Raw genomic sequence first — 144,179 nt, forward strand, 5'->3', positions numbered from 1 at the left:
CAATTGTTAGCTTGCTATTGGGCTTTGCTGGAAATGGAATACCTCCACTTCAACCATGATGTCTTTATGAGGCCTGAAATTCCTATTACGACTTGGGTCATGAGTTCCCCCAAAACCCACCAGGTAGGGCATGCCCAGAAAGTAGCGTCATAAAATGGAAATGGGACATACAAAACCAGGCTAAGCCAAAACCAAAGGGGGTACCACTTTTACATGAGGATGTGGAAAACTTGCTAGCTCAGGAAACCACCAAGCGAGTCCTGCAGATAGGGAAGGAAACCTCCCCCACACACCAAATGGGACAAATCCTTTAAATAACTAAGCCCAGAGGATCAGAAACATGCTTGGTTTACTGATGGATCCATGAAATACATTCGTGGGACCCAATGCTGGAAGGCCGTGGCTTATAATCCTGTTAAAAACATAAACGTTTCTGATGAAGGAAGGGGTGGGGGCAGCCAGTTAGCTGAACTAGTAGTCGTTCCTCTGCGATGTTCAGGAGGAGGCCAGAAGAATTTGTCACTTTTATACCAACTCTTTGTCAGTAGCAAATGGTCTTACCACCTGGGTGCCCCAATGGCAATGAAACAAATAGTTAAAGGGGAATAAAGAGGTTTGGGGAAAACTGTACTGGTAAGGTGTCTGAATCCTGGTGCACACTACCATCATCACTGTGTTCCATGTATTTTTTGTTGTTGTTTGTTTGTTTTTGAGATGGAATCTAGCCCTGTCACCAAACTGAAGTGTAGTAGTGCAATCTCTGCTCACTGCAACCTCCGCTTCCAGGGTTCAAGTGATTCTCCTGCCTCTGCCTCCCAAGTAGCTGGGATTACAGGCACGGTCAGCCACACCCAGCTCATTTTATATATATTTTTAATTTTTATTTATTTATTTTAGATGTAGTTTCACTCTTCCATTAGGCTGGAGTGCAGTGGCACCATCTAGGCTCACCACAGCCTCCATGCCCCAGATTCAAGCAATTCTCCTGCCTTAGCCTCCCGAGTAGCTGGAATTATGTAAGGCACACACCACGATGCCCAGCTAATTTTTGTACTTTTAGTAGAGATGAGGTTTCACCATGTTGGACAGGATGGTCTCCATCTCTTGACCTCGTGATCAGCACGCCTCAGCCTCCCAAAGTGCTGGGATTGGAGGCGTGAGCCACCGTGCTCAGTTAATTTTTTAATTTTAGAGACTGGGTTTCGCCATGTTGGCCAGGATGGTCCCATTCTCTTGACTTCGTGATCTGCCCACCTCAGCCTCCCAAAGTGCTGGGATTACAGGCATGAGCCACTGTGCCTGACCCTGTTTTCCATGCTGATGCTCACACATTTCTGCTTTCTCTTAACAGACTATTTAATCAGCAGGAAGATCAACAGGCAGAAATTTCCAACATAACTGCGATCTTGAATGCGGGTAAATGGATTACAGTATGTTTAAGCCTTGCAATGAGAGGCATTACAATGTATGGTGGTATAATTGATAGCTGGGTGGGGGTGGGGGCTCCCCAGGCCCATGTGGGTGTCAGGCGGGCTGTGGCACCACACTGCTCTTACTTCCTCTTCATGGGTCACGCCAGCCACCTAGTCAGTTCTGATGAGAGAACCTGGATACCTCAGGTTGTGGTGCAGGATACACACACTATTATTGTTCTTTTTTATGGGATGCTGCTTCTCGTCAGCAATCTTGTCCCTGCCCCCACCAATTTTTATTTGAAAGTCTAACAGAATTCAGCTGTGAATCCACATGGTTCTGAACATTTTTGTTTTGGTTGGCAATTTTTAAAAATTATTATTTCAATCTCACTTCTTGTTATTAGTCTGTTAAGAGTTGTTGTTTTTTAATCTAGGAGGGTTGTACATTTTCAGGAATTTATTCATCTTCTTTAGGTTTTCTAATTTGTGCACATGGAGGTATTCACAGTCACCCTGAATGATCTTTTGTATTTCTGTGGCATGGGTTGCAATATCTTCTGTTTCATTTCTAATTGAGCTTATTTGGCTCTTCTCTCTTCTTGGTTAATGCTGTTAATGGTCTATCAATTTTGTTTATCTTTTCTAAGAGCCAGGTTTTCATTTCATTTATCGTTTGGATTTTTTGGTGGTTGTTGTTTGTTTCATTTAGTTCTGCTCTGATCTTTGTTATTTCTTTTCCTCTGCTGGGTTTGGGTTTGGCTTGTTCTTGTTTCTCTAGTTCCTTGAGTTGTTATCTTACACTGTCGACTTATGCTCTTTCAGACATTTTGATAGAGGAACTTGATGCTATGAACTTTCCTTTTAGCATCACATCTGCTGTATCCCAGACGTTTTGATAGGTTGTGCCATTATTATTGTTCAGTTCAAAGAATTTTTAAATTTCAATCTTATTTCATCCAACTAGCATTCAGAACCAGGTTGATCTTAAATTTAGTTATTTATTTAATTTCCATGTATTTATTTAATTTCTAAAATTTATTTAATTTCCATGTATTTGCATGGTTTTCGTGGTTCATTTAGAGTTAATTTTCAATTTTATTCCACTGCAGTCTGAGAGACTAGTTGATATAATTTTGACTGTCTTAAATTTATTGCAACTTGTTTTGTGGCCTATCATATGTCTATCTTAGAGAATGTTCCATGTACTGATGAATAAAATGTATATTCTGCGGTTGTTGGGTAGAATGTTCTGTAAGTATTTGTCAAGTCCATTTGTTCTAGGATATAGTTTAAGTCCATTGTGTTTTTTGTTGTTATTGTTGATTTTCTGTCTTGATGACTTGTCTAGTGCTGTCAGTAGAGTATTGAAATTCCCCATTATTATTGTATTGCCATTTATCTCGTTTCTTAGGTCTAGTAGTGATTGTTTTATGAATTTGGGAGCGCCAATGTTAGGTGCATACATATTTAGGATTATGATATTTTCCTGTTGGACTAGTCCTTTTATCATTATATAATGTCCCTCTTTGTGTTTTTTATTTTTTACCTGTTTTTGCTTTAAAGCCTGTTTTTTCTGATGTAAGAATGGCTACTACTGCTTGCTTTTGGGGTACATTTGCATGGAATATATTTTTCCAACCCTTTACCTTAAGTTTATGTTAGTCCTTAAGTGTTGGGTAAGTCTCTTGAAGACAGCAGATATTTTATTGATAAACTCTTATCCATTCTGCTATTGTATATGCTTTAAGTGGCGCATTTAGGCCATTTACATTCAACGTTAGTATTGAAGTGTGAAGGACTATTTTATGCATTGTGCCAGTAGTTTCCTGAATACCTTTTATATTGTGTTATTGTTTTATAGGCCTTGTGAGGTGTGTGCCTTAAGAAGGTTCTATTTCAGTGTATTTTGAGGTTTTGTTTCAAGATTTGGAACACTTTGTAGCAGTTCTTGTAGTGGTGGCTTGGTAGTGGTGAATTCTCTAAGCATTTGTTGGTCTGGAAAAGACTGTATCTTTCCTTCATTTATGAAGCTTAGTTTCACTGGATACAAAATTTGGGCTGACACTTGTTTTGTTTAAGGAGGCTAAACATAGGACCCCAATCCCTTCTAGCTTGTAGGGTTTCTGTTGAGAAATCTGCTCGTAATCGGATACGTTTTTCTTTATAGGTTACTTGATGCTTTTGTCTCACAGTTCTTAAAAATCTTTCCTTTATATTGACTTCAGATAATCTGATGACTGCGTGCCTAGGTGATGATCTTCTTGTGATGAATTTCCTTGGTGTTCTTTGAGCTTCTTGTATTTGGATGTCTAGATCTCTAGCAAGGCCAGGAAAGGTGTTCTCAATTATTTCCTCAAATAAGTTTTCCAAACTTTTAGATTTCACTTCTTCCCTGAGGACACCAGTTATTCTTAGGTTTGGTTGTTTATGTAATTCCAAGCTTCTTGGAGGTTTGGTTCATTTTCAAAATTCTTTTTTATTTGTCTTTGTTAGATTGGGTTAATTCAAAAGCCTATCTTTCAGCTCTGGAGTTCTTTCTTTTACTTGTTTGGATCTATTGTTGTAATTTTCCACTATATTTTGCATTTCTCTAAGTGTGCCTTTCATTTGCAGAAGTTGTGATTTTTTTTTTTTCATTTATGCTATCTATTTCTCTGGTAATTTTTTTCATCCATATCCTGTATTTTTTTAAAAAATTCTTTTAGTGAGTATTTATCTTTGGTGCCTCTGTAAGTGGCTTAATGTTGGACCTTATGAATTCTTTTTCTGGCAATTCAGAGACTTCTTCTTGGTTTGCATCCATTGCTAGGGATTGCTAGGGAGCTAGTGTTGTCTTTCAAAGGTGTTAAACAATTTTTCCTTTGTTATGTTACCAGAATTGATTTTTTGGTTCCTTCTTATTTGGGTTTTCTATGTCAGAGGAAAGAGCTGAGGCTCTAGGCTGCTGTTCAGATTATTTTGTTTCATGGGGTGATCCCTTGACGTGATGGTCTCCCCTTTTCCCTTGGGATGGGGCTGTCTGAGAGCCAGATTGCAGGGATTGTTATTGCTTTTGTGGGTTTAATCACCCAATGGAGCTACTTGGCTCTGGGCTGGTACTGGGGAGTGTCTGCAAAGAGTCCTGTGATGTGATCTGTCTTCAGGTTTCTCAGCCATGGATACTACCACCTGCTCTGGTAGAGGTAGCAGGGGAGTAAAGTAGACTCTGTGAGGGTGGTTGATTGTAGTTCTGTTTAGTGTACTGTTTTTTTTGTTTGTTTGTTTGTTTGTTTGTTTGTTTGAATGCTGGTTGTTCTAGCAGTGAAGTTGTCACATGAAAGACTGAGGATTTCTGGTTAGCCAGGATGTTACAGGTGATGGAATTAGCTGTTGTTTTCTCCTTTATTGGAGTGGGTTTTCTTTTTTAAATTAATTTGTTTGTTTGTTTGTTGTTTGTTTTTGAGACAGAGTTTTGCTCTTGTTGTCCAGGCTGGAGTGCAATGGTGTGATCTCAGCTCACCACAACCTCTGCCTCCCAGGTTCAAGGGATTCTCCTGCCTCAGCCTCCCAAGTAGCTGGGATTACAGGTGTGCACCACCATGCCTGGCTAATTTTGCATTTTTAGTAGAAACTGGATGTGGTTTCTCCGTGTTGGTTAGGGGGTTCTGGAACTCCTGACCCCAGGTGATCCACCTGCCTCAGCCTCCCAAAGTGCTGGGATTACAGGTGTTAGCCACACCACCTGGCTGGGGTTGTTCTTTGATGAGTTGATGTAATGGCTTGAGTTGGTTGACCTCCAACCTGGAGGTGGGATTTTCAATAGAGCATCAGCTGTGGTAGTACAGGGGGTATGCAAGCTTGCCATCGGGTCACCTGGATAAGTATTCAGGTTTCTCAGGCAATGGGTGGGAACATAGAGCTCCCAAGAGAGTATGTCTTTTGTCTTCAGCTACCAGCATGGGTAGAGTAAGGCCATCAGGTGAGTGCAGGGTTAGACATGTCTGAGCTCAGACCCTCCTTGGGTGGGGCTTGCTGCAGCTGCTGTGGGGTTGGGAGTATGGTTCTCAGGTTGATGGAGTTCTGTTCCCAGGGGGATTATGGCTCATATCATACAGGTCAGGAAGGAAGTGAAGGAAAGCCAGCAGTGACAGGCCTCACTCAGCTCCCATGAAGCCAGCAAGGCCAGTTTCACTCACTCATACCCCACCAACAGCACCAAGTTTATATCCAATCAGTGAGCAGTACTGAGATCTTGCCCCAGGCTACAAACCTCCCCATTGAGAAAGCAACCTGGGCTTCCTGTGCTTCTCATTCACTGTCCCCTCACTGATTCTGCCAAGGAACATTCGTACTAGGTCAAAATTATTACAGAGTTTAGCCGGAAGTTTCCTTCTCCCTGTGGCCCTTCCCCAGTTCCACTGACAGACCTTCCCAAGGACCCCTGTGAGATAAAGTCAGAAATGGCTTCCCTGAGAACCAAGAGTGCCTGTGGGGCTCTTCCCACTGCTTCTTCTGCTTTTATATTTTGCTTGGCTCTCTAGTTCATTCCAGCCCTAGGTAAGGTTAAATCTTTCTCTGGTGATCTGGATTTTCAGGGTTTGAGTATGTGTGTTTAGAGGTGAATGTTCCTTCTCTTACACTTTTGACACTTGCTATTTTTCCATAGTCTCGCAGAGGTTGCAGTGGCAAGTCACTTATTTCAAAGAGTCTGTGCATTCTTTTGGTTTTCCTGGTATGTTCCTATGGTAGTTCGAGATGAGATGAGCAAAAGTTTGAGATGAGAGTCTCCACATGCTGTTCTATCCATCCAAGTGGGAGATACAAGTTAATCCTGTCTCCTAGCCACCTTTTTTTTTTTCCTTCTGAGAGAAATATTGATTGATTCTTCATCACAGATTTTAAAAAAGATCAGTAAGCATTCTCATTCTTTCTTTATTGTTTTAAACAGAACTCTACTTTTTCTTCAGGCAACTGATTTAATTTCTCATTATACATTTATTTATTTATCTGTTTCTTATTGCCTGTGCTCACCACCAGACCAACTGGAAAAAATCAACTGCAGAAATATAAGGTAAGTCTTTCATAAATGATTACTGATTAACTATAAATCCACAAAAATTTCATGTTAATATTCATCTGACCTGCCCTCATTTGGCCTTCTACAGAATGCTTGAAGTTAGATTAAAAATAATCTACCAATAAATATTCATTGATAGAACACTGAAAGGTGAAGCCTACTGGTGAAAACGTTGTTCATTCATTAACAGAAATGAAGTAGATACATTTATTTCTTGACTTGCTATTATGCTTCATTAGTGTGTGTTTATTTTTATCCAGTACCATGCTATTTGCTTACTGTAGCTTTTTTTTTTTTTGAGACATGTTTCAGTCTGTTGCCCAGGGTGGAGTGCAGTGGCTTCATCGTGACTCACACTGCAGCCTCAACTTCACAGGATCTAGGAATCCTACCTCCGCATCTCAAGTAGCTGAGACTATGGGTTTGTGCCATTACACCGTGCTAATTTTTGTATTTTTTGTAGAGATGGTGTTTTGCTATGTTGCCCAGGCTGATCTAGAACTCCTGGGCTCAAGTAACCCACCTTGGCCTCTCAAAGTGCTGGGATCACAGGTGTGAGCCGCTGCACCTGGCCTTGTTGTAGCTTTGTAATATATTCAGAAACCAGGTAGTATGATGCCTCCAGCTTTGTTGTTTTCCTTCAATATTGCTTAGCCTATTCTGGGTCTTTCATGAATTGATAAAGATTTGATAATTACTTTTTAAATTCTGAGAAAAATATATTTGGAATTTTTATAAGGATTGCATTAAATCTGTAGATCACTTTGGGTAGTATGAACATTTTCACAATATTAATTCTTTCAATTCATAAGCATGGTGTATCTTTCAATTTTTTAGTGCCTTCAATTTATTTAATTAATGTTTTAGAGTTTTTAGTGTATAGATATTTTACCTCTTTGAATAAATTTATTTCTATGTATTTTCTTCTCTTTGATGCTTTTGTAAATGAGATTATTAATCTCAATCCCTGTCTACACATCTATTCAACTTGAACAGTTTTAGAGATTAAAGTAAATACATGTGAAAATACAGGAGAGGGAAGAAACTCAAAGTTTTATAGTTTTCTAAAATACAGGTGCCCAATTTAGCATCCTGTGTCATGCCCTGTGGTGCCAAACATCACATTAAGCTTGAACTCAAGCTCAAATTGACTTATTCTTTGGGATAACGCAAAGATAGAGAAACTCATCATCCTGATTTCACACAGGTGGAGACTACTGCTTAGAGAGAATAAGTGAATATACAGAATCACATGGCTGGTACATGGTAAACTGGAACTTCTAGAACAAACCATCTGACCCTGAACTTCAAATGAGCTGGGCAGCTTCTTACCATCTGTCTATGAAAAGTCCAGAGATACCAGAGGGTGCCATGTGAGCCTTTGGCGAATAGGTGAAAACTTCAAATGTTGATACTCAGGAGGAAGGAGTTAGATTGACCCAACACTTGATGGAACACTTACTTTTAACTTAATGGAGCCATAAAAGTGCTTATAACATTTGGGGCTTTGAGTTCATCAATTAAGGCAGAATTTCTATAGAGTATACTTTTCCCTAAAAAACGTATTTAGCCATTGATAACTCTATGTAGCTCTGTGAAATATGTGCTTATTAGACAGATCAGGTGTTTTGGCTATAAATAAGATGAATATTGTGTTTGTAATAAAATATATTTATAAATGATTTTGATTCTGAATATTTAAAAACTATTAACTATTGTTTGAATACATCTTTGTCCAAAACATATATATACATTTTATATAATATATAGAATATATGTATATATAATACACACATGTGTAATCACATGTAATATAGATGGTAATAGTATATAGATGGTACCTTCTGTGGCTATTACGAGCTTCATTGCCCACCAGTTCCAGAATATGGGGTATCAGGTACTCAAGAGTGGCAGCAAGAAACATAACCATGGAAGAGTCCAGACACTGGGCACAGCAGATCTCCCACAAGAGGTGTCCAAACATATCATGCAGAACTGCAGCTCTGCTCTTGCTAAGAAGGTGAAATCTGCTTTTTTTTTTTTAGAAGCAGTCTTGCTCTGTTGCCCAGGCTGGAGTGCAGTGGTGCTGTCTTGGCTCCATCTCTCGGGTTCTAGTGATTCTCCTGCCTAAGCCTCCCAAGCAGCTGGGACTACAAGCGTGTGCCGCCACGCCCAGCTAATTTTTTTGTATTTTTAGTATAGACGGGGTTTCACCATGTTGGCCAGGCTGGTCTCAATATCTTGACCTGGTGACCCATCCGCCTCAGACTCCCAAGTGTTTGGATTAGAGACATGAGCCACCCCGCCTGGCCTCTTTTTTTTTTTTTTTTTTTAATTCACTCTTGTTGTCCCGGCTGGAGTGCAATGGCACGATCTCGCCTTACCACAACATCCGCCTCCCAGGTTCAACCGATTCTCCTGCCTTAGCCACCCAAGTAACTGAGTAGGCTGGTCTCGAACTCCGAACCTCAGGTGATCCACCAGCCTCAGCCTCCCTTGGCCTCCCAAAGTGTTGAGATTACAGGTGTGAGTCACGGCTACAGGCTTTTTTTTTTGTTTTGTTTTGTTTTGTTTTGTTTTGTTTGTGTGTTTTTAGACAGAGTCTCACTCTGTCACCCAGACTGGAGTGATGTGGCACAAGCTCAGCTCACTCCAACTTTTGCCTCCTGACTTCAAGTGATTCTCCTGGCTCAGTCTCCTGAGTAGCTGGGATTACAGGTGTGCACCACCAAGCTCAGCTAATTTTTGTATTTTTAGTAGAGACCGAGTTTCACCATATTGGTCAGGGTGGTCTCGAACTCCTGACCTCGTGATCTGCCCACCTTGGCCTCCCAAAGTTTTGGGATTACAGGCATGAGCCACCGCGCCTGGCCATTTGACTCTTTTTTGTACTGGTTATCATATTGGCAGATTCCTCAGATGTTAAATACATATTTTAATATGTGTTCCTGTCTTTATGAGTGTCACAAATTTATAATTTTTTAAAAAATTATGTTTTAAGCACCCTTTATGTCACACTGATATGCCCAATGGATTTATCTATCAAAAGCATCCAAACTTCTATGACAGAGGATTACATAGTTGAACTTGAGTGTATTTTTTTTAATATCTAGTTGACTAAAGCTTCAGCAGAACTTTGTTGACTCTGTTTTCATTTTATTTTCAATTTTCCTTTCAGCTAACTTAGTGTTTCTATGTTTTTCTACTGCATTTATAGCATATTATCTAGTGTTTATCATTGGCAACAGTGGCTTGAAGTTTGCTTATAAAATTATGTTTATTGAGGTAAAGTTCACATAACATCAAATGCAACGTATTAATTATTTTCAGGTTTACACTTCAGTATCTTTTTGTGTATTCACAATGCTTTACGATCATTACCACTAGGTAATTTTAGAAAAGTATAATTACCCAAAAAAGAAACTCCACACCCATCAAGCAGCCACTTTCTATTTTCCCCACCAGCCTCTGGCAACCATTAATCCACTTTCTGTTTCAAAGGATTTGCCCATTTGGGGAATTTTATACAAATGGATTCATAAAGTACATGACCCTTTTGGTATAGCTTTTTCCATCAAGCATAATATCTTTAATACGTATCTATGTTGTGTCCCATATTAGTACACCATTCCTCTTTCTGGCTGAAGTATACTATTGCCTTGTATACTATATCCCATTTGTCTTTCTAGTCCTCCATGGATAGGCATTTGCACTGGTTTCAGTTTTTGGCTATAACAAATAATGTTTCTATGGATATGCATATACATGTTTTTGTGTGGACCTATTTTGATTTCAGTTGAATATATACTCAGAAGTGGAATTGCTAAGACATGTGGCAACTCTATATTAACCTCAGGAGGAACTGCCAAAATGTTTTCCAAAACTGCTGCCTAATTCTACCATCCCACCAGCACTCTATGAGGGTTTCAATTTTTCCACATCTTTACCCACACTGATCTGTCTTCTGAAATATACCTGTACCAGTAGGTACGAAGTGATATATCATTGTGATTTTGACTTGCATCTTTCTGATGAATAAAGATGTTGTGCATCTTTTCATGTGCTCATTGGCCACTTGTACAGAATAAAAATCTTGGAGCCACTGGTCCAGACTATGAGTCTCAAACACGTTACAAACAGATTTTTGGTACTGCACAAGAAATAGCACTCAGCAAGGCAAATTTACTTCCATAAAAGGTTGCGTCTCATATATTAAGCAATGGCAAGGGCACACAGAACAAAGGAAGCAGGAGTTTTTATTATCTCTGATGCAGCTTCTACTTCTGTGTCTTTCCACTACTGGTTAGGGTTGGACCGCACAGTCTAAACTAGTCCCGATTGGCTAAATACTTCAAATTTTTTAGATAAGGGAGTCTCGTAAGGGATGTAAGAGAGAGAGATACCAGAGGTCCATTATGGGGGAACTAGGAAAGTAACCTATTCCCTAATAAGGAAAATAATGCAGACTGGGTCTTGGGTTGTAGCAAGATAATTTTTGTATTTTTGGTGGAGACAGGATAATTTATTTTCCAATTACTAATATTTTCATTCAGAGTGAGAATATTCTGCATAGACACGTAAAGTCTGTTTTATTTATTAATAAAAAACATTAGAGCAAGGTATAACTACAGACTCCACCGTTCAGTTTATACACTGAACTGTTCTTGCTTTTGCAGTATAAGTACTTCAGCCTGAAAATACTGCATAATTGCTTTGGATCATCAGGTTTCTGTCAAAGATACTTAGTGTCTTTTAGTCTTTATCATTCTATATTGCTAAATTTATTCCTATTTTTGTGCTAAGCTTCTGCATGCTCTTAAAATGAGCTTTTATCTAAACAAATCTGTGTCTACTTTAGAGGACTAAAGATGAAAAAAAATAAATTTTTGGAAAGTAAAAACAAAGCAATAAATCTGAAGTACTAGATAAACATAATCTGGAGTCAGAGAAAATGACAAAAGGCTTATTCAGCTGTTAATATGATTTACACGTATTTCAAAAAAGCCGAGAAAAACATCTATAAATAATCTAATTCCCTTAAGAAAAGAGGGAATAGCAAAAAAATTTTGGAACTTTTTAAAGAGTTTTTGAACCTTGAACATCTGAATTTTGCACACCATATGCACTTGAAAGAATGTTTATGGGGGAAAAAGCAGAAGAGACAAAGATGTTACAAAAAATCCACAAGTGCCCAAGACCAACGCAACAGAATAGAGAGCCCAGAAATAATGCCGGCCTCCTACACCCATCAGATTTTTGACAAAGCTGACAAGAGGAATGTGGGAAGAATTCTCTCTTCAATAAGTGGGGCTGGAAGAACTGCTTAGCATTATGTAGAAGACAGAAACTGGACCCCTTCATTAAACCATATACACAAATCAACTCAAGATAAATTAAAGACTTAAATGAAAAACTTAAAATTATAAGAAACCTCGCAAGATAACCTAGGAAATACCAGTCTAAACATAGAAACTGGCAAAGACTTCATGATGAAGATACCAAAAGTAACTGCCACAAAAGCAAAAATTGACAAATGGGACCTATTTAAACAAAGAGCTTCTTTACAGCAAAGGAAACTATCAACAGAGTAAACATCCTACAGAATAAAAGAAAATGTTTGCAAACTTTGGCTCTGACAAAGGTCTAATAATCAAAACTTATTAAGAACTTAAACAAGTTTACAAGAAAAAAAAATCTCATTAAAAAGAGGGAAAAAATATGAACAGATGCTGTTCAAAAGAAGACATACATGTGCCTAATAATCATATTAAAAAAATGCTCATCACTAATCATTAGGGAAATTAAAAGGGAAACCACAATGAAATGTCACATCACACTTGTGAGAACACTACATACCCATCAGGATGGCTATTTTTTAAAAGTCAAAAAATAACAGATCCTGGCAAATTTGCAGAGATAAGGGAATGCTTATAGTCTGCTGGTGGGAGTGTAAATTAGTTCAACAACTATAAAAAGCAGTGTGGTGATTCCTCAAAGAACCAAAAACAGAATTATCATTTGACCCAGGAACCTCATAATTGGGTATATAGCCAAAGAAATATAAATTATTATATTATAGAGACACATCCACATGCATGTTCATTGCAGAACTATTCACAATAGCAAAGACATGGACAGGCCCTAAATGCCTGTCAATGGTAGACTGAATAAAGAAAATATGGTATGGTCAGATGCGGTGGCTCATGCTTGTAATGTCAGCACTTTGGGAGGCCGAGGCAGGTGGATTGCCTGAGCTTAGAAGTTTGATACCAGCCTGGGCAACATGGTAAATTCTGTCTCCATGAAAAATACATAAAGAAAAATTGGCCAGGCATGGTAATGCACACATGTAGTCCCAGTTACTTGGAAGGATGAGGGCGACGGAATTGCTTGAGCCTGGGAGGTTGCGACTAAAGTAAGCAAGTGTCATGCCATAGCACTCTAGCCTGGGCAATAAGCTTGTCTCCAAAAATAAAGTAGAATAAAAGATTTAATAAAAACAAAATATGGTACATAAACATCATGGAATACTCTGTGGCCATTAAAAAAAAAAGATCATGTCCTTTGCAATAATATGGATGAAGCTGGAGACCATTATGCTTAGAAAACTAATGCAGAGGCCGGGCGCTGTGGCTCAATGCCTGTAATCCCAGAAATTTGGGAGGCTGAGGTTGGTGGATCACCTGAGGTTGGGAGTTTGAAACCAGCCTGATCAACATGGAGAAACCCCATCTCTACTAAAGATACAAAATTAGCCACACACGGTGTCGCCCACCTGTAATCCCAGCTACTTGGGAGGTTGAGGCAGTGGAATAGCCTGAACCCAGAACACTAAGGTAGCAGTGAACCGAGATCATACCATTGCATTCCAGCCTGGGCAACAAGAGCAAAACTCCTACTCGAAAACAAAACAAAGCAAAACAAAAAAAAAAAAAAAAAAAAAAGAAAGAAAACTACTGCAGAAACAAAACCAAATGCATGTTATTATTTTTAAGTAAGAGCTAAGTTATAAGAACACGTGAACACAAAGAGGAGAATGACAGGTGCCTAGTTGAGGGTGGAGGGTGGCGTAGGGAGACCTCCTGAAACTATGGCTATGGAATAAAAGATGAAATGCTCCTGATTATTGTAAATACAAAATTGCATGCAGGATTGTGTAAAGACAATGCCAGGTTGGACTGCCAGAATGAGCCAACAGCGTTTAATGTGCTTCCCCCTGCAGAGAGCCTATGAATGGACGTGCAGTCAGGGAAGTTTCACATCACCAAGATTCCTATCCCAGAAGAGCAGATGTTCATAGCTCTGGGAATGGAACGTGACCCTCGTGGAAAGCCTATAAACGGATGCATGGGGGGGCGCCTGTCCATATGGATAAGATAGGGCTATAAACACCCTCATCTTGCCACGGCTCTTCTAGGCCTCTTTAGGGTTGAGGCATACTCCCTTCTGAGAATTTCTGGTCTAACCAGTTGTCTAACTTCACGTCCTGTTTCTATGAATTGTTTGTAACTAGCTTTTGCTGCAACTGTTACTGCTGATTAATATCTTGCTAATCATAGGTTATGGAAAGACTGTGTTCCTGTTTTAAGGCTCTGTTAGAAATTACTGATGCACACACTACATTGTCAATTCTTATCTCTGTATAGTGTACTTCTGCATACAGAAGTTATGTTAAAGAATTACTTCATTCCCATGTGACCATCTCACCTCATAATCAAATGGCCCTAAATCCCTCACTAACCTACCCCCGCCCTCACTAAACTTAATAATAAATGCTGGCATATCCAGTGCATTGTTGGCACCGCGGGACCAGAAGGCGGTGACCCCCCTGGATGCCGTTTTCACTATCTTGTGTGTGTCTATTATTTCTCGACCTGCAGATCCACCTGGGAGCAAAGAGAGAGCCCCGTTGCATTGTGAACTGCTGGCCACATCCTGCAATAGGGTGGGAGGACTCAGAGGATCAGAAAATAGACCTGTTTGGTGCTATGCTTAGTAACTCAGTGACAAAATAATCTGCACACCAAACCCCCAGGACATAATTTTAGCTGTGTAACAAGCCCACATGTGTACCGTGAACAAAAAATAAAAGCTAAAAGAAAAAAAAAATCCCTGGATGGGAGAGAGTGCAATGTAGGTGAAAGGAATAATTTTTTGCTACAGATAGCAGCCCAGGTGGGGCTGTACTCTGATTCATTTCTGTGTGCATGCAGGCAGATGAGATTATGAACAGGAGGGCCAGAACCCTAGGCTGGTGGAGTAAACAGGTTGCTGCTGCAGATTCAGTGTCCAGGGATGGGGATATGCAAGGAGACTTGTAGACACTTGTGGCTTTTTGGCAAGAAACACTTGGATCAAAAATGCTGTGGTGAAGTTTCTGAGGATGGTGCCTAGTCCTGGGAGGAGAGTGGACACGTCAATGTCTAGTGTGTGTGTTTGGGAGCAGGTGGGAATCCTGTGGTGGCAGCTGCAAGAAAAGGGGATCTGTCATCAGAGCTCTTTCCTCTAAGTTCTCAGTCTTCTGTCACCCTGAGAGAAGACCTGGAATCACAAGACAATGGGCAGTGTGACAGCCTGTGTACAGGAGAGCAGAGCCTCCCGTTCCTAAATACCCAGAGTTTTATTCCATGCCAGGCCTTTATGATATTTTATTTTTCTGACACCAAATCTGTAGTTTTCTGAACATCAAACAATTCTCCAACACCAACTCAGTGTGAAACATTTGAATTCTGACAGCACCCAAAGTCAGCACAGACCGTGATTCACGACTCAGTCCCACAACATTGTTCTCACTGCAGATGCCAGTCACAAACCCCATGGGCCCATCTATGCTTCTGAGCTACTGTTTAAAAATTGGGGACTCCCATAACCTCCCTGAAGTTCAATAATTTCGTAGAGCTACTCACAGAACTGAGCAAACACTGTAGTTATGTTTACCAGTTTCATATATAAGAGGCAGCCCAGGAAAAGCCAAATGGAAGAAATGTGTAGAACAAAGAAAAGAGATGGGGCAAGATGAAACACATAGATAATCCTGGAAAATATTTGTGATTAATAAAATTCTCCATACTTTGTGTGCTCCAGGAAGTTTATGGAAAGAAGCACTCTTCCTGTTATGACTTTTTCTTACATATCACACAGCCAGACACACAGTCTGCACAGTTTCTCCGTTTTCTCATTAAGAAAAATCAGTTGAATTTGTCTTCACTGGTCAAAATATATATATTTTTTGAGATGGAGTCTCACTCTGTCGTCCAGGCTGGAGTGCAGTGGCACAGTCTCGGCTCACTGCAACATCCTTCTCCCAGGTTGAAGCAATTTTCCTGCCTTAGCCTCCCAAGTAGCTGGGATTACGGGTGCCCACCAGGATGCCTGGCTAATTTTTGTATTTTTAGTAGACACAGGGTTTCACCATGTTGGCCAGGCTGGTCTCAAACTCCTGACTTCAGGTGATCCGCCTGCCTCTGCCACCCAAAGTGCTGGGATTACAGGTGTGAACCACCACACCCAGCTTAAAATAAAATATTTTTAAATCAAACTTTACTTAGGGTATTCTCACTCCCTCAGGCTCCTGAACTTTGAGCTACCCTCAGCCTGAGTCAACATAGAACCTCATTCTACATCCCTCCTAAGAACATGCTGATTTCAGGGTAAGACATTCTCTGATCTAAAATCTGACTTTTTCACCCTCCATTTGCCATTCCCCTCCCACCTCCTTTCTAATCTTGTGTGCTCCTCCATAGGGAAAAAAAGTCCTTTTCTGCCTACATTTTTGCAAGCCATAAAGATCTTATAGTTGGTTGTTGCTTTCTCCTGTTGCAATAACTTTTTGGAATTTATTTTTCTTACATAAATATAACGTTTTTATTTTACAAAATCTAGAAAGTGCCTCAAAACAATAACAACTTCATGATCAGTAAGACTCTCCCAGTTTCCCTTCATTTTAGCCTCAACCGCATCTGCCTGTGGGACCCCAGCTTTCCAGGGCTCTGTAGCTTCTCTCAGAATAACGGCTCCTTCAATGGCTGGGGTGAGCGGGCTGAAACATCTTCAGGGGAGTCTTTCCAGAAAAAAGTAACTGGGCCTTTGGCCGGGCGCAGTGGCTCACGCTTGTAATCCCAACACTTTGGGAGGTCGAGGCGGGTGAATCACGTGGTCAGGCATTCGCAACCAGCCTGGCCTGTAACATAGTGAAACCCTGTCTCTACTAAAAATTAGCCAGGTATGGTGGTGGGGACCTGTAATCCCAGCTACTCGAAAGGCTGAGGCAGGATAATCTCTTGAACCCAGGAGGCAGAGGTTGCAGTGAACCAAGATCCTGGCAGTGCACTCCAGCCTAGGCAACTGTGTGAGACTCCGTCTCAAAAAAAAAAAAAAAAAAAAAATCTAACTCTGCCTTTAATTACCTTCTGTTGCAGGCTTAATATTAGCCTTAGGTTCAAGTCACTAGGTTAAAGCTTTAATTTCCATGTCAGAGTTACTCACTTGATTTTGAAACTAACTGCTTGAAAAATCCAGTGAAATTACTCAAAGTGTTTACATAAGGGAAGGAAATTTTAAGCTGCTTACATTTATTTTATTTTATTTTATTTTATTTTTTTTGAGATGGAGTCTGTCACCCAGGCTGTAGTGCAATGGCACAATCTCAGCTCACTGCAACCTCTGCCACCCAGGTTCTAGCCATTCTCCTGCCTCAGCCTCCCAAATAGCTGGGACTATAGGCATGTGCCACAGCACCCGGGTAATTTTTGTATTTCTAGTAGAGACGGGGTTTCTCCATGTTGGGCAGCCTGGTCTCGAACTCCTGACCTCAAGTGATCAACCTGCCTTGGCCTCCCAAAGTGCTGGGATTGTAGGCATGAGCCACTGAAAATGGCTAAGGTGCTTGCATTTTATATCTCCATAAGAAAAGCAAATATGTCTACTTCTTTCAGAAAATATATGTATTATTTTATTATTTCTATTAAAAATAATGTAGTAAAAAATTAGTCATATGGGAACACTTGTAGAAGGTACATAAGTTGCATCACATATAATTTAGCATTAAACTAAGAAATCAAGACAACATGATATAGAACCAAGATAATCACTGTCACAAATTTACCCTGCAAAAAGAGGAACTGATGTTTTGATGAATCTATGTAACCCATAAATGATCTACCACATTTTCCTGTGGAAATATGTTCATTGTCCACAGTCAAAATGAAAGAGAGATTTTCTCTAATTTTTTTTCTTTTCTTTTTTTTTTTTTTCTTGGTAGCTAGCATTCTTTTTTTTTTTTTTTTTGAGATGGAGGATGGAGTCTTGCTCTGTCACCCAGGCTGGAGTGCAGTGGCATGATCTCGGCTCACTGCAACCTCTGCCTCCCAGGTTCAAGCAATTCTCTGCCTCAAGCTCCAGAGTAGATGGGATTACAGGCGCCAGCCACCATGCCCGGCTAATTTTTGTATTTTTAGTAGAGACAGGGTTTCACCATCTCGGACAGGCTGGTCTTGAACTGCTGACCTCGTGATCTGCTCGCCTCATCCTCCCAAAGTGCTGGGATTACAGGCATGAGACACGGTGCTCAGCCAGTAGCTAACATTCTTAATGCTAAGGCTTTAAAGAATTTTGTTTGAAATAACTCAACCATAAAAAACACACCTGAAAAAATTCCTAAGCTTACTCTGGGAAAGAAAAAGGCAAATGGGAATTATTAACAAATGGAATATATTATTAAATACCAATTTTTTGAAACTCATCTCTTTTATGTCCTTTGTAAATATTTTCTTACCTTTTAAGCCCTACTAATAAAATGCAAATAACAGTAAAAAAAACAATTGATGCAGCCGGGTGCAGTGGCTCACGCCTGTAATCCCAGCACTTTGGGTGGCCAAGTCAGGTGGATCACTTAAGACCCTAAGTTTGGGATCAGCCTGGTCCATCTCTACTAAAAATACAAAAACTAGCCAGGCGCAATGGTGCTAGCTACTTGGGAGGCCGAGGCATGAGAATCACTTCAACCCAGGAAGCGGAAGTTGCAGTGATCTGAGATCGAGCCATTGAATTACAGCCTGTGCAACAGAGGGAGACTGTCTAATAAATAAAAAAAAAATACCGGAGGTCAAAATAAGTGAACAAATCTTTTCAAGGTACACATCCAATTACCTATCCCATCCTGTTCACTTACATGCTCAGTAACCACCCTCCCAGGAGATAGTGCGCTATGCCCCAGTGAGAGCCCCAGGTGCATTTTACTTCATAAGTTTTTATGCCATCACACTGGGGTCAGTGTTTTTGTCTGTTGGAGTGTTCTTTTTTTTTTCAAAATTTTCACTATTTTTTCTTCACTATTCTCCTGCCCCACTCAAGAGAATCCAGGGGGCAGAAATTATCTGTTTTCCCCTCAATACCAGCATCTGATTGGCTGCCCAGCAATGCGTATCCAACAAATGGAAGCTAGGTTGGGTGAAGACAATCTTCATGTCTCAAAGGGTTAGCTTTTCAAAAAGAAAAAAAAAATAGTGCACCGGGAGATGCCTTTCAGCCCCAAGGCTGCCACCTGCTCCCTCGAGAGGCTACACTCCATACTTCAAGTGGTCCTATTGGAGAAAATGACCAAAGAGCTAATAGTCACTAGACACTCTAGCAGAGATAGCCATGGTGGGTATCTTGGTTTATCGCCAGAAAGTACTAAAATCCAGGCCCAGAAAAAAAAAAAAACTGAAGGATAGCTGAGGACACATCACCCAAACAGTAATCTTAACCTAAAAACATTCTGATAAGTTCTCTGGAAAAATAGAAGAAAAAGAGGCACAGATATTTTTACAATACAGTGTCAGGGGATTATTCTTTGCTTTCTTTCCAGGGGAAATATTTACAAACAGAAAACAAATTTATTTAATAGTGTTATGCAAGGCTTTTTAAAAAATGATTAATTGAGGAACATGGGGTACACTTGAGGCCCTGCTTGGGACACATGTGAAAAATGCCAGAGAAAATCGGTCCCTGTTGGGGTGTGAAAATAATTAAGTGGCAGACAGTTAGACTTTAGGAGTCTGAGAGACTGAAGAGGCTCTCGTCCCCGGATTCCTACTTCTAAGAAAAAAATCTAAACTCAAGTGCATTTTTTGGTAAATCACTACATTAGGGGAAACACAATTCAAGCTTAAACAACTATAAAGTGCCAATTAAACTCTGATTACATAATCAGGAAATTTCCACCTGACCAATTATTGAATATGGTTTTCTTCATCATGCATCTTATAAATGTGTTTTCTTCAAGCCCCTCCCATGGACCTCAAACTACAAACTATAGCTGGGTGCTCTACAATTCTTCTATAATTCTTTCATTAAATTACTTGATGGCCGGGCGCGGTGGCTCAAGCCTGTAATCCCAGCACTTTGGGAGGCCGAGACGGGCGGATCACGAGGTCAGAAGATCGAGACCATCCTGGCTAACACGGTGAAACCCCGTCTCTACTAAAACTACAAAAAAACTAGCCGGGCGAGGTGGCGGGCACCTGTAGTCCCAGTTACTCGGGAGGCTGAGGCAGGAGAATGGCATGAACCCGGGAGGCGGAGCTTGCAGTGAGCCGAGATCCGGCCACTGCACTCCAGCCTGGGCGACAGAGCGAGACTCCGTCTCAAAAAAAAAAAAAAAAAAAAAAAAAAAATTACTTGATATTGTTGCAGTGACTCCCATATGGTTTTTTTTTTTTTTTTTTTTTTTTTTTTGAGACGGAGTCTTGCTCTGTCGCCCAGACTGGAGTGCAGAGGCCCGATCTCGGCTCACTGCAAGCTCCGCCTCCCGGGTTCACGCCATTCTCCTGTCTCAGCCTGCCCAGTCGCTGGGACTACAGGCGCCCACCACCACGCCCGGCTAATTTTTTGTATTTTAGTAGAGTCGGGGTTTCACCGTGTTAGCCAGGATGGTCTCGATCTCCTGACCTCATGATCCGCCCGCCTCGGCCTCTCAAAGTGCTGGGATTTTTTTTCTTTTCTTTTTTTTTTTTGAGAGTCTTGCTCTGTCGCCCCAGCCGAAGTGCCGTGGCGCGATCTCACCTCACTGCCACCTCCGCCTCCCAGGTTCAAGAGATTCTCTCTCCTCTGTCCCCGGAGTAGCTGGGACTACAGACAGTTGCCATCACATCCAGCTATTTTTTGTGTTTTTAGTAGAGATGGGGTTTCCCCATTTTGGCCAGGCTGGTCTTCAACTCCTGACCTCAAGTGATTCGCCCACCTCCGCCTCCCAAAGTGCTGGGATTATAGGCGTGAGCAACCGGGCCCGGCCCCGTACATTTTTAATAGGAGAAAAGAAAAACTGTGAACCCCAGGGACCAAAGCTCTTTCCATTCATGAACCCGCAGCCCGAGTCAAGAATCTCCCCCTGTCGACCCTCCCCTCGTCCCTGCGCAATCTGGGAGAGACGCGGCGCTGCGGGTGCAGAGCTGCCCAGAGAGGGCTCCAGGCCAGGGCACAGTCACCGCGCAGGGAAGAGACAGGACGGCCGGGGCCTGGCCGTCAGCTTAGCCAACATGTTATGGCTGAAGGGGACAGAGGCCGAGCTGGGCAAGAAAAACTCGGGAAGCAGATTTTGAAGCTGACTGTGGGAGGCCTGAGTCCCGCCACAGCCATTTCCCAGCCAAGAGAGGCGGTGACTGAGCAGGCTACCCAGCCTGGGAAACTGTGCTTTTTCCGTGAAACTGTGCAATCCACTGATCATAAGATTCCACTCCTGAAGCCACGCCACTGGAGCCTCAGATTCCAACCCGAGAGTTGAACAGATTCTTAACATCCTCTCAGCTAGAGTCTGCTTAAGCCTGCTCAGTTCCCCGGGGAGGGGCGACCAGCACCATGGCTGTGGCTGCCTGCTGTCTAAGCCTTTTGAGCTCCTTGGAGGAGGGACAGCAGCCAGCACTGAGACTCCCAATTGCCTACAAGGCTAAGCTCCCTGGGCACGGGAAGGGCAGCAGCAATTTCTAGAGCTCCTGGCTGCATTTTTTTCCCTGCTAGAGTCAGGGAGGCTAGACAACTTGGTCTCAAGAGGTGTCCCCCACAGCCCAACACACTGGCTGTGGCAGACTGCAGCCAAAGTGTCTCTTTAGGCCTGACCCTGACTCATCCCTCCTCACTGGGCAGGGCCTCCCTGCAGGAACTCCAACAACTCCAGCCAGGGGCTCAGGGACATAACTCTGATCTCCCTGGGCCTGAGCCCCTAAGGGGAGGGGTGGCTGCAGTCTCTGCGGACCAGCAGACTTAGCCTTTCCTCCTGCTAGTTCTGAAAAATGCAGGCAGCCCAGATGAGTGGGTTTCCCCCCAGTGAAACACTCCCCTCTACCAAGGAACAAAGTGCTTCATTAAATGGGTTCTCCTCCCCATGCCACTCAACTGGATGAAACCCTTCAAGAGGGGTTGTCAGACACCCTATACAGAAGCAATCCTACTGGCATCAGGTTGGTGCCTCTTGAGGTCAGAGATTCCAGAGGAAGGAGCAGACACTCTTCTTTGCTATTCTTCACTCTCCTTGATTGACATCTCCAGGAACAGGAGTGAACCTGTTGTCCTGAATAGGGCCTAAAGTGATCCCCCAGCAAACTGCAGCAGCCCTACAGAAGAGGGACCTAACCACTGAAAGAAAATCAAACAAACAGAAAGCAACAACAACAGCATCAACAACAAAAAAGTACCGACAAAAACCCATCCAAAGCCAGGCATGGTGGCTCACACCGGTAATCTCAATACTTTGGGAGGCTGAGGCAGGCAGATCACTTGAGGTCAGGAGTTCAAAACCAGCCTGGCCAACATGGCGAAAGCCCCATCTCTACTAAAAAATACAAAAATTAGCCAGGCATTGTGTTGCATGCCTGTAGTCCCAGCTACTCAGGAGTCTGAGACACGAGAATCACTTGAACCTGGGATGCGAAGGTTGCACTGAGCTGAGATTGTGCCACTGCCCTCCAGCCTGGGTGACACAGTGAGACTCTGTCTCAAAACAAAACAAAACAAAACAAAAACAAAAACAACAATTCAATTGTCAGCAAACTCAAAGATCAAAACTAGACAAGTTCATGAAGATGAGAAAGAATCAACAAAAGAACGCTGAAAGGCCAGAGTGCTGCTTTTCCTCCGAGTTATCAAAATGTCTCTTCAGCAAGGGCGCAGAACTGGACAGAGGATGAGATGGATGAATGGACAGATGTAGGCTTCAGAAGATGGGTAATAAACTCTGCTGAGCTAAAGGAACATGTTCTAACCCAATTCCAAGAAGCTAAGAACCTTGATAAAAGGTTAGAGGAACTGCTAACTTAGAATAACCAGTTTAGAGAGGAACATAAATGATCTGATGGAGGTGAAAAACACAGCATGAGAACTTCATGAAGCATACAAAAGTATTTGTAGCCGAATTGACCAAGCAGAAGAAAGGACATCAGAGTTTGAAGACCACCTTGCCAAAATAAGGCATGCAGACAAGATTAAACAAAACATAATAAAAAGGAACAAGCAAAGCCCTTGAGAAATATAATGTTCTGTGCAGGAAACACATGAGGGGAGAAGAAAAGACACACACTTGCAATACCTTTAAGGGTAAACAAGCTTTATCCCAGGTAAATGGCAATGCATCTATAATAAGAAAATTGATATAATAAGAACATTGCAATGGGAAGGGGAGAAGAGAAAAAAATCCTCCATACACTCGCCAGACTATGGAGGATTCATCAGCAGACCAGGAAGCAACAGTCTGGACTCCAGAGTCCGACACCCACTCACCAGACCAAGATTCACCACCACACCAGGAAACAACAGCCTGGGCCCAAGAGTCAGCCACCCGTCCCAGCATAGACAAGGAGAGGTCTTTGAAGCTTTGGTGCAGTCCAGGATCCTAGCTCCTTTTATAACAAGTTGTTTGGCATGAGGCCCAGTTGCAACTGGGCTCTTTGCAACTGGGCTCAAGGAACACAAAAAGGTCAACGTGTTTTTTTTTGCAATTGGCTATTGTTTTTCAATAACTAACATATAGGAATAGACTAAAGTAGAGATTTCTCCAAAACAATCTGCGCCCCGAGTTCTCTTTGCCCAGCTTGGCCTCAGTCCCATTCAGCCAGAAGATGGCAGCTGCACTGACAGCCAGGCCCCCAGGCGTCCTGTCTCTTCACTGCACTGTGACTGTGCGCTGGCCTGGAGCCCTCTCTGGGCAGCTCTGTACCTGCAGCCTAGCGTCTCTCCCAGATTGTGCAGGGACCAGGGGAGGGTCAGCAGAGGAATGCCTCAAGCGGCTTACATAACCTGTTCCAGGACTTGATGACCATTGTGTGTGTCCACATTCAGTTGAGTTCAAATTTAATATTTAACTTTTCCTCCACAAATTCCCCTGTCTTGATGAATCACCTCTGTCTAGACAAGATGAAGCCCTTAGGCTGTTACACAACCTCCGCCTCCTGGGTTCAAGCGATTCCCCTGCTTCAGCCTCCGTAGCACCTGGGACTACAGGTATGTACCACCACACGTGGCTAATTTTTTGTATTTTTATTAGAGATGAGGTTTCACCACGTTGGCCAGGCTGGTCTTGAACTCTTGACCTCAAGAGATCCACCCACTTTCGCTTCCCAAAGTGCTGGGATTACAAGCATGCACCAGCGGACTGGCCCTAAATGATTTCTGTCTCCTGTAACAGTTTGAAATTACTTAAAGGTTGTTTCAAATTGAAAAAATAAAAATAATATAGATAAAATAAAATATAAACAGTTAAAAAATTATATTAGATTACAAAATATATATGTAAATCTCGAGAGGTCAAAAATGACAAATTTGATCTTTTATAACGTTTTATCAAAATTACCTTTAGTATTGACAATACATTATTGCCAAAGTAAAAGTTGATTTTCTCTTGAAAAAAAGTTTTATGTATTATTAATATGAGAGCAAAATACTTCTGTTCACCTTTTGAATACATTCAACGAGAGAGAGAGTAAAGAAAAGAGAATTTTCCCAGGCTCTGGGGTGGGCTTGGCTCAGCTCAGGGAGGAAGCCCTGCCTGAAAAGGCTGCAGCTTAGGCTGTCACTCTTTCTTCACTCAGCCCAGCGTCTGATCACATCTACTGTCACTCCGGGCCTAAGGGGGCGGGGTCTTAAGCATTATCCAATCAGGGACGGCGGGCTGGAAACCGTCCAATCAGAAAGGCAGCTGGAGCGAAGAGGGCGGTTTCCGGGTTTGGTGAGGCCTCTGTCTCTCGCCGTAGTCAGAGCTCTAGGTCTAGTTCTCACTACTCCTGGACGCTCAGGCTGTGTGGTCCTGTGTCCTGCAGGTATTGGGAGATCCACAGCTAAGACACCGGGACCTCCTGGAAGCCAAAAATGGTGAGAGTGCCGATCCGACATCCCGAGAGAGGAGAGGGACTGGTTGGAACCGGTGAAAAGTGGCTGTGGCGGGACTCAGGCCTCCCCGCAGTCAGTTCCACAATCTGCGTCCCCAGTTCTTGCCCAGCTCGGCCTCAATCCCGTTCAGCCATAAGATGGCAGCTGTGCTGACAGCCGGGCCCCCGGGCGCATTGTCTCTTCACTGCGCGGTGACTGTGCCCTGGCGTGGAGCCTTCTTTTTTTTTTTTTTTTTGGAGACGGAGTCTCGCTCTGTCGCCCAGGCTGGAGTGCAGTGGCCGGATCTCAGCTCACTGCAAGCTCCGCCTCCCGGGTTCACGCCATTCTCCTGCCTCAGCCTCCCAAGTAGCTGGGACTACAGGCGCCCGCCACCACGCTCGGCTAGTTTTTTGTATTTTTTAGTAGAGACGAGGTTTCACCGTGTTAGCCAGGATGGTCTCGATCTCCTGACCTCGTGATCCGCCCGTCTCGGCCTCCCAAAGTGCTGGGATTACAGGCTTGAGCCACCGCGCCCGGCCTGAGTGGAGCCTTCTCTGGGCAGCTCTGCACCCGCAGCGTGGCGTCTCTCCCAGATTGTGCAGGGACCAGGGGAGGTTGGGCAGGGGAGAATCCCGACTCGGGGTGCGGGTTCATGAATGGGAAGAGCTTTGTTCCTTTGGGTTTACAGTTTCTCTTTTCTCCTATTAAAAATTTATGGGGTCGGACGCGGTGGCTCACGCCTGTAATCCCAACGTTTTGGGAAGCCGAGGCGGGTGGATCACTTGAGGTAAAGAGGTGTTAGGACAACAAAGTTCCTCTTAAATGACTTAACTTTCTGGTCATAAGTTGTAAAAGTTGTAAATCAACCCTACCCCTTCTTCTTCCCCCTTTTCCTTTTCTCGCAAGTCGCCCATTTACCTTATTTGGAAAAAGTTTCGGTCTAAGCTTACCGGGATCAGCTTAGAGTGTGCGGTCTGATCCCAGACAACAGGGGAGGGAAACAAAAACAGGAACTGCATTAGGGTTCAAAACCCCTTCCTGGCTGGGCACGGTGGCTCAGGCCTGCAATCCCAGCACTTCGGAGGCCGATGCGGGTGGATCACGTGGTCAGGAGTTGTAGACCAGCCTGGCAAACGTGGTGAAACGCGTCTCTACTAAAAATACGAAAACTATCTGGGTGTGGTGGCTCGTGCCTGTAGTACCAGCTACTTGGAAGGCTGAGGCACGAGAATTTCTTGAACCCTGGAGGCGGAAGTTGCAGTGAGCTGAGATCCAGTCATCTTAGCCTGCTAGACAAAACGAGACTCCGGCTCAAAAAAAAAAAAAAAAAGTAAGCATCTTAAAACTTCCTTTATGTAAACACTGTGAGTAATTTCACTGATTTTCTAACACTTAGTTTCAAAAAACCAAGTGAATAACTCTGAAGTGGAAATTAAAGCTTGAACCTAGTGTCTCCAAGCTAAGGCTAATATTAAGCCTGCAACAGGAGGGTTTTTGTTATTGTTGTTTTTGACACAGTGTCGCTCTTGGTGCTCAGGCTGGAATGTAATGGCGTGATCTTGGCTTACCGGGTTCAAGTGATTCTCCTACCTCAGCCCCTCCAGTAACTGGGATTACAGGCACGCACCATCACGCCCGGCTAATTTTGGTGTTTCGTAGAGACGGGTTTTCTCCGTGTTTGTCAGGCTGGTCTTGAAGTCTCTGCATCAGGCCCGCCTCAGCCTCCCAAAGTGCTGGCATTATTGGTATGAGCCACCGCACGCGGCTAATAGGAGGTTATTAAAGGCCCTGTTAGTTTTTTTCTGGGGAGACTCCCCTGCAGATATCTCAGACTGCTCACCCCAGCCATGGAAGGAGACTTTATTCTGAAAGAAGCTACAGAGCCCTGGAAAGCTGGGGCCTCACAGGCAGATGCGGTTAAGATTAAGATGAAAGGAAACTGGGAGGGTCTTACTGGTAATGAAGTTGTTATGATTTTGAGGCACTTTTTACACTTTCTAAAATAAAAATGTTAGATTTACGTAAAAAAAAAAAAATGAGTTCCTAAAAAGTATTGCAACAGGAAGAAGTACCAACTAACTAAAAGATCTTTATGGCTTGCAAAAAATGTAGGCAGAAAAGGGCTTTCTTTTGTAGGGAGGAGTAAAAAAGATTACAGAGGAAGGTGAGAGGGGAATGGCAAATGGAGGGTGAAAAAGTCAGATTTTAGATCAGAGAATGTCTTACCCTGAAATCAGTGTGTTCTTAGGAGGGACATAAAATGGGGTTGTATGTTGACTCAGACTGAGGGCAGCTCAAAGTTCACTAGCCTGAGGGATGGAGATAAACTTAAGTAAAGTTTGATTAAGAAATATTTTAGGCTGAGCGCCATGGCTCAGGCATGTAATCCCAGCAGTTTGGAAGGCTGAGGCAGGCGGATCACCTGAGGTCAGGAGTTCCAGACCAGCCTGGTCAACATGGTGATACCCTGTGTCTACTAAAAATACAAAAATTAGCCAGTAGTCATGGTGGCCACCTGTAATGCCAGCTACTTGGGAGGCTGAGGCAGGAGAATTGCTTGAACCCTGGAGGCAGAGGTTGCAGTGAGCTGAGATGGTGCCAAGGAACTCCAGCCTGGGTGGCAGACCGAGACTCCATCTCAAAAAAAAAAAAAAAAAAAAAATTATTTTGACCACTGAAGACAAATTCAACTGAATTTCTTAATGAGAAAAAGGAGAAAATGTGCAGAGTATATGTCTGGCTGTGTGATAGGTAAGAAAAGAGGGCACCATCTAAGTCATAATGAGAAGGGCATTTCTTTCCATATGCTGTTCCTGGAGCACACAAAGGATGGAGGATTTTATTAATCACAAATACTTTCCAGGATTATCTATGTATTTCATCTTTCCCCATCTCTTTTCTTTGTTCTATGCATTTCTTCCATTTGGCTTTTCCTGGGCTGCATCTTATATATGAAACTGGTAAACATAACTACAGTGTTTTGCTGAGTTCTGCAAGTAGCTGTACCAAATTATTGAATTTCAGGGAGGTTTGGGAGTCCTCAGTTTTCAAACAGTAGCTCAGAAGTATAGATGGGCCTATGGGGTTTTTGATTGGCATCGGCAGTGAGGACAATGTTGTGAGGATGAGCCCTGGATCAGGGTCTGTGCTGACTCTGGGTGGTGTCAGAATTCAAATATTAGGCAATGAGTTGGTGTTGGAGAATTGTTTGATGTTCAGCAAACTCTACAGATTTGGTGTCAGAAAAAAGATATCACGAAGGCCTGACCTGGAACAAAGCTCTGAGTATTTGAAAATGGGAGGCTCTATTCTCCTGTACACAGGCTGTCACACTGCCTGTTGTCCTATGATTTAAGGTCTTCTTCCAGGGTGACAGAAGACTAAAAACTTAGAGGAAAGAGCTCTGATGACAGACCGCCTTTTCTTGCAGCTGCCATCACAGGATTCCCACCCACTCACAAACACACACACTAGACACTGACGTGTCCACACTCTTCCCAGGACTAAGCACCACCCTCAGGAACTTCACCACGGCATTTTTTATCCTAGTGTTTCTTGCTAAGAACCCAGAAGTCTCTACAAGTCTCTGGGCATATACCCACCCCTAGACACAGAATCTGCAACAGCAACCTGTTTTCTCCACCAGCCTAAGGTTCTGGACCTCCTGTTTATAATCTCATCTGTCTGCATGCAAACAAAAATAAATCAGAATACAGCACCACCTGGGCCACTATCTGTAATGAAAATCAGTCCTTTCACCTACATTGCACTCTCTCCCACTCCCACACAGGGATTTTTTTTTTTTTTAAAAGCTTTGATTTTTGGTGGGGTGTACACATGTGGGTTTGTTACACAGCTAAAATTATGCCATGGGAGTTTGGAGTGCAGATTATTTTGTCACTGAGGTACTAAGCATAGCACCAAACAGGTATGTTTTCTGATCCTCTTACTCCTCCCACCCTCCCCCCTCAACTAGGCCTCACTGTCTGTTGTTCTCTTTGCGTTGATGTGTTCTTATTACTTAGCTCTTACTGGTACATAATAACCTGCATTTGGTTCGCTGTTTCTGCATTAGTTTTCTTTTTTTGTTTTTTGTTTTGTTTTGTTTTTTTGAGATGTATTTTTGTTCTTGTTGCCCAGGCTGGAATGCAATTGTGCGACCTCGGCTCACCACAGTCTTCGCCTCCTGGATTCAAGCGATTCTCCTGCCTCAGCCTCCTATGTAGCTGGGATTACAGGCGCATGCCACTACACCTGGCTGATTTTGTATTTTTAGTAGAGAGGGGTTTCTCCATGTTGGTCAGGCTGGTCTTAAACTCCTGACCTCAGGTGATTATCCCACCTCGGCCTCCCAAAGTGCTGGGATTACAGGCATGAGCCACAGCGCCCGGCCTCTGCATTAGTTTTCTAAGAATAATTGTCTCCAGTTTCATCAATGTTATTGCAAAGGACATGGTCATTTTTTTTTTTTTTTTCATGACCACAGAGTATTCCATGATGTTTATGTACCATGTTTTGTTTTTACTAAATCTTTTATTTTATTGTATTTTTGGAGACAGGCTTATTGCCCAGGCTAGAGTGCCATGGCATGATATTGGCTTACTTTAGCTTCAACCTTTCAGGCTCAAGCAGTTCTCTCCTACTTCATCCTCCCAAGTAGCTGGGATTACACATATGCATTACCATGCCTGACCAGTTTTTCTTTTTGTATTTTCTGTGGAGACAGGATTTTGCCATGTTGCCCAGGCTGGTCTGAAACTTCTAAGCTCAGGCAATCCACCTGCCTTGGCCTCCCAAAATGCTGAGATTACAGACATGAGCCCCCGCATCTGACCATACCATATTTTCTTCCTCTTGTCTACCAGTGATAGGCATTCAGGGCCTGTCCACGTCTTTGCTATTGTGAATAGTGCTGCAATGAACATGCATGTGAATATGTCTTTATAATATAATAATTTATATTTCTTTGGGTATATACCCAATTAGGAGGTTCCTGGGTCAAATGATAATTCCGTTTTTAGTTCTTTGAGGAATCACCACACTGATTTTTACTGTCATTGAGCTAATTTACACTCCCACCAGCAGAGTATAAGCATTCCATTTTCTCTGCAACCTTACCCATCTGTTATTTTTTGACTTATTAAATATAACAGCCACTCTGATGGGTGTGAGGTGGTATTTCATTGTGGTTTTTCTTTTAATTTATCTAATGACTAGCGATGACCTTTTTTTTTTTTAATATATAATGCTTCTTAGCCACATGTATTTCTTTTGACAAGCTCATGTTTTTTGTTCATGTTTTTTGCCCCCTTTTTAATGAAGTTGTTTGCTTTTTTTCTTGTAAACTTGTTTAAGTTCTTAATAAATTCTGTATGTTAGACCTTTGTCAGAGGCAACGTTTGCAAATATTTTCTTTTATTCTGTAGGTTGTTTGCTATATTTATAGTTTCCTTTGCTGTGAAGAAGCTCTTTAGTTTAAATAGGTCCCATTTGTCAATTTTTGCTTTTGTTACTGTTGCTTTTGGTATCTTCATCATGAAGTCTTTGCCAGTTTCTGTGTCTAGAATGTTATTCCCCATGTTTTCTTGCAGACTTTCTTATAATTTTAAGTTTTTCATTTAAGTCTGTGATTTATCTTGAGTTGATTTTTGTATATGGTGTAATGAAGGGGTCCAGTTTCAGTCTTCTACATAGTGCTAGGTAGTTATTCCTGTTATTCATTTGTTAAAGAGAGAATTCTTCCCACAATCCTCTTGTCAGCTTTGTCAAAACTCTGATGAGTATAGGAGGTGGCATTATTTCTGGGCTGTCTATTCTGTTGCATTGGTCTTGTGCACTTATGGATATCATATAATATCTTTCTGTCTTCTGGTTTTTCCCCCATAAACATTATTTCAAGTGTATACAGTGTGCTAATTTCAGATGTCTAAGAGTTCAAAAAGTCTTTCAAAAGTTCCAAAAAAAATTTTGCAATGCCTTCTTTTCTTTTGTACTTTTTTTTTTTTTTTTTTTTGAGACAGAGTCTGGCTCTGCCGCCCATGCTGGAGTGCAGTGGCGTGATCTTGGCTCACTGCAACCTCCGCCTCCTGGGTTCACGCCATTCTCCTGCCTCAGCCTTCCAAGTAGCTGGGACTACAGGCGCCTGCCACCACGCCTAATTTTTTCTTTTTTTTGTATTTTCAGTAGAGATGGGATTTCACCGTGTTAGCCAGGATGGTCTCGATCTCCTGACCTCATGATCTGCCTGCCTCAGCCTCCCAAAGTGCTGGGATTACAGGTGTGAGCCACAGCGCCTGGCTGCTATTCCCTCTTTTCTTAAGGAATTTAGAATATATGTAGATATTTTTCTCTGCTTGTTTGAAATATACGTAAATCATGTCAACAACTAAATAAAACTTTTGTCATTTTTTATGACTCCAAATCTGAAGTATCTTTAACTAGTACTTCAGATTTATTGCTTTGTTTTTGGTTCTGAAAAGTTTATTTTTTTGATTTTTATTCCTTTAAAGGAGACACAGATTTGTTTAGATACAAGCTCATTCTAAGAGCACACAGAGCTTAGCACAAAGATAAGATTAAAGGTAGCAATACAGAATAATAAAGACTAAATGATACTCAGTTTCTGTGACAGAAACCTGATAATCCAAGGTAACTATCCAATATTTACAGGCTGAAGTACTTACACTGTGAAAGCAAGAACAGTTCAGGGTATAAACTGAACAGTTGAGTCTGTAGTTGTACCTTGCTTTCTATTTATTACTTCAGAGCAATTAGCATAGTTATGTGTAATGTTTGTAGATAACCTGCATTCACATAAATTAAACAATATTTTCTTTTTTTTTTTTTTTTTTTTTTTTTTTTTTGAGACAGAGTCTCACTCTGTTGCCGAGGCTGGAGTGCAGTTGTTTGATCTCTGCTCACTACAACTGCTGCCTCCCAGGTTGAAGTGATTCTCCTGCCTCAGTCCTCTGAGTAGCTAGGTTTACAGGCATGCATCACCATGCCTGGCTGAGTTTTTGTATTTATATAGAGCTGGGGTATTACCATGTTCCCCAGCTTGAACTTGAACTGCTGACCTCAGGTGATCCACACGCCTCAGCCTCCCAGAGTGCTGGGATTACAGGCATGAGCCGTAAACAGTATTTTCTAAAATAGTATGAATACAAAGCCACAATATTTACTTTGAATTAATCACTTAATGGTTATTTTAATACTGTTATTTATGCTTTTGAAACATAAAATGTTTCAACTGAAGTATAGATTCCCCACCCACCCCCCACCGGAGTCTCGCTCTGTCCCCGGGGCTGGAGTGCAGTGGCGCCATCTCGGCTTACTGCAACCTCCGCCTCCCAGGTTCACGCCATTCTCCTGCCTCAGCCTCCTGAGTAGCTGGGATTACAGGCCCCTGCCACCATGCCCAGCTAATTTTTTTTGTATTTTCAGTAGAGACGGGGTTTCACCGTGTTAGCCAGGATGGTCTCGATCTCCTGACCTCGTGATTCACCTGCCTCGGCCTCCCAAAGTGCTAGGATTACAGGCATGAGCCACCGCACCCGGCCTCTGTTGCCCAGGCTGGAGTGCAGTGGTGTGATCTCGGCTCACTGCAAACTCCACCTCCGAGGTTCAAGCAATTCTCCTGCCTCAGCCTCCCAAGTAGCTGGTAATACAGTTGTGAGCCACCAGGTCCAGCTAATTTTTTTATATGGTTTTAGTAGAGACAGTTTCACTATATTGGCCAGGCTGTTCTCGAACTGACCTCGTGATTCACCATCCTCGGCCTCCCAAAGTGCTGGGATTACGGGCATGAGCCACCGCGCCCGGCCTAACTGATGTATAATTTTAATTTTTTAAAATACTACATACATTATGACTAGTTCATTAAAATTATTCGTACTTAGATATTTATATCTAATATCCAAAGAATATTTACAACCAAATTGTTAGTTAGTAGATAATAGTCAGACATGTTTATTACTTTATTCAATCAGGATAATTATGAGTAAACACAATTTTAGTATCTTTTATTTCACTAAATTTGTATGCGGCTGTTACAGGACAAATACAGACAGGTGATGTGGCCACCCAAAACTATAGTAGTTCTTCAATTAGCTATGTTGCAAGATCTAATATATTCCAGTGTATGAACACAGTCAGTTTCTATTTTTTCATCAAAATGTGTCATTGGAAGTTGTAAGATGTATTTCAATATAGACCCCCATTCAATGGCTAGGAGAGCACAGCAGAAATGGAAATGGAACTTTATAAAATTCTTCTGAAAATATGTCCCTGTTCTTTTCCTTTTTTTTTTTTTTTTTTTAGGGGAACAGAGTCTCACTCTGTCCCCTGGCTGGAGTGCACTGGCGCTATCTGGGCTCACTGCAACCTCTGCTTCCCGGATTCAAGTGATTCTCCTGCTCCACCTCCCAAGTAGCTGGGACTATAGCACCCACCACCATGCCCCGTGAATTTTTTTGTATTTTTAGTAGAGATGGGGTTTCACCATATTGGCCAGGCTAGTCTCGAACTCCTGATCTTGTGATCCACCCACCTCAGCTTCCCAAAGTGCCAGGATTACAGGCGTGAGCCATCACACCCAGCCTTGCCCCCTTCCTTCGTAATGCACATGTTTCTCATGCTTAGAGTAGCTGTGCATTTTGGGTGTTTAGAGAGAAATTGCTTTTAGGGGAATATTTTCTGGCTGACATCATCAATCTTATATGTAAACTGAGCTTTTTCTTAAGATCGTTTTAACTTTTTTCTCTCAAAAGAATCTTGCTCAGATGGAGATCTGTTTTTCTCTCCAATGCTTTGGGTGTCTGTTTCAGAAACCCTATTAGCATCCCATGGTTTCTGAATAAGGTGGGCTGTCACAGTGAGACAGATAACTTTTGGAGCTATCTCTATCTGGACGCATGCTGGAAATTCAGCAGTATTTTTTCCTTGTCACCATTATAAGTAGAAACTGAGGCGGAGACACTGCTCCCATTTCCATTATTGTGAAGGTGAAATTCTACCCAGGAGGCCTGCAGGCTCTCCTCCTGCAGCTCAGGCTTCCATTTCTGATGTGACCCTAGAGTGCTGCTGTGGCAAATGCAGTTCACATAAACTGTAAACTGTGCTCTGAGCTGTGCCTCAATGGTGGATGGTAGAGGTCAAGAGAGGACACTAGCACTCAGGAGAAAGCAAGCAGGAGTGCTGTAGCCCAATGCCAAGGAGTACAGAGCCACTGCTCTAAAATGTAAATAGCCAAAAAGATAGAACCCTATTCAACCATTTTTGTAGCAGAGTGAGAGCTTACGTTTAGCAGGCACCTGGCTTCAAGCTGCTAAACTACCTCCTGTTATGAAGAGGTGAAAAGTTTATTTGTCATTGAATATAAGTAATTAGCATACACAGATGACCTCTTCAATCTCCAGGTGAATTTAGGATGAACTATGTATGACATGGTGCTGGAAATTCTTCTACTTGTGGACTAACTATGGTGGCTGTCTTTCTATCTTTGTAGTCTCTTAAGCAGATTGACTATGATGCATGTCATATTCAAGTTTAATTATGTAATAAAAGTATTTTATTTCTGTTCTATTATTGTGGAGTTTCTCTGGGGCTGGAGAAAATTTTTCTTTTAATTATTGTTTCCAAACAGTCTGGAATTACCAGACATGATATAAACACATACGGTGCCAACCAGAATTTACTCTAGAGGGGACGTTCCCTCTCAGGCTTCCAGTCAACTCACATTTGTGCAGAGAAGTGTATGCTGTCCCCTAAATGTGCAGGCAGAATTGTGTTTCTGCCTGTTTGTTATTTATAGTCCTCTACAGTCACTTCTAGAGAGTCTAGATCAGATTTCTATAAATTTCACAGGGCAGCAATCAATCATTTTACATCTTTCAATGACTCTTTTATCTTCAATCCTGAAACTGATTCAGAGACCATGGGGCCCATAAACCCAAGTAGAGTAACATGTGTGCATTGAGTAGACATGTAGACAAGAAAATCTCCATTTTTTTCTTCCTTCCCTTGCTAAAAAGCTCACAAATGTGCAGGTAACATGTGCTGCTGCTCCAGCCACTCAAGCCCTAAATCTGCAGCTCCATATTTTGAGTCCAGGTCTTGGGATTTGGGAATTAAAAAACTTTTATCTGAAAAATGCAAGTCCTTTTAGTTATCAAACTCAGAGATGTTAAAATACAAGTGCAATTATGTCTTTCTCCTCCCTTTGAATTGTGTATTCATCTTTTGAAACTGTTCAATATTGCCACATGTAGCTATAAATTAAACTAATAATGCCACATTGGACACTATATCCCATACCCTAAACTATAACGATATATATCTAATAATCAATGTTATTTTTTTAAATAAATAGAAATTTCTGACAAACAACTTTGTGTCAGCCCACTCTGTGTTTCTCTTGTTGTCTTTACAAATCTTCTTGTAACTGCTACTAATCGAAGTGTAGATTCCAGGCAACTTTAATCTTTGCTCCCAGGTTATAATCTGTAAACTTCACCCAAATAAACTGTCTACTTAATATTCATGTTGTGTCAGCTTTTTTTTTTTTTTTTTTTTTTGGTTCCATGTAGATTTATCATTTAGAATGTGCTAGAGCAGCCTCTATGAGGGGTTCTCTTCTTCGTTTGTACTCCACTTGCTGTAACACCAAAGGATGCAGAGCCAGGTAGATCCTACCTAGAATCTGCAGGTAACATCTGGCCTCTGCCTGGAATTTACAAAAAAGGGCCGGACTTTGGATAGAGAATGTACAGAAAACTAACAAAAGGCATTTTCTGCATTGTGAGATGTCAGCCTAGACATCTTACAGCCCCCATTTGGGAGTGTGGCTCTGTGAGATTTTTCACATCTTGTTCATTGACCTGCTACAGTGATGTGAGAGCTTCCAGGAGGAAATAGAATCTGATGACAGAATATGTGTAAGTATAAAAAAGCATCTTAAAAGTGAGAGAACAAGGCCACAAAGTATCCAGAGCTATGACCACAACTATATTTACCTGTAAAACGTGATACTGGAGTACAGTATTTGTGTTCTTTCTCTTACCCAAGAGCTAGCAAATCAGGACAGGTGATCCAGCTTCTGGAGCTTCACCAAGGCAGTTCCATTTCTCATTGAGAATCAGCCTGAGTCTCTCCAGCCTGGCTTATCATTGGGCCATCAGTCCCAGGTCACTGGGAATTCTTTCACAATCATCCAGGTGTCTTTGAGGGATTTGAGGATGTCCAGAGCAGAATTGTGTCAGGCTGACAAGAGTAGTTAATTCTGCTTCTGTCTCAGTGTAAGAGAAATGAATCATCCTGTGTTTGTTCATCCCCTCATACAAGGGGTGTCTTTGGTAGGTACCCAGATGAGAGTTTCTCCAGTTTCCTGGTACTTGGATGATAAACAAGGAGGACATCTGGAGACCCAAATAGATAAACTAGTAACTTCCATTTCATATGACCATTAAAATAAAACATGAAGCAGTCATGGTTCCTACAATCCAGAAATGTTTAGACTAGCAACTGAGTAAATAATTGAACCATCATATGGTTGGTACAACAAATAGATATGCCCAAAATATTGGGCATTATTTGCCACTTTATATTGTGACTTCTGATGTCTACACTTGAAAGGATATTTATGAACAGAATTGTTGTTATAATTTTTTTTTTTCTTTTTTGATATGGAGTCTCCCTCTGTCACCCAGGCTGGAGTTCAGTGGCACAATCTCAACTCACCACAAACTCTGCCATTTGGGTTCAAGTGATTCTTCTGCCTTAGCCTCCTGAATAGCTGGGATTACAGGTGCCTGCCACCACACCCAGCTAATTTTTGTAATTTTAATAGAGATGGAGTTTCAAAATGTTGGTCAGTCTGGTCTTGAACTCCTGACCTCATGATCCACTTACCTCAGCTTCCCAAAGTGTTGAGATTACGGGCATGAGCCAACAGGCCCAGCAGTATTTCTATTTCTTTCATCCTGTTAAGTGTACATATTTGTTTCCTAATAAACTTACCCTAGAAAACCTTAAGGGATTTGTTTAAATTGCATATTAGCATATAATATAGAGTTGACAGGGCAGTGGCTAGAAAAGATTAAAATTACACAGACTCTGGGATTTAAGTTTCTTTTAGGTAAGCTTAGAAAAAACAAAACTGGAAATACCTCAGTGGCATAGAGAACAGAATTCTACAGAGGGTCCACTTCCTGACCCAGTTCTGTTGAGATTCACCCTTTTTGGAGGCCTTATTTAGGTGTGACCCTACCCTGGAGTCTTGCTTCACAGAACTGTGTAGAAGAGATCAGAGTTTTGGCTGGTGAATCCTGTTGTCTTTCTAGAGCTGGTGCTTACAATGTCCTGAAATCCAAAAAACAGATAAATGGGAAAATAAGTGTTGTAGGGTCTTGGTTTTTAAATTTTATATTAAAACCAGTGTTTGCAGAGACATTCTATTTAGGAACTTGTTTTCCATTCCTGCATATCTGGTAGTTGCTCCACAAGTCACAAAAATGTAAATATAAACATAATAAAATTTTCTCTAAACTACATTAAACTCTTGCTTTCCATGTTTTTTTCATCTGTCTATATTTAGCTTTAATTTTTTGCAGTTTTAAAAAAAATTTAACGGCAGAGAAACAGAAGAAGCAACAAAAATGCTGAGCCCTTTACCTAAATCCTGAAAATTATTATACACTTAGTACCAGCTCCCAGGGTGTTATGAGAATTAAATCACATAATGTGTTATGCCCAGCACAGTGCTCTGTATCATACTCTTGAGCACATAGTACCTGTTTAAAAAACATTGCATTAGTACATGTGTACATGTTTTTAAAATCCAGACTTATTCAGAAACTGCTGCCTTATGTTTTTTCTGTAAACTTTAAAGAACCAGCAAAGGCTACAAAACTTTTAGATGGAGATAGGTTGTCCTTATTTGTGCCAGAAGTATTTGGTTGTGACAAGAGTGCTGACTGTAAGGGACCTTGTGCTGTGCCTGCTTCTCTAACTAATACTAATAATGAGCCAAGGAGGAGCAACATCAGCATTGACAGGGAACTTGTTTAAAACACCCATTCATGGACCCTTTTCAGACCTCCGTAGTCACATTACATAAATTGGGGCCAAAATTACCAAGTGATTTATAAGCTTGTTAAAGCTTGAGAGAAAATGCTTAGCTCAGTGGTTATCAGCCCAGACTTCTCATTAGGATCACATGGCCAATTTGCAGAAATGTCTTGTGCCCTCCCCACAGCTTCTGATTATTATTCTGGGTGGAAACATCCATGTTGTTTTAATGAAGTCCCTTGTGTCACTCAGGTAAGACCAGAATCAAGTATGAGGCCTTCAAAATACATTCATGAGAGTTAAGTTCCAACTTTGCACTAAAGGGTGGTCACAGGGCCTGTTCTGTTTGGGTTTGGTAGGGACAGGTCAGTGTGGCGCTTATTTCCATTACTGTAGCAGAAATGGCTGGTGTCTGTGGCAGGGGAGAACATCTGAGGACAGGAAAGAGAAATTTATATTTTTATCTTCATGGAGCAGCTCATTGTTCCTGAATGTCTTCTGTTTTAAAGGACAGAAATGGGTGGACTTTTTCTGTCTTTGTTTTTCTGCCAGTTGATGTCATGCTAACAGGTAAACATGTGGTACTGAAACCTTTAAAGACATATTCTCAAGATTCAGGTGTAATTTGTCTAGAGAATCTCATCTCAGAAGGAATTTCAGAGAAGGAGGAGAAAGAAAAAAAAGTGGCTTTTCTTCAGGTAAACATGTCTTAGATGAAGAGCAGTGTCGACTCTGCCTCCTGGACTGCCATGCGTTTAGTACTCAGAAACCTTTACTTCTCTACTTGTGTTTTTCCTCCCTAATGAGTTTGGTTTAATTACTTCTTTAAATTTTTATGATAGTCAGGAGTCTCTGAAAAATATTTCTTTCCTATATTCCAGAGCCTTCTCTTTATTCTCCGCATCATAGCTTCTTATATGCCATGTAGAATTCTCAGCAAGAATTTAGAATCTGCAATTTTTTAAATGTTCCCTTTGTGGCTGTTGAACATGGAAAGATGTGGATACTCAAGATTTCTATTGGGGAAAACTGTGGTCCTTAGTAAAGACGGAGAACATGTAATGATGAGGCTCCATCTGTGTGTTCCATTAGCTGTATGCAGACCAGGATTAAGAAAATGCTTATTTAGGCTAGGTGCGGTGGCTCACAACTGTAATCGCAGCATTTTGGGAGGCTGAGATGGGCGGATCACAAGGTCAGGAGATCGAGACTATCCTGGCTAACACAGTGAAACCCCGTCTCTACTAAAAATACAAAAAATTAGCCAGGCGTGGTGGTGGGCATCTGTAGTCCCAGCTACTCGGGAGGCTGAGGCAGAATGGTGTGAACCTGGGAGGAGGAGCTTGCAGTGGGCCGAGATGGCCCCACTGCACTCCAGCCTGGGGGACAGAGCAAGACTCCGTCCAAAAAAAAAAAAAAAAAAAAAGAAAATGCTTATTTAAATGGGATGGCATTTATTACCCAGAAAGTTCTGAAAAAAGTTATTAGGAGATACCTGCTCTTAAGGGTGCTAAATGAAGCCTACTTAAAATTACTACTAAAAATTACAGAATGTAGCAGTCATCTGTATTTTAAAGTTTGTATAAAACTGATGTTTCTTTTTTTTTTTTTTTTTTTTTGACACGGAGTCTGGCTGTCACCAAGGCTAGAGTGCAGCGGCCTGATCTCGGCTCACTGCAACCTTCGCCTCCCAGGTTCAAGCAATTCTCCTGCCTTAGCATGCTAAGTAGCCGGGATTACAAGTGCTTGCCACAACACCTGGCTAATTTTTGTATTTTTAGTAGAGACAGGGTTACACCATGTTAGTCACGCTGGTCTCGAACTCCTGACCTTGTGATCCTTCCCCCGCAGCCTCCCAAATTGCTGGGATCACAGGCATGAGCCACCATGCCTGGTCTAAAACTGATATTTCTTTATGCTTACATTCAGACTACATTTTTTTGGGGGAGGAATATTTCAACAGTGATGCTGTGTTCTTCTGTGTGCATTAGCACATCATAAAAATTTGTCCTAGGCTGGGCGTGGTGGCTCACACCTGTATTCCCAGCACTTTGGGAGGCCAAGGCAGGTGGATCACGAGGTCAGGAAATCAAGACCATCCTGGCTAATGTGGTGAAACCCTGTCTCTACTAAATATACAAAAAAATTAGCTGGGCATGGTGGTGGGCGACTGTAATCCCAGCTACTTAGGAGGCTGCGGCAGGAGAATGGTGTGAACTCGGGAGGCAGAGCTTGCAGTGAGCCGAGACCGCACCACTGCACTCCAGCCTGGGCGACAGAGCAAGACTCCGTCTCAAAAAAAAAAAATTGTCCTAGTGAAGTTAATGATTCACTTGGTTAAATATCTCTGATATATTTTTTTCACTATAGAGTTAATTATTTTTCCTCTTTATTATTAAGTATCTTTATGCAGCTGATGTGCATAAACCATCACAGTTAATCTGGCAACTGTCCTTTTTTTTCTCTACATATGTTTCTATGGTGAATGAAGGCTATTATGTTTGTTTACAGGCTAGAAAAAGTGGGGAAGACACAGGCTCTTCCACTTACTAGATGTTTGTCAAAATATCCTTCTTGGCCAAAAACATTGGCATTACTGGTGAGCTTGTTAGAAATTCACAAAATTAGCTGGGCACAGTGTCTCCACCTGTAATCTCAACACTTTAGGAGGCCAGAGGGGGCAGATCACCTGAGGTAAGGAGTTCAAGACCAGCCTGACCAACATAAAGAAACACCATCTCTACTAAAAATACAAAAAAAAAAATTACCGAGTGTGGTGGAGCATGCCTGCAATCCCAGATACTTGGGAGGCTGAGGCAGGAGAATTGCTTGAACCTGGAAGGTGAAGGTGGCGGTGAGCCGAGATGGCACCATTTCACTCCAGCCTGGGCAGCAAGAGCGAAACTCCATCTCTAAATAAATAAATAAATCAGACTTTATTCCAGATCTTCTGGGGGGGGAGGGGGGACCTGCATAACGAGGTCTTCAGCTTATTGTACATATTAAAACGGAGATGCCTTCTAACTCAGCATGTCTTTTCCATCTGAAAAATATTCACAACTCATTCTGTATGATGTAAATATAGCACTCAAAAATATACATGTTCATGTTCTTCCCTTAATTTTATACTTTATTATCTAGAAAAATACATGAATTGATGTGGATCTTATGCTGCTCTTTCTTCTCAGAGTTAGAGAATACATTAGATAATATTTCTGTTTTGAAATCATTTTATTGGGTAATTTTAGTCAGTCCTATAAGTCAGAACCAGTTCTCTTTACTCTCTCATTTCACCTTAAGTCAAATTAAAAATTCCGCCCATGGCCACTTGGTAAAAGTGTGTGTGTGTGTGTGTGTGTCTGTGTGTGTTTTTCAGGGACCATTGCAATTTAGAGATGTGGCCATAGAATTCTCTCTGGAGGAGTGGCATTGCCTGGACACTGCACAGCGGAATTTATATAGGGATGTGATGTTAGAGAACTACAAAAACCTGGTCTTCCTTGGTGAGGATAACTTGAGTACATAATAATATACCCTAAATGTTTTATTTATTTATTTATTTTTGTAGAATTTTTTTAGTAATTTACTATTTGCATAAAAGAGTTTCAGATCCCCATTTTCCAGAAAATCTTCAGAATTTGTTCATTTAGAAAAGAATTTCTTCAACGTGTTCCATCTTACTCCAAACTTTCCACATTCCTGAGTTGAGCTGTATTCTTCATTCTAAATTAGTGGTAATTCCAGAAATTTAGTGGCATAAAATATTGTTGCCCCCACCTGAAAATCTAATTGCCACCACCAATTTTTGATTCAGTAGAACCAGATAGTGAAATTAAGAAACCTACAAGTTGAAAGTATTTTCTAATTATTTAGAAATTTCTGTTATAACTTAGTATTTTTGTATTAATTTACTAGAATATTTTATCACATTCTCTCTGCTGAGCACATTACTAGCTTGTAATTGGAGAATATAAGCAAGATTTATGTTCTTTATTTTTAATAAAACAGGTATTCCTGTTTCTAAGCCAGACCTGATCACCTGTCTGGAGCAAGGAAAAAAACCTTTGACTATGAAGAGACATGAGATGGTTGCCAAATCCCCAGGTAGGTGCAAGTGAAAATGAATACAACAGATGACACAGATAAGGGGTCCCAAGGTCAAAGAGAAAGCCAGTCCTCAAAGTGTGATTTGGGAAGCTGTGTTCCAAAGGAAATAGTTCTTGGGCAGCTGGGTTTTTTTGTTTGTTTGTTTTTTCTTTTTTAATTTTGCTCTTACAAAGGAGCATCATCTGTCTTATGCTTTTAAATTCTCTAAGGATTTTCCTTTTCTTTCAGTGAGCTTCCTTCAAGTTCACAGTGAGAGCCAAAGTCCTCTTCATGGCATAAAGAGACTGTACAATGTGGCTGCTTTTCCTTAATTTTTGGGACACACAAATATCTGCATGATTTTGAGAAACTAAAATTACTCTCAAAGTTCTCTTTTTGCATCAGGTCTGAAATGTCTGAGAGTAATAGTTTCTGTTGAATTTTGTTTGTTCATTTTTCTGCACAGTCCATTCCGTTTTTATTACTATCTAGTCTTGAAATATATAGTTTGAAATTATAAGTATGACATCCCTCTGCTTTGTTATTTTTCCTCGTGGTTGCTTTGGCTATTCAAAGTTCATTTTAGTTTCATGTAAATTTTTGAATTGGATTTTCCATTATTGTGAAAATAGTACCACTGCAATTTTAATTAATAGGAGGTTTATTTAATCTATAGATTGGATAATATGGCACTTCAATAATATTTATTTTTTCAATTCATAGATAAAATATTTTAAAATTTATTTGTATCTTTTCTAATTTTTCCTTTTTTTTTTTTTTTTTTTTTGAGATGGAGTCTTGCTCTGTCACCCAGGCTGGAGTGCAGTGGCCGGATCTTGGCTCACTGCAAGCTCCGCCTCCCGGGTTTACGCCATTCTCCTGCCTCAGCCTCCCGAGTAACTGGGACTACAGGCGCCCGCCACCTCGCCCAGCTAGTTTTTTTTTTTGTATTTTTTAGTAGAGACGGGGTTTCACCGGGTTAGCCAGGGTGGTCTCGATCTCCTGACCTCGTGATCCGCCCATCTTGGCCTCCCAAAGTGCTGGGATTACAGGTTTGAGCCACCGCACCCGGCCTTTCCTTTTTTATTGTAAAGATTTTTTACCTCCTTGGTTAATATTTTCCTCAGAAATTTATTATTTAATGGTATAGTCAATAAAATTTTTTTCTTCTATTTTATCAGATATGTATGAAACCATAGATGTATGTCAATTTTATATTTTGCTAATTTACTGAGTATATCTATTAGTTTAGACAGATTTTAATATACTGTTTATGGTTTTTTAGATATAAGATTGTATGATCTACAAATAGCAGCATTTTACTTATTTTTTAATTTCAGTGGATTTTTTTATTTCTTTGACTAATTCTTCTGCCACATACTTCCAGTGCTACATTAAAATAGAAGCACTGACAATGGGCACAATGTAGTTTTGTACTGGTGTCTGAATTTGATGGAACAAACACCTCTTCAAGTTTTCATAAACTGATTTTAGAAGGTAAAGATTTTCTTTTGTTGGGCCCTTAGGGTGATGAGATGCCCTCTGAATTTGTAGTGAAGAGGGGTTGTAGCTTGGTCACAAGGATGCTGGGTCTCCACTAGGGTTCACCTTCAGTTGACCTGTTACGGCAGCTTGGGTAGTTGTAATTCCCGTTTTATTTTTGGACAGACTGCATATCTTTCAGGACTTTGCTCTGTAGGGCAGACACTAGGGCATGCTTTGCAGTCAGGTCTGCATATGCTGGGCCTTAAATCAGGATGTGGATGAGTGTGACTTTCAGTAAGTACCAGAGAACATTTCCTCAGGTAACTGTGTGGGTTTCTATATAGGCAGAACTGGCCATAAACTGTGGCTCACGTAACTGAAACTGAGTCAGTGAACTGTTTCAGGGACCATGGTAAAGGCCAAAGTCTGCAGGCCTGCCTACATGGCTGTAAATGGGTGCCTTCCTCCAGGTCTCTGGCATAGCAGGACCTCTGCCAGACCGGGGCTGGGAGGAGTCTGTGGTGGTTACAGAGTAAGTTTAGAATTCTCTGTGGGACCAAGTTGGGTGAACCCTATCCTGGTCTGTAGCCAAGAACAGGGGTCCTGTAATTTCCCACCTGAATGAGGGCCTGCCTTCTGAATAGAACATGTCTCGAACTGAAGCTTTAACAGCATTTCACAACTCCATCCCTGGATCTCAAATCTGTCTTAGAGGCACTTATTTTGGAGATGGTGTCTTGCTACATAACCTAGGCTGGTCTCAAAATCCTGGCCTGAAGCATTTCTCCAACAGTAATGTACCATGTAGCTGTCATTACAGGTGTGAACCATAATGCCTGGTTCTCATGAAGTCATTTTTGGTCAGGGATGGCTGACTTTTTTTGCTGTAAGGGGATATGAAAATAGAGCACTTTTATTCTTTTCATCTTACCGATGTCACTCTCCTTATACATTTCTTTCTTTCTATATTCTATTTCAAATTTGTAATTTTAGATTCAGATATTTAGACAATATGCTAGAATGTGCATGGTATGCTGAAAGTAAATTAGATAATTAGTAAGCACTCCATATTTATGAAAATAGTTACTAAATAGTTATAGTTACTAAATATAAATAGTTACTAGTTATAAGTAGTTATAAAATTATGGGATTTTCATCTACTTTCTTCACCCTGTATATAAATAATAACAGAGTTTATTTCCTAATATTTGTTTTACATATCTGAGGGTCTAACCCTATTCTGCAAAATATATATATATATTTTTTTCTATATTTAACAATGTAAGGCTATTCTTTGCTTCTAAAGTTGGAATACAGCAGTTTTGTGTAAGAATAACGTATATTTAAAACATAAAAAGCAACTCTAGTTTCTTTTAAATGCTAATTTATTAAAAGTTTCTCATTAGAATCTTCTGTTTATAATTATACCGCAGATTCTCTGAAACTTTACTGCCACACAGTGCATGCCAATGATTCAAAATACCTGTATATGATGAATACATAATAACAGTTAAAGATTGCAGTTACCTCAACAATTTTTTTTTTTTTTTTTTTTGAGAACGAGTTACCCGCTCTCATCCAGGCTGGAGTGCGGTAGTGAGATCTTGGCTCACGGCAACCCTCACCTTCCGGGTTCAAGCAATTCTCATGCCTCAGCCTCCCAAGTAGCGGGGATTACAGGGATGTACCACCGTGTCTGACTAATTTTTGTATTTTTAGTAGAGATGGGGTTTCATCACGTTGACCAGACTAGTCTTAAACTCCTAACCTCAGGTCATCCGCCCGCCTCAGCCTCCCAAAGTGCTGAGATTACAGGCATGAGCCACAGCGCCTGGCCTGACAAATTTTTGTAATGATACTTCCATGTGTTATACCAGATTTTATGAGTAAACATTTATCTTACTGTTTGAAGTTCTGTATTAGCGTGTTTTTCCAGTGTAGTTTGTTTGTTTGTTGTTGTTGTTGTTTTCAGAGGAAGTCTCACTCTCTTGCCCAGGCTAAAGTGCAGCGGCACAATCTCAGCACATTGCAACCTCCGCCTTCCGCGTTCAAGCCATTCTTCTGCCTCAGCCTCCCGAGTAGCTGGCACTACAGGCGCGCCACCATTCCCTGCAAATTCTTGCATTATTATTCGAGACGGTGTTTCACCATATTTCTTTTTCTTTATATAATTTTATTTATTTATATATTTATTTATTTAGACATGCAGTTTTGCTCTTGTTGCCCAGGCTGGAGTGCAATGGTGCAATCTCAGTTCACTTCAACCTCCGCCTCCCGGATTTAAGCGTTTCTCCTGCCTCAGCTTCCAGAGTAGCTGAGATTACAGGTGCCCGCCACCATGCCCGGCTAATTTTTTGTATTTTTAGTAGAGACAGGGTTTCACCATGATGGCCAGGCTGTTCTTGAACTCCTGACTTCAGATGAGCTGCGCATTTCGGCCTCTCAAAGTGCTGGGATTACAGGCGTGAGCCACCATGCCTGACCTCATTTATTTTTGAAATAGGGCCTCACTCTGTCAACCAGGCTGATTTGCATGTCTCACTGCTATCCAAACCTCCCAAACTCAGATTGTCCTCTCATTTTAGCCTCCCAAGTAGCTGGGTTACTAGTATGTGTCATCACACCCAGCTAGTTTTTTGTATTTTTTGTAGAGACAGAGTTTTCCCATGTTGCCCAGGCTGGTCTTGAACTCCTGGGATCAAGTGATCAGCCTATGTTGGCCTTCCAAAGTCCTAAGATTACATTTTATTTTATTAAGTAGTTTAATTAATTTATATTTAAATGATTGCTTAAAGAAATGAAGTTGTTATTTCCCATTATATTGTGATTGTTTTATGTTTCTAGTAGTTTTATTTTTCTCATTTCCTGCTTTACTTTCTTAATTTTTATTTAATTTTGTACTGGCATGCATTATTTTTTACTTTCTTTTGCATACATTCTATAAATATTATCTTTGTAATCATCTTGAAAACTGGAGATTACATATATCTTAAAGTTAAAACAATATGTTTTAATTTTATAACAATTTCAATTTAATACAAAAGCTATGTCTCTATATTTTCCAGTTATTATATGGTATATTTATTAACAAATTTAGGCAGAATTTTTTTTTTTTTTTGAGACAGAGTCTCACTCTATTGTCCAGGCTGGAATGCAATGACACAATCTCAGCTCACTACAGGCTCCACCTCCCAGGTACAAGTGGTTGTCCTACCTCAGCCTCCCATGTAGCTGGGATTATAGGTGTGCACCACCATGCCCGGCTAATTTTTGTATTTTTAGTAAAGACAGGGTTTCACCGTGCTGGCCAGGCTGGTCTCAAAGTCCTGGCCTTATGATTCGCCCTCCTTGGCCTTCCAAAGCACTGGGATTACAGGCATGAGCCACTGTGCCCGGCTGATTTATGCACATTTACTTACGTTTTTTATATTCTATAAAAGAACTTTAAAGGTTTTATGAACAATCATTTTGATTTTGTTTTGTTTTGTTTTTGTTTTTGTTTTGTTTTTTGAGACTGAGTGTCACTCTGTTGCTCAGGATGGAGTGCAGTAGTGGAGTGCAGTGGGCACCATTGCACCTGGCCTTTTTTTGTGAGATGGAGTCTTTCTCTATCACACAGGCTGGAGTACCATGGCAGGATTTTGGCTCACTGCAACCTCCACCTCCTTGATTCAAGAAATTCTCCTGCTTTGTCCTCCTCAGTAGCTGGGACAACAGGAATGCGCCACCATGTCCGAATAACTTTTACACTTTTAGTACAGACGGTGTTTCACCATGTTATTCAGGCTCGTCTTGAACTCCTGGCCTCAGACAATCCACCCGCCTCAGCCTCCCAAAGTGTTGGGATTACAGGCGTGAGCCAGGGCGCACAACCCCGTATGGTATATCTTGTAGGATTGTGCTAATGGTGATGAACACCCAACTTTTATTTTGGAAAGTCTTTATACTCTTTTTGAAGTAAAATAATTTTGAATCAAGTATTACTGGTTAGAAGTTTTTGTTGTTGTTACATTAAAATTTGGGAAGTTCTCAGCTTTTTTAAAAATCTTCAAGTAATCTTTGTATTACTTTACCTTATATTCTAAGATTCCTTTCTTGAATACATGGATCTACTTGTTTTACATCCCATGTTTTAATTTTTTTGTAATTTAATATTTTGTGTTATATATTTTTGGGTATGTCACATCACACCAGTTAATTATGTGTTGATTTTTTAGTTTATATTATAATTGTATATAACAATATATTTTTTAGTTTATATTGTAATTGTATATAAGAATATTTAACTGTACAATTTAAGACAGTGTAGAGCAAAATTAAATATGAAAAAGCCATCTGTCTATTGCCAATATAATTATTTCTATGTTTCTTTGCCTGTATAAATATTACCCCTGTAGTTTTGTGTCACTTGTATATTTGTTGTGTAGGTTTGGTGTAACAGGGTTTTGTTTTTGGTTTTGGTTTTGGTTTTTTTGAGAGGGAATTTTGCTCTTGTTATGCAGGCTGCAGTACAATGGTGGGATCTCAGCTCACTGAAACTTCCAACTTCTGGGTTCATGCCATTCTCCTACCTCAGCCTCCTGAGTAGCTGGGATTACAGGCATGTGCCACCACACCTGGCTAATTTTGTACTTTTAGTAGAGACAGGGTTTCACCATTTTGGTCAGGTTGGTCTGGAACTCCTAACCTCAGGTGGTCTGCCTGCCTCGGCCTCCCACAGTGCTGTGATTACAGGTGTGAGCCACTTCACCTGGCCTGTAACAGTTTTTTAATCCTGTCTAGGTGAGTAGTCATAAAATCTCTCCCAACTTCAACGTCTATTTATTTGTGAATCTATATTAATTTTGTGTCAGAGAAACACTTTTGAATCTGAAGATAATTTAAAAACAATAATTACTCTGTATCTATTTTAGGTATTGTTTATTTTTACTTATGTGCTATGTGTCAAAAACACACAACAAAATTAACAACAAGATTTTCTAGGCTGGGCACGGTGGCTTATGCCTGTAATCCCATCACTTTCAAAGGCCAAGGCGGGTGGATCATGGTGTCAGAAGATCGAGACCATCCTGGCCAACATGGTGAAACCCCGTCTCTACTAAAATACAAAAAATTAGCCAGTCGTGGTGGCGTGCACCTATAATTCCAGCTACTGAGAAGGCTGAGGCAGGGGAATCGCTTAAACCCAGGAGGTGGAGGTTGCAGTGAGCTGAGATAATGCCACTGCAGTTTTGCCTGAGAGAGTGATAAGTACATATTTCTAAATATTCAGTTTGGTCATATTAATTATATTGACATTGTTATGCAACATATCACTAGAATGTTTTTATCTTGCAAAGCTAAATCTCACTACATATTAAACAACTACCAATTCTTCCCATTTCGTGGCACTTTTCAAACACTACTCTGTTTTCTGCTTTTAAGAGTATAACTGCTTTATATATCTCATACAATCTCTGTCTTTTTCTGGCTGGCTCATTTTATTTTGCATAATGTCATCAATATTTATCTTAATAGTTAGACTATTTTCTGCTATTTGAAAACTGAATGAGATTCCAGTATTTTTCTATCTACTGAATGACTTGGTGACAGAAATTTGCATTGCTTTAACCTATTGGCTTTCAGTAACAATGCTGCAATAATTATGTGAAAGCTAACGTGCGTGCTGCATTCATTTTTTTTCTTTTTTTTTCTTTTTTTTTTTTTTTTTGAGATGGAGTCTCGCTCTGTCGCCCAGGCTGGAGTGCAGTGGCGTGATCTCTGCTCGCTGCACGCCCCGCCACCTCCTGAGTTCATGCCATTCTCCTGCCTCAGCCTCCTGAGAAGCTGGGACTACAGGCGCCCACCACCATGCCCGGCTAATTTTTTTGTGTATTTTTAGTAGAGGCGGGTTTTCACCGTGTTAGCCAGGATGGTCTCCATCTCCTGACCTTGTGATCCACCCGCCTCAGCCTCCCAAAGTGCTGGGATTACAGGCATGAGCCACCATGCCCGGCCTGCATTCTGTTTTATTGGTCTACTTTTTCACTTTTATACTCATACCAAATTGTTTTAATTCTGTAGCTTTTTGATGTATTTAGAAATCAGAAATTGTAATGCCTCCAACATTATTCCTTGAAGATTATTGGGTACTTTATTATCTCTTTAGATTCCATATACTTTTGGATTTGCTGTCTTTATTCAAAAATGCAATGAGAAATTTGAAAAATATTGCATTAATTCTGTAGATTAAATTGAACGGTATAGACATCTTCACAATATTATTCCTTTTTTGATTGTTTGTTTTTGAGATGGAGTTAAATTCACCCACCTCGGCCTCCCAAAGTGCTGGGATTACAGGCATTAGCCACGGCACCCAGCCCAGTAATTTCAACAAGTGCATGCTTAATAGTGTGTTGTATCATTTCTATATATTTTTAAATTTATCAATTATTTATATTATTGTTCTATACTCTAATTCCATTTTTGTTATAGAAAGTGATCTATAAAATTTCAGTTTTAAAAAATGTGTTAAGGCTTTGTTTTTGGCCTAACAGGTGGTCTATAAAGAAGAAAGTTGTATGAGCTATTGAGAAGGCTGTGTATTCTGTTGTTGTTGAGGAGTGTTCTCTATACCTTCATTAGAAATCATTGTTTTTTACTGCCTTCTAGCCTTCTGTTTCCTTACTAATATTCTCTCTTGTTTTATTAAAGAAAGTGGAGTATTGAAATGTCATATTATAATCATATTGCTCTCTCTGTGTTTATTCAGTTTTGTTAGTATTTGCTTTATATATTTGAAACCCCAATATGAGACACACACACACATAAATACACACATGTATATACAAATTTGTAATAGGTTCCCAGTGGATGAATCTATATATTTTTTTAACGTCCTTCTTTGTCTTTTTGAAGTTTTGACTTCAAAAAGTTCTTTGTCGTTTTGAAGTTTTGACTTCAAAAAGTACATTTTATAAAGTATGACAGTTTTTAACTTAACATGTAGCTTGTGTAATATTATTTTGACCCCTTCTCCTCTCATTTTGTTAATAGTTACATGAAATTTCTACTTCCGTTTTGCCACTTTCAGTCTTTTTTTGTCATTAGATCTCAACTGACTCTTGTAGAAAGGCAAGTTGAATCTTGATTTTTATAATTTCTTAATAAACCTGTTTATTGAAAGTATATCTCTTGATTGGAAAGATAATTATATATATATTTAAATGGTTTTATGAAAGAGAAAAACTAATGTTATTTTATTAATTGTTATATTTGATTCTTGTATCTTTGTCTCTCCTTTTTCTGTGGTTTTTGAGTTTTTTTGATTTTTGTATTGGTATGCATTCAGGATTCTTTTAATTTTCTTTTGTGTATCCATACAAATATTTTCTTAGCAGTACCTTGGGGATTACATGAAACCTCTAAAAGATCCAACAATATATTTGAATGTGGTAAAAAATAAACTTCAGTTGAATACAAAAATTCTTCATCATTACATCTGCCTACATTGCAGCTCCTAAAATTTCTCTTCTTATCTGTGAGTTTTGAAGTTTTGCTTGTATGTGTGTTTGTTATAAATATCTTTGTGTGTATCCTAGTTTTTTCAGCTTTTTCATGTTTACATTAGTTTTTCTTTTAAGAAATTTTTCAGTTATTTTTTGAATTTTTATATCCACAATTTTTGTTTTTTGCTATTTTAATATTTCTTATTATTATCTTCATTTTTATCTTCAGTACTTATCTGTTTCACTTACCTTATATTTTTCAAATTTATTTATTTATTTGTTTGTTTATTTATTTATTCATTCATTTATTCATTCTGAGATGGAGTCTTTTTCTGTTGCCCAGTCTCTGGAGTGCAGTGGTGCGATCTCTGCTCATGGCAACCTCTGCCTCCTGAGTTCCAGCGATTCTCCTGCCTCCGTTTCCCAAGTAGCTGGGGTTACAGGTGGCTGCTGGCATGCCCGGCTAATTTTTTGTATTTTTAGCAGAGACGGGTTTTCACCATGTTGGTCAGGCTAATTTTGGACTCCTGACTTCAAATGATCCACCCATCTTGGCCTCCTAAGTTCCTGGGATTATAGGCGTGAGCCATTGTGCCCAGCCTATTTTATTTTAGTTTTGAAACAGTCTTGCTCTGTCACCCATTCTGGAGTGCAGTGGTACAATATCCACTCACTGCAATCGTCCCCTCCCATGTTCAAGCAATTCTTGTGTGTCAGCCTCCCAAGTAGCTGGGATTACAGGCACATGCTACCACGCCCAGCTAGTTTTTGTATTTTTAGTAGATACAGGGTTTCACCATGTTGGCCAGGCTGGTCTCAAACTCTGATCTAATGTGGTTTACCCACCTTGGCCTCCTAGTGTGTTGGGATTCCAGGAATGAGCCACCAAGCTTGACCTGTACAGTTTATTGGGAATTTTTAAAATTACTTTATATACATTTTATGGTTGCTTTTGAAAATTTTATAACTTTGATGGGGTCATATTGCTCTAATATTTTGTATTTATTGTAATCTTTGAGATTTTGACATTAACAAAATGCTACCTGTTACAATCTTTGTAATATAGCTTTGTCCTGGCATAGTCTGAAATCAATTGTCTTAACTAGAGATTCTGGGAATCTCAGCTCACTGCAACCTTCACCTCCCAGGTTCAAGCAATTCTCTGCCTCAGCCTCCTGAGTAGCTGGGATTACAGGTGTCCACCACCACACCCAGCTAATTTTTTGAATTTTAGTACAGATTGAATTTCACCATCTTTGTCAAGCTGGTCTTGAACTCCTGACCTTCTGATCCACCCACATCAGCCTCCCAACATGCTGGGATTACAGGCATGAGTCACCCTGGCCGGTCAACAATTTGCTTTTAAAGGCACAATGTTATACTGGAGAGCAAAAACAGCTGTGTTGGGTATAAGTAACAGACTTTTCTATTATCTTCCATTTGGCCCTTTGCATTGTGCTCACCTGGGGCCCTTCACAACTTATTTGTAAGTTTTTTACAAATGTATTTTGGTCAGTATGTTTTTGTTAAATTTATATGTCCAGGAAGAAATTACAGCTGTGGTATTTTGCTGTGTCATCTTGCTTATGTAGTTTTTATAGTTTTATACAAACTACATAAGCAAGATGACATATTTATATTTATCTGAGTCTACCAATTGAAGTAATGTGTTTTTGTTGTTTCTTTCAGTTATATATTCTCATTTTGCCCAAGACCTTTGGCCAGAGCAGAGCATAAAAGATACTTTCCAAAAAGTGATACTGAGAAGGTATGAAAAATGTGGACATGGCGATTTACAGTTAAAAAAAGGACCTGAAAGTGTGGATGAGTGCAAGGTGCACAAAGAAGGTTATAATGAACTTAACCAATGTTTGACAACTACCCCGAGAAAAATATTTCAGTGTGATAAATATGTGAAAGTGTTTCATCAATTTTCAAATTCAAACAGACAAAAGAGAGGACGTACTGGGAAAAAACCTTTCAAATATATAGAATGTGGCAAAGCTTATAAGCAGTTCTCAACTCTTACTACACATAAGAAAATTCATACTGGAGGGAAACCCTACAAATGTGAAGAATGTGGCAAAGCCTTTAAGCACTCCTCCACTCTTACTACCCATAAGAGAAATCATACTGGAGAGAAACCGTACAAGTGTGATAAATGTGGCAAAGCCTTTATGTCATCCTCAACCCTTAGTAAACATGAGATAATTCATACGGAAAAGAAACCCTATAAATGTGAAGAATGTGGCAAAGTCTTCAACCGGTCCTCAACCCTTACGATACATAAGATAATTCATACTGGAGAGAAACCCTACAAATGTGAAGAATGTGGCAAAGCCTTCAAGCGGTCCTCAGACCTTACTACACATAAGATAATTCATACTGGAGAGAAACCCTACAAATGTGAAGAATGTGGCAAAGCCTTTAACCAGTCCTCAATCCTTACTACACATAAGAGAATTCATACTGGAGAGAAATTCTACAAATGTGAAGAATGTGGTAAAACCTTCAAGCGGTCCTCACGTCTTACTACACATAAGATAATTCATACTCGAGAGAAATTCTACAAATGTGAAGAATGCAGCAAAGCTTTTAAGCAGTTCTCTAACCTTACTACACATAAGAAAATTCATACTGGAAAACCCTACAGATGTGAAGAATGTGGCAAAGCCTTTGAGCGCTCCTCTAAACTTACTACACATAAGAGATTTCATACTGGAGAGAAACCCTACAGATGTGAGTAATGTGGCAGAGCTTTTCACCTATCCTCACACCTTACTACACATAAGATAATTCATACTGGAGAGAAACCATATGAATGTGATGAATGTGGAAAAGCTTTTAACCAGCCCTCAATTCTAACTATGAGAATTGATATGGAATATAAACCCTACAAATATAAAGAACGTGACAAATTTTTTAAGGAACTTCTCAACTTTTATTACACATAATTCATACTGGAAAGAAACTCTACAAGTTTGAAGAATGTGGCAAGGCATATAACAAGTTCTTTTTTTTTTTTTTTTTTTTTTTTTTTGAGATGGAGTTTCAACTCTTATCACCCAGGCTGGTGTGCAACAGCACAATCTCGACTCACTGCAACCTCTGCCTCCTGGGTTCAATCCATTCTCCTGCCTCAGTCTCCCAAGTAGAGGAGATTACCGGTGCCCACCCCCACGCCCAGCTAACTTTTTTATTTGTAGTAGAGACAGGGTTACACCATGTTTGTCAGGCTGGTATCCAACTCCTGACCTCACATAATCCACCCACCTCAGCTTCCTAAAGTGCTGGAATTATAGGCATGAGCCACCATGCCTGGCCACAAGTTCTTAATTCTTAAGAGACATGGTGATAATTCATGCTGAAGAGGAACTCTACAAACGTGAAAGGTGTGACAGTGCTTTTATCAACACCTCCATCCTTTCTAGACATAAAAAATTTATACTAGTATGAAACCCTAGAAATATATAAAATGTGAAACAACCTTTATATGGTTGCCATTTTTGATAGTAAGATAATTCATACTGGCAAAATTCCTACAAGCATGAAGAATGTGGCAAAACTTTTAGTCAGTGTGTACACCTTATTTCGCAGGAAAGCTAGTATCCTTGAGAAAAATTGTACAAATATAAAGAATATGGAAAACCCATGAATGCCTACTCATATCTTACTCAACAAAGAAGGTTCATAGTTAATAAAAGCATTAAAAGTGCAATTACTGTCAAAAAGTTTTTCAGAAAATATAAGCCTTTAAAGTGAAGAAGAGTGTTTATTCTGAAGACAACCATTACAAATTTAGAGGGGGTTTATTGCACACATTTTGTACTAGAGGAAAACCCTGAAGCAGTTGCTCCAGCTTTGCTCAACATCAGGGAACTTATATTGGAGAAGAGTCTTGCAAATGTAATGAATTTGGAAACACTTAAAAAAAAAAAAAAGTACAGCTCAGAAAACACCAGAGTTTATACTAAAAAATATTTTTGCAGAGGCAGTCAACATGAAAAAATATTTAATTCAAAATTAATTGTATGTACATATCAGAGAATTAAAGAATAAGATACTGACACTTCAGACATTACACTAAATAACAGTGTTGAGTATAAAAATGAATTCACAACTAAAGGTGTTAAATTATTTGTATATAACTTTTGATATAACTATTTGTATATAACTATATAAAAAGAGATTTTTTTGAAGCTTTGTAATTACATTGAAAGTATACTGGTTTCCTTGAAAACAATTTTTTGAAAAGTGAATAATGATGTAATACAGCTTTCAAATTACTTTATGCTGTTACTTTATTGTATTCACATGTGAACATATGTGATCAATTGTCACTGCATCAGAGATATTAGAGATTATTGGACATTCTTTATGACCTTTTCTATAAAAGAGTAAAGACATTAAAATGTAAGATGCATGATGAAAATATAAGTGGAGAGGCTCATTGTAGTTAACCTGAATTAAGCAATGTTTAAGGTAGGTGTTCAGAGTAATACTTTTCTACATTATACTGAGAGAAAGAAATTATAAATTATAGTTAATCAATTATTGTATTATTTTACTAATTTTACTGTTATGTAATAAAATGTTATTTTAAAATTGTTAGATTATGTGTGAACTTAATTTATATTTTATTTATTTATTTATTTAACTTTTCTCTTAAGATGGAGTCTTGCTCTGTCACCCAGGCTGGAGTGCAGCAGCATGATCTCAGCACAATGACTGCAACCTCTGCCTCCCAAGTTCAAGAAATCCTCCTGCCTTAGCCTCCCGAGTAGTGGGGACTACAGGTGCGCGACACCACTCCTGGCTAATTTTTGTATTTTTAGTAGTCACAGGGTTTGCTCATATTGGTCAGGCTAGTCTCGAACTCCTAAGCCAAGCGATCCACCCACGTCGGCCTCCCAAAGTGTTGAGATTACAGGTGTGAGCCAGTATGCCCGGCCTAATTTTATTTTTTACCGTCTTAAAACTATTGTGCATTTAATGAAGCATTATTATGCCACTAACTTTAACCTATCCCACTATACTCAATGGTGTAAGTAAAAGATGAAAGAAGTATACTATTTGGCATATAGTGGACTACCATCACTAGTAATCACTTTGCCAGTAGCTTTAAACTGCAAATGAATTGAAGAATATTGTTCCCATTAGTTAAATTTTTAATCTTTTTTCGTAATTTATTATTACTATTTTTGAGTATATAGTATGTGTATATATGTCTTATAGAGCATATTTTGATTCAGGCATATAATATGTAGTAATTAGGGTAAATAAGGTATCCATCACCTCTAGTATTTATCCTTTCTATTCCAAACAGTGTAATTATACACTTTTAGTTATTTTAAAATATCCAATTAAATTGTAATTGACAACAGGGTTATTTTTATGGTCATAATAAAAATTATACAGATATATAAATAGAATATGGGCTGGGCACAGTGGCTCATGCCTGTAATCCTAGCACATTGGTAGGCCAAGTCGGGCAGATCATGAGGTCAGGAGTTCAAGACCAGCCTGACCAACACTGTGGAACTCTCTCTACTAAAACTACATAAATTAGTTGGGCATGGTGGTGCACCTGTATTCCTAGCTACTCAGGAGCCTGAGGCAGGAGAATGGCTTGAACCTGGGAGGTGGAGATTGCAGTGAGCTGAGAGAGCACCACTGCACTCCAGCCTGGGTGACAAAGGGACACTCCATCTCAAAAAAAAAAAAAAAAAAAAGAAGCCAGGCGCAGTGGCTCACACCTGTAATCCCAGCACTTTGGGAGGCTGAGGCGGGTGAATCACAAGGTCAGGAGATCAAGACCATCCTGACTAACATGGTGAAACCCTGTCTCTACTAAAAATACAAAAAATTACCTGGGCGTGGTGGTGGGCGCCTGTAGTCCCAGCTACTTGGGAGGCTGAGGCAGGAGAATGGCATGATCCCGGGAGGTGGAGGTTGCAGTGAGCCAAGATCATGCCACTGCACTCCAGCCAGGGCAACAGAGCAAGACTCCATCTCGGAAAAAAACGGCCATGTGCAGTGGCTCACGCCTGTTATCCCGGCAATTTCGGAGACTAAAGCAGGTGGATTGCCTGAGTTCAGGAGTTCAAGACCAGCCTGGCCAACATGATGAAACCCTGTCTCTACTAAAAATAGAAAAATTAGCCAGGCATAGTGGCGCACACCTGGAGGCTGAGGCAGGAGAATCACTTCAACCTGGGAGGTGGAGGTTGCAGTGAGCTGAGATTGCAGTGCTGCACTCCAGCCTGGGTGACAGAGTGAGATTCCTCAAAAGAAAAAAATATATATATATAATTTTTACATTTCTGAGTCCTGAAAAATTATTAATAAATATTTGTTATATAGTTTTCTTTGAACATGTGGTCTCTTTGCTTGCAAACGTAGAGACTTTTAGTTTTAATTTTCATAGAGTGAAATATACACATACTCCTCTGAAGATAAACCTTAAGTGTAAGAAATTATGAAGTGTGTTTGGTGAGTATGCATTCGTACATATTTTCCGAAGAAAAGCATAATTGTTGGAAAAAAAATTTTAATTAGGTGACTAATGGAAAACTAAACACCTTGAATATGCTGAAAGCAAATGTATACTTTCTGCTTTGTATTGAATTTATTAATGTAAAATGTTATGGCTTATGGCTTGGATTCTCCCCAGAATAAAGCACAGGCAACTTTGTCTCCAGAAATAACACTCTGAGTACAACAATAAAAGCCCTCTTCAAACACACACAAAAAATTATTTTTAACGCTTATTTTAATAAAAATTAAACCAAAATTGAATAATTGGATATATTTTCATTGTTCTATTTGTGTGTGAATGTATAAAATGGCACATAAAGGAAAAATAATTTAAGCCAGAAAAAAGAGGTTAGTTAATATTTGTAATGAATAAAACTGGAAAGTAGTTCATTATTATTTGCAGATGACATTTTTGTTTATGTAGATAACAAAACAGTAGAAAGACTTTTTAAAGTTTATTCAGGTGGGTAGGCAACATTCTAAGATAATACCCTGGATTCCCAGTCTGTTGCACACCTACTGTGTAATACTTTCCTCTTGAGGGTAGAAACATGTGTGACTGTGCTGGGAAATCACTCATGAAATTAGGTTACTCATGTGTTGACTTTGTGTTTACCAAAATGGTAAATGTGTTTACCAAAATGGAGATTATCCTGATTGTGCTAAACTTGTGGGCCATGTTGTAACTGCTCATGGTGGCCACATGAAGGAAACATGTTTGTATATTGTCATCATTTCTACCTTCCGCATGTTGCTTCCAGTAGGGAGAGTATGGCAGAGGGAAGAAAAGGGAATCTCATTCATGCAAGAAATAATCACCTGTCACCTGGGATAGCTTAAGAAAAACAGGAGACCACAACAGGCCCACATTAACAAAAAAGGTAACCCGGGTAAAAGTGCCCACTGTCATTATGGAACAACATTTAGTAAGCTGTAGTAAATGATCAGCTTCTGGGACACCAAGAGTCTACCAACAAGGCTGAACTCATTCTAATTCAATCAGCATGTCTGCACCATTCTGGTGACCCGGGTTTACACTACTCATTACAGAAATACCATGAAGACCAGTGGGTAATGTCCTAAAACTGAACTTACTTCAAATCATACCTAATTGTTTTCACATTCGAAAAACCTTAAACAATGAATTCATAATTCTAATTATAAATGATTTTACTACACTGTAATAAACTGTAAACAATATGAATATTCTTGAACGCATAATTAGTTATGTAGACAGTGTGAAAAAAAAAAACTCGCCAGGCACAGTGGCTCATGCATGTAATCTCAGCACTTTGGGAGGCCAAAGTGGGCAAATCATGAGGTCAGGTGTTCGAGACCAGCCTGACCAACATGGTGAAACCCCATCTCTACTAAAAATACAAAAATTGGCCAGGCGTGGTGGCTCACACCTCTAATCCCAGCACTTTAGGAGGCCGAGATGGGCGGATCATGAGGTCAGGAGATCGAGACCATCCTGGCTAACACGGTGAAACCCCGTCTCTACTAAAAAATACAAAAAACTAGCCGGGCGAGGTGGCGGGCGCCTGTAGTCCCAGCTACTCGGGAGGCTGAGGCAGGAGAATGGCGTGAAACCGGGAGGCGGAGCTTGCAGTGAGCCGAGATTGCGCCACTGCACTCCAGCCTGGGAGACAGAGCGAGACTCCGTCTCAAAAAAAAAAAAAAAAAAAAAAAAAAAATCACCTTTAACCTACTCTTCTTTGGCAGTCTTTTATATACATATAGATACAGATATAAGATAGGTGGCTAGAGAAACATATACAGGGAAAATGGGTAACATAGGTATGCCAATGTAATTTCCATTGTTGCTTATGTCCTGTAGGGAAGCCGCAGAATAAGTAGGTCAGAGGTCGTTTCCCTTCCCAACTTCTATAGCCCAGCTGAGTTTAATGAGCCACTTAGACCATCTTAGATGGATATAAGTCAATTAGCTAAACTAGAAAAGTGAAGACATCCAGGCAGGACCCAAATGGCAAATGTGAATCACATAGGCATACAGTGAGAAGGGAAGCAGGGCCCTGAAATGCTAAGCTGGAACTAGAGTCTTAAATGGCTTTACCAAAAACATACTTCCCAGGCCATGCACCCATATGTGAAGCTTTGTTGATGTTTAAACACAACATTGTATGGCTGTGTTCCATTCTGAGATGGTATGGATCCATACAGGTGAAAGTAAGTTTATATCTGCATCCTCAGTGTAGGCTGGGGAATTTAAAATGTTTGTTGATTAATATGTTTTGTATACATAAATATCTACACAGGCGAAGTCCTATAATTCTATATGTGTGTGTTTTTCTGTCTACCCATGACTATCTATATACAGATCTAACTATCATTTTTTCCATATGCAGACAGAATAAAGATATAAAAGGTCAAAGGATAAATGGGTGTTGGTACTAATAGCAAGTTAAAGAAAAACTTCAATAAATGCAAAATCTTATTTGCCCTTTAAATTCCATCCATAAGAGCACACAAATGGAGGTATGTTCTGACCTTCATCTTGCTGCATTTAATGTTTTCAGAGAAAGAATTGGTTTTTGTTCCTCACATCTGTTAGCAAAAATGCACTAAGGCCATGAGAGTCATTTATTGCCAAGTCAAAAATGTCCTTTTTAATTCCGGTGAACGTGAAAACATAGATAAACTAGCCTCAGCTTGAAGGCCTTAACACAAATTTGCAAATGAGAAATTATTCTTTTTTTTTTCTTTTTTTTTTTTTTTTTTGAGACGGAGTCTCGCTCTGTCGCCCAGGCTGGAGTGCAGTGGCCGGATCTCAGCTCACTGCAAGCTCCGCCTCCCGGGTTTAGGCCATTCTCCTGCCTCAGCCTCCAGAGTAGCTGGGACTACAGGCGCCCGCCACCTCGCCCGGCTAGTTTTTTTTGCATTTTTCAGTAGAGACGGGGTTTCACCGTGTTAGCCAAGATGGTCTCGATCTCCTGACCTCGTGATCCACCCGTCTCGGCCTCCCAAAGTGCTAGGATTACAGGCTTGAGCCACCGCGCCCGGCTGAGAAATAATTCTTTTTAAAGCTTCCCTCAAATTTAGGGCTTTTATTTTCAAATACGTGACACAGAAATAGAATCTTTTTTTTTTTTTTTTTTCAGATGGAGCTGGGTGTGGTGGCGGGCGCCTGTAGTCCCAGCTACTCGGGAGGCTGACGCAGGAGAATGACTTGAACCAGGGAGGCGGAGGTTGCGGTGAGCAGCGATGGAGGCATTGCACTCCAACCTGGGTGACAGAGTGAGACTCCATCAAAAAAACAAAACAAAACAATAAACTCACAAATGAAAAGTAAATCAGAGGTTATGTTCCTACTCATACTCCTCAAGATAGATGAATACAATTTCATCAGGCAAATTTAATAAGCCAATGAGCTCAAGTTAGGTGTTTTCAAATAGCAAATTAGCTGAGCCCAGGAGAATCGCATTAGCCAAATAGCTCAGCCCAAGTGATTCCATTTACTCAATCAGCTCAACCTAGGCAATTCCAATCAGTAAATTTCCTCAGCCCAGGTGATTACATTTTGCCAATTGACTCAACCCACGTGATTCCAATCAGTAACTTAGCTCAGCCCAGGTGATTTCAAACAGCCAATTAGTTCAGCCTTAACAATTTCAATCAGTCACTGAGATTAGCCCCAGTGAATCTACTTTGCCAATTAACTCAGCCTCGATTATTCTAAACAGAAAGCTCAGCTCATGTGATTTTAGTCAGGAAATCAGCTAGGTTCTAGCGAGTCCAGTCAGCCAGTTAGTTGAAACTCTGTGTTTCCAATCAGTCAATTAGCTCAGTTTAGAAGTATCTAATTAACCAATTAGCTAAAGTTAGTTGATTCCAATAAGGCAATTAGTTCTGCCCAGGTGGATCGAATCAGCCAATAATCTGAATAGTGACTGTAGATTCATTAAGTCAGAATGGTGGATGTACAAAGCACTTTTCTACACTGAGAAGAAAAGCAGGGCCCAGACATACTAATATCTGGAGTGCAGTGGCACAATGATCTCGGCTCATTGCAACCTCCACCTTCCAGGTTCAAGCGATTCTCCTCCCTCAGTCTCCCGAGTAGCTGGGACTACAGGCGCCTGCCACTATGCCTGGCTAATTTTTATACTTTTAGTAGAGACAGGGTATTACCGTGTTGGCCACGCTGGTCTGGAATCCCTGACCTTGGGTGATCAGCCCACCTCAGCCTTCCAAAGTGCTAGGATTACAAGCGTGAGCCACCATGCCCGGCCGGAAACTTTCTTCTGTAGATTTAGAAACAAATATAAGACATATATGTAGGAAAACACATATAAAAACTAAGGCTTCTATACATATGTCTAATTAATGTCTATTTATGAATATGTCTTGAAAAAAAAAAGCCCCAAAAGAAAAGTATGTAAGAGGTCATTACCTTACTCATTCTCCTCAAGACACGGTCAATGAACTCAGCCCATGTGATTCTAGTCAGCCAGTTAGCTCAGCCCAGGTGATTCCAATCAGCCAATTAAATGAGCCCAAGTGATATCAATTAGTCAATTATATCAGTCAAGGTGAATCCAATTAGCCAATTAGATTAGCCCAAGGTGATTCCAATTTGCCAATTAAATGAGCCCAAGTAATACCAATTAGCCAATTATATCAGTAAAGGTGAATCTAGCCAATTAGATTAACCCAAGGTGATTCCAATCAGCCAATTTTCTTAGCCTAGGTAGATCCAATCAAACCATTATCTAAATAGTGACTACAGGTTTATCAAAGCAGGCCCAAACTAGTGGGTGTGAAGAGCACATACATACACTGAGAAGGAATGCAGGGCCCTGAAGTGCAAACCTGAACAGCATAAATAACATGGCTTTGCTGTCAGCTTATTTCTGAAGCCTATGCTACTGAAGGTGAAGGGTTTTTTTTATGTTTATATAAATAATATTGTATGGCTATGTTCCATTCTGAAATGCTACTGAGCAAAAGAGATTGAAAGTAATTATATATCTGTATAATTTGTATATGCCAAGTGATTAAAAATGATCTATTGGGGAACATTTCTTGTATATATATTTACCTAGACCTACTCCTATAATCCTGTATGTAAGTTTTAAAAATCTATTTACCTGGTCAGCTGCAGTGGCTCAGGCCTGTAATCTCAGCACTTTGGGAGGTTGAGGTAGACAGATCATGAGGTCAGGAGTTCGAGACCAGACTCGCCAATACGGTGAAACCCCGTCTCTACTAAAAATACAAAAATTTGCTGGGTGTAGTGGTGCATCCCTGTAGTCCCAGCTACTTGGGAGGGCGAGGCAGGAGAATCACTTGAACCCAGGAGGCGGAGGTTGCGGTGAACTGAGATTGCACCACTGCACTCCAGTTTGGGCAACAGAGTGAGACTCCATCCCCCTCCCCCCAAGAAAAGTAACTTCCATGCATGTATAAATATATCTGCCCTGTAAACTAGATCTAGAAGAGTACACTAATAAAGGTATGCTCTGACATACATCCTGCTGCATTTAACATATATAAAGGAAGCATTGGTCTTTATTGCTCACTTCTGGAAAATGAGCATGCACTAACCAATGGAAGTCATCCACTGCCATGTCAAGGTTGATCCATCCCTTCGTGTTGAACATATGGCCAGAGGTAAACCAGCCCCAGTCCTAAGGTTCTCACAAATTGTAAAATGTTTTTTTTTTTTTTTCTCATCAGGGCTTTCTGTAAGACATGGGATCAACTTCATTTTTATGAGTATGTGATGTAAAAGTACAATTTTGTCTTTTCATCTTTGTGACTGAAGTAGTGTCTTTATGGTAATGGAAAGAAAGTCTAGCACTCTTTCTAGAAGATAGGCCATCATAGTGAAAGCAAATATGACTGTACATGATACCAGGCCGCATTTCAACCAGACCATAGTGATCATACACAGAAGTGCCAATGGTGGCTCTTATTAGCTAGCTCAAAACTTCTCTCTTCTTTCTGAGTAAGGATAGTCTTACTGACGTCAGACATTTCTGCTTTTTTCAACTGGATGGACAGAAGCCCACTAGGCTGATTTACTGAGATTCAGAAATGAAAAGACCTGGGTGCCAGGTAAGAAGGACATTTTCAAATTTATGAAAAAAACAAAAGTGTGGCAAAGTTTTGGCTTGGATTTTATAAATCTTCACTGAGATAACTGGCTGATTGGATTTATGTAGCCTGGAAGTAAAGAAAATAGAAATGACCTTTTAACCAACATTACTTCAGTGCCTTTTTTCTGTAACTATAAATATGGATATAAGATAGGTTGATAGATAAACATATACACAAAGAATGAGTCACATATGTATGTATAGGTCAAGTTTATTTGTGTATATATCCCATGTAGGACAGAGGTCATCTTCATCTCTACCCCTGCATCCCAGATAAGTTAAATAAGCAAATTAGCTCAGCATGCATGATTGCAAAAAGCCAATTAGGTCAGCTCAGGTAAATATAACCAACTGATTAGCTAAACTGGGAAAGTGTAGACATCAAGCCAGGCTCAAAATGATGGATATGCTCTGAGAAGAAAAGTATGGACCTAAAATGCTAAGCTGGACATAAAGCCTTACATCACACTACCAAAATATTACTTCACAGGCCATGCTCATGAACATGAAGTTTGTTCATGTTTATACATAGTGCTTTATGGCTGTGTTCCAATCTGAGATGGTATAAAGCCATATAGGTGAAAAGTAAGTCTTCATCTGTGTCCTCAGGTTAGGCTGGAAAATTAGAAATGTCTATTGATGAACATCTTTTGTATGCATAAATATTTACATATACAAACTAATATAATCTTGTGTGTGTTTATGTACTTATGTATATCTATATCTACATCTATCTATAATTCTGTTAACATTCATGCAGAATAAAGATGTAGCAAGTCAAAGTATAAGTGAGCCGTGGCTCATACCTGTAATCTCAGTACTTTGGGAGGCTGAGGCGGGCAGATCCTGAGGTCAAAAGATCGAGACCATTGTGGCCAACATGATGAAATTCCATCTCTACTAAAAACACAAAAATCAGTTGGGTGTGGTGGCATGTACCTGTCGTCTTAGCTACTTGGGAGGCTGAGGCAGGAGAATCGCTTGAACCCAGAAGGTGGAGGTTGCAGTAAGCCCAGACTGGGCCTCTACATTCCAGACTGGTGACAGAGTGAGACTCCATCAAAAAAAAAAAAAAAAAAGGAATAAAGGGCATCCAAATTGGTAAAGAGGAGTCAAACTGTCACTGCTTGTCGATGATATGATTGTATACCTAGAAAACTCTAAAGACTTATTCAAACAGCTCCTAGATTTGATAAATAAATTTAGTAAAGTTTCAGGATATGAAATCAATGTACACAAATCAATATCACTGTATACACCAAGTGACTGAGCTGAGAATCAACTCAAGCACTCAACCCCTTTACACCAGCTGCAGAAAAAATATACTTAGGAATATACCTAACCAAAGAGGTGAAAGACCTCTACAAGGAGTATTAGAAAACACTGCTGAAAGAGATCAAAGGTGACACAAACAAATGGAAACACATTCCATGCTCATGGATGTGTAGAGTCAATATTGTGAAAATCATCATAGTGCTGGAAGCAATCTACAAATTTATGCCATTCTTGTCAAAATACCACAATCATTCCTCACAAAACTAGAAAAAAAATCCTAAAATAAAAGAGCCCACATAGCCAAAACAAAACTAATCAAAAAGAACAAATCTAGAGATATCATATTATCTGACTTCAAACTATACTAGAAGACTATAGTTACCAAAGCAGCATGGTACTGGTATAAAAATAGGCAAATAGACAAATGGAACAGAATAGTGAATAAAGAAATAAAGCCAAATACTTTCAGCCAACTGATCTTCAACAAACTAAACAAAAACATGAAGTAGGGAAAAGACATCCTATTCAACAAATACTGCTGAGCTAATTGGCAAACCACAAGTAGAAGAATAAAACTGTATCTTCATTGCTCACTTTATACAAAAATCAACCCAAGGTGGATCAAAGACTTAAATGTAAAACTTGAAACTATAAAAATTCTACAAGATAACATCAGAAACACTCTTCTAGGCATTGGCTTAGGCAGAGATTTCATGAGCCAAAACCCAAAACCAAATACAACAAAAACAAAGATCAATAAATGTGACTTAATTAAACTAAAAAGCTTCTGCACTTTGGGAGGCCGAGGCGGGTGGATCATGACATCGGGAGATCGAGACCATCCTGGCTAACACGGTGAAACCCTGTCTCTACTAAAAATACAAAAAAAAAAAAAAAAAAAAAAAAATAGGCGTGGTGAAGGGCACCTGTAGTCCCAACTACTCGGGGGGCTGAGGCAAGAGAATGGCGTGAACCTGGGAGGTGGAGCTTGCAGTGAGCCGAGATGGCGCCACTGCACACCAGCTAGGTCGACAGAGCGAGACTCTGTCTCAAAAAAAGAAAAAAACAAAAGACTACACATTGGGTACTGTGTACACTGCTTGGGATATAGGTGCACTAAAATCTCAGAAATCACTACTAAAAAAGTTTTTCATGTAATCAGACATCACCTGTAGCCGCAAAGCTGTCGATATAATGATAAAAACAAATCTCCGCCCCCAAAGTCCCGTAAGATTAAGTTTATATGCTTTGGCATTTAATTTTTTTAAAAAGGGTCTCTGTCATCCAGGATGGAGTAAAGTGGCTTGATCACAGTTCATTGCACTCTCAATCTCCTGGGCTCAGGCAATTCTCCTACCTCAGCCTCCTGGGTAGCTGATACTACAGATGCAGGTACCATGCCGAGCTCATTTTTGTATTTTTTGTAGACATGGGGTTTTGCCATGTTGCCCAGGCCTGCCTCCAATCCCTGGGCTTAAGCAGTCTTTGTGCCTTGGCCTTTCACAATTCTGGGATTACAAGCGTGAGCCATCATACCCAACTAGACTCTTATTTTTATATGATATAGAAAAGCTAAACATATTTAGTTCTGCTAGTTAACAGAGAATTTGAAAAAATCTATTAAAAATATAAAATGGTTTTTGTCTACAAATACTGATACCAAACAGTTCAAAATTATGTACTAGAGATTTCACTAAAAATTAGGTTTTTAAGAGTTAATGTAATTAATATATATAATTAAAACTACTGGATCTAAGAAAAACAATTTTGCATAGTGTGCAAACAAAAGCAAAAATATGCTTTCAATGAAGAAAGTTAAAAATATTTTGTCTTGTTTGAAATTAAAGATTGTCTCAAACTGAGAAAATAAAAAGAACATAGATAAAAATAAAATACAGAAAGTTAAAAAAGTATTTAAAAGAAGCCTGGGCGCGGTGGCTCATCCCTATAATCCCAGCACTTTGGGAGGCCGAGGCGGCGGATCACCTGAGGTCGGGAGTTGGAGACTAGCTTGACCAACATAGAGAAACTCCATCTCTACTAAAAATACAAAATTAGCCAGACATGGTGGCACATGCCTGTAATCCCAGCTACTCGGGAGGCTGAGGCAGGAGAATCACTTGAACCTGGGAGGCAGAGGTTGCAGTGAGGAGAGATTGCACCATTGCTCTCCAGTCTGGGCAACAAAAGCGAAACTCCCTATCAAAAAAGAAAAAAAAGTAATTAAAAGAGATTATAAACTATGTATGGAAATCTACAGTGGTCAAAATGATAGATTTGGTGGATTTATTTATAAAGTTTTGTGAAAATTAGCTTTTAACTTTTTAAATTTTTTTAATTTTGATTTTTATTTTTTGAGACAGAGTCTTGCTGTGTCACCCAGGCTGGAGTGCAGTGGCGCAATCTTGGCACACTGCAACCTCCACTTCCTGGGCTCAAGTGATTCTCCTGCTTAACCTTTCTGGTAGCTGGGACTACAGGTGCCTGCCACCACGCCCGGCTAATTTTCGTAATTTAGTAGGGACAGGATTTTGCATATTGGCCAGGCTGGTCTCGAACTCCTAACCTCAGGTGATCTGCCTGCCTCGACCTTCCAAAGTATTGGGATTACAGGTGTGAGCCACTGTGCCTGGCCAAAACTAGCTTTAGTATTGATAACACACTAATAGAAAAGTAAAAGTTGATTTTCTCTTGGAACAAAAATTTTATGTATTATTACTATAACACAATAACATATTTTTATTCACCTTTTGAATTAATTTAAAAAGAGAAAGAGTAGAGATAGGGTTTTTCTCGTGCTGTCTTTCTTGGGTCATTTGATTATAAAACTAAATTTCCTGCATCAAACAGTAAACGGTTTTGTTTTTATAAATCTTCTAATAGGCCAGGCACTGTGGCTCATGCCTGAAATCTCAGCACTTTGGGAGGTTGAGGCAGGCGGATCACCTGAGGTCAGGAGTTCGAGATCAGCCTGGCCAACATGCCAAAAGCCCGTCTCTACTAAAATACAAAAATTAGCCAGGCACGATGGTGGGCACCTGTAGTCTCAGCTACTCCGGAGGCTGAGGCAGGAGAATTGCTTGAACCTGGGAGGCAGAGGTTGCAGTGAGCCAAGATCACGCCACTGCACTCCAGCCCGGGCAACAGAGGGAGACTCTGTCTCAATAAATAAATAAATAAATAAATAAATAAATAAATAAATAAAATATTTTACTACTTGCTTTGGCTAAATGAATGATTATTATTTAATAGTGGCCTGTGATCCCATTTTGTTCAAATATTTTAACCCTTTGACATATTTGGCAGGCTTCCCAAAATTAAAATTTAGCTTAAAAGTTGTGTGTATTTGACCCCTAACATTGGAATGCTACAGTGTTCCAATGCAGCATCCAAAAGAGTGATAAACAGAATTCTTTGATGTGTTAAATTACATGGAAAGTATTGTCAAATTAAAAAGTATGACCTTTATCAACTTATATTTTAATAAATGTTACGCTATTCATTTCAAAATTATATGAAATCTCTAAAAATCTAATATACCTGAGTATATGCTATTAGTAATACTTATGGTTACTATGATAAAGTATCATAGACCACAGGTATAATCATTTTTTTCATTTGTTTCTTCATAACCATTTGAAGTCATTTCCATAGTTAATGGTTTAATTCTGATGTAGTTTCTAAAAACTTCAAAAGCACATGACATCCTAGAGGAGTGTGTCTTTAAAGAGGTTCATGAAAAGATGAAAAGGGTCCACAGAGTTAAGCACAGGCTTCTGATAATTTTAGGATCATATTATTTGGACTGGCCAGGGATTGTGAGAATTCGAATGAAGAGAGAGATTCTTAAAAAACTGTCAGCCCAGGCCGGGGTGCGATGACTCATGCCTGTAACCCCAGCACTTTGGTAGGCCGAGGGGGGCAGATCACCTGAGGTTAGGAGTTGGAGACCAGCCTGGCCAACATGAAGGAACCCCCATCTCTACTAAAAATACAAAATTAGCCGGGCATGGTGGCACATGCCTGTATTCCCAGCCACTTGGGAGACTGAGGCAGGAGAATTGCTTGAACCCATGAGGCAGAGGTTGCAGTGAGCCAAGATCGTGCCATTTCCAGCCCGGGCAACAAGAGAGAAACTCCATCTCGAAAACAAAACAAAACAAAACAAAAAACCAAAACAAGCAAACAAAAAAAACCTGTGAGCCCAGACACGACAAAAATTAATTGACCATTACAAAAGTACTCTGCCACATTTTTAAAGTTATATCAGCCAGTACAGAAATGTTTTAGATATGCTTTTTAAATAAACTCTGTGGTCCTAGTCAAATTAACTACGATAACCTCTCAGGAATAGTGGTGTGCACCTAAATTGGGGGAAAGTAACCCAATGTTTAAGAAATGTTTAAGAAGTGTTTAAGAAGACATAAACTTAATGTTAAGTGTGGACTCATGGAGAACCTAGGCAGCCACTTGATTTTTCCTGAGTTCTTTTTTTAGAATTAAATTAATTTTTTTTTTTTTTTTTGAGATGGAGTTTCACTTTTGTCACCTAGGCTGGAGTGCAATGGCATGATCTCTGCTCACTGCAACCTCCACCTCCCAGGTTCAAGTAATTCCCCTGCCTCAGCCTCCCAAGTAGTTGGGACAACAGGTGGCTACCACCATGCATAATTTTTGTAATTTTAGTAGAAATGGGTTTCACCATGTTGGGCAGGCTGGTCTCGAACTCCTGACCTTGTGATCCGCCTTCTTCAGCCTCCCAAAGTGCTGGGATTACAGGTGTGAGCCTCCGTGTTCGGCCCCTATTCCTGAGTTCTTGAGGTTTCCATTATTAAAAACTCTGCATTTCACTACTCATCACAGAAAAGATAAAGTAATTCACATTAAATATAAATTTTGTGTGTGTGTGTGTGGGGGGGGGTGACGATTCTAAATTACTACACTAAGTTAAGACCAATTTTTTTTGGTCAAACTTATAATTCTTAGAAGACAATTAAGTTTATGTATGTTTCTGCTACCTTATAGGCCATTTAAACATTTATACAGAAATTGTCTTTTTTTTTTTTTTTTTTTGAGACAGAGTCTCACTCTGTGGCCCAGGGTGGAGTGCAGTGGCAAGATCGTGGCTTACTGCAACCTCGACCTCTTGGATTCAAGCGATTCTTCTGCCTCAGTCTCCCAAGTAGCTGGGACTACAGGCACGTACCATCATACCTAGCTAATTTTTGTATTTTTAGTAGAGACGGGGTTTCACCATATTAGCCAGGCTGGTCTCGAACTCCTAACCTCGTGATCCACCCGCCTCAGCCTCCCAAAGTGCTGGGATTACAGGCACGAGCCACCTCGCCAGGCTTTTTTTTTTTTTCTTTCCTTTTTTGAGACTGAGTTTCACTCATGTTGCCCAGGCTGGAGTGCAATGGTGCGATCTTGGCTCACTGCAACCTCTGCCTTCCAGGTTCAAGTAATTCTCCTGCCTCAGCCTCCCGTGTAGCTAGGATTACAGGGGGCCGCTACTACGCCCAGGTGATTTTTGTGTTTTTAGTAGAGACGGGATTTTACTATGTTAGTCTGGTCTCGAACTCCTGCCCTCTGGGGATCCTCACACCTCAGTCCCAAAATACTGGGATTACAGACATGAGGAATGGACAGAAAACTGCACACCTGGCAACTGTCATTTTTAAGGCATGTTTTCTGGTAGTATAAAAGCTTTCTGATGCAAGAAGGATGATGTTTTAACAGTAGCTAAAAGGACACTAACACTTTTTTTCCCCTCATGAAAACTTTCTGAAAAGGTGTCCAATTACAAAGATATTTATTTCACTAGAAAAGTTGTAAAACAGTTAAATAAGGTATTACAGATACAATAGTACTGAGCAAAGCTAACTAAATTCACTAGATTGCTTTTGTAATTACAATTGATGACAGTCAGATCCACTTAGAGTGGAAAAAATGTGTTGACCTTTACAAAAGGTCATTGGAAGCCTTTTATTTATTTATTTATTTATTTATTTATTTATTTATTTATTTATTTTTGAGACAGAGTCTGGCTCTGTCGCCCAGGCTGCAGTGCAGTGGCTGATCTCGGCTCACTGCAAGCTCCACCTCCCGGGTCCACACCATTCTCCTGCCTCAGCCTCCCAAGTAGCTGGGACCACAGGCCCCTGCCACCTCACCCGGCTAGATTTTTTGCATTTTTTAGTAGAGATGGGGTTTCACCGTGTTAGCCAGGATGGTGTTGATCTCCCGACCTCGTGATCCAGCCGTCTCGGCCTCCCAAAGTGCTGGGATTACAGACTTCAACCACCGTGCCCGGTTTTTTTTTTTTTTTTTTTTAACTAAAGTTGTGCTAAATAAAAGAATGTATCTAGTTTACTTACTGGATAAACAGAGAAGTATCTGTGCGGTTGCTAGTATTTGTAGTTACACATGGAGAAATACATGGAGTATTACAGAGATTCCATTGTAGGAAATTAATGAACAGACTGCTTGGTTGAAATGAGTAGACCATTTAACAAGCTAATTATTTGATCTATTTAATCTTAGTTGGTTGGTTCATGGGGTCCTTGGTTAGAAAGCATACTTCAGGCCTGCAGCGGTGGCTCACACCTGTAATCCCAGCACTTTGGGAAGCTGAGGCAGGATCACCAGTCAGAAATTCGAGACCAGCCTGGCCAACATGGTGAAACCCTGTCTCTACTAAAAATACAAAAATTAGCCGGGTGTAGTGACACGTGCCTGTAATCCCAGCTACTTGGGAGGCTGAGGCAGGAGAATCACTTGAACCCAGGAGGCAGAGGTTGCAGTGAGCTGAGATCCTGCCATTGCACTCCAGCCTGGGTGACAAGAGTGAGACTTCATCTCAAAAGAAAAAAAAAAAAGCATACTTCTAACTCTTGATATTATTTTTCAGATAGTCAAAATAATAGTCTCCCTACTGCACTCTATTCTCTCAAAACTTAAAAATCTTTGCATGCAGTCATCTCTAGAATGTCAAGTGGTCTCTCTTTAACAGGAATGATGAAAATTTGAAGATGTATTTGACCATGAGAACACCATAACCTATGAATGACTGGATAAGAACGGAAACCTAAAATAATGGAAACTGAGAGTGACACTAAGACCCTAAGTTTTGGTGACACTCTGACCTATGTGAAAACTTAATCAAAAGGGGGAAATATTTTAAACAAAATTATTCCAGGCCATCATTCTGGACTGAGCTTGTTCGCTAGCCCAAACAGACCAAACCAAAATGGAGTCATTCATGCTAAATGTGACATAGTCAAACTGCAAATTTAAAGAAATAGGTAGATTCTAAAACTGGCCATGTCTTGTTTTTCTTTGGTAAAAAGCAGATTTCGATACAAGGAGGTTTCTTCTACTGTAATCTTTTTAAAAAATAATAAACTGAGGTACTTGTTTTCACTTTGTAAAACCCACAGTTCTGCTATTTTATAGTGGAATTTGAGACTAAATAAGTATATTTGTAACGGTGACAAAGTAATATCAATGTCTAAAGTTTTGGTTTATTTCTTGAAATTGAGGAGATAACCAAAAGGGAGATATTGCTAAATTAATTATAGCCTAAAGCTGACCCCTTTTATGTTTAATTTTGGTTAATAGGGTTTTCTGTACATAGTAAATGAAAACCTAGCTGAATGTGTACATAGATTGTAACCTATTCTTGTACCAACCACTGTGTTTTTGCCAATAAAAGAACATCGAATGATCAAACGATATTCAAATAAGGCAAATCCCAAGCTGTAATAAATCTGGCTGTTTCTGTACCTCACTTGTATTTTCTGTATGTCACTTTGCTTTCTCTGTACATAAATCTTTTTTACCTTGTGGCTGTGCTGGAGTCTGTCTGAGCCTACTAGGGACCCACAGGCTGCTTAATTTGCAAATTATTCTTTGCTCAATTAAACTATGTTAAACTTAATTTCTCTGAAGTTTTTTTCTTTTAAAAGTCTTCAAATGTTTTGTATGATAAAAAAAAAATAAGTGATGTGTTGTTAGGCTTTGATTACCTAAAATAAGTTACGTTTTCCAAATTATTCCATATCAGCTATGTCAGCTGCTTTTTCCAAGTTTTTCTAGGTTTTTTCAAAATGCTTTTGCAATTTCTTTTTTGTTTTTGTTTTGTTTTGTTTGAGACAAACAAACAAAACACTCTGTCACAATCTGTCACCCAGGCTGGAGTGCAGTGGTGTAATCAATTACGGCTTAATACAGCCTCCACCTTCCAGGTTTAAACAATACTACCCTAGACGCCTGAGTACCATCATGCCTGGTTAATTTTTTTAATTTCTTTTATTGAGACAGGATCTTCCTGTGTTGCCCAGGCTGTACTTGGACTCCTGAGCTTAAGTGATCCTCCCATCTCAGCCTCTCAAAGTGTTAGAATTACAGATGTGAGCCACCATGTACCTCAGTAATTTCGTGAGATTTTTCCCAATGATAAACAGTACTATATGGGCACAAATCTGAAAGCAAACTGGTTTCTATTTTTGAAGTGTCACTCTCCAGGATTTTAAGAGTCTAGGGCAGCTACTTGAATAGTGCGCTCCATGGAGGTACACAGGCTTTGGAGTGATAGTTGGTCCTGAGTCCCAGCCCAGCCACTTAGTAGCTGTGGGTGTTTGGAAAATTTCTTGATGTGGAAGAGTTCCGTGGACCGCATATGAAGAAAAAGCAGAATGGGCTAGGTGCGGTGGCTCATGCTTGTAATCCCAGCACTTTGGGAAGCCGAGGCAGGCAGATCACGAGGTCAGGAGATTGAGACCATCCTGGCCAACATGGTGAAACCCCGTCTCTACTAATAATACAAAAATTAACTGGGTGTGGTGGTGTGGGCCTGTAATCCCAGCTACTCAAGAGGCTGAGGCACAAGAATAGCTTGAACCACTGCACTCCAGCCTGGCGACAGAGCAAGACTCCCTCTCAAAACAAACAAACAAACAAACAACAGCAGAAGGATACTGATTGCAAATATGGTAGCAATTTTTCATCCCTCCTGTATCCATGTCCATTGACAGGTGCTTTTACAGCCATTCCCATCAAGATCCAGAATCTATTTTCCAAACACTTGCTCTGGCTGGCCCTACTTGCTCAGGGCAGTAGAAACCTGGGAACATGACAATGTGTTAGTATGGGGCCTAGGCTCAAACAGTTTTGACTACTTCTGTTTTTCTTTTCTTTTCTCTCTCTGTTTTTTCTCTTTTTTTGAGAAGGAGTCTTTCTCTGTCACCACGGCTAGAGTGCAGTGGCATGATCTTGTCTCCCTGCAACCTCCATCTCCCAGGTTCAAGCAATTCTCCTGACTCAGCCTCCCGAGTAGCTGAGACTACAGGTGTGTGTCACCACAACCAGCTGATTTTTGTATTTTTAGTAGAGACAGGGTTTCACCATGTTGGCCCGGCTGGTCTCAAACGCCTGACCTAAGGTGATCCACCTGCCTTGGCCTACTAAAGTTCTGGGATTACAGGCGTGAGCCACCATGCCAGGCCTGCTTCTGTTTTTCTTTCAGAACGCTGCCATGTTCATGAGACAATCCCATATTAGCCAGCTGGAGGATAAGATACCATGGGGAGGAGAAGCAAGGTGCCCCTGTTGACAGCCCAAGACGCACAAGCTCACCCCTAGAAGAAGGCTGCCTTCCTAGTCAATGAGCAGCTCATGGATACATGTCTGAAGGAGCTCAGCTAAGAACAGAAGAATGGCCTTCTGTTCCTAGAGTTCTTAGAGAGAAGAATGGCTAAATGGCTGAGCAGTTCAATTATGAGCTAATCAGTTTTGGATGGTTTGTTATGCTGCCGAAGGTCACTAATACATGCACCCAGTGCAGATAGAATGCCAAGATTTAACGACAGGTTGATTACTAGTTACCTTCTAATGCTGAGCACCATAAAAGTACTGATATTTTTCCCTATTTAAAGTTAGATGTCTTGTAAGATAATGTTGAGAAATGCAGAACTATTATTGCTGGGTGTGGTGGCTCATGCCTGTAATTCCAGCACTTTGGGAGGCCGAGGTGGGGCAGATCACCTGAGGTCGGGAGTTCGAGAGCAGCCTGACCAACATGGAGCAACCTCATCTCTACTAAAAATACAAAAAATTAGCCGGGCGTGGTTTCACATATCTGTAATCCCAGCTACTCCTCAAGAGGCTGAGGTAGGAGAATCTCTTGAACCCGGGCGGCAGAGGTTGCTGTGAGCCGAGATCATGCTATTGCACTCCAGCCTGGGCAACAAGAGCAAAACTCAGTCTCAAAAAATAAATAAATAAATGCACATGAACATGTGGACATGTATGCATGTGATTGGTGCTTATATTCACTCAGTTTCCCACACCACAGGAGAAAACAGATAACCACAGCCTGACCATTAGGGTCCAGGCCAAATAGCAAAATAAGTTTGCCTTTAATCTATTTTCTTCCTATGTAAACATTAAAGTTCCAGACTGTGAACAGATCTGAAGACATAGAGTTTTCTTCTCCTGTGGCCCCAGCATCCTTTGTTCACTGTCTGTTCTCTGAAAGAAAGGTGGGCAACAGGTGGTAAGCAGCGGTTTACCTGTGGTTATTTCATTCTTGCTGCCCTCAGGTGCGGTATTGATTAAGGTCTTTGGCTCACTCTTTATTTTTACTTTTCAGTCAGGTCGTTTGTTTTATTGTTGTTTGAAAACCATTTCTATATGTTGGATAACAATCCTTATCAGACATGTCTTTTGCAAATATTTTCTTCCATACTGTGTCTTTCTTTTCATTCTCTACAGTGTCTTTCACAGAGCAAAAATACTTAATTTTGGTAAATTTGACATCAATTTTTTACTTTTAGAAAATGAACTGGTGGTATTTTATCTAACTTATAATTGCTAAATCCCGGGTCATCTAGATTTTCTCCAATTACATTCTAGGAATTTTATAGTTTTGCATTTTAAATTTAGGTCTGTGATCCATTTGTGTTAGTTTTTGTGAGGCTGTAATGTTTGTGATTCATGCTTTTGTCTGTGGATGTCCAATTGTTTTAGCATCATTTGTTGAAAGGATTCTCTTGGCTGCATTACAACGGCCTTTAGTCTTTTATCAAAGATTCATTCAGCATATTAATATGGGCTTACCTCTGGGCTCTGCATTCATTCCATCAACTGATTTGTCTATTCTTTTACCAATATCACACTCTCTTGATTACTATAGCTTTATATTTAATCTTGAAACTGAGTGGTGTCTCAGTCATCCAATTTTATGTTCTCCTGCAATATTGTGTTGGCTATTCTAGGTCTTCAGCCTCTACATGTAAACTTATTCTAGGTTTTTGCTTGTACATATAAACTTTAGAAACAGTTTGTCAATAGCCCTAAAAGAAGTTTGTGGAATTTTGTTTAAGGTTGTAGTGCATCACAGATCAAGCTAGGAAGGACTGACATCTTGACAATATGGAGTATTTGCATTCATGATCATGTTGTATCTCTCCACTATTTTCTTCTTCTGATTTCTTTTATTAGATAAAAGTATTTCTTTTTTCCTTTTTTCTTTTTCTTCTTCTTCTTCTTCTTTTTTTTTTTTTTTCTTTTGGAAAGAGCCTTGCTCCATCCCCCAGGCTGGAGTTCAGTGATGCAATCTTGGCTCACTACAACCTCCACCTCCCGGGTTCAAGTGATCCTTCTGCCTCAGCCTCCCAAGTAGCTGGGACTACAGGCGTGTGCCACCATGCCAGGCTAATTCTTGTATTTTTAGTAGAGATGGCATTTCACCATGTTTATTGGTACTTTCACTATGATATTTCTCCTGCCTCAGCCTCCTGAGTGGCTGGGATTACAGCTGAACCCGGGAGGTGGAGGTTGCGGTGAGGCGAGATCACACCACTGCACTCCAGCCTGGGCAACAAACAGAGTGAGACTCTGTTTCAAAACCAAACAAATAAACAAACAAAAGTTTCAATATAGGCATAAAACATCTGTTAATTTACATTATAGAACATCCTCTTAAGATTAGTTTTATTTCTTATAACAAAGAATCTTTATTTGTTTCTTTTTTTTATAAACAACATCTTACTTTGTCCCTCAGGCTGGAGTGCAGTGGTATGATTATAGCTCACTGTAGCCTGGAACTCCTGAACTCAGGTGATCTTCCTGCCTTGGCCTCCTGAGTAGGTGGGACTGTAGTTGCATGTCAACATGCCCTATTAATTTCTTTTTTTATATAGAGAGACAAAGTCTCCCTAGGTTGCCCAGCCTGATCTCAAACTCCTGGCCTCAAGTGATTCTCCTGTCATGGCTTCCCAAAGTCCTTGGATTATTGGCATGAGCCATCATGCCTTGCCTATTTTCTCCAAAAGTTTTTTTCTAAAAAACAAAAAAAGAAAGAAGAAAAAGTGCACTGTCTTCTGTTGGTTGCATATTAGAATATAGATTATATAGAGTATCCTACTTTGAAGCAGTCCATTCCAGAGTCTACAAAGTTGTTCTTCCTGAACTGCTTTAAGACAATTACCTCATGTGGGGCAAGGGCGTGGGGGAGTCCCCCAGAAAATTCACCAACTGAAAATAACTACAGAAACAATATGTGCCTATTCCCAAACAGAGCAAGAGTGTCTGCTGTAGGTGGTCAACCTTTCCAGACAGTAGTAACATCTACGTTCACCAAGAGACATACTGTGAACTCTGAGAACAGGTTACCATGTGTATTGAGTCAGGAGAAACTCATCCATCAGACCACAGTCAAAGACAGTCAAATATTAAACATCTTCTCTGCACATGTGGAAACATCAGATGTGCAAAAATAAAACATTGGGAGACAAGGCCCTCACTGCATATTTGTGGGTTTTAGTCTCCAGTGAGACACACTGAGCGCACATCTCCTATTTCACTACTGCTGCATCTATCATACACTACATTTCATATATATTTCATACTATTTTTGAATTTTATATTCCATTTGTCTCTAAATATGTTCATAAATCAAAACTATATTATTTAACTTTTCAGTTCCTTACAACACATCACAGAAGATGTCACTTCACTTTTCCAAGCTCAGGCTGGAGTGCAGTGGCATGATCTCAGCTCATTGCAACCTCCACCTTCCAGGTGCAAGCTAATCTCCTGCCTCTGCCTCCCAAGTAGCTGGGATTACAGGTGCACCCCACCACACCTGACTAATTTTTGTGTTTTCAGTAGAAATGGTGTTTCACCATGTTGGCCAGGCTGGTCTCAAACTCCTGACCTCAGGTGATCTGTCCACTTCGGCTTCCCAAAATGCTAAAATTACAGGAGGGAGCCACCACACCTGGCAAAGAGCTGTAATTGTAATTGGTAAATTGTAACTGGAGCAAATTTTTCAAAATATCTTATTTTTTGTTCAAGTTCAACAGCTCATTTTCCTTTATTCAGCTATGAATAATTGAGATCTATCCATACTGGCTTAAAACACCTAAGTAATTTTTTTTTTCCATAAAAACTTGGGAGTTAGACATACCTGGGCCAGTATGGCAGCTTCATGAAGCCCTTAGGGATGTCTCTGCTCCATCACCCCTGACGTTCGTTTTCCATTCTTCATGGTCCAAGATGAGGCTGAAGATCCAGAATATCTATTAACATCCATATTTTTGAAAACCAAAAAAGCTCTTTTTAAAATCATTGTTGTTCCATCTACTCAATTTCTGAATTTTATTTTATTTGTGCTGTTTTCTTCCAACTTCTATTTTAGGATCAATGGTGCATGTGCAGGTTTGTGAAATGGGTAAATTGCATGTCACTGGGGTTTAGTGTACACATTATTTCATCAGCCAGATAGTCAGCATGGTGCTTGATAGGTAGATTTATTTATTTTTTTTTTTATGGAGTTTTGCTCTTGTTGCCCAGGCTGGGGTGTAGTGGCCTCATCTTGGCTCACTGCAACCTCTCTGCATCCCAGGTTCAAGTGATTCTCCTGCCATAGCCTCCTGAGTAGCTGGGATTACAGGTTCATGCCAACACGCTCGGCTAATTTTTGTATTTTTAATAGAGACCAAGTTTCACCATACTAACCAGGATGGTCTCAAACTCCTGACCTTGTGATCTGCCTGCCTTGGGCTCCCAAAGTGCTGGGAATATAGGCATGAGCCACCATGCCCGGCCCAATTTTTGTATTTTGAGACAAGGTTTTACCACGGTGGCCAGGCTGGTGTCGAACTCCTGACCTCAGGTGATCCGCCTGCCTCAGCCTTCCAAAGTGCTGGGATTACAGGTGTGAGCCACCGTGCCTGGCAGATAGGTGGATTTTTGATCCTTACCCTGCTCACACCCTCTACTCTAACGTAGACCCTGGTGTTTATTGTTTTCCTGTTTGAGTCATGTGTACTCAACGTTTAGCTTCAATTTATAAGTGAGAATATTCAGTATTTTGTTTTCTGTTCCTGCATTAATTTGCTTATAATAATCTCCTCCAGCTGTATCCATGTTGCTGCAAAGGACGTAATTTTACTCTGTCTTATGGCTGACTTGTATTCCATGGTGTACATGTGCCACGTTTTTCTAATTCAGTCAACTGTTGATGGGCACGTAGATTGATTACATATCTTTGCTATTGTCAAAAGGGCTACAGTGAACATATGTGTGCATGTGTCTTTATAGTAGAATGATTTATATCCCTTTTGGTATATACTCGGTAACAGGATGGCTGTGTCAAATGGTTTAAAGTTATTTGAGAAATCTTCACACTGCTCTTTCCACAGTGGCTGAACTAACTTACATTCCCCTTGCTCTGCAACCTGACCAATATCACACTGTGGTTTTTGTTTGTATTTCTTTAATAATTGTAATGTTTACCATTTTTAAATGTGCTCTTTGGCTTTGTGTATGTCTTCTTTTGAGAAGTATCTGGTTTTTGTTTTGAGATGGAGTCTTGTTCTGTCACCCAAACTAGAGTATAGTGGTAGGATCTCTGCTCACTGCAACCTCCACCTCCCGGGTTTAAGTGATTCTTCTGCCTCAGTCTCCCGAGTAGCTGGGATTCCAGGCACCCACCACCACGCCTGGCTAATTTTTGTATTTTTAGTAGAGACGGGGTTTTGTCATGTTGGCAAGGCTGGTCTCAAACTTCTGACCTCGAGATCCGCCTGCCTCAGCCTCCCAAAGTGCTGGGATTACAGGCGTGAGCCACAGTGCCCAGCTGAGACGTGTCTGTTTATGTCTTTGTTCATTCTTTAATTGGTTGTTTATATTTTGCTTGTTGATTTGTTTATGTTTCTTTATAGATTCTGGATATTAGACCGTTTTCAGATGCATAGTTTTCAAACATTTTCTCTCATTCTGCAGGTTGTCTGTTTACTTTATTGATGGTTTTTTTCACTGTGTAGAAGCTCTTAAGTTTAATTAGGCCCTGTTTGTGAATTTCTGTATTTGTTGCAGTTGCTTTGAGAGTCAGCATCATGAAATCTTTGTCAAAACCTATGTGCAGAATGGTATTTCCTAGGTTTTCTTCTAGGGACTTTATAGTTTTAGATTTTATATTTGAGTCTCTAATTAACGTTAGGTTAATTTTGTACATGGCGAGAGATAGAGGTCCAGTTTCAAACTTCTGCATATGGCTAGTCCATTATCTCAGTACCATTTATTGAATAAGAAGTTACTTCCCAATTGATCGTTATCATCAACTTTGTCAAAGATAACATAGTTATAAATGGGTAGTCATTCTTACATCAGACAAAACAGGCTTTAAAGCAAAAACAGGTAAAAATAAAAAACACAAAAAGGGACATTATATAATGATAAAAGGACTAGTTCAACAGGAAAATACCACAATCCTAAATATATATGCACCTAACACTGGAGCTCCCAAATTCATAAAACAATCACTACTAGACCTAAGAACTGTGATAAATGGCAACACAGTAATAATGGGGAATTTCAATACTCTACTGACAGCACTAGACAAGTCATCAAGACAGAAAGTCAACAATAACAACAAAAAAACACAGTGGACTTAAACTATATCCTAGAACAAATGGACTTGACAAATACTTACAGAACATTCTACCCAACAACTGCAGAATATACATTTTATTCATCAGCACATGGAACATTCTCCAAGATAGACATATGATAGGCCACAAAACAAGTTGCAATAAATTTAAGGCAATCAAAATTATATCAACTAGTCTCTCAGACTGCAGTGGAATAAAATTGAAAATCAACTCCAAATGAACCATCAAAACCATGCAAATACATGGAAATTAAATTTTAGAAATTAAATAAAACCATGGAAATTAAATTAAATATTAAATTTAAGATCAACCTGTTTCTGAATGATCATTGGATGAAATCAAGATTGGAATTTAAAAATTTTTTGAACGGAACAATAATAATGGCACAACCTATCAAAACGTCTGGGATACAGCAGAAGTGGTGTTAAAAGGAGTGTTCATAGCATCAAGAGCCTCCATCAAAAAAGTCTGAAAGAGCATAAGTAGACAATGTAAGATAACAACTCAAGGAACTAGAGAAACAAGAACAAGCCAAACCCAAACCCAGCAGAGGAAAAGAAATAACAAAGATCAGAGCAGAACTAAATGAAACTGAAACAACCACCACCAAAAAATCCAAACCATAAATGAAATGAAAAGCTGGCTCTTAGGAAAGATAAACAAAATGGATAGACCATTAACAGCATTAACCAAGAAGAGAGAAGATCCAAATAAGCTCAATTAGAAATGAAACAGAAGATATTGCAACTGATGCCACAGAAATACAAAAGATCATTCAGGGTGACTGTGAACACCTTTATGTGCACAAATTAGAAAACCTAAAGGAGATGAATAAATTCCTGCAAATGTACAACCCTCCTAGATTAAAAAACAACAACTCTGAACAGACTAATAACAAGAAGTGAGATTGAAATAATAATTTTTAAAAATTGCCAACCCAAAAAAAAAAAAAAAAGGTTCAGAACTAGGTGGATTCACAGCTGAATTATATTAGACTTTCAAAGAAATATTGGTGGTGGCAGGGCCAAGACGGCTGACTAGAAGCAGCATCCCATAAAAAAGAACCATAATAGTGTGTGAATCCTGCACCACAACCTGAGGTATCCAGGTTCTCTCATCAGAACTGACTAGGTGCCTGGCGTGATCCATGGAGAGGAAGGAAGAGCAGTGTGCTGCCACAGCCCACCTGACACCCACATGGGCCTGGGGAGCCCCCACCCCCACCCAGCCAAAGAAGGCAGTGAGTGAGCATGCTATCCATCCTGGGAAACTGCTTTTTCCATGAAACTTGCAACCCATGGATTAGAAGATTCCACTCATGAACCCACACCACTGGAGCCTAAGGTCCCAACTGTTGGAAACAAGAGCTGAGAGTCGCAAAGAAAAAGAGCACTGAAACAAGGAATTTCCCAGCAAGGCAAATTTACTTCTGCAGAAGGGTGCCAGTCATGTCTCTGGCTGTTGTGAGAGCACAGCATACAAGGGAGGGAAGTGGTTTTTATCCCTAACACAGTCCCTGCTTCTGTGTCCTGCCCCCCTTGGCCGGAGTCAGACGGCACAATCTAAGTTAACTCAATGGCTATTTTAAATCGAGACAGGCAGGAAGGTTGTTTACAGAGCACGTAACTAGGAGCGAGGAGGACTTCTTCCAAATAAGGAATAGATGGGGGTTACAGATTGCGACGGGGAGAAGAGATGTTTACAGAGCAGGTAGCTAGGAGTGGGAAGGTACAAGGAAGTTGATTTTGAGAACAAAGAACAAGGAAGTTACCCTTTGAAGAGGGACTTATTATGCCTGACACAACCCTGGAGCTGAGCAGATTCTCAGCAGCCTGTGAGCTAGAATGTGCTTAAGCCTGCCAAGTTCCCACTGGAGGGGTGACCAGCACCACGGTTGCAGCTGGCTGCTGTCTAAGCTGTTTGAGCTTCTTGGGGAAGGGACAGCAGCCAGCACTGGGACTCGAAACGGCCTAACAGGCTCAGCTCCCTGGGTGGGGAAAGGGCAGCAAACATCTCCATACCCCCAGCCGCACTTTTCCTCTGCTAGATCCAGGGAAACTGGATAGCTTGGTCTCAAGAGGTGTCCCCCACAGCCCAACACACTAGCTGTAGCAGACTGTGGCCAGAATGTCTCTTCAGGCCTGACCCGTCCCTCATCACTGGACAGGGCCTCCCTGCAGGAACTGCAACAACTCCAGCCAGGGGCTCAGGGACAGAACTCTGATATCTCTGAGCCTGAGCCCCTAGGGGGAGGGGTGGCTGCAGTCCCTGTGGACCGGCAGACTTAGCCTTTCCTCTTGCTAGTTCTGAGGAATTTGGGCAGCCCAGATGAGTGGGTTTTCCCCCAGCAAAACACCTCCCTCCACCAAGGAACAGTCAAAGTGCTTCATTAAATGGGTTCTGCTCCCTGTGCTATCCCCTGGTGACCCTTCAACAGGGCTTGTCAGACACCCTATACAGGAGCAATCCTACTGGCATCAGGTTGGTGCCTCTTGAGGGCAGAGATCACAGAGGAGGGAGCAGACACTCTGCTGTTCTCCAGCTTTCTTGAGTGACATCTCCAGGCATGGGAGTGAACCAGATGAACAGGGCCTGAAGTGAACCCCCAGCAAACTGCAGCAGCCCTACAGAAGATGGACTTGACCATTGAAAGAAAAACAAGCAAACAGAAAGAAACAACAGCATCCAAAACCAAAAAGCACCCACAAAAACCCCATCCAAGGCCGGGCATGGTGGCTCACACCTGTAAAAAGGTTAACTTGTTTTTGTGCTTGGCTATTGTTTTTAAATAACTAACGCATAGAAACAGTTTGAAATAGAAATTTCTCTGAGACAACGCTGGATGAACGCCTAAAGGGACTCACACAACCTGTTCTGAGACTTGGTGACCATTGTTTGTGTCCGTGTTCAATTGAGTTCAAATTTAATATTTAACTTTTCCACTACATTTGGCCTCAGTTGGATACTCAATTGTATTAAAATACCCTCACAGATATACGGGGAACACATAGTTGATATAGATTACAGACACAGGGTAAGCACAGTAGAATTAAAAGCACAATTAATAAAAATTAAACCCAACATGGCTTTGCAAGCACAGTAATATTGTGAGACTTGCGAGGTATATACACACCACATTCACTACGCAGTAAGGCCCAAACCCCTCCTTGGGCTCTGGTAAGCATCTCTAATGCCATTTGATTTTGCAACACAACAGTACGCAGCTGAGCAAATTCATCTGATAACAACATAAGGCCAGTACTACTATCATTAAGAGCTTTTCCTACATGTAAAGTAAATGTTTTAATCTGTTGCTGAAGCAGGATTGTACAGACAGCAGGGGAGAATACTGTGATAGGGTACCACCACCAGGGAGGCCAGCGCATTTGTAACCAGCCATGTTTGTAAGCATCTAGATTACTGGGGAGGGGAATATTATCGCGGATAGTGAATGAAATTAATGGCCACGCCCAAGTATATCTCCCCATCAAAAGCGGCAGCAGGTATCACCACCCATAGGATCTGCATACCCAGAGGGCCCCCCTGGGGACAGCAGTGGAGCTACCGTAATCATAGTGTACTAATTTCTTATTAAAATAGGAAAAGGGATTGTGGTTCACTGGGCGCCATATTGTTGATTTGGAGTGTGTGTTGACAATTGACTGGAGAAACCCCAGAGAAACATTAGAGGAGTCATTTACTGCCTCCAGACAAAGCAGGGGCTGTATGGAATCCGGCCACCAGCACAGCAGGTTTCCAAAATATACGGTTCCAGGACTATTGGGCAGGATACCAAGGCTTTCAATACAAGGTGAGGGTGCCATTTACCTTTTGTCTGACTTGGCAAAGATAGATTCCTTAGTGTGGTCAAAGGAAGTCCAGGTTGGATTGCAAGTGTTGTTGTTATGGCCCCATTGGTAACAACATAGCAATTCAGAAATACTGTCAGGGATGATTCTCCAAGTTTGCCCATTTTTGGCAGCCTCCGGCAACTCAACATACAGCCAACAGTGATTGCGGTTGGCTTCTGTTGCAGCAGTGGCTACCCAGGTGATGAATTTATTCTTGGCCTCAGACACAAAGACACAGGTGCTGACCACTAGTAGATAGGTTATTCCCTGTAATAACAAAAATGAAGGGGAACATGATACTGTTTTTCATCTTTAGGAAATGGTACTATGCCTTCATTTTCTGTTTTCATAGCTACAAGGTCACCAGCCTTAGGATCGGGAACTGATGGATACTGTACCCATATTTTGACTCCGGGCTTTAAGCTACCTGTACCAGGGGAGCTGAAACCCCCAGTTCTGCATGTAGACTCTGTTGGGCAGAGATTTCCTCAGGGGTTGATTGTGGACAAGGTACCACTAACAATTGAGCAACCAGCATCTGTGGTTTTATAGCAAAAGAATCTGGAGTGGTATTGTGTAAAATGACCTTTAACTCTCCCTGGTAATCGCTATCAATTATACCACCATACACTAGAATGCCTCTCATTGCAAGGCTTGAACATGTTGCAATCCATTTATCTGCATTCAAGTTTGCAGTTATGGTGGAAATTTTGACCTGTTGATCTTCCTGCTGATTAGTCTGTCAAGAGAAAGCGGAGATGCCTGAGCATCAACATGGAAAACAGGGTCGGGTGCAGTGGCGCATGCCTGTAATCCCACACTTTGGGAGGCTGAGGTGGGTGGATCACGAGGTCAAGAGATCGAGATCATCCTGGCCAACATGATGAAACCCTGTCTCTACAAAAAATACAAAAATGATCTGGGCATGGCAGTGCGAACCTGTAGTCCCAGCTACTCGGGAGGCTGAGTCAGGAGAATCACTTGAACCTGGGACGTGGACGTTGTGGTGAGCCCGGATCGCGCCACTGCACTCCAGCCTAGCAACAGAGTGAGACTGAGTCTTAAAAAAAAAAAAATTAGCTGGGCATGGCGGCCCATGACTGTAATCCCAGCTACTTGGTAGAGTGAGGCAGGAGAATCTCATGAACGTGGGAGGCAGAGGTTGCAGTGAGGTGAGATTGCACCACTGCACTTCATTTTGGTGAAAGGGCTAGGAAAAAAAAACAACAACAACAAAACCAAACATGGAACACAGTGATAATGGTAGTGTGCACCAGGATTCAGATACCTTACCAGTATTGTTCTCGCCAAACCTCTTTATTCCCAGTTAGCCATTTATTTCGTTGCCAGTGGGGCACCCAGGTGGTAAGATCATTTGCTACTGACCAAGAGTTGGTATACAAGTGACAAATCCCTCTGGTCTCCTCCTGAATAGCTCCGAGGATGGCTACTAGTTCAGCTAACTGGCTGCTCCCACCCCTTCCTTCATCAGAAATGCTGATGTTTTTAAGAGGATTATAAGCCAGGGCCTTCCAGCATCAGGTCCCACCAATGTATTTGGTGGATCCATCAGGAAACCAAGCATATTTCTGATCCTCTGGGCTTAGTTCTTCAAAGGATTTGTCCCATTTGACGGGTAACACGGGGTGGTGTTTCCCTCTGTATCTGCAGGACTCATTCAGTGTTTCCTGCGCTGTAAGTTTTGTCCATCCTCATGTAAAAGTGATACCCCCTTTGGTTTTGGCTTAGCCTGGTTTTGTATGTACCATTTCTGTTTTATGATGCTACTTTCTTGACTGTGCCCTATCTGGTGGGTTTTGGGGGAACTCCTGTCTCAGGTCATAATAGCAATTTCAGGCCTCATAAAAACATCATGGTTGAAGCAAAGGTGTTCCATTTCTAGCAAAAGCCCAATAGCAAGCTAACAATTGCTTCTTGAAAGGGTTATAAGCTTTTCCGGCCTCTGGCAGTTTCTGGGTCCAAAACCCGAAAAGTACCCTCTTCCCATCTTGTTTCTGCCCAAGGCTCCAATTAGCATGTTGATCTAGGACAGTTACTTGGAGTTCTACTGGCCCATCCCGTATGGGCCATAGATCCAGGGCCAGTTGCACTGTTTGTTTAGCTTGTTCCAATGCCATGTGAGAGTCATAGCGTTTTCTAGTGACTGCATGCAGAGGTTGTAAAATGTTACCTACGTGGGGAATATGATGTCTCCAGAATCCAAACAAGACAGTACATTTCTGGGCCTCCTTCTTAGTGGTGGGGTTTGCAAATTCTAGTATTTTAGCTCTAGCTTTTGGTAAAATGGACTATTTCTTTGCATTCCATAAAACACCAAGGGATTTTACACTTTGTGCAGGTCCTTGAATTTTACGAGGGTTAATTTCCCATTTTTGAGATAGGAGCTGGGTTTTTACCCGCTTCAAGCCCCGGTTGGCTAGTTCTTCAGTTTTACCCTGACCAGGCCACCTGGACAGCTGCTTTTTTCAGCAACAGGCTGATAGCTTTGAGCTTGATCAGTCAAGACATTGACTGGCATTGGGCCAGGGCCAGTCTGGAAGTCAGATGAGCATTTTCCTTTTTCAGCTTACATTTCTCTTGTAGCAACCAGACCCTATCTCGATAAATTAATTTATAAGCAGTAAGCAAACACCATCCACTTTGGGAGATCCCTCAGCATCTCCCTTGCTGACCAGAATCCCCTGCAGCACTTCACGCACAGTCAAAGGTTTAAATTACACTAATTTAGATTCCCAATTCTCACAAAGGCCAGTTCCCTGGACCATTTACTCAACAAGAGGGAGAACTGGGGGAGTTCCCATCCCGGGATATGGGAAATCCCTGAGCCTCCAGCCCTGTCCTTCTGGTCAAAAAGGGGCACACTTTTGTTTCCAAATCCTATTTGTGACGCCAAAAATGTTCCGTGCTGGAAATGTTGAGGGGAGAAGAAAAGACACACACACAATACCTTTAAGGGTAAACAACCTTTATCCCACGTAAATGGCAATGCAGACATTATAGACTAATAACATAATAAGCAAATGACATAATAAGAAAATAAATATAAGCAGATTGATATAATAAGCAAATTGCAATAAGAAGAGGAGACGGGAAAAGATATATATTTATCCTCACCAGGCTATGGAGGATTCACCACCAGAGAGGGAAGCAACAGCCACAACTCCAGAGTCAGATACCTGTCTGTGCACAGATTCACCCGTCCTCCACAAATCCCCCTGTCTTGATGAATCGGCTGTGTCTAGGCAAAGGTCAAGGTGAACCCCTTGGGCTGTTACACAACCTCCGCCTCCTGGCTTCAAGCGATTCTCCTGACTTGGCCTCCGGCGTAGCTGGGACTACAGATGTGCACCACAACAAATGGGTAACTTTTTATATTATTAGTATAGATGAGGTTTCACCATGTTGGCTAGGCTAGTCTTGAACTCCTGACCTCAAGTGATCCACTCACCTTGGCCTCCCAAAGTGTTGGGATTACCAGCGTGAGCCATCCGTGCCTGCCCCTAAATGATTTCTATCTCCTATAGCAGTTTGAAATTACTTAAAGGTTGTTTCAAATTGAAAAAATAAAAAGAATGTGGATAAAATTAAAATATAAATAAAAAATTACAAGATATTACAAAATACATACGTAAATCTGGAGTGGTCAAAAATGACAAATTTGATTTATTTATAAGGTTTTATTAAAATTAGCTTTAATAGATAATATACTATTACCAAAGTAAAAGTTGATTTTCTGTTGAACAAAAATTTTATGTATTATTAATATGACAGCAAAATACTTCCGGTCACCTTTTGAATGCATTCAACAAGAGAGAGATTAAAAAACAGATAAAATTTTCCCACGCTCTAGGGTGGTCCTGGCTCAGCTCAGGGAGGAAGCCCCGTTTGAAAAGGTTGCTGCTTATGCTGTCACTTTGTCACTCAGCCCAGCGTCTTATCACATCCTCTGTCACTCAGGGCCTGAGGGGGCGGGGCCTTAAATATTATCCAATCAGGGACGCTGGGCTGGAAACCGTCCAATCAGGCACGCAGCCAGAGTGAACCGTAAGGCTTCCGGGTTTGGCGGGGCCTTTGTCTCTCGCTGCAGCTGGAGCTCCGGGTCTCTTAACTGCTGTGTGTAGTCTGCTCCTAGAGGCCCAGCGTCCTGCAGGTATTGGGAGATTCACAGCTAAGACGCCGGGACCCCCTGGAAGCTTAGAAATGGTGAGAGTGCCAGTCCGACATCCCCAGAGAGGGGGACGCGCTGGTTGGATCCAGTGGGAAGTAGCTGTGGCGGGACTCAGGCCTCCGGGCAGTCAGCTCCACAATCTGCGCCCCAAGTTCTCCTTGCCCACCTCGGCCTCAGTCCCGTTCAGCCATAAGATGGCGGCTACGCTGACAGCTGGGCCCCCGGGCGTCCTGTCTCTTCCCTGCGCAGTGACCGTGCTCTGGCCTGGAGCGCTCTGTGGGCAGCTCTGCACCCGCAGTGCCCCATCTCTCCCAGAATGTGCAGGGACCACCGGAGGGTCGTCAAGGGAGAATCCTGACTCGGGGTGCGGGTCAGGGAAGAGCTGGAAAAGGAAGAGCTTTGCTCCGTGGGGTTCACAGTTTCTGTTTTCTGCTATTAAAAATTTATGGGGCCGGGTGCGATCGTTCACGCCTGTAATCCCAGCCCTTTGGGAGGCCGAGGCAGGCGGATCACTTGAGGTCAGGACTTGAAGATCAGCCTGGCCCAAATGGGGAAACCCCATGTCTACTAAAAATGCAAAAATTAGCTGGGTGTGATGACAAATGTCTATAATCCCAGTTTCTCGGGAGGCAGGAGTGAGAGAATCGCTTGAACCCGGGAGGTGGAGGTTGCAGTGAGCTGAGATCCGGCCACTGCACTCCAGCGTGGCGACAGAGGAAGACTCTGTCTTTAAAAAAGGAAAAAAAAAGTAAGCACCTTAAAATTTCCTTGTCTTATGTAAACTGTGTTTGAGTAATTTCCCTGGATTTTTCAAACAGTTTCAAAAACCAAGTGAATAACTGATATGGAAATTAAAGCTTGAAACTAAGAACTCCAAGCTAAGGCTGATATTAAGCCTGCAACAGGATATTATTAAAGACTCAGTTTTTTTCTGGGAAGCCTCCCCTGCAGATTTCCCAGCCTGCTCACCCCAGCCATGGAAGGAGCCTCTATCCTGAGAGAAGCTACAGAGCCCTAGAAAGCTGGGGATCCACAGGCAGTTACAGTTGAGATTAAGATGAAAGGAAACTGAGAGGGTCTTACTGATGATGAACTTTTTATGTTTTGCGGCACTTTCTACACTTCATAAAATAAAAAACATTAGATTTATGTAAAAAAAAATGAATTCCAAAAAATTATTGCAACAGCAGAAAGTACCGACTAAGTATAAGATCTTTATGGCTTGCAAAGATGTCAGCAGAAAAGGGCTTTCTTTTTTAGGGAGGAGCAAACAAGATTAGAAAGGAGGTGTGAAGGGAATGGCAAATGGAGAGTGAAAAAGTCAGATTTTAGATCAGAGAATGTCTTACCCTGAAATCAGCGTATTCTTAGGAGGGATGTAAAATGGAGTTGTATGTTGACTCAGACTGAAGGTAGCACAAAGTTCAGGAGCCTGAAGGAGGGAGATAAGCTTAAGAAAAGTTTGACTAAGGATTATTTTATTTTAGGCTAAGTGTAGTGGCTCACGCCTGTAATCCCAGCACTTTGGGAGGCTGAGGCAGGCGGACCTGAGGTCAGGTGTTTGAGACCAGCCTGGCTTACATGGTGAAATCTTGTCTCTACTAAAATACAAAAATTATTAGGAGGCTGAGGTGGGCAGATCACCTGAGGTCGGGAATTCGAGACCAATAAATAAATAAATAAAAATAAAAATAAAAGATTCAGGTATGGTGGTGCATGCGTGTAATCCCAGCTTCCCATAAGACTGAGGCAGGAGATACGCTTGAACCCGGGAGGTAAAGGTTGTAGTTAGCCGAGATCGCAAAACTGCACTTCAGTCTGGGTGACAAAGTGAAGAAATATTTTATTTTGAGCATGGAAGACAAATTCAGCTGATTTTTTTTAATGAGAAAAAGGAGAAAATGTGCAGTGTGTGTGTCTGGCTGTGTGATAAGTAAGAAAAGAGAGCACCATCTAAGTCATAATGGAAAGAGTGTTTCTTTCCATAAACTGTTCCTGGAGCACACAAAGGATAGAGAATTTTATTAATCACAAATACTTTCCAGGATTATCTATGTGTTTCATCTTTCCCCATCTCTTTTGTTTGTTCTATGCTTTTCTTCCATTTGGCTTTTCCTGGGCTGCATCTCATATATGAAACTGGTAAACCTAACTACAGTGTTTTGCTGAGCTCTGTGAGTAGCTGTACCAAGTTATCGAACTTCAGGGAGGTTATGGGACTCACCAGTTTTTAAACAGTAGCTCAGAAGCATAGATAAGCCCATGGGGTTTGTGATTGGCATCTGCAGTGAGGACAGTGTTGCGGGACCGAGCCCTTAATCAGGGTCTGTGTCGACGCTGGGTGGTGTCAGAATTCAAGTGTTAGACAATGAGTTGGTGTTGGAGAATTGTTTGATGTTCAGCAAACTCTACAAATTTGGTGCCAGAAAAAAGATATCACAGAGGCCTGGCCTGGAATAAAACTCTAGGTGTTTGGGAATGGGAGCTCTGTTGTCCATTACACAGGCTGTCACACTGCCCATTGTTCTGTGATTCCAGGTATTCTCCCAGGGTGACAGAGGACTGAAAACTTAGAAGAAAGGAGCTCTGATGACAGACCCCCTTTTCCCACAGCTGCCACCACAGGATTCCCACCCACTCACACACACACACACTAGACATTGACATGTCCACACTCCTCTGAGGCGTAGGCACCACCCTCAGGAACTTCACCATGGCGTTTTTGATCCTAGTGTTTCTTGCCAAGAACCCACAAGTCTCTACAAGTCTCCTGACATATCCCCACCCCCAGACACTGAATCTGCAGCAGCAACCTGTTTTCTCCACCAGCCTAGCATTTTGGACCAGCTGTTCATAATCTCATACGTCTGCATGCACACAGTAATAAATCAGAGTACAGCTGCATTGGGACTACTATCTGTAGCAAAAATCAGTCCTCTCACCCACATTGCACTCTCTCCCACCCAGGGATTTAATTTTTTCTTTTCGTTTTTATTTTTGTTTCGGGGTACCCTTGGGTTTGTTTTGGTACATGGGGGTTTTGTGTACAGCTTATTTTGTCACTGAGGTATTAAGCATAGCACAAAACAGGTATGTTTTCTGATCCTCCTAGTCTTCCACCCTCTACCCTCAACTAGGCCACAGCATCTGTTGTTCTCTTTGTGTTCATGTGTTCTTCTTATGTAGCTGTTACTTATAAATAATAACATGCATTTGGTTTTCTGTTTCTGCATTATTTTCTTTTTCTTTCTTTCTTTCTTTCTTTCTTTTTTTTTTTTTTTTTTTTTTTTTTGTTGGAGACGGAGTTTCACTCTTGTTGCCCAGGCTGGAGTGCAGTGGTGTGATCCAGGCTCACTGCAACCTGTATCTCCCACTTTCACGTGATTGTCCTGCCTCAGCCTCCTGAGTAACTGGGATTACAGGTGCGTGCCACCACGCCCAGCTAATTCTGTATTTTTAGTAGAGACAGGGTTTCTCCATGTTGGGAAGGCTGGTCTCAAACTGCTGACCTCAAGTGATCAACCGACATTTGACTCCCAAAGTGCTGGGATTACAGGCTTGAGCCACTGCACCAGGCCTCTGCATTTGTTTTCTAAGAATAATGGTCTCCAGCTTCATTGATGTTATAGAAAACAATATTATTTTGTTTTTTAATAGCCACAAAGTATTCCATGATATTTACGTACTATATTTCGTATTTATTTTATTTTTGAAGACATGGTCTCCCTTATTGGCCAGGCTAGAGTGCCATTGCATGATATTGGCTTACTTTAGCCTCAACCTCCCAGGCTCAAGCAATTCTCTCCTGCCTCATCCTCTTCTCGGGACTACACGTGGGCATTACCACACCTTGCCAATTTTTCTTTTTGTATTTTCCCTGGAGACAGGATTTTGCATTGTTTTCTCAGACTGGTCTGAAACTTCTAAGCTCAGGCAGTCCACCTGCCTCGGCCTCCCAAAGTGCCAGGATTACAGGCATGAGCCACCGCATCTGACCATACCATATTTTCTTTATCCAGTCTACCACTGATAGGCATTTAGGGCCTGTCCATGTCTTTGCTATTGTGAATAGTGCTGCACTGAACATGCATGTGGATGTGTCTTTATAATATAATAATTTATATTTCTTTGGCTATATACCCAATTATGAGATTCCTGGGTCAAATGATAATTCTGTTTTTAGTTCTATGAGGAATCACCACACTGCTTTTTACAGTTGTTGAACTAATTTACACTCCCACCAGCAGAGTATAAACATTCCGTTTTCTCTGTAACTTTGCCAGCATCTGTTATTTTTTGACTTTTTAAAAATAGCCATTCTGACTGGTGTGAGGTGGTATCTCATTATGGTTTTTCTTTTAATTTCTCTAATCATTACAGATGAGCATTTTTTTTCATATGCTTGTTAGCCACATGTATGTCTTCTTTTGAAAAGCATCTGTTCATCTTTTTTGCCTACTTTTTAATGAGGTTGTTTGTTTTTTTCTTTTAAATTTGTTTTAAGTTTCTAATAAATTCTGGATATGAGATGTTTGTCAGAGGCAAAGTTTGCAAATATTTTCTTTCTTCTGTAGGTTGTCTGTTTACTCTGTTGATAGTTTATTTGCTGTGAAGATGCTCTTTAGTTTAAATAGGTCCCATTTGTCAATGTTTGCTTTTGTTGCAGTTGCTTTTGGTAGCTTCATCATGAAGTCTTTGCCAGTTTCTATGTCTAGAATGGTATTTCCTAGGTTGTCATGCAGTGTTTCTTATAATTTTACATTTAAGTGTTTAATTTATGTTGAGTTGATTTTTGTATATGCTGTAATGAAGGGACCTAGTTTCAGTCTTCTACATAGTGCTAGGTAGTTATTCCAGCACCATTTATTAAAGAGAGAATTCTTCCCACTTTTCTCTTGTCAGCTTTGTCAAAAATCTGATGGTTGCAGGAGGGTGCCATTATTTCTGGGCTCTCTATTCTGTCGCATTGGTCTTCAGCTTGAGTCTCTCCAGCCTGGCTTATCATTGGGCCATCAGCCCAGGGTCACTGGAAATTCCCTCAAAATCACGTAGGTGTCTTTGAGGCATTTGAGGATGTTCAGAGCAGAATTGTGTTAGGCTGACAAGAGTGGTTAATTCTCCTTCTGTCTCAGTGTAAGAGAAATGAGTCATCCTGTGTTTGTTCATCCCCTCGTTGGTTGGTACCCAGATGAGAGTTTCTCCAGTTTTCTGGTACTTGGATGATAAAGAAGGAAAAGATCTGGAGACCCAAATGGATAAACGAGTTGCTCCCATTTTATAGGACCATTAAAAAAAAAAAACTATTAAGCAGTCTTGGTTCCTACAATCCAGAAACTTTTAGTCTAGACAAGCAACTGGATAAATAATTGAATTATGCATCATATGCTTGGTACAATAAATAGACGTGTCCAAACATAGGAGTTATCTGTATTTTGAGGTTTGCGTAAAACTGATGATTCTTTATGATTAAATCAGATTTTATTTACTTTTTGAAAGACGAATATTTCAACAGTGATGCTGTGTTCTTCTATGTGCATTAGCACATCATAAAAATTTCTCCTAGTGCAGTTAATGGTTAATGATTCACTTGCTTAAATGGCTCTGACAGATTTTTTTCACTATATAGCTGATTATTTTTCTCTTCATTATTAAGTATCTTTATGCAGCTCATGTGAGTAAACCATCACATTTAATCTGGCAGTTGTCCTTTCTTCTTAATTTTGTCTATATATTTTTCTTTGGAAAATGCAGGCTCTTATCTTTGTTTACAGGCCAGAAAAACTGAGAAAAACACAGGCTCTTCCACTTACTGGATGTTTGACAAAATATCCTTCTTGGGCCAAAAACATTGACATTATTGGTGAGCTTGTTAGAAATTCGAAAAATCAGACTTTATTCCAGATCTTCTGGAAAAAAACCCCTGCACAATAAGGTCTTCGAACTTACTGTATATATTTAAATTTGAAAGGTGCCTTCTAACTCAACGTATCTTTTTCATCCGAATATTCACAACTCATTCCGTATGGTGTAAACATAGCACTCAAAAATGTACATGTTTGTGTTCCTTAATTTTACACTTTACTATCTAGAAAAATATATGAACTGATGTTGTGGATCTCATGCTGTTCTTTTTCTCAGAGAATACATTGGATAATATTTCTGTTTTGAAAGTTATTTTATTGGATAATTTTAGTCCTATAAGTCAGAACCATTTGTCTTTACTCTCTCATTTCACCTTAAGTCAAATTAAAAATTCCATGCATGACCACTTGGTAAAAACATATGTGTGTGTGTTTCAGGGGCCATTGCAATTTAGAGACGTGGCCATAGAATTCTCTCTGGAGGAGTGGCATTGCCTGGACACTGCACAGCGGAATTTGTATAGGAATGTGATGTTAGAGAACTACAGAAACCTGGTCTTCCTTGGTGAGAAAAACTTTAATACATTATTCATAATATACACAAAAGGTTTTATTTCTCTTTTTTGTAGAATTTTTTTAGTAATTTATTCTTTTATAGAAGAGTTTCAGATCCACTTTTTCAAGAAAATCTTCAGAATTCGGTCATTTAGAAAAGAGAAACTCTTCGGTGCCTCTTGCCTGTAATCCCAGCACTTTGGGAGGCTGAGGTGAGGTGATTACCTGAGGCCAGGAGTTCAAGATCAGCCTGGCCAACATGGTGAAACCCTATCTCTACTCAAAGTAGAAGAAATTAGCCAGGCATGGTGGCACGCGGCTATAATCCCAGCTACTCAGGAGGGTGAGGCAGGGGAATAGCTTGAACCCAGAAGGCAGAGGTTGCAGTGAGTTGAAATCATGCCATTGCACTCCAGCCTGGGCAACAGAGCAAGATTTCGTCTTGAGGAAAAAAAAGAAAAAAAATTTCTTCAAGATGTTTTATCTTAATCCAACCTTTCCGTATTTCTGAGGTGAGCTGTAATCTTCACTCCAAATTGGTGGTAGTTCCAGAAATTTAGTGGCATAAAATATTGTAGCTTCCACGTGAAAACCTAATTACCACCACCAATTTTTGATTCAGTAGTGCTAGGCAGGACAATTAAGAAACCTACAAATTGAAAGTTATTTTCTTTCTTTCTTTTTGTTTTTTTTTTGTTTTTTTTTTTTTTTTTTTTTTTTGAGACAGAGTCTTGCTCTGTCACCCAGGCTGGACTGCAGTGGTGTGATCTCGGGTTACTGCAACATCCACCTCCCAAGTTCAAGCAGTTCTGCCTCAGCCTCCCGAGTATCTGGGACTACAGGTGCACATCACCTTGCTCAGCTAATTTTTGTAGTTTTAGTAGAGATGGGGTTTCACCATGCTGGCCAGGCTGGTCTCGAACCCCTGACCTCGTGATTCACCCACCTCGGCCTCCCAAAGTGCTGGGATTACAGGCATGAGCCACTGCACCCGGCAAATTGAAAGTATTTTCTAAGTATTTAGAAATTTCTGTTATACATTTGTATTTTGGTATTAATTTACTAGAATATTTTATTACATCGTCTTTGCTGAGCACATTACTAGCTTGCAAGTGGAGAATATGAGCAAGATTCATGTTATTTGTTTTTAATAAAACAGGTATTGTTGTCTCTAAGCCAGACCTCATCACCTCTCTGGAGCAAGGAGAAAAACCTTTGACTATGAAGAAACATGAGATGGTAGCCAAGCCCCCAGGTAGGTGTGAGTGAAAATGAATACAACAGACACTGATAAGAGGTCCCAAGGTCAAAGAGAAGGCCAGTCCTTAAAGTGTGATTTGGGAAGCTGTGTTCCAAAGGAAATAGTTCTGGTCAGCTGGGTTTTTTTTTTTTTTTTTTTTTGATTCTTTTTTAAAATTTTGCTCTTATAAAGGGGCATCTTCTGCTTATGCTTTTAAATTCTGTAAAAATTCTACTTTTCTTTCAGTGAGCTCCCTTCACGTTCACAGTGAGAGCCAAAGTCCTCTTCATGGCATGTAAAAAACTGCACAATCTGACTGCTTTTTCATTGTTTTGGGGACACATACATATCTGCATGATTTTGAGAATTATTTCTCTTTTTGCATCAGGTCTGAAATGTGTGAAAGTAGTCGTTTCTGTTGAAAAAAAAAATTTTTTTTTCCTGCTTAGTCCTTTCTATTTTTATTACTACATAGTTTTAAAATATAGTTTGAAATTATAAGATGATATCCTTCTGCTTTGTTCTTTTTTTTCAAGATTGTTTTGGCTATTCAGAGTTTATTTTAGTTTGATGTAAATTTTAGAATTGTATTTTCCATTACTGTAAAAAAAAAACCACTGCAATTTTGACAGGAAGTTTATGAAATCTATAGATCACTTTGGATAATATGACACTTTAATAAGATTTATTCTTTCAATCTCTAGACATAAAATATTTTAAAATGTATTTGGATCTTCTCATTTTTTCTTTTTTTGTTGTAAACATTTTCTTACCTTCTTGGTTAATTTTTTTTCTCAGAAATTTATTATTTAATGCTATATTAAATAAGATTTTTTCTTCCTCTATTTTATCAGATAGTTTGTTTTAAGCATATGAAACCATACATACACTTGTGTGTTAATTTTATATTTTGCTAATTTACTCAGTGTGTTAGTTTAGATAGGTTTTAATGTACTGTTTATGGTTTTTTAAATATAAGAGGTATGATCCACAAACAGCAACTTTTACTTATTTTTCTTCAATTGCAATGGATTCTTTTCTTTTCTTTTTTTTTCTTTTTTTTTTTCCCCCCTCAAGATGGGGTTGGGTTTCACTCTTGTTGCCCAGGCTAAAGTCCAATGGCATGATTTCAGCTCGCTGCAACCTTTGCCTCCCAGGTTCAAGCAGTTCCTCAGCCTGCTGCGTAGCTGGGATTACTGGTGCTCGCCACAACACCCAGCTAATTTTTTGTATTTTTTTGGTAGAGACCGGGTTTCACCATGTTGGCAAGGCTGGTCTCAAACTCCTGATCTCAGATGATCTGCCTGCCTTGGCCTCTGAAAGTACTGGAATTACAGGCATGAGGCACCCCTTCTAGCTCGGTTGTGTGGGTTTCTATGTAGGCAGAACTGACCATAAACTGTGGCTCAAGTAACTGAAACTGAGTCAGGAACCACTTCAGGAACCCCAGTAAAGGCCAAGGTCTGCAGGCCTGCCTACATTGCTGTAAATGAGTGTCTTCTTCTAGGTCTCTGGAATGGAAGGACCTCTGCCAGACTGTGGCTGGGAGTTTGGGGTGGTTACAGAGTAAGTTCAGAATTCTCAGTGGGACTAAGTTGGGTGAACCCTATCCTGGTCTGTAACCATGAACAAAGGTCCTGTAGTTTCCCACCTGAATGAGAGCCTGCCTTCTGAATAGAACACTTCTCAATCTTCAGCTTTAACAGCATTTCACAACTCCCTCCCTGGCTCTCAGATCTCCCTTAGAGGCACTTATTTTGGAGATGGCATCTTGCTACATCTTTGACCTAGTCTTTGAAACCCAGGCTGGTCTCAAAATCCTGGCCTGAAGCAGTTCTCCAACCTTAATGTACCATGGAGCTATCATTACAGGTGTGAGTCATAATCCTGGTTCTCTCATAAAAGTATTTTTGTCAGAGATGGCTGACATTTTTTTGCCGTAAGGGAATGTGAAAATACGGCACTTTTAATCTTTTCATCTCACTGATGTCACTCTCCTTATATGTTTTTACTTTCTATTTTCTCTTTCAGATTTGTTTGTAATTTTAGATTCAGATATTTAAGACAATATGCTAGAATTTGCATGGTATGCCTAAAGTAAATTGCATAATTAGTAGGCACCCATAGTTACTAAAATATTTATAAATTTAAGTTTGCTGCAGGCAAAAAGGAATTACAGGATGTTCATCTACTTTTTTCAGCCTATATCTCCATAATAAAATAGTTTATTTCCTAATATTTGTTTTACATATCAGAGGGTCTAACACTATTCTGGAAAATATATATTTTTTAATTTAACAATGTAAGGCTACTGTTTGTTTCTAAAGTTGAATTACAGCAGTTTCATTTTGTGTAAGAATACCATATATTGAAAACATTAAAAGTAACCAGTTTCTTTTAAATGCGAGTTTATTTTCTCATTAGAATCTTCTGTTTATAATTATACTGTATATTCTCTGAAATTTTACTGCCACTCAGTACATGCCAATGATTCAGAATACTTGCATTTAGTGAGTACATATTAATAGTTAAATATTGCAATTATCTAGACATTTTTTTTTTTTTTTGAGATGGCGTCACGCTCTGTCACCCAGGCTGGAGTGCAGTGGTGTGATCTTTGCTCACCGCGACCTCCACTTCCTGGGTTCAAACTATTCTCATACCTCAGTCTCCCAGGTAGCTGGGATTACAGACATGTGTCACCATCCCCAGCTAATTTTTGTATTTTTAGTAGAGATGGGCTTCAGCACGTTGGCCAGGCTGGTCTTGAACTCCTGACCTCAGGTGATCTGCTCATCTTGGCCTCCCAAAGTGTTGAGATAACAACTGTGAGCCACTGCGCCCGGCCTGACAATTTTTTAAAAGTATACATCAATGTTGCATACAAGATTTTACGAGTAAACATTTCTCTTGTTTTGAAGTTTTGAACCCCTCTGGGGTTCAAGTGATTCTTCTGCCTTGACCTCCTGAGACGCTGGGACTACAGGCATGTGCCACCACGCTCAGCTAATTTTTGTATTTTTAGCAAAGATGGGGTTTCACCATATTGGCCAACCTGGTCTGGAACTGCTGACCTCGGGATTTGCATGCTTTGGTCTCCCAAAGTGCTGGGATTACAGATGTGACCCACTGCACCTGGCCCCAGTGTAGGTTTCTTAACATTAGTTTATTGGGTGTTTTGGGTTTCTTTATGTATTACAATTTTAGACAATTTGCAATTCTTTCTGTACATTTTAAGTCAATTTAAGATATAAATTATGCATGTCTGTCACAATCAGATTACATATGTATGTGTATTTATCTATAAATATTACCCTAATTTTAGTTATGGCTTATCCTATATTCTTTCTTAGCTGATTTTTGATGGTAGTTTTATCTTATCTAAGTAACTAGTCATCAAGATAGTCTTATTTTCACCGTGTGTTTAATGATGACTATATATTTGCTTTTGTGAGAGAAACACTTCTACGATTTGAAAGTAATTTTCAAAAAGATATATAATTCTGGGTTTTTTTTTTCAGTTTTTCTTTAAAAAAATTGTCTTAAAAACACATAACATAAAATGTACCATCTTAAATCTATTGAAGTGTGCATTTCAGGGCCAGACTAGGTGGAGGCTCTTATTTGTAATCCCAGGATTTTTAGGCCAAGACTGGAGGATCCCTGGAGCCCAACAGTTTGAGATCAGCCAGGGCAACATATGGTGACCCCTCTCTCTAAAAAAAAATTAATAATAGCCAGGTATGGCAGTGTGCAGCTGTGGTCCCAGCTACTTGGGAGATTGAGGGGAAGTCAAAATTGTACCACTACACTCCAGCTTTGGTGACAGAGTGAGACCCTGTCTCAAAAAAACAGCTGTTCATTTCAGGCATGTTAAGTATATTCACATTGTATGCAAAAGACTTCTAGAAACTTTACACGTTGTAAAACTAAAAGTCATTGACCATTAAGTACTAACTGCTCATTTTACCCTCACTCCAGGCCTTAATAGACATACCTTCCACTTTCTGATTTTATGATTTTGACTACTTAAGATATCTCATATACATGGAATCATATAGTATCCACAATTCTGTCACTGGATTAATTAAGGTGACATAATATTCTCAAAGTTCATCTTAAAATTGAGAATATTGTTTTTTCTAAGGTGGAATAATACTTCATCATATGTATATGTTACATTTTTTGATATGATTATAAATCAAGAGACATCTGGGTTACTTTTGTGAATACTGGTACAATAAACATGGATTTTCAATTATATCTTCCAGGTCTTGTGTTGCATATTTTGTTTTTTGGTTGTTTTCCTTTTTTTGAGATGGAGTCTCACTCTGTTGCCCAGGCTAAAGTACAGTGGTGCGATCTCGGCTCACTGCAACCTCTGCCTTCTGGGTTCAAGCAATTCTCCTACCTCAGCCTCCCAAGTAGCTGGAATTACAGGTGCATGTCACATCGCCAGGCTAATCTTTTATTTTTAGTAGAAATGGTATTTCACCATGATGGCCAGGCTGGTCTCAAACTCCTGCCTTCAGGTTATGTGCCCACCTCAGCCTCCCAAACTGCTAGGATTACAGGCTTGAGACACTGCATATGGCCTGTGTTACATATTTTGGGTATAGATTTATACATGAGGAACATTTATAACATTTTAAAATAATGGCTGTGTCTTTGTTTTCCACCAGCAATCAACATCGGTTTTATTTTCATTGCACCTAATGGGTGTAAGTTGATTTTGTTTGTCATTGTGGTTTTTTTTAATTTCTCTACAAATTAGTAATTTTGTATGTTCTTTCAAATGCTTTTTCCCATTTGTGTATTTTTATGTTTAAGCATTTTATTTAAAATATGTAATTGGTCGGGTGCGGTGGCTCATGCCTGTAATCTCAGCACTTTGGGAGGATGAGGCAGGGGGTCATGAGGTAAGGAGATCGAGACCATCCTGGCTAACACAGTGAAACCCCGTCTCTGCGAAAAATACAAAAAATTAACTGGGCATGGTGGTGGGCGCCTGTAGTCCCAGCTACTCAAGAGGCCGAGACAGGAGAATGGCGTGATCCCGGGAGGCGGAGCTTGCAGTGAGCTGAGATTGCCCCACTGCATTCCAGCCTGAGTGACAGAGCGAGACTCCATCTCAAAAAAGAAATAATAAAATAAAATATATTATTGTATATCATTCAAGGAAATAAACAACTTTTATCAGTGTTGATATTCAGTTTTCAACATTTTTGAAAGAGATTATTTCTCTCTCTATTTTGTATGCATGGCAACTTTGTGGAAGATCATCTGATCGTATACCTGTTTATCTTTGTGTCAGTGTCATATCGTTTATGTTACTGTAGGTTTTTTTTTTTTTGAGTCAGAGTCTCGCTCTGTCACCCAGGCTGGAGTGCAGTGACGCAATCTTGGCTCACTGCAAGCTCCACCTCCCAGGTTCACGCCATTCTCCTGCCTCAGCCTCCCAAGTAGCTGGGACTACAGGCACTCGCCACCATGCCCAGCTAATTTTTTGTATTTTTAGTAGAGACAGGGTTTCACTGTGTTAGCCAGATGGTTTCAATCTCCTGACCTCATGATCCACCACCCCAGCCTCCCAAAGTGCTGGGATTACAGGCATTAGTCACCGTGCCTGGCCATGTTACTGTAGGTTTTAATTGTAAGTTGTATTGACATCTTTGAAAAATGAAATTTTTTGCCCCCTGAGCAAGAATATGTTGTAGAGTGTGTTTCATTTTCATGTGTTTTTGAATTTTCCAGTTTGACTTTTGCTTTTAATTCCTAGTTTCATTCAGGTTTTGTTAGAAAACACAGTGTATACTTTTAGTGTTTTTAAAATAATTGGTTGTTGTTGTTTTGAGACAGCTTACTGTCACCCAGGCTGCAGTGCAGTGGCAGAATTGTGGGTTACTGTAGCCTTAGCCTCCGGGGCTCAAGTGATCCCCTTCACCTCAATATTTTGAGTAGCTAGGACTGTAGATATGCACTACCATGTCTGGCTAATTGCTTGTTTGTAGTGTTAGGATCTCACTATGTTGCCCAGGCTGGTCTCAAACTTTTGGCCCCAATCAATCTCCCAAAGTATTAGGATTATAGCCAAGAGCCATGGCACACAGTCAGTATTTTTAATTTAACCAAACTTGGTATGTGTCCTAATAGAATACACCAGATGCAAATAGGAATATTGTGTATTATCTTGGTTTTGACTGGAGAGTTTTGTGTGTTTCTGTGAAGCCTAGTTGGTCTATAATATGGTTTGGATGTCCATGTTATCCAAACCTCATGCTGCAATAGAAATTCTCAGTGTTGGATGTGGGACCTGGTGGGACATGTTTGGGTCATGGGGGCGAATTTCTCATGATCCACCCGTGTCAGCCTCCCAAAGTGCTGGGATTACGGGCATGAGCCACTGCATCTGACGGGGAATTTACTTTTAAAGGCATAATGTTATACTGGAGAGCAGGAAGAGCTGTGTTGGGTATAAGTAACAGGCTTTTCTTTATCTTCTGTGTGACTCTTTGCATTGTGCTTGCCTGGGGCCCTTCATAAACTTAACTGACTTATAAATTTTTTACAGATATATTTTGGGCAGTATGTTTTTGTTATATTTATGTGTCCAGGAAGAAATTACAGCTTGCGATATTTTGCTATGTCATCTTGCTTAGGTAGTTTGTATAACTTTATAGGTTAGATTTGTAAATTATATTTATCTGAGTCTAGCAATCCAAGTAATGTGTTTTGATTATTTCTTTCAGTTTTGTGTTCTCATTTTACCCAAGACCTTTGGCCAGAGCAGAACATAAAAGATTATTTCCATAAAGGGATACTGAGAAGATATGAAAAATGTGGACATGACAATTTACAGTTTAAAAAAGGCTGTGAAAGTGTGGATGAGTGTAAGGTGCACAAAAGAGGTTATAATGGACTTAACCAATATTTGACAACTACCCAAAGGAAAATATTTCAGTGTGATAAATATGTGAAAGTCGTTCGTAAGTTTTCAGATTCAAACCGACATAAGATAAGACATACTGGAAAAAAACTTTTCAAATGTATAGAATGTGGCAAAGCTTTTAACGAGTCCTCAACCCTTACTACACATAAGAAAATTCATACTGGAGAGAAACCCTACAAATGTGAAGAATGTGGCAAAGCCTTCAACTGGTCCTCACACCTTACTACACATAAGATAATTCATAGTGGAGAGAGACGGTACAAATGTGAAGACTGTGGCAAAGCCTTTAGCCGGTTTTCATACCTTACTGCACATAAGATAATTCATAGTGGAGAGAAACCCTACAAATGTGAAGAATGTGGAAAGGCCTTTAAGCGCTCCTCTAACCTTACTACACATAAGATAATTCATACTGGAGAGAAACCCTACAAATGTGAAGAATGTGGCAAGGCCTTTAAGCGCTCCTCTATCCTTACTACACATAAGATAATTCATAGTGGAGAGAAACCCTACAAATGTGAAGAATGTGGCAAGGCCTTTAAGCACTCCTCTGTCCTTACTACACATAAAAGAATTCATACTGGAGAGAAACCCTACAAGTGTGAAGAATGTGGCAAAGCCTTTAAGTACTTCTCATCCCTTACTACACATAAGATAATTCATACTGGAGAGAAACCCTACAAATGTGAAGAATGTGGCAAAGCCTTCAACTGGTCCTCACACCTTACTACACATAAGAGAATTCATACTGGAGAAAAACCCTACAAATGTGAAGAATGTGGCGAAGCCTTTAAGTACTCCTCTTGCCTTACTACACATAAGATAATTCATACTGGAGAGCAACCCTTCAAATGTGAAGAATGTGGCAAGGCCTTTAAGTGCTTCTCTGTCCTTACTACACATAGGAGAATTCATACTGGAGAGAAACCCTATAAATGTGAAGAATGTGGCAAAGCCTTCAACTCGTCCTCACACCTTACTGCACATAAGAGAATTCATACTGGAGAGAAACCCTACAAATGTGAACGATGTGGTAAGGCTTTTAAGCGCTCCTTTATCCTTACTAGACATAAGAGAATTCATACTGGAGAGAAACCCTACTAATGTGAAGAATGTGGCAAAGGCTTTAAGTGCTCCTCTACCCTTACTACACATAAGGTAATTCATACTGGAGAGAAACTATAAATGTGAAGAATGTGGCAAAGCTTTTAACCCACTATCCTTTTTACACATAAGAAAATTCATATTGGAGGGAAACTGTAAAGCGTGATAAATGTGGCAAAGCCTTTATTTCATCCTCACACCTCAGTAGACATGAGATAATTCATGCGGAAGAGAAACCCAATAAATAAGAAAATGCGACAAAGCCTTTAAGGACACCTCTGCCCTTCCTAGACATATGATAATTCATACTGGAGAGAAACCCTGTGAGTTTGATGAATGTGGGAAAGCCTTTAGCCAGCTATCAACTTTTACTAAATATGAGAATTTATATGAAACATAAACCCTACAAATACAAAGAATGTGACAAAGCTTTTAGGAAGTGCTGAACCCTTCTTACACATAATTCATACTGGACAAAAATCCTACAAGTTTGAGGAATGTGGCAAAGCCTATAACAAGTTTTCAATTTTTTTTTTTTTTTTTGAGATGAAGTTTCATGCTCATCACCCATGCTGGAGTACAATGCCATGATCTCGGCTCACTGCAACCTCTGCCTCCTGGATTTAAGCCATTCTCCTGCCTCAGCTTCCTGAGTAACTGGGATTATAGGTGTCCTCCAACATGCCCAGCTCACTTTTGTATTTTTAGTAGAGATGTGATTTCACCACGTTTGCTGGTCTCGAACTCCTGTCCTCAGGAGATGCACCTGCCTTGGCCTCCTGAAGTACTGGGATTACCGGCGTGAGTCACGATGCCCAGCCACAAGTTCTCAATTCTTAAGAGACATGGTGATAATTCATACTGAAGAGGAAATCTACACAGCTTAAAAAATATGACAGTGCTTTTACCAACACCTCCAACTTCTCTATATGTAACAATGATTATACTAGTGTGAAACCCTAGAAATATATAAAATGTGTCAAAGCCTTTATATGGTTGCCACACTTGATTGTAGGTAAGATACTTCATACTGGCAAAACTACAAGTGTGAAGAATGTGGCAAAACTTCTAATCAGTTCTTAAACCTTATTTCACAGAAAAGCTAGTATCCTTAAGAAAAACTGTACAAATAGAAGGAATGTGGAAAACCCATTAATTCCTACTCACATCTAACTCAACATAAAAAGATTCCTTTTAATAAAAGCATTAAAATTGCAATTACTGTCAAAAAAACTTTCAGAAAGTATAAGTCTTTAAAATGAGTATTTTTTGTGAAGACAAGCATTACAAATATAAAGAGGGTTATATAGTACATTTACTTTTATCACAGATTTTATTGCACACATTTTGTATTTAAGGAAACCCTAAAGCAGTTGCTCAAGCTTTGTTCAACATCAGGGAATTTATATTGGAGATGAGTCCTACAAATGTATTAAGTTTAGAAACACTTTTTTTTTTCTTTTTTTTTTTTAGAAACTACAGCTTAGAAAACAGAGAGTTTATACTAAAATATAATTTTGCAGATGCAGTAAATATGAAAAATATTTAATTCAAAATAGATTGTATATAAATATCAGAGAAGTTACAGTAGAATAACTAAGGCCCTGATATTTCAGACATTATACTAAATCAGAGCATTGGGTATAAAAACTAATCCACAGCAGCAGTTTTTAGGTAAATGATTTCTATGTAACTTTAAAAGGAGTAGATTTTTGGAAGCATTGTAATTCCATTGAAAGTGTATTTGTTTCCTTGAATAAAATTTTTTGAAAGCTGAATAATGATGTAATACAGATTTCAAAATATGCTGTTATTTTATTTCTGTTCACATGTGAGAAAGCATGTGATCAATTGCTTCTGCATCAGAGATACCAGAGATTTTAAAAAATTATTTGGACATTATGACCTTTTCTATAAAATAATAACATTAAAATGTAAGATCCATAATGAAAACACAAGTGGAGAGGCTCATTGTAGTAAAATTCTATTAAGTAATGTATAAGGTAAATGTTCAGAGCAATAACTTTATTATAGTGACAATTATGTTTAGAACTTTATTAAAATAAATGAGTATAATACTTTACCACTTGTACTTTTATGTAATAAAATGCAGTACATTTTAAAACTGTTAGGGCTGGGCTTGATGGCTCACACCTGTAATTTCAGCACTTTGGGAGGCCGAGGCGGGTGGATCACCTGAGGTCAGTAGTTCAAGACCAGCCTGACCAACATACTGGTCTTGAACTACTGGAGAAACCCAGTCTCTACTAAAAATACAAAAAAATTAGCCAGGCATGGTGGTGCATTCCTGTCATCCCAACTACTCAGGAGGCTGAGGCAGGAGAAACACTTGAACCCGGGAGGCAGAGGTTGCAGTGAGCCGAGATTGTGCCATTGCACTCCAGTCTGGACAACAAGAACAAAACTGTCTCAAAAAAAAAAAAATTGTTGTGAACTTAATTTTATTTTATTTTTACCATATTAAGACTATTGTGCATTTGATGAACCATTATTGTGCCACTAACTTTATCCCACCTTACTCAAGGGTGTAGGTACAAGATGGTAGGAATATAATATACTATTTGGCATCTCTATTAGTCACCTTGTTAGTGGCTTTAAACTGCAAATGAATTAAAGTGTATTGTTCCCATAGATTAAATGTTTACTCTTTTTTCTTATTGAAATTTTTTATTTGTATTCATGGATATGTAGTATGTGTATATATTTATGCCTTATATGGCATCTTTTGACTCAGGCCTACAATATGTAATAATTACATTATGGTAAATAAGGTGTCCATCACCTCTAGCATCTATCTTTTGTATTACCAATAGTGTAATTATATGCTTTTTCATTTTAAAATGTACAATTGTTATTGACTACAGGATTATTTTTATGGTCATAATAATTATACAAAAGTATAAATAAAATACAGCCAGGTGCAGTGGCTCACATCTGTAATTCCAGTGCTTTGGGAGGCCGAGGCAGGTGGAATGCTTGAGGGTAGGAATTCAAGACCAGCCTGGCCAACGTGGTGAAATCTTGTCTCTACTAAAAATACAAAAATTAGCCAGGCATGGTGGCACATGCCAGGATGCTGAGGCAGGAGAAGTTTGAACCTGGGAGGTGGAGGTTGCACTGAGCTGAGATCATGCCACTGCACTCTAGCCTGGCTGACAGAGTGAGACTCCATCTTTAAAAAAAAGAAAGAAAGAAAATAAAAAGTATACATTTCTGAGTCCTGAAAAATTATTAATAAATATTTGTAATATAGTGTTCCTTGAACATGTGGTCTCTGCCTGCAAGCATACAGACACTTTTAGTTTTAATTTACATAGAGTTAAATATACACATACTACTCTGAAGAGAAACCTTAGGTGTAAGAAAATTATGAAGTGAGTGTTTGTGTGTGAGTATAGGTTTGTATATATTTTCAGAAGAAAAGAGCAATTATTGCAGCAAGACAAATTATGTTAATTAGGTGATTAACAAAACTAAACACTTTAAAAATGCTGAAAGCAAATCTATACTCTGCTTTGTATTGAATTTATTAATATAAAATGTTCTGGCTTGTGATTCGGATTCTCCCCAGAATCTGTCTATTAAAATACAGGCAACTTTGTCTCCAGAAACAACTCTCTTAAGTACAATAATAAAAGCTCTCTTCAAACAGAAAAATTTAAAAAAAAAAAAATCATTTTTAACACTTACTTGAATGAGCATTCAATCAAAATTGAATACTTGGATATATTTTTATTGTTCTGTGTGTGTGCAAATGTATAAACAGTGCATAAAAAATAAGCCAGAAAAAAGGTGTTAATATTTGTAATGCATAAAACTGAAAAGTAGTTATTATATCCAGTTGATATCTTTGTTTATGTAGATAACAAAAGCAGCAGAAAGACTTTTTTTTTTTTCCCCCCACAAGATGGAGTCTCGCTCTGTCGCCCAGGCTGGAGTGCAGAGGCGTGATCTGGGCAACCTCCACGTCCTGGGCTCAAGCAATTCTCCTGCCTCAGCCTCCTCAGTAGCTGGGATTACAGGCGTGCACCACCATGTCGGATTTTGTTTTTAGTAGAGACAGGGTTTCATCATGTTGGCCAGGTTGGTCCCAAACACCTGACCTCATGATCTGCCTTCCTCAGCCTCCTACAGTGCTGGTATTAGAAGCATGAGCCACCGTGCCTGGCGAATGACGATTTTAAAAGTTTATTATGGTGGGTAGGCAACATTCTAAGATAATACCCTGGATTCCCAGTCTGTTGAACACCTGCTGTGTAATACTTTCTTCTTGAGTGTAAAAAAAAATGTGTGACTATGGTAGGAAATCACTTATGAAATTAGGTTAGTCGGCCTGGCGCGGTGGCTCAAGCCTGTAATCCCAGCACTTTGAGAGCCCGAGACGGGCGGATCACGAGGTCAGGAGATCGAGACCATCCTGGTTAACACGGTGAAACCCCGTCTCTACTAAAAAAAAAATACAAAAAAAAAGCTGGGGGTGGTAGCGGGCGCCTGTAGTCCCAGCTACTCTGGAGGCTGAGGCAGGAGAATGGCGTAAACCCAGGAGGCGGAGCTTGCAGTGAGCTGAGATCCGGCCGCTGCACTCTAGCCCGGGCGACAGAGCAAGACTCCTTATCAAAAAAAAAAAAGAAAAAAGAAAGAAATTAGGTTACTCATCTGTAGACTTAATCAGAGGTGCTTTTTTTTTTTTTTTTTTTTTTGAGACGGAGTCTCGCTCTGTCGCCCAGGCTGGAGTGCAGCGGCCGGATCTCAGCTCACTGCAAGCTCCGCCTCCCGGGTTCACGCCATTCTCCTGCCTCAGCCTCCCGAGTAGCTGGGACTACAGGCGCCCGCCACCTCGCCCGGCTAGTTTTTTTGTATTTTTTAGTAGAGACGGGGTTTCACTGTGTTAGCCAGGATGGTCTTGATCTCCTGACCAATCAGAGGTGCTTTTAAGAGAAAGAGACACATCACAGAAAAATACCCCTGCTGACCTGAAAGTAAGTGACTTCTAGGTAGAACATGTTGTAAGCTGGTTATGGCCACATAGCAGGAAACATGTTTGTAGATTGTCATCATTGCTGCCTCCTACATGTTGTTTCCAGTAAGGAGCATAAGAGGATTCTATGGCAGAGGGTAAAAAAAGGCAATCTCATTCATTCAAGAAATAATCACCTCTCACCTGGGATAGCTTAAGAAAAACAGGAGACCACAACAGGACCACATTAATGGGAGAAAAAGGGTAACCTGGGTAAAAGTGCTCTCTGACATTATAGAACAATATTTAGTAAGCTATATTGAATGATTGGCCTCTGGGATACCAATAGTCTACGAACAAGGATGAATTTATTCTATTTCAATCAGCATGTCTGTACCGTTCTTGTGACCCAGGTTTACACTATTTATTACAGAAATGCCATGAAGACCAGTGGGTAATGTCCTGGAATTGAACTTACTTCAAAAAGCATACTTAATTGTCTGTTTTCAAATTTGAAAAACCTTAAAAACAATGCATTTATAAATAACTTCTAATTATAGAGGATTCTACTGTACTGTAATGCAAGATTAAACTGTAAACACTTTAATATGAATAGTTTTTGAATGCATGATTAGTTATGTAGATAGTTTCTTTTAGGTTGACATGACCAAAGTAACAATTAGAGAAAACATTTGAAATAGAATAAAATTAACCAAAACCACATTTTTTCAGTGGCTTGGCATAGTTGCCATACTTACGGAAATGGAAATGGCCAGATGACTAACAAGAAACAAAGACAAGATTTAGGCTTTGCTCAATGATTGTTTTTTACCTTTTGAAATCTGAAATCCTGGCTAAAGTATTCAAAGGGAGTATGGGGCTTTCCAGGGTTTCCAAGTGAATGAAGAAATAATTTATTTTATTTTATTTTTTAGATTAATTCTCACTCTGTCGCCCAGGCTGCACTGCAATGGCACATTCTCAATTCACTGCAACCTCCGCCTCCCTGGTTCAAGTAATTCTTCTGCCTCAGCCTCCCAAGTAGCTGGGATAACAGGCACCGCCATTATGCCCGCATAATTTTTGTATTTTAAGTAGAGATGGGGTTTCATCATGTTAGCCAGGCTTGTCTTGAACCCTTGACCTCAGGTGATCCACCCGCCTCAGCCTCCCAGAGTGCTGGGATTACAGGCATGAGCCACTTTGCCTGGCCAGAAGAATTTTGGTAGGCAGGAAAATGCACATTATGTATACACATTGCTCTTCTCTGATTTGCTTCAATACTGAAAAACTGAAGATTGTAAATGTAGTCTCAATTTAGAGTGAATTAACAAAAGATTTGTTTTTCAAAAAAGCAAATGTATAAAATTAATGGGTAACAGATGCCATTAGTTGTTAAAAAATAGTATGACTAAATTTAGTAAGTATCTAGTCATGCAAATAACAGCCCAATTAAATGAAGACTCTAATAGGTGCATGTGGAAAGCACTGCTGTGCAGTGTGGTGCACCTCCACTCAGCATTTTCTTCTGCCTCTGCACAGACATACCAATTTCCCCTGAGTGACTCAGGGTACGTACTGGTGTTAGAAATGCTTTTCTCTGGTGCCATAAAGAAATAGCACTTGAACATAAATTTAATTTTTCTTAGGAAGGCCATTTTTACTTTTTGCAGAAAAGGTACACTTACCAGCAGTTTTGCCATGAGAGTACACTCAACAAACGAGACAGGGTCGTGTATAATGTGACGTGTCCACCCTACTGCTGTGTCTAGTTTTTATTGGCTGGAATAGGACTTCACATTCTGTATTGGTCCCAATTGTTTAGCAATTTAGAACTTTTTAAAAGAGGCAAAGGCAAAGGAGAACAAAGGAAGGAGGAAGTAACTTGTGGAATGCTGAGAAAGGTAAAAAGACCTTCCATTAAAAAGGAGGAACAGGCTATGACCTAATGCTTTCTTGGATTAGTATAAGCATGCCAGGGCAAATATTTAGGCTACATTGTGGGAGCTAAGAACATAAAGTACATTGATTTTTTTTATTATGGCTAGGAGATATTTAAGAATGTTAGCACAGGTCTTTGAATAAACTTTGCTTCTAAAAAAAGTTACTATTTATTCCTAATTAGACGGGGAGAAAAGTCTTTAAAGAGGAACCTCTACTTTACACTGGGAACTGAGAATGCTGTATTCAGAGTGATTGCTGAAAACATGGTTAATACACTTCTTCCATATGATAATAAAATGTTATAAATCTTACTCTGCCTCAGAAAAGCTTTTACTAAAAGATTATCTATAGTACTTGATTTGAGTTCATGAAAATTTTTAATATTCCAGATAATTCAGACAGTTAAATGTCAATGAAATCTCATAAAACATTTGAATAAGATAAAGTCGTCTTAGCGAAGAATTTTATATTACCAGTAAATTTAGGAAAAAAAAAAAATAGAAAACCAGGCTGAATGCGGTGGCTCACGCCTGTGATATCAGAATTTTGGGAGGCCGAGGCGGTTGGATCACCTAAGGTCTGGAGTTCCAGACCAGCCTGGCCAACATGGTGAAACCCCATCTCTACTAAAAATACAAAAAATTAGCCGGGCATGGTGGCAGGTGTCTGTAATCCCAGCTACTGGGGTGGCTGAGGCAGAAGAGTTGCGTGAACCTTGGGAGCAGAGGCCACAGTGAGCTGAGATCATGCCATTGTACTCTAGCTTCGGCAACAAGAGCAAAACTCCATCTCAAAAAAGAAAAAAGAAAAAGAAAAAAACAGCATCTTAAGTAAAAATAACAGTGTTTGACATGTGAGTAGCAACCAAACAAGTGCTATTCATGATCACTGGTTTGTTTTTTTTCTTCTTTTGAGACAGAGTCTCGCTATGTCACCCAGGCTGGAGTGCAGTGTTGTGATCTCAGCTCACTGCAACCTCTGGCTTTCAGGTTTAAGTGATTTTCCTGCCTCAGCCTCCCTAGTAGCTGGGACTACAGGCGCCCACCACCAAGCCCAGCTAATTTTGTTGTTTTGAGAGGAGTCCTACTTTGTCGCTGAGGGTGGAGTACAGTGGCATTATCCTGGCTAACTGCAACCTTGGCCTCGCAGGTTCAAGAGATTCTCCTGCCTCAGCTTCCTAAGTAGCTGGGATTACAGGTGCCCACCACCATGCCCAGCTAATTTTTTGTGTTTTTAGTAGAGACGGGGTTTCACCATGTTACCCAGGCTGGTCTTGAACTGCTGACCTCAAGCAATCCACTGGCCTCGGCCTCCCAAATTGCTGGGATTACAGGCGTGAGCCACTGCACCAGGGAAATTTTTGTATTTTTAGTAGAGACAGGGTTTCATCATATTGGCCAGGCTGGTCTCGAGCTCCTGACCTTGTGATCCACCTGCCTCAGCCTCTCAAAGTGCTGGGATTACAGGCATAAACCATCATGCTTGACCTGATCATTATTAAAGGGGCAACAGCACCACATGCGTTTCTAGGACCTGCTGGCCTGTTTTCACTGATACAAAGTGAAGAAGGCATTGAAATAGCAAAGGCAGGTGATATAAATTGAATACTCAGATGAAATAACATTTTAAATAAAAATTAGTATTTGATGTCGTATAACTATAGGTGAGACTATTAGTGTAAGATCATATTTTTACTTATATTGACAAAATAATCATTCACAATATTCTTATTTAGAACACTTTTCTACTGTGTATTTGCTAGCTTTTGATCAAATATTACAGGAGCTCAATGGAAATCAACAAAATGAATCTTTATTTTACAAGAAGCACTATTGATGCACATGCCAATTTTATTTTTTCAGTTTGTTCTTTATTACGGAGAAGTGGCTGTCCTGCCAGAAAACTGCTACTCTCCTGTGTGCCCACATTGACTAATAGTGAGAGGAAGTGAAGTGGATAAAAAGCAAATGTGTCTTCTCTATATATTTTTTCATCCATTGGCTGAAGAACAGGAAAATGTGGAAAATAAAGGAAAATATAACCCCTGAAAAATCATGAAGAAGGTCTCTTAACCAAAAAACCTGATAGGGGATTTGTTTGTTTGTTTTATTATTGTACCGTCTGCTTCAATGAGTTTAGTTTTTCTTTACATAGAAATAGGATTATGTGGGCCGGGCACAGGGGCTTAAACTTGTAATCTCAACACTTTGAGGGGCCAGGGTGGATGGATCACTTGAGATCAGGAGTTTGAGACTAGCCTGGCCAACATGGAGAAACCCCATCTCTACTAAAAATAAAAAATTTGCTGGGCGTAGTGGCATGTGCTTCTAATCCCAGGTACTGAGGAGGCTGACACAGGAGAATCTCTTGAACCTGGGAAGTGGAGGTTGCAGTGAGTGGAGATAGTACCACTGCACTCCAGCCTGGGTGACAAAAACAAAACTCCATCTTAAACAAAAACAAAAACAGGATTTTTTTTGTTTGTTTATTTCTGTGCTGAATTATTTTACTTAGCATGTCTTTCAGGTTCATGAATGTTGTTGCAAATAACAAGACTTTCTTATTTTTAAGGGCTGAATAGCATTTCATTGTGTACATATACCGTATTTTCTTTCTCCATTCACCCATTGATGGACGCTTAGTTTGATTTCATACCTTAGCTATTATGAGTAATCAACTTCCTTCTTGCTCTTTTATTTTGTTGTTGTTTGGTTTTGTTTTGTTTGAGATGGAGTCTCATTCTGTCACCCAAGCTGGAGTGCAGTGGTGCAATCTCAGCTCACTGCAAACTCTGCCTACCAGGTTCAAGTGATTCTCATGCCTAAGCCTCTGGAGTAGCTGAGATTACAAGTGTGCGTCACCACACCAGGCTAATTTTGTATTTTTAGTAGAGGCAAACTTTCACCATGTTGACCAGGCTGCCTTTCATTTCTTTGTGTATTTCTTTCTTCCTTTCCTTCTTTATTTCTAGAAGTATTTTAATTTTAATATATAAATTATGACTGGTAAAAACTTTCATTTCTCTGTCTTTGCTTACTATTATGACTGATTAAAAAATAAGTTTTTGAAATTTCCTGGATAAAGGTTATTACTTTGTTGTTAACATAACTTGAAACAATATAGAAAGGAAAATCAACATTTGTTAGTAAAATGGAAATTATCTAGTACTGGTAGTCATTTAATCTCTCACCCAACATGAATGCTACATCTTGGTGTCATCTCTCCCAGTTGTATGAAAGAGGCTACTGATCAAATTGGTCAGCATAGCATTTTGTGAAGTTTAACACATTTGTTCTGAAAATTAAGCTGATCTACTATCAGAAAAGTTGATTTTTTGATATGTGTAATTTGATTCTATTTAAATTCTTCAGAAAAATTTAGCAACATTTATTTAAAAGTTTTTGGGAAATTAAAAATGCTTAAAAAACATTTATAAAAACTAAAAGTAAAAATAATTTTAGATTCTTAACATCTCTAAAATACTTCAAGTTATCATCCTCTAACTGTATATATACAGAGAGAGAGAGAGAGAGAGAGAGATTTTTTCTTTTTTTGAGACAGAGTTTCACTCTTGCTCAGGCTGGAGTGCAATGGCACGATCTTGGCTCACTGCAACCTCCACGTCCCGGGTTCAAGCGATTCTGCTGCCTCAGCCCCCTCAGTACCTGGTGTTACAGGCACCCACCATCAAGCGTGACTAATTTTTGTATTTTTGGTAAAGACGGGGTTTCACCGTGTTGGCCAAGCTGGTCTCAAACTCCTGACATCAAATGATCTGCCTGCCTTGGCCTCCCAAAGTACTGGGATTACAGGCATGAACCACCGGCCTGGCCCAGTGTTCAACTTTTCTGAATCAATTAACTCAGCTCAGATAATTTAAATCAGCCAAGTAGCTTACCTCAGGGGATTCCAAGCAGCACATTAGCACACCTCAGGAGAATCCAATCAGCAAATTAGCTCAGCCCAGCTGATTAGCCCAGGTGATTTCTAACAGTCAACTAGCTTTTTCTAGGTGATACCAATCAGCCAGTTAGCTCAGCTGATAATCCAATTAGTTTAGCACAGGTGATTTTAAACCACCACGTCACTCAGCCCAGGTGATTTCAGTCAGTGAATTAGCTCAGCCCAGGTGATTCCAATCAACCAATTGCTCAGTCCAGGTGAATTCAGTTAGCCAATTAGCTCAGTCTAGGCGATCCCAATTAGCCGATTATCTCAATAGCGACTACAGATTCATTAAGGTATGCCCAAAATGGTAAATGTAAATAGCCCATGCACACCAAAAAGAAATACAGGGCCTTATATGCTAACCTGGACAGTGTATATCACACAGCTTTACAAGGCCTGAAACCTGAAGCTGAATCTTTATGTTTCTATAAACGTTGTATGATTATGTTTCATTCTGACATACTATCGTGCAAAACAGAAGGCAATTAATTCTACATCTGCATTCTTAGTATATGCTCTGTAATTTAAAAAGGGGGAAAATATTGTATGTATACATTAATATTTACATAGACACATTCATATGTTTGTGTTTATGTATCTACTACATATGTATATTCATATATATACCTACATATATATAAATATATATATATGAAGCTGGAACAATCTTTGTATGTTCATACAGAATAAAGACTTTGAATGTGGAAGTATTGATACCTATTGCTATAAACAGTAATAAAAAACCTTCCACACATGTATAAAAATATTTTCCCTATAGAATACCATATCTAGAATAGTATAGAAATAGAGGAATGCTCTGATATACATCCTGCTGCACTTAACATATTCAAAGGAAGCACTGGGTTTTGTTGTGCACTTCTGGAAGACAAATACTTACTAAGGCCATTGGAGTTATTTACTGCCATGTCAGGGCTGACTTTTCTTTTACTGTATGTAGGGTCACAGATGAACCAGCCCCAGTGCAAAGGTCCTAACCTAAATATGGAATACTCATTCTTTCTCTTTAGAACTTCCATCAAGACAAGTACTGTATTTATTTCCAAGAATGTGTGATGTAAAATCACACCCTTGTCTTTTGTCTTTGTGGCAGAAGTCGGGTATTTACGGTAATGAAAAAGAAGTCTAGGTCTCCTTTTAGAAGACAGATGGTGATGATGGAAGCAAATATAATGGTACACGGTACTTGGCCGCATTTCAAGTGGGTGATAGTGAACATTCACTGAAGTGCCATAGGTGGCTCTTATTTGCCAGGTCAAATCTTCTTTGTGAGGAAGGCTCAGCCCACTGATGTCAAGCATTTCTGGCGGTTCCTAAATAGATGAACAGAACCTCATGGGGCTGGTTTAATGGGACCAGAATTAAAAACACCCAGGTTCCAGATTATTAAAGACATTTTTACATTTATGAAAAAAATGTAATGTGGTGTGTGGCTTGGTTTGAAAAAATCTTCAGAGCTCGGTAGCAGATTGATTTACCTAACCTGTAGGTAAAGAAAATGGAAATGACCTCTGATCAAGTTTATTTTATAGGCTTCTTTCTGTACATATAGATAGAAAATAGGTGGCTAGATGAACATATACAGAAAATGAATCACATGGGTATGTCTATGAAATGTTTATTTGTGCATACGACCCTTAAAAAAAACCTCAGAAATAAAGTAGGTCAGATGACATCTCCGTATTCTACCCCGAAGCTGAGATAAATTAAATAAGCAAATTAGGAGAAACCGGGTGATTGCAATGAGCCAGTTTGCACAGCCCAGGTGATCCCAACCAGCCAAGTAGCTCAGCCCAGGTGGATGCAATCATCAAATTATCTAAATGGTGACTGTGGCTTTGTCAAGACAGGCCCCAAATACTGAATGCGAACAGAACATGCACACACTGAGGAGACATGCAGAGCACTGAAATACTGTCCTGGACAGATGTGTTCCATGACTTTCTTTTCAGCTTATTTCTGTAGCCTTGCCTTTGAAGATAGAGCTTTGTTGATATTTACATAAACAAAATTGTATAACCATGTTCCATTCTGACATGTTATTAAACAAAAGAAAAAAGAAGTAATTCTACATCAGCATCTTTAGTGCATGTTAAAAGATTAAAAATGTCTTTTGGGGAACATGTTTTATATACATAAATGTTTAGATAGAAATATTTATAGACTTCTGTATGTGAGTAATTGTCTTCCTATGTGTATTTATATCTAGATGTGTCATGAAACACTATGAATAGTGAGATAAAAAGTAACTTCCTGCTGGGTGCTGTGGCTCACACCTGTAAGTCCCTTCTTGAGAGGCTGAGGCAGGTAGATCACTTGAGGTCAGGAGTTCAAGACCAGCCTGACCAACATGGTGAAACCCTATCTTTTCTAAAAAAAATATAAGAAACTAGCCGGACTTGGTGACAGGCATCTGTAATCCCAGCTACTAGGAAGGAGGAGGCAGGAGAATTGTTGAACCTGGGAGGCGGAGGTTTCAGTGAGCCAAGATGGCATCCATACACTCCATCCTAAGCAATAGAGCAAGATTCAATTCAAAACAAAAACAAAACAAACAAATGATGGTATGTAAAACCTTTAAAGTACTTTTGTAGAATATAAAAAACAATATGTAAATCTGCATAAATACGTTAATAGATACACTATATACAATAATTTTAATATCAATAACAAACTCGGCCAGTCGCGGTGGCTCAAGCCTGTAATCCCAGCACTTTGGGAGGCTGAGACGGGCGGATCACGAGGTCAGGAGATCGAGACCATCCTGGCTAAGACGGTGAAACCCCGTCTCTACTAAAAAATACAAAAAACTAGCCGGGCGAGGCGGCAGGCGCCTGTAGTCCCAGCTACTCGGGAGGCGGAGGCAGGAGAATGGCGTGAACCCGGGAGGCGGAGCTTGCAGTGAGCTGAGATTGCGCCACTGCACTCAGCCTGGGCGACAGAGCGAGACTCCGTCTCAAAAAAAAAAAAAAAAAAAAAATTGCAATTTTTTTTTTACAGTAATGGAAAATACAATTCCAAAATTTATATGAAATTAAAATAAATTTTGAATAGCCAGAGCAATCTTGAAAAAAAGAACAAAGCAGAAGGATATCATACTTATAATTTCAAACTATATTTCAAGACTATATAGTAATAAAAACAGAATGGACTGTGCAGGAAAATGAACAAAAAATGCAACAGAAACTACTACTCTCACACATTTCAGATCTGATGAAAAAAAGAACTTAAAAAATAGTTTTGGCCTCTCAAAAGCATGCAGATATTTGTGTGCCCTAAAACAATGAAAAAACAGCCAGATTGCGCAGTCTCTTATATGCCATGAAGAGGACTTTGGCTCTCACTGTGAACTTGAAGAAAGCTCACCAAATGAAAAGTAGACTCCTTAGAGAATTTAAAATCATAAGACAGAAGATCCTCTTTGTGAGAGCAAAATTAAAAAACAAACAAACAAAAAATAACATGAATCATGCTTATATTCTCCAGTTACAAGCTGGTAATGTGCTCAGCAGAGAGGATGTAATAAAATATTCTAGTAAATTAATAACAAAATACTAATTTATAAAGGAAATTTCTAAGTATTTAGAAAATACTTTCAATTTGTAGGTTTCTTAATTTTACTACCTGGTATTACTGAATCAAAAATTGGCAGTGGCAATTAGATTTTTAGGTAGGGACAACAATATTTTATGCCACTAAATTGCTGGAATTATCACTAATTTAGAGTGAAGAAGACAGCTCTACTCAGGAATGTGGAAAGTTTGGATTAAGATGAAACATCTTGAAGAAATTCTTTTCTAAATGGACAAATTCAGGAAGTTTTTTTGAGAAAGGGTATCTGAAACTCTTTTATGCAAAGAATAAATTACCAAAAAACATTCCATAAAAAAGGGAAATAATATCTTTAGGGTATATTATGAATAATGTATTAAAGTTATCCTCACCAAAGAAGACCAAGTTTCTGTAGTTCTCTAACATCACAACTGTATATAAATTCTGCCATGCATTGTCCAGGCAATGCCACTCTTCAAGAGAATTCCATGGCCACATTCTAAATTGCTATGGTGCCTGAAACACACGCACACACACACACATTTACTAAGTAACCATGAGCAGAATTTTTAATTTGACTTAAGGTGAAATTAGAGAGTAAACAGAACTGGTTCTGACATACAGGACTGACTAAAATTATCTGATAAAATAACTTTCAATAGAGAAATATTCTCTAATGTATTCTCTAACTCTAAGAAAAAAGAGCAACATAAGATCCACAACATCAGTTCATATACTTTTCTAGATAAAAAGTATAAAATTAAAAGCATGAACATGAAACTGTACATTTTTGTGTGCTATATTTACATCATACGGAAGGAGTTGTGAATATTTTTCAAATGGAAAAGACATGCTGAATTAGAAGGTATCTCTCAACAATTTTGTTTGTTTGTTTGTTTGTTTGTTTGTTTGTTTTGAGACGAATTTTCTCTCTTGTTGCCCAGGCTGGAGTGCAGTGGCCCAATCTCGGCTCACCGCAACCTCCACATCCCGGGTTCAAGAGATTCTCCTGAGTCAGTCTCCCAAGAACCTGGGATTACAGGCATGCCCCATCACGCCCGACTAATTTTGTATTTTTAGTAGAGACAAGGTTTTACTCCATGTTGCTGAAGCTGGTCTGGAACTCCTGACCTCAGGTGATCCACCCACCTTGGCCTCCGAAAGTGGTGAGATTACAGGTGTGAGCCACCATGCCAGGCTGATTTTTTGAATTTCTAACAAGCTCACTAATAATGCCAGTGTTTCTGGCCTAAGAAGGATATTTTCTCAAACATTCAATAAGTGGAAGAGCCATTGTTTTTCCCACTTTTTCTAGCCTGTAAACAAAGATAAGAGCCTTAATTTTCCAAAGAAAAATATGTAAAAAAAATAGGAAAAAAGGACAGCTGTCAGATTAAATGTGATGGTTTATGCACATCAGCTGCAAAAAGATACTTAATAATGAAGGAAAAAATAATTAACTACATAGTGAAAAAATCTGTCAGAGAGCTATTTCACCAAGTGAATCATTACAAATTAACTGCACGACAAAAAATTTTTGTGATATGCTAATGCACAAAGAAGAACACAGCATCGCTGTTGAAATATTCCTCCCAAAGTAAATTAAAATCTGAATTTAACCATAAGGAAACATCAGTTTTATGCAAACTTTAAAATACAGATAACTCCTATGTTCTGTAATTTTTAGTAGCAATTTTAAGTAGGCTTCACGTAGCACCCTAGAGAGTAGGTATCACCTAATAATTTTTTTTCAGAACTTTCTGAGTAATAAATGTCATCACATTTAAATAAGCAATTTTTTATTTTAGACGAAGTCTCACTCTTGTCCCCCAGGCTGGAGTGCAATGGTGCAATCTCGTCTTACTGCAACTTCCACCTTCTGGGTTCAAGCGGTTCTCCTGCCTCAGCCTCGCGAGTAGCTGGGATTACAGGCGCCTGCCACCATGCCCGGGTAATTTTTGTATTTTTAGTAGAGACAGGGTTCCACCATGTTCGCCAGGCTGGTCTCGAACTCCTGATCTCAGGTGATCTGCCTGCCTCAACCTCCCAAAGTGCTGGGATTACAGGTGTGAGCCACTGCACCCAACCTATATAAACAATTTCTTAATCCTGGTCTGCATACCGCTAATGGAATACAGGAATGGAGCCTCAACATTACATGTTCTCCACCTTTACTAAGGACCACAGTTTTCCCCAGTAGAAATCTTGAGTGTCCACATCTTTCCGTGTTTAACAGCCACAAAGGGAATATTTTTAATATTGCAGATCATAAATACTTGTTGAGAAATCTGAATGGCATATAAGAAGTTATTCTGTACAGAATGTAGAGAAGGCTCTGGGATACAGGAAAGAAATATTTTTCAGAGACCCTTGACTATCATAAGAATTTTAAGAAGTACTTAAATCAAACTCCATAGGGAGGAAAAACAAAAGTAGAGAAATAAAGGTTTGCAACTACTAAACCCATGGCATATCAGGAGGCAGAGTGGACACAGCATTTCAGCTGAGGCATGTTTACCTGAAGAAAAGCCTTTTTTTTTTTTTTTTTCTATCTTCTACTTCTCTGGAATTCCTTCTCAGATGAGATATTCTGGACAAATTACACCTGCATCTGAAGGATATGACTTTAAAGGTGTCAGTACCATGTGTTTACCTGCTAGCATGACATCAACTGGCAGAAATAGACAGAAAAAGTCCACCCATTCCTGTCCTTTAAAACAGAAGAGGTTCAGGAACAATGAGCTGCTCCATGAAGATGAAAATATAAGTTTCTCCTTTCCTGTCCTCAGGTGCCCTCCCCTGCCAGAGACACAAGCAATTTCTGCTACAGTAATGGAAATATGTGCCACACTGACCTGTCCCTACTAAACCCAAACAGAACAGGCCCTGTGACCACCCTATAGTACAAAGGTGGAACTTAACTCTCATGAATGTATTTTGAAGGCCTCATACCTGATTCTGGCCTCACCTTAGAGTCACATGAGGCCCTTCATTGAAACAACATGGATGCTTCCACCCAGAACAATAAACAGAAGCTGTCGGGAGGGAACAAGAGATTTCTGCAAATTGACCATGTGATCCTAATGAGAAGTCTGGGCTGATAACTACTAAGCTAAGCATTGCCTCTCAAGCTTTAACGAGCTTATAAATCACTTGGTAATTTTACCCACTTTATGTAATGTGATTCTGCAGGTTTGAAAAGGGTCCATGAATGGGTGTTTTAAACAAGTTCCCCTGTCGATGATGTTGCTCCCCATTGGCTCATTATTACCATTAGTTACAGAAGCAGGCACAGAACAGGGTCCCTTACAGTCAGCACTCTTGTTGCAACCAAATACTTCTGGTACAAACAAGGACAACCCATCTCCATGGCTAAAACTGTATATTCTTTGCTGGCTCTTTAAAGTTTACAGAGGAAACAGACGGCAGCAATGTCTGAATAAGTCTGGATTTAAAAAACAACATGTACACATGTACTAATGCAATGTTTATTAAGCAGGTACTATGTGGTCAAGAGTAGGATACAGAGCACAGTGCTGGGCATAACACATTATGTGATTTAATTCTCATAACACCCTGGGAGCTGGTACTAAGGGTTTAATAATTTCCAGGATTTAGATAAAGGGCCCAGCATTTTTATTTCTTCTTGTGTTCCTCTGTCATCAATTTTTTTTTAAATTGTATAGAACAAAAGCTAAATATAAACAGATAAAAGAGATATAAAAAGAGATTAATGTAGTTTAGACAAAATTTGATTCTGTTTATATTTACTTTTTTATGACTTATGGAGCAATTACTGGATCTACAGGAATAGAAAACAAGTTGCTAAATACAATGTCTCTGCAAGCACTGGTTTTAATAGGACATTTAAATAGTAGGTCCCTAAAATACGTACTTTATTTATCCCATTTATCTGCTTTTGGGTTTCAGGAAATTGTAAGCACCAGCTCTAGAAAGGCAGCAGGATTCATCACCCAAAACTCTGATCTCTTCTCTTCTAATCAGTTATCTGGGGCAAGACTCCAAGGTAGGGTCAGACCTAAACAAGGCCTCCAAAAAGGGTGAATCTGAAGAGACGGAATTTCACCATATTGGCCAGGCTGGTCTCGAAGTCCTGACCTTGTGATCCACCTGACCTTGTGAAACCCCGTCTCTACTAAAAACAGAAAAATTGGCTGGGTGCTGTGGCCAGCACATGTAATCCCAGCTACTCAGGAGGCTGAAGCAGGAGAATCACTTGAACCAGTGTGGCAGAGGTTACAGTGAACTGAGATCACACCACTGTACTCCAGCCTGGGTAACTGAGACTACGTCTCAAGAAAAAAAAAAAAAAAATCATAATAACAATTCTTCTGTTCATAAATATGCCTTCAGATGTAGACATCAGAAGTCAAAACAATATAAAGAAAGTGACCTAAATAAAGCCCAAGATTTTGGATGCATCTATTTATTGTACCAACCATAAGATGCATAATTAAATTATTTATCCAGTTGCTAGTCTAGACTTAAAAGTTTCTGGATTGTAGGAACCATGACTGCTTCATGGTTTTTTTTTCAATGGCTATATGAAATTGAAGCAACAAATTTATCTATTTGGATCTCCAGATCACCTCCTTCTTTATCACCCAAGAACCAGGAAACTAGAGAAACTCTCATCTGGGTACCAACCAAAGACACCTCTTGTAGGAGAGGATGAACAAACACAGGATGACTCATTTCTCTTACACTGAGATAGAAGAGAAATTAACCACTCTTTTCAACCTAACACAATTCTGCTCTGGACATCTTCAAATGCCTCAAAGACACCTAGGTGATTCTGAGGGAATTCCCAGTGACCCTGGGCTGACGACCCAATGATAAGCCAAGCTGGAGAGACTCAGGCTGATTCTAAATAGAAAATGGAACTGCCCTGGTGGAACTCCAGAACCTGAACCACCCGTTCTAATTTGCTAGCTCTTGGGTAAGAAAAAGAACAAAAATATTCTTCTCCAGTATCACATTTTACAGGTAAATATAGTTGTGATCATGGCTCTGGATACTTTGTGGCCTTGATCTCTCATGCCTAAGATGCTTATTTACACTTATAGATTCTGCCATCAGATTCATTTTCCTCCTGGATCCTCTCACATAACTGTAGCAGGTCAATGAACAAGATGTGAAAAATCTCAAAGAGACGCAGTCCCAAATGGAGGCTGTAAGATGTTTAGGTTGATGTCTCACAACACAGAAAATGCCTTTTGTTAGTTTTCCGTACATTCTCTATCCAAAGTCCGGTCTTTTTTGTAAATCCCAGGCAGAGGCCAGACCTTATTTGCAGATTCTAGGTAGGGTCAACCTGGCTGTGCATCTTTTGGTGTTACAGCAAGCAGAGTGCAATCAAAGTAAAGATCGCCTCATGGAGGCTGCTCTAGAACATTCTAAATGATAACTCTACATAAAAAAAAAAAGCTGATACAACATGAATAAAAGTACAGTTTATTTGGGTCAAGCTTAAGGATTATAACCTGGGAGCAAAGATTCAAGTTGCCTAGAATCTACACTTTAATTAGCAGCAGTTACAAAAGGATTTGTAAAGACAATAACAGAGGAACAGAGTGGGCTGGATCAAAGTTGTTTTTCAGAAATTTTTATTTACAGAAATAACATTTATTAGTGATTAGATATATATATAAATGGTTTAGGGTATAAAATATAGTGTCCAGGCTGGGCTCAGTGGCTCACACCTGTAATCCTAGCACTTTGGGAGGCTGAAGTGGGCGGATCACCTGAGGTCAGGAGTTTGAGACCAGGCTGACCAACACGGAGAAACCCCATCTCTTCTAAAAATACAAAATTAGCAGGGCATGGTGGCACATGCCTGTAATCCCAGTTACTGGGGAAGCTGAGACAGGAAAACTGCTTGAACCCGGGAGGCAGAGGTTGCAGTGAGCTGAGATTGCACCATTGCACTCCAGCCTGGGCAACAAGATTGAAACTCCATCTCCAAAACACACAAAAAGGAATATAGTGTCCAATGTGGCATTATTAGTGTCATTTATAGCTACTTGTGGCAATAGTGAACAGTTTCAAGAGATGAATACATAGTTAATAGGGGGAGAAAGATATAGCTGCACTTTTAACATCTCTCTGAGTTTGAGAACCAAAAGGACTTGCATTTTTCAGATAAAAGATTTTTATTTCTCAAATCTCAAGACCTGAATTCAAAATTTGGAGCTGCAGATTTACAATCTGAATGGCTAGAATAGCAGCAGGTGTTACCTGCATATTTGTGGGCATTTTGGCAAGAGGAGGAAGAAGAAAGTGGAGATTCTCATGTCTCTATATCTACTCAGTGCATGCATGTTACTTTGATTGGGTTTCTGGGCTCCATATTTTCTGAATCAGTTTCAGGTCTGAAGATACAAGAGTCAGTGAAAGAGGTAAAATGATTGATTGCTTCTCTGTCAAGTTTGTAGACATTTGGTCTGGTCTAGTCTCTCTACAAGTGACTGTAGAGGACTATAGATACCAAATAGGCAGAGACACAATTCTGTCTGCATATTTATGGGACAGCTTGCACTTTGCTGCACAAGTTGACTGGAAGCCTGAAAGGGAAAGTCCCTTCTATAGTAAATTCTAATTGGCACCTTACGTGTTTATATAATGTCTGGTAATTCCAGACAGTGTTTGGAAACAATAATTAAAAGAAAAATCAGGCCGGGAGTGGTGATTGACGCCTGTAATCCCAGGACTTTGGGAGGCCAAGGTGGGTGGATCAATTGAGGTCAGGAGTTTGAGACCAGCTTGGCCAACACAGTGAAACCCTATCTTTACTAAAAACATGAAAATTAGCCCGGCACGGTGGCAGGTGCCTGTAATCCCAGGTACACGGGAGGCAGAGGCAGGACAGTCACTTGAACCCAGGAGCCGGAGGTTGCAGTGAGCTGAGATTGTGCCACCACACTCCAGCCTGGGTGACAGAGAGCAACCTCTAACTCAAAAAAAAAAAAAAGAAAAAAAAAAGAAAAATTCTGCAGCCCCTAGAGAAGCTCTAGCCCCAGAGAAAGAAAACAGTTTCATCAGCCCCAGACAAACAAAATTTTCTCCAGCCCCAGAAAAAGAAAATGGTTTTATTACAAAATAAAACTTGAATGTGACATGCATCATACTCAATCTGCTTAACAGATAACAAAGGCGGAAAGATGGTCACCATAATTAATCCGTAAGTAGAATTTCCAGCACCATGTCATACATAGTTCATCCTAAAATCACCTGGAGATTGAAGAGGCCATCTGTGTATGCGAATTCCTTATATTCAATGACAAATAAACTTCACATCTTCATAACAGGAGGTAGTTCAGCAGCTTGAAACCAGGGGTCTGCTGAAGGTAGACTTTCACTCTGCTACAAAAATGGTTGCATAGTGTTGGATCTTTTGATTATTTCCATTTTAGAGCGGTGGCTCTGTACTCACTGACACTGGGCTCCAGCACTCCTGCTTCGTTTCTCCTGGTTGCTGGTGTCCTCTCTTGATTTCTTCCATCTGCCACTGAGGCACAGCCCAGAGCACAGCTCACATTTTATGTGAACTACATTTGCCACAGCAGCACTCTAGTGTCACATCAGAGTGAGGCCTGAGCTGCAGGAGGAGAGCCTGCAGGCCTCCTGGGTAGAATTACACCTTCACAATCATGAAACTGAGAGCAGTGTTTCCGTCTCAGTTTGTGCTTATAATGGTGACATGGAAAAAATGTTGCTGAATTTCCAACATGAGTCCAGATAGAGATAACTCCAAAAGTTCTCACGGTGACAGCCCACCTCATTCAGACACCGAGGGATACTAATAAGGCTTCTGAAACAGACAAAGCATTGGAGAGAAAAACAGATCTCCTTCTGAGCAAGATTATTTTGAGAAGTTAAAAAGATCTTAAGAAAAAGTTCAGATTAGATATAAGATTGTTCAAGTCAGCCAGAAAATATTCCTCTAAAAGCAATTTCTCTCTCAACACTCAAAGTGCACAGCTGCTCTCATCAGCATTATGAAGAAAGGGGGTATATTTTCAGAATAATTTTATAAAGTTTCTTTTCCATCTCTGCTGCTCTCTCATCCTCTAGCCACTGAATGGGTGTTCTATACTGAAAAACATCTGACAACTTCAAACAGCACTTTTTGATAAAATAAAATCTATGTTCATATAGTGCAATATATTAGAACTTGCAACATAGCTAACTGAAGAGGTATTATGGTGTCGGGGTGGCCACATCACCTGTCTTTATTTGTCTTGTAATAGCAGCATACCAATTTAGTGAAATAAAAGATACTAAAAATGTGTTTATTCATACTTATTCCTATTGAATAAAGTAACAAACATGTCAGACTAATAATCCCAGCACTTTGGGAGGCTGAGATGGGTAGATCACCTGAAGTCAGGAGTTCAAGATCAAGCTGGACAACACAGTGGGAACCCATCTTTACGAAAAGTACAAAATCTTACCCAGGTGTGGTGGTGCACACTTGTAATCCCAGCTACTCGGGAGGATGAGGCAAGAGAATCACTTGAATCTGGGAGGCATCAGTTGCAGTGAGCTGACATCACACCACTACACTCCAGCCTGGGTAAGAGAGTGAGACTCTGTCTCAAAAAAAAGAAAATACTGCTTTATTTATATGAATGCAGGTTGCCTACAAACACTACACATAATGATGCTAATTGTTTTGAAGTAATAAATAGAAAGCAAGGTACAATTACAGACTCCACTGTTCAGTTTATGCACTGAACTGTTCTTGTTTTTGCAGTATAAGCACTTCAGCCTGCAAATATTGGATAATTTCCTTGGATAATCAGGTTTCTGACAAAGAAACTTAGTATCTTTTAGTGTTTATCATTCTGTATTGCTAAATTTAATTTTATCTTTGTGCTAAGTTTCCGTGTGCTCTTAAAATTAGCTTTTATCTAAAAAAATCTGCGCCCACTTTAAAGGACTAAAAATGAAAAAGTAAACTTTTCAGAAGCAAAAACAAAGCAATGAATCTGAAGTACTAGAAAAAGAAAATCTGGAGTCATAAAAAATAACAAAAGCTTTATTTAGCTGTTAATATGATTTACAAATATTTTTTAAAAGCAGAGAAAATATCTACATATAATCTAAATCCCTTAAGAGCAAAGAGAATAGCAAAATTTGTTTTTGAACTTTTTAAACCCCAGCTTTCCAGTGCTCTGTAGCTTTTCTCAGAATAAAGGCTCCTTCCATGGCTGAAGTGAGCAGGCTGAGAAATCTGCAAGGGAGGGTCTCCAGAAAAAAACTAACTGGGGCTTAATAACCTCCTGTTGACCAGGCATGATGGCTATGCCTGCAATCTCAGTTACTCCAGAGGCTGAGGTACGAAAATCCCTCGAACCCAGGAGGTAGTGTCATGGTGAGCCGAGATCACGCCATTGCACTTCAGCCTGGGCAACAAGAGTGAAACTCCGTCTCAAAAACTCCGTCTCAAAAAAAAAAAAAAAGTTAAAAAAAAAAAGCCTCTTTTTGCAGGCTTAATATTAGCATTAGCTTGGAATTAGTAGGTTCAAGCTTTAATTTCCATGTCAGTGTTATTCACTTGATTTTTGAAACTGAAAAATCCAGTGAAATTACTCAAACATAGTGTATATAAACGAAGGAGATTTTAAGATACTTACTTTTTTTTTTTTTTTTAGCAGGAGTCTCGCTCTGTCACATAGGCTAAAGTGCAATGACTCGATTTCAGTTCACTGCAACTTCCATCTCCCGGGTTCAAGCAATTCTCTCGTGCCCCAGCCTCCCAAGTAGCTGGGATTACAGGTGCCCGCCACCATGCCCGGCTAATTTTTGTATTTTCAGTAGAGATGGGGTTTCACCATGTCGGCCAGGCTGGTCTAGAATTCCTGACCACGTGATGTGCCCGCTTCGGCCTCCCAAAGTGCTGGGATTACAGGCCTTAGCCACCACGCCCAGCCTTGAAGCGGTTTTTTAACACTAATGCCATTCCTGGTTTTGTGTCCGTCCCCTATTGGCTGGGGTCAGAAGGCACAATCTAAGCTGATCCCTTTGGCTTAGACCCAAACTTTTTCCAAGTAAGGTAAACGCGCGATTTGCGGGAAAAAGGAGAAGGGGACGAAGGGGGTAGCGTTGATTTGCAACTTTTACAACTTATGACCAGGAAGTTGAATCTTGGAAGGGTAAGTTAGTTATCCTAACACTTCTTTACCTCAAGTGATCCACCCACCTTGGCCTCCCAAAATGCTGGGATTACAGGTGTAAACCACCGCACCAGGCCCCATAAATTTATTTATTTATTTATTTATTTTTTGAGACGGAGTCTCACTCTGTCGGGCAGGCTGGAGTGCAGTGGCGCAATCTCAGCTCACTGCAAGCTCCGCCTCCCGGGTTCACGCCATTCTCCTGCCTCAGCCTCCCGAGTAGCTGGGGCTACAGACGCCCGCCACCACGTCCGGCTAATTTTTTGTATTTTTTTTTTTTTTTAGTAGAGACGGGGTTTCACCGTGTTAGCCAGGATGGTCTCGATCTCCTGACCTCGTGATCCGCCCGCCTCGGCCTCCCAAAGTGCTGGGATTACAGGCGTGAGCCACCGCGCCCGGCCCAGGCCCCATAAATTTTAATAAGAGAAAACAGAAACTGTGAACCCCACGAACCAAGGCTCTTCTCATTCATGAATCCGCACCCGAGTCAGGATTCTCCCCTGATGACCCTCCCCTGGTCACTGCACAATCTGGGAGAGACGCCGCGCTGCAGGTGCAGAATGGACCAGAGAGATCCAGGCCAGGACCCAGTCACTCCGCAGGGAAGAGACAGGACACCCCGGGCCCGGCTGTCAGCGCAGTCACCATTCTGTGGCTGAAAGGGGCTGAGGCCGAGCTGGGCAAGGACAACTCGGGGCGCAGATTGCGGAGCTGACTACAGTGAGGCTTGAGTACCGCCACAGCCACTTCCCACCGATTCCAACCAGTCCCTCCCCTCTCTCGGGATGTCGGACCGGCATTCTCACCATTTTTGGCTTCCAGGGGGTCCTGGCGTCTTAACTGTGGATCTTCCAATACATGAAGGTAACATGGCCACAGAGACTGGGCCTCTAGGAGCTGAGGACACAGAGCAGTGAAGACTAGACCGGAAGCTCCGGTTGCAGCGAGAAACAAAGGCGCGCCAAACCCAGAAGCCGGCCTCTTCGCTCCAGCTGCGTGCCTGATTGGACGAGTTTCCAGCCCAGCGTCCCTGATTGGATAATGCTTAAGGCCCTGCTCCTCAAGCCCTGCGACTTGGGGCTCAGTGAAGAAAGAGTGACAGCCTAAGTTGTGGCCTTTTTTTTTTTTTTTTTTTTTTTTTGAGACGGAGTTTCGCTCTCCTTGCCCCAGGCTGGAGTGCAATGGCGCAATCTCGGCTCACCACAACCTCCGCCTCCCGGGTTCAAGCGATTCTCCTGCCCCAGCCTCCCTGGTAGCTGGGATTACAGGCATGAGCCACCACGCCTGGTTAATTTTGTATTTTTAGTTTAGACAGGGTTTCTCCATGTTGGTCAGGCTGGTCTCGAACTTCCGACCTCAGGTGATCCACCCGCCTCGGCCTCCCAAAGTACTGGGATTACAGGCGTGAGCCACTGCGCCCGGCCAGCTGTGGCCTCTTCAGGCAGGGCTTCCTCCCTGAGCTGAGCCGGGCACACCCCTGAGCATGGGAAAATACTCTCTTTCTTTACTCTCTCTCTTTTTGAATCTATTCAAAAGGTGAACAGAAGTATTTGGCTGTCATATTAATAATAAATAAAATTATTGTTCAAAAGAAAATCAACTTTTACTTTTGTAATAGTTTATTATCAATACTAAGGCTAATGTTAATAAAACTTTATAAATAAATTTGTTATTTTTGACCTCTCGAGATTTACATATATATTTGTAACCTAATGTAATTTTAACTTTTTATATTTTATCTACAGTCTTTTTTTTTCAATTTAAAACAATATTTAATTTCAAACTGTTATAGGAGATAGAAATCATTTAGGGCCAGGGGCGTGGCTCAAGCCTGTAATCCCAGGACTTTGGGAGGCCAAAGTGGGCGGATCACTTGAGGTTAGGAGTTCAAGACCAGCCTGGTCAACATAGTGAAACTCCATCTCTACTAAAAATACAAAAAATTAGCCAGGCATGGTGGCACACATTTGTAGTCCCAGCTAATACAGAAGCTGAGGCAGGAGAATCACTTGAACCCAGGAGGCGGAGGTTGTGTAATGACCAAAAGGATTCACTTTGCTCTTTGCCTAAACAGAGCTGATTCATCAAGACAGGGGAGCTGGTGGAGGAAAAGTTAAATATTACATTTGAACTCAATTGAAAGTGGACATAAACAATGGTCACAAAGTCCTGGAACAGGTTATGTGAGCCCCTCGACGCGTTCATCCGCGTTCATCCAGCGATGTTTTGGAAAAATCTCTATTTCAATCTATTCCCATACTTTAGTTATTGAAAAACAATAGATGATTGCAAAAATACAAGTTGACCTTTTTGTGTTCCTTGAGCCCAGTCCCAAAGGGCTTTCGTGACTGGGCCTCACGCCAAACAACTTGTTACAGAAGAGCGAGGGTCCCAGAGTGCACCAAAGCTTCAAGAGACCTTTCCTTGTCTGTGCACGGATGGGTGGCCAACTGTGGAGCCCAGGCTGTGGCTTCCTGGTCTGGGGATAAATCCTTCATAGTCTGGTGAGTATACATATATAGATGTGTATATACACACACACACACACACACACACACACATATATCTTTTCCTTTCTCCTCATTGCAATTTTCTTATTATATCAATTTGCTTATTATATCTGCATTCCCATTTACATGGGATAAAGCTTGTTCACCCTTAAAGGTACTGTGTGTGTGTGTCTTTTCTTCTCCCTTCATGCATTTCCTGCACAGAACATTATATTTCTCAGAGGCTTTGTTTATTATTATTATTATTATTATTATTATTATTTTCTTTAATCATGTCTGCATGCCTTATTTCAGCAAGGTGGTCTTCAAACTCTGATATCCTTTCTTCTGCTTGGTCAGTTCGGCTATGGATACATTTGTATGATTCCTGAAGTTTCCCTGCTGTGTTTTTCAGCTCTATCAAGTCACTTATGTTCCTCTCTAAGCTGGTTATTCTAGTTAGCAGTTGCTCTAACCTTTTATCAAGGTCCTTGGCTTCTTCTGATCTGTGGGTTGCACAGTTCCAAGGAAAAAGCAGTTTCCCAGGCTGGGTAGCCCGCTCAGTCACCGCCTCCCTTGGCGGGAAAATGGCTGTGGCAGGACTCAGGCCTCCCCGCAGTCAGCTCCACAATCTGCGCCCCGAGTTCTCCTTGCCCAGCTCTGCCTCGGTCCCCTTCAGCCATAAGATGGCGGCTGTGCTGACAGCCAGTCCCCCAGCCGTCCTTTCTCTTCCCTGCATCGGTGACTGCGACCCGGCCTGGAGCCCTCTCCAGGCAGCTCTGCACCCGCAGTGCCGCGTCTCTCCCAGATTGTGCAGGGACCAGGAGAGGCTGAGGCAGACGGATCACTTGAGGTCAGGAGTTGAAGACCAGCCTGGCCGAAATGGGGAAACCCCATCTCTACTAAAAATACAAAAATTAGCTGGGTGCGATGGCGAATGCCTGTAGTCCCAGCTACTCTGGAGGCAGAGAAAAGAGAATGGCTTGAACTCAGGGAGGCGGAGGTTGTGGTCAGCTGAGATCTTGCCACTGCACTCCAGCCTGGGCGACAGAGCAAGAGTCTATCTAAAGAAAGAAAAAAAAATTATGGGAGGCACTGTAAAAAATATCAAATAATTTAATCAAAGAGAGATTAAGAATTGTAGACCAGCCAGCTATAGTTTGAAGTTTGTTCTCCATGGGAGGGACTTCAAGAAAAGACATTTATAAGGTGCATGATGAAGAAAACCAAATTCAATAATTGGTTGGGTATAGTTACATAGTTTCTTAATTTGTACAATAGAAGTGGAAATTTCCTGGTTATTTAATCAGAGCTTAAGTGGTAGTTTATAGTTATTTAAACTTGAATTTTGTTTCCCCTAATGTAGTAATTTACCCAAAAAATGCACTTGAGTTTAGAGTTTTTTCTTAGAAGTAGGAATCTGGGGACTAGCACGTCCTCAGTCTAATTGCTTGCCACTTAATTATTTTCACACCCCACAGGGGACTGATTTTCCCTGGCATTTTTCACATGTGTCCCAAGCAGGGCCTCTATCATACCCCATGTTCCTCAGTTAATCATTTTTTTAAAAGCATGGCATAACAGCATTGAAAAGATTTGTTTTCTGTTTGTAAATCTTTTCCCTGAGAAAAAAGCAAAGAATAATCCCCTGACACTGTATTGTAAAAATATCTGTCCCTTTTTTTCTTTTATTTTTCCAGAGGAATTACCAGAATGTTTTTAGGTTAAGATTACCCTTTGGAAACTTTATAGGGTGATGTGTCCTCAGCTATCCTTCAGTTTTATTTTCTGGTCATGGGTTTTAGTACTTTCTGGGGATAAACCAAGATACCCACCATGGCTATGTCTGCTAGAATGTCTAGTGAACATTAGCTCTTGCATCATTTTCTCCCATAGAACCACCTGAAGTATGGAGCGTAGCCTCTCAAGGGAGAAGGTGGCAGCCTTGGAGCTGAAAGGCATCTCCTGGTGCAAGTTTTTTTTTTTTTTTAAAGCTAACCCCTCGAGACATGAAGATTGTCTTCACCCAACCTAGCTTCCTTTTATTCGATACACATTGCTGGTCAGCCAATCAGATGCTGGTTTGAGGGGAAAACAAATAATTTCTGCCCCCTGGATTTTCTTGGGTGGAGCAGAGAACAGTGAAATAAAAATAGTGAAAATTTTGCAATTAGAAAAAAAAAAAACTCCAGAAAACAAAAAAACTGAACCCAGTGAGATGGCATAAAAACTTACAAAGTAAAATGCACCTGGGGCACTCACTGGGGCATAGCGCAGTGTCTTCTGGGAGGGTGGTTATTGAGCATGTAAGTGAACAGGATGGCCTGGGTGATTGGATCTGTACATTGAAAAGATTTCTTTACTTATTTTGACTTCAGGTTTTTCTGTTTTTCTTTTTTTTTTTTCTTTGACCGTTTCACTCTGTTACACAGGCTGCAATGCAGTGGCTTGATCTTAGCTCACTGCAACGTCCGCCTCCTAGGTTCAAGTGATTCTCATTCCTCAGCCTCCCCAGTAGCTAGGATTATAGGTGCACAACACTTTGCCTGGCTAGTTTTTGTATTTTTAGTAGAGATGGACCAGACTGCTCCAAAACTTCTGGTGTTAAGTGATCTGCCTGCCTTGGCCCCCCAAGTGTTGGGGTTACAGGAGTGAGTCACTGCACCGAGCTGCATCAGGTTTTTTTACTGTAATTTCCATTTTATTAGTAGGGGCTGAAAAGGGACTTCATAGCCCCCATGGCCTGGTGTTGGGTCTGATCACCCCAACAAGTGGCATGATCTCAGCTCACTGCAACCTCTGTCACCCAGGTTCAAGCGAATCTCCTGCCTCAGCCTTTTGAGTAGCTGAAATTACAGGCACCATGCCATCGTACCCGGCTAATTTTCTTACTTTTAGTAGAGACAGGTTTCACCATGTTGGTCATGCTGGTCTTGAACTCCTGACCTCCTGATCCACCTGCCTCAGCCTCCCAAAGTGCTGGGATTACAAGCATGAGTCACCATGCCCGGCCAGGTGTGTTTTTTATGGCTGAGTGATTTCAAACAGAATTCCAAGCCTTAGCTTTAAGAATGCTAGCTATCGGCCGAGCGCAGTGGCTCACGCCTGTAATCCTAGCACTTTGGGAGGATGAGGTGGGTGCCTCACGAGGTCAGGATTTAAGACCAGCCTTTCCAAGATGGTGAAACCCTGTCTCTAAAACTACAAAAATTATCCAGGCGTGATGGCAGGCACCTATAATCCCAGCTACTCGAGAGGCTGAGGCAGAGAATTGCTTGAACCTGGGAGGTGGAGGTTGCAGTGAGCCAAGATCACACCACTGCACTCCAGCCTGGGCAGCAGAGATTTTGTGACAGTGAATATCTCAGTTCTATATCATGTTGTCTTGATTTCTGAGTTAAATGCTAAATTATATGTGATGAAACGTATCTTCTACAAGTTTTCCCATATGACTAATTTTGTAGTACATTATTTTTAATAGAAATAATAAAATAATACATATATTGTCTGAAAGAAGTAGATATATTTGCTTTTCTTATGTAGGTATAAAATGCAAGCACCTTAGCCAGGTACAGTGGCTCATGACTGTAATCCCAACCCTTTGGGAAGCCTAGGTGGGTTGATCACTTAAGGTCAGGAGTTTGAGACCAGCCTGCCCAACATGGTGAAACCCCATCTCTACTAAAATTACAAAAATTAGCCAGGTGTCGTGGTGCATGGCTGTGGTCCCAGCTACTTGTGAGGCTGAGGCAGGAGAATGGCTTGAACCCAGGAGGCAGAGGCTGCAGTGAGCCAGGATTGTGCCATTGCACTTCAGCCTGGGTGACAGAGCGAGATTCCATCTCAAAAAAAATTTTAAAAAAGTGAGCACCTTAAAATTTCTTTCCCTTATGTAAACACTTTGTTTGAGGCCAGGCGCCGTGGCTCACACCTGTAATCCCAGCACTTTGGGGGGCCAAGGTAGGCGGATCATGAGGTCAGGAGATAGAGACCATTCTGGCTAACACGGTGAAACCCCGTCTCTACTAAAAATAAAAAAAAAAAAAAATTAGCCGGGCGTGGTGGCGGGTACCTGTAGTCCCAGCTACTCGGGAGGCTGTGGCAGGAGAATGGTTCACACTATTCTCCTGGTTCCCGTGTGATGTGGTATCTCATTGTGGTTTTTCTTTTAATTTCTCTAACGATCAATGATGAGCATTTTTTTCATATGGTTCTTAGCCACATGTATGTCTTCTTTTGAAAAACATCTGTTCATATTTTTTACCTACTTTGTAATGAGGTTTTTTTTTTTTCTTTTCTTGTTAACTTGTTTAAGTTCTTAATAAATTCTGGATATTAGACCTTTGTCAGAGGCAAAGTTTACAAATATTTTCTTTTATTCTGTATGTTTGTTTACTCTGTTGATAGTTTATTTGCTGTGAGGAAGCTCTTTAGTTTAAATAGGTCCCATTTGTCAATTTTTGCTTTTGTAGCAATTGCTTTTTGTAACTTCATCATGAAGTCTTTGCCAGTTTCTATGTCTAGAATAGTAATTTTTAGGTTATCTTGCAGGGTTTCTTATAACTTTAAGTCTTACATTTAAGTCTTTAATGTATCTTGAACTTATTTTTGTATATGGTGTAATGAAGGGGTCCAGTTTCTGTCTTCTACATAGTGCTAGGTAGTTATTTCAGCAACATTTATTAAAGAGAGAATTCTTCCCTCTTTTCTCTTGTCAGGTTTGTCAAAAATCTGATGGTTGTAGGAGGGTGGCATTATTTCTGGTTTCTCTGTTCTGTTGCAAAGGTCTTGTGCACACATGGATTTTTTAATAACATCGTTCTCTCTTGTGCTTTTTCTCCCATAAACATTATCTTAAGTGCATACTGTGTGCAAAATTCAGTTGTCCAAGAGTTCAAAAATTCTTTAAAAAGTATCAAAAAACTATATTACTATTCTCTCTTTTCTTAAGGCATTTTGATTATATGTAGATATTTTTCTGTGCTTTTTTGAAATATATGTAAATTATATTAACAGTTAAAGAAACCTTTTGTCACTTTTTCAGACTCCAGATTATCTTTATCTAGTACTTCAGATTTTTTGCTTTCTTTTTGCTTCTGAAAAGTTTATTTTTTTCATTTTTAGTCCTTCAAAGTAGACACAAATTTGTTTAGATAAAATCTCATTTTAAGAGCATATAGATGCTTAGCACAAAGATAGGATTAAATTTTGCAATACAGAATGATAAAGACTGAAAGATACTGTTTCTTTGAAAGAAATCTGATTATCCAAGGTAATTATCCAATGTTTGCAGGCTGAAGTACTTATACTGCAAAAGCAAAAACAGTTCAGTGCATAAACTAAACAGTGGAGTCTGTAGTTATATCTTGCTTTCTATTTATTACTTCAGAACAATTAACGTAGTTATGTGTAGGGTTTGCAGACAAACTGCATCCATATACCTTAAACAGTATTATCTTTTTTCTGAGATAGAGTCTCACTATGTCACCCAGGTTGGAGTGCAGTGGCATGATCTTGGATCGCTGAAACGACTGCCTCTCAAGTTCAAGCAATTCTCCTGCCTTAGCTTCCCAAGTAGCTGGCATTACAGCACATGCCATCATGCCTGGCTAAGTTTTTGTATTTCTAGTATAGATGGGATCTCATCATGTTGGCCAGTCTGATCTTGAACTCCTGACCTCAGGTGATCCACCGCCTCATTCTTCCAAAGTGCTGGAATTACAGGCATGGGCTGTAAGCAGTATTTTCTACATCATATGAATATAAAGTCACAATACTTACTTTGAATGAATCACTTAAATTGTTATTTTAATATTGCTATTTGTACTTTTGAAATATAAAGTGTTTTAACTGAAGTATAGTTGAATTTTTTTTTTTTTTTTTTTAGATGGAGTCTCGCTTTTTTGCCCTGGCTGGACCACAGTGCTGCAATCTCATCTCACTGCAACCTCTACCTCCTGGGTTCAAGCGATTCTTCTGCCTTAGCCTCCCGGGTAGCTGGGATGACAGGCGGGCTCCACCACGCCCGGCTAAATTTTTTTTTGTATTTTTAGGAGAGATGGGGTTTCACCATACAGGCCAAGCTGGTCTCAGACTCCTGACCTCATGATCTGCACACTTCCGCCTCCCAAAGTGATGGGATTATAGATGTGAGACACCGCACCCAGCTATAGTTGTAATTTTTAAAAATGCTACATACATTATGACTAGTTCATTAAAATTATTCATACTTAGATACTTATACCTAATATCCAAAGGAAATTTACTACCAAATTGTTACAGTAGATATTAGTGTGACATGTTTATTACTTTATTCAATAGGGATAATTATGAGTAAACACATCTTTAGTATCTTTTATTGCACTAAATTGGAACGCTGCTACTACAGGACAAATAAAGACAGGTAATGTGGCCACGCAAAAACAATAATAACTCTTCAGTTTGCTATGTTACAAGTTCTAATATATTCCACTCTATGGAAACAGTCAGATTCTATTTCTTCATCTTTAAGTGTTGTTGGAAGTTGTCAGATGTATTTCAATACAGAACCTCCATTCAATGGCTAGGAGATGAGAGGGCAGCAAAGGTAGAAAAAAAACTTTAAAAATTCTTCTGAAAATCTGCCCTCTTTCTTCCTAAAGCTCATGTTTCTCAGCTGAGAGTAGCTGTGCACTTTGGGTGTTTAGAGAGGAATTGCTTTTAGGGGAATATTCTTTTACTGACTTGATCAATCATATCTAATCTGAGCTTTTTCTTAAGATCTTTTTAACTTTTTTCTATGAAAATAATCTTGCTCAGATCAAGATCTCTTTTTTCTCTCCAATGCTTTCAGAAGCTCTATTAGTATCCTATGGTATCTTAACACAGTGGGCTGTCACAGTGACAATTTTTGCAGCTATTGCTATTTGGACTCATGCTGAAAATTTGGCGATATTTTTTCCTTGTCACCTCTATACATAGAAACTGAGGCTGAAACACTGCTCACTTTCCCATTATTGCGAAGGTGTAATTCTACTGAGGAGGCCTGCAGATTCTCCTCCTGCAGCTCAGGCTTCACTCTGATGTGACTCTAGAGTGCTGCTGTGGCAAATGGAGGTCACATAAAATGTGAGCTGTGCTGTGGGTTGTGCCTCAGTGGCAGATGATAGAGATCAAGAGAGGACACTAGCAACCAGGAGAAAGCAAGCAGGAGTGCTGTAACCCAGTGCCAGGGAGTACAGGGCCACTGCTCTAAAATGTAAATAGCCAAAAAGATAGAACCCTATTCAACCATTTTTGTAGCAGAGTGAAAGCCTAGCTTCAGCAGGCACCTGGCTTCAAGCTGCTAAACTACATCCTGTTATGAAGATGTGAAAAGTTTATTTGTCATTGAAAATAAGTAATTAGCATACACAAATGGCCTCATCAATCTCCAGGTGAATTTAGGATGAACTATGTATGACATGGTGTTTTAAATTCTTCTACTTGTGGTGCAATTATAGTGACCATCCTTCTGTCTCTGCAGTCTCTTAAGCAGATTGACGAAGATCCATGTCACATTCAAGTTCTATTGTGTAATAAAATTGTTTTCTTTCTATTCTATTATTGTGGGGTTTCTCTGCGGTGGAGAAAATTTTTCTTTTAATTATTGTTTCCAAACACTGTCTAGAATTACCAGACATGATATAAACACATAAGGTACCAACCAGAATTTGCTCTAGAGACTTTCCCTCTCAGGCTTCCGGTCAACTCAAAGTTGTGCAGCAAAGTGCCTAAATATGCAGGCAGAATTGTGTGTCTGCCTATTTGGTAGTTATAGTCCTCTACAGTCACTTCTAGAAAGGCTAGACCACATCGCTACAAACTTCACCAGGCAGCAATCAATCATTTTGCCTCTTTCAATGACTCTTGTATCTTCAGAATGAAACTGATATAGAAACTGTGTAGCCCAGAAACCCAATCAGAATAACATGTGTGCATTGAGTAGACATTTAGACATGAGAATCCCCACTTTCCCCTCACTCCTCTTGCCAAAGTGCTCACAAATGTGCAGTTAACACCTGTTGCTACTCCAGCCATTCAGGCACTAAATGTGCGGCTCCAAATTTTGAATTTAGATCTTGAGATTTGGGAAATAAAAAACTTTTATCTAAAAAATGCAAGTCCCTTTGGTTATCGACCTCAGAGAGACATTAAAATAAAAGTGCAGTTACTTCTCCTCCCTTTGAACTATGTATTCATCTCTTGAAACTGTTCACTATTGCCACAAGTAGGTATAAATTAAACTAATAATGCCACATTGGACACTATATCCCATATCCTAAACCATAACAGTATATATCTAATCAATAATCAGTGCTATTTCTGTAAATAAATAAATATTTCTGACAAACAACTTTGTATCATCTTTTAATGGTAGGTTGTATTGATATCTTTGAAAAATAAAATTTTTTGACCCCAGAGCAAAAATATATTGAAGAGTATTTTATATATACATATTTTTGAATTTGCCAGTTTGACTTTTGCTTTTAATTCCTAGTTTAATTCAGTTTTTGTTAGAAAACACACAGTGTATAATTTTAGTCTTTCAAATTGATTTGTTGTTGTTTCGAGACAAGATCTTACCATCACCCAGGCTGGAGTGTAGTAGTATAATTTTGGCTCACTGTAGCCTCAGCCTCCTCGGCTCAAGTGATCCTTTCATGTCAGTTTCCTGAGTAGCTAGGACTACAGATACGCACTACCGTGTCTGGTTAATTGTTTGCTTGTTTGTAGTGTTAGGATCTCACTGTGTTGCCCAGGCTGGTCTTGAACTTTTGGCCCCAGTGGATCCTCTTACCTCAGCCTCTCAAAGTGTTAGGATTATAGGCAAGAGCCACTGCACCCAGTCAGTATTTTTAAATTTAATAAAACCTGCTATGTGCCCTAACAAAATACACCAGATGCAAATAAGAATATTGTGTATTATCTTGGTTTTGACTGGAGAGTTTTTATGTGTCTGTGAAGCCTAGTTGGTCTAGAATATGGTTTGGATGTGCATGTTTTTCAAACCTCATGCTGCAATATAAATCCTCAATGTTGAATGTGGGACCTGGTGGGACATGTTTGGGTCATGGGGGCAAATTTTTCATGAATGGCTTGGTACATCCTCCTGGTAACCAAAAAGTTAACACTCTCTTAATTCAAATGAGAGCTGGTTCATTTAAAGAACCTGGGTCCTTCACCTCACACTTGCTCTGTCTCTTACCATATAATATGTCCAGTTGCTCTTTACCTTCCACCAGGATTTTAAGTTTCCTGAAATCCTCACCAGAAGCAGATGCTGGCACACACTTATACAATCTGACAAACTGTGAGCCATATAAATCTTTTTTTCTATATAAATTATGCACTCTCAAGTATTCTTCTATATGCAAAATAATTAATATAGTCTGTAATGTTGTCTAAGTTTTCTGTTTCATATTTTCCCCTAAATTTTCTATTTATTATTGCAAATGGGGTTTTGATGTCTACAATTATTATGTTGCTATGTATATCTTGCTTCACTTTTGTCAATATTTGCTTTATATATTTTGGAGTCCTGATGTTATATACACATATATATAGATAGATAAATAAATATTATAGTTATAGATTCCTGGTAAATCAACTCACTTTACCATAATATAATGTCAAAATATGTCTCGTGGTACTACTTGACTTAAAGCATATTGCGTCTAATATAATTATGACCACCGCATTCAATTGTGGTTACTATCTTCATGGAATATGCATTTTTTTCATTCTATTACTTTCAGCCTATTTGACTCAATGCTTAAATGAATCTCTTGTAGGTAGCATGCTGTATGCTTTTTAAAAAACCACTCAGGTATTCTATTTCTTTTTCTTTATACAATTTTATGTATTTATATATTTATTTTTATGTATTTATTTATTTATTTTTGAGGTGGTGTCTCACTCTGTCACCAAGACTGGAGTGCAGTGGTGCAATCTCAGTTCACTGCAACCTCCACCTCCCAGGTTCAAGTGATTCTCCTGCCTCAGCCTCCTGAGTAGCTGGGATTACAGGCACATGCCACCATGCCCAGCCAATTTTTGTATTTTTAGTAGAAACACGGTTTCACCATGTTGGCCAGGCTGGTCTTCATCTCTTGATCTCGTGATCCACCCACCTCAGCCTCCCAAAGTGCTGAGATTACAGGTGTGAGCCACAATGCCCAACCTATTTATTTATTTATTTATTTATTTATTTATTTATTTATTTTGCGACGGAGTTTTGCTCTTCTGGCCCAGGCTGGAGTGCAATGGGGCAATCTCTGCTCACTGCAACCTCCGCCTCCTGGGTTCAAGTGATTCTCCTGGCTTAGCCTCCCATGTAGCTGGGATTACAGGTGCCTGCCACCATACTCGGCTAATTTTTTGTACTTTTAGTACAGACGGGTTTTCACCATCACGGCCAGACTGGTCTTTAAGTCCTGACATCAGGTGATCTGCCTGCCTCGGTCTCCCAAAAGGCTGGGGTACAGGCATGAACCACTGTGCCCAGCCTCATTTATTTTTCAGAATGGACCTCATTGTGTCAACCAGGCTGATTTGCACATTTCGCTGCTGCCTGAACCTCCCAAACTCAGATGATCCTCATTTCAGTCTCTCAGGTAGCTGGGTTACAAGTATGTGCCATCACACCCAGCTAGCTTTTTTTTTTTTTTTTTTGTAGAGACGGAGTTTGCCATGTTGCCTAGGCCTCTCGTGAACTCCTGGGATCAACTGATCAGCCTACCTTGGCCTTCCAAAGTCCTAAGATTACCTTTCATTTCATTTTTTTAAGTAGTCTAATTAATCTATATTTAAAATAATTGCTTCAAGAAATAAAGTTGTTGTCCAGGCGCTGTGGCTTATGCCTGTAATCCCAGCATATTGGGAAGCCAAGGCGGGTGGATCACTTGAGGTCAGGAGTTTGAGATCAGCCTAATCAATATGATGAAACCCTCTCTCTACTAAAAATTCAAAAATTAGCCAGGTGTGGTGGCATTTGCCTGTAGTCCAAGCTACTGAGGAGCCTGAGACAAAAGAATCGCTTGAACCCAGGAGGCGGATGTTGCAGCGAGCCAAGATTGTGCCATTGCACTCCAGCCTGGGCAACAAGAGGGAAACTCTGTCTAAGACCAAAAAAAAAAAAAAAAAAGGTGAGGTTGTTATATTGTTATCGTTTTATGTGTTTCTAGTAGTTATTTTTTTCTCATTTCCTGTTTGACTTTCTTAATTTTCATTTAAATTTGTACTGGCATGCTTTGAAATGTGGCTAAGTACCAAGTACCATTATATTTGCTTCCATCATCACCATCTTTCTTCTGAAAAGAGACCTAGACTTCTTTTTCATTACCATAACCACTCGACTTCTGCCACAAAGACAAAAAGACAAGAGTGTGATTTTACATCACACACTCCTTGAAAAAAATAGAGTTCTTGTCTTGATGGAAGTTCTAAAGACTAGGTGAGAGATGAAATCACTCCCAGGAGCTAGATAATTGCTGTTTTACTAACAAATGTTCATTTTAATTTCTATATTGTCTCAAGTCATGTTAATAATGAAGTAATAACCTTTATGCAGAAAATTTCAAAAAAAAACTTATTTTTAAATCAGTCATAATAGTAATCCAAGACAGAGAAATGAAGGTTTTTAATATTCATAATTTATGTTTTAAAACTAACATGCTTCTAGGAATAAAGAAGGAAGGGAAGAAAAAAATATGCAAACAAATAAAAGAGTAGCCTGGTCAACATGGTGAAAGCCTGCCTCTACTAAAAATACAAAAATTAGCCAAGTGTGGTGATGCACACCTGTAATCTCAGCTACTCAGCAGGCTGAGGCACCAGAATTGCTTGAACCTGGAAGGCGGAGGTTGCAGTGAGCCAAGATTGCGTCACTGCACTCCAGCTTGGCTGACAGAATGAGACTCCATCTAAAACAAAACAAATCAAAAATGAAAACAAAACAAAACAAAAGAGAAGGAAGGAAGTGGATTACTCACAATAGCTAAGGTATAGAATCAACCTAAGTGTCCATCAATAGGGAATGGAGAAAAAAATGTGGTATATGTACACAATGAAATGCTATTCAGCCAGCCTTAAAAATAAGAAAGTCTTGTTATTTGTAACAATATTCATGAACCTGAAAAATATTATGCGAAGTAAAGTAAGCCAACACAGAAAAACACACGCAAAAAAATCCTTTTTTTTTTTTTTCCTGAGATAGAGTTTAGCTCTTGTTGCCCAGGCAATGATGCAGTAACACCATCTTGGCTCACTGCAAACTCCGTCTCCTGGGTTTAAGCAATTCTCCTACCTCAGCCTCCCCAGTACCTGTGATTACAGACACCCACCACCACACCTGGCTAATTTTTACATTTTTAGTAGAGACAGGTTTAGCCATGTTATCCAGGCTGTTCTTGAACTCCTGACCTCAAATGATCCACCCACCTTGGCCTCCCAAATTGGTGGAA

At 40.2% G+C, this 144,179-nt stretch overlaps 1 protein-coding gene across 1 annotated transcript; it reads left to right on the forward strand.

The window, feature by feature from the left end:
* Positions 1–24,634: 24,634 nt before the first annotated feature.
* On the forward strand, positions 24,635–104,865 carry LOC103234249 (uncharacterized). The gene is given in 8 exon segments (XM_073016757.1): positions 24,635–24,807; positions 41,246–41,372; positions 41,878–41,973; positions 52,617–53,778; positions 85,801–85,819; positions 94,898–94,908; positions 103,537–104,643; positions 104,645–104,865. Coding segments are annotated over 8 exon segments (2,616 nt in total). The 5' UTR covers positions 24,635–24,804; the 3' UTR covers positions 104,736–104,865.
* The last annotated feature ends 39,314 nt before the right edge of the window (positions 104,866–144,179 follow it).

Source organism: Chlorocebus sabaeus, chromosome 6 (assembly GCF_047675955.1).
Source record: "Chlorocebus sabaeus isolate Y175 chromosome 6, mChlSab1.0.hap1, whole genome shotgun sequence".
Classification (NCBI taxonomy): Eukaryota; Metazoa; Chordata; class Mammalia; order Primates; family Cercopithecidae; genus Chlorocebus; species Chlorocebus sabaeus.